Source organism: Sarcophilus harrisii, chromosome 1 (assembly GCF_902635505.1).
Source record: "Sarcophilus harrisii chromosome 1, mSarHar1.11, whole genome shotgun sequence".
NCBI lineage: Eukaryota > Metazoa > Chordata > Mammalia > Dasyuromorphia > Dasyuridae > Sarcophilus > Sarcophilus harrisii.
Genome location: NC_045426.1, coordinates 713,150,726 through 713,251,923, shown reverse-complemented (window position 1 = coordinate 713,251,923; position 101,198 = coordinate 713,150,726). Strand labels below are relative to the sequence as shown.

Here is a 101,198-nt window from a genome sequence, read left to right as displayed (position 1 = left end):
GGGTGGAGGTGGAGCCGGGGCGAGGGGACAGGAGGGAAGAGAGGAAGCAGGAACACTCACCTGTTCCTCCCATTTTACTTTCTTCCTTCCTGAGGGCAAGCGGTCCTTCTCTGGACCACAGGTGTCGTGGGGCTGGGGTGGGGCAGGTGGTGGCAGGGGGTGAGTCCAGGAGAGCTCTGGAGGAGGGGAGTCCAGGGTCGGCCCTGGAAGGGTGGGACAGAGGGAAAGTCTGAAGGCTGCCGGGAGAAGGGGTCTCAGAAGCCATCCAGTCTAACCTGCATTGTGTATACATGCGTGGGTAAAGATTTCAACATACATGTAAAGGTACATACATGTGTTAGAGAGGATCTGTGCACATATGTACTAAGGATCTATGCTGACCTATGCAAATAGTTAGTCATGCACATGTATCATGTGCATACATGAGAATCTTCTGTCCTCGATAGCATGACATACATGTTGCAGGTGTGTGCTGCATGTAGTAAACTGTCATGTGTACTGTGTGTGGACATGGAGATCTGTGCATAGCTGTGCATACATGAACATGGTCTGCATGTCATCTTATACAGATACAAGTGACATATACATGTTCATCTCATGTATGTAGATTCATGCAACTTGTGGATGAGATCTGGATCAAGGTCTCAAGAACATGGTCTGCATTTTTACAAAAATGATGTACATGTTTATATACATGTATGTGAGGATCTATGACTTTATGAATACATTGAACACAATATGTAAGTGTGTGTCTATACATATGTGAAGATGTGCATGTATGTTGGTACATATGTGAGGATCTGTACTTACATGTTCATATCTAAAGGTATCTTACATGCATGTAAGGATACAGGCCTGACAAATCCATGTGCACATGTATGTAAGGGTCTCTGTACGCATATCTATGCCGGTATATAAACATGCATGTCTATACACATTGTGGAAATGTGTACAATTGCAAAGATTTGTGCTTAAATATCTAAACATGTATGTAAAGGTGTGTGACTAAATACATGCATAAAGACGTGTACATACATTCTGTGCATGTGTAAAGACCTCTTTTTATATGTGAATACATGACCTGTCCCTGCACATCCACCAGCCAGTCAACAAGCACTTGTTCCGTGTCTAGTCTGGACCAAGCACATTGCTCACTCCCGAGGCTGTGGAGACAAACCGGAGCCATCCCTGACCTCGAGGGGCTTACGTTCTCCCGGGATAGGGAGGGGGGTCAGAGGAAGCACTGAGGCCGGGAGCCAGCACCCATACAAAATGAAGAGTGGGGGTAATTACTGGAACCATCAGAACGGGCCTTTTTTTTTTTTTAATAGTAGCTTTTTATCTTTAAAATAGACACGAGGATGCTTTGCAACATTCATCCTGCAAAACCTTGCGTTCCAAATTTTTCTCCCTCCCTTTTTCCCACCCCCAGACAGCAAATAATCCGACTTAGGTTAAATGAGTGCAGTCCTTCCGAACATATTTCCACATTTATCATGTTGCACAAAAAAAAAAAAAAAAAAAAAAAAATCAGATCAAAAAGGAAAAAAAAAGAGAAAGGAAAAAAGCAAGCAAATAACAACAAAAAGACAAAAAACAAACAAACAAACAAACAAACAAAGCCCTGTGTCCCATAATCCTCTCTCTGGGTGCAGATGGCTCTCTCCAACCCAAGTCTGTTGGAATTGGCCTGAATCACCTCGATGTTGGAAAGAGCCGCGTCCATCAGAATTGACCATCGCATCATCTTGTTGTTGCCGGGTACGATGATCTCCTGGTCCTGCTCACTTCCCTCAGCATCAGTTCTTCTCTCCAGGCCTCCCTGAAATCATCCTGCTGGCCATTTCTTACAGAACAATAATAAGGATATTTGAAAGATGTCATAATCCCTTATTAGCACCCGGATTATACTGGGGAATCAAATGCAAAGAGTGAGAGGATCTCTCCTATCCCCATTGTGCTGGAGCTAGCTTGGAGGGAGCCCCAAAAGGCAGAGGCGATGGGGGGAGTTGTGTAAGCCATTGCCGAGGCGATGGGCCGGAGGGGGACAGGCAGTGCACAGGTATGGAGACCAGCAGTAGGGACAGAAGCCTAACTGGCATCCCCTCCCAGAGTCGTAATGAGGATGCGATGAAATGGGATTTGTAAAAGCACTTGGCAAAAAGGGCTCCCAGAATACTCTCCCATAGACGGTCCAGAAAGGACTCTAAGCTTGCAGGCACTTTCAGGGTGACTCATAGTGACTTGTGAGCCAGGAAGATCTTCTCACAGAGCTTTTTCCCCGTGGGAGCTACCCCCATGTCTAGTCCCCCACCCCTCCTCCTCCTGCACTTTGTGATTGATTTCTTGAACCCACATATGATACTTTACATTCGAGGCCACCAAACTTCATTTTGTTCGTTTTATCTTTGTGTCCCAAAAATCTCTATTCCTTTTTTACCACCAGGAAGCCGATTGAAAAATTAGTATCGAAGCCGGGTAGGGTTAGAGCACCCATGGTAGGAGGACCTGAGTTCAAATCGACCCAACTATGGGACCCTGGGCAAGTCACTTAACCCCAGTTGCCCCAGCCAAAAAATAATAATAATAATAATATCACCAGTGCCTCGGTAAGCTCAGCAGTAGCTCTCCACTGGGGGTCGTCCACAAAGTGGACAAGCAGCATGGGGCAGGGAGCACTGGCTCTGACCTCTGTGGAACTAGAACTTGTGGGCGACCCTTAAGCAAGTCACTTCAGCTCTGGAAACCTGAGGTCAACTCCAAGATCACCACGGTCCTTTCCGTGTCTGCCCCTGTGATTCTCCCAGCCCTTCGCCCAGGGGGCCCAGGGACGGCCCGGTCTCTCTCAGAGACACATCACAGGGCACAGGACCTTTCAGACCAGAGGATGGGGAGGGCCGTAGTTCCTGGAGTCCAGAAATCTCCATTCGGCCTCATGGAGCTGGTCCCCCTCAGCTCCGGCTCCCTGAGACCACCCTTACCCTTATGGTCGGGCTCAAGGCCCTCTCAGAAAAAGCACCCGACCTGGTTCCTGGATTCGTGCAGCTCCACGTGCTCCTGGGAGAGTGGAAACTGAGACCCAGGCAAGGAGAGTGGCAGGGCTGGGTTCCAGTCCAAGGCCTCTGATGCCACACCCGACACTTTTTCTAGGCTCAGACACTAAAACCCCAGGAAAGGGCTCCTGGATCTCAAACGCAGAGGGGCCAGAGGCCATTCGGTCCATCCCTGTCAGAGAGGAGGAGAGTAACTCCCCCTGAACTTCACCCAAGAGAAGATTCCAACCCTCTACCACCATCTCAGTCAAGAAACACTTGTTAGGCACCCACTGTGTGCCAGCAATAAACACTTATTAAGCACCCAGTATGTGCCGGGCATTCAAAGAACTTGTTTTTCAAGTTTGGACAAGCCTCTCCCCTCCCTGGCCTCAGGGTCCCTATCTGTAAAGAGAGGCTTTGCCTCAGTTTCCCCTTTTCCACGACAAGATTGGACCAGACCGCCTCCGAAGTCCCTCCCGGCCCAAGTTTTTGTGACGCTCTGATCCTATTCCTCTGGGGTCCTAAGCTACACACGGAGGGTCTAAAGTGGAAAGACTAAGTGGGCACCGGGTGGGCCGTCCCGGCCCTTCCTGCTTCCTCACCGTGGAGGAGAGGGGCCAGCCCCATCCGGGATCTGGGGCAGGGGAGGAGAAGGTGAGAGGCCCCAGATCAGGTGTGGGGGTGGGGTGGGGCAAGGGGACCCCCGGAGGGGGCCAACTGCCCTCTAGGCTAAGCACTGGCCAGGAAGCCCTGGGGCTGCCGCTCCCAGCTGTGCAGGGCTCCCCCTCTCTGAGCTGCCTCCTCATCTGTGAAATGGGGCCCTGCCCCCCCGGGTTGTTGGACATCAAATTAATAAATAAACACCGGGAACAGGACGCCCTTGCCGCGGCCTTCCCTGTTTGGGTGCTGCGTTTTGTCGCCCGGGGGAGGCGGGGGGTCCCAGAGGCGGCCCGGAGCAGTTTGGGGCCTCTTTCCACCCCGGTGGCGGGCCAGCTGCCGCTTGCAGCCTTGCAGGGCTGGGGAGCTCACCACTGCACGCCGGGCCAGCCCCACACACTATTGGAGCACCGTGGTAATTCCCAAACCCCGAGGGGGAGATTTAACCGGGAGGCCGGCCGGCAAGAGACTTCCAGACTGGGCCCCCCTCTAGCAGGCTAGAAATTAACCCCAGCTGCTGCCCGTTTCCCTTGATTAAAAAGTCTTTTTACAATTGAGTCAATCGATCAGTAATCAAATGACCTCAATTTATCAATCAGTAAGCACTTACTTATGTGACCATAATCTCCCATTCGGACTTTAAGCCTTATTATATACCACAGTCGTCATGCCTTATTATATCCCACAGTCTATCAATAATAAGCCTTATTAAACACAACCTTTGGGAACAAAAGCTTAGATTCTTTGGAAGAAATAACAGCTCCATAGCGTAAGGAGCTCAAAATGGATTTCCAAAGCAATTTCAAGGTCATCCTGGGAGACGGCAGGGAAATTCACCCATTAGGAGAAGGGGAAGATGGCACCTGAGTTCTGAAGGAAGTTCAGGGTCTAAGGACGAGACCAGGAGGAAGGCCCAGGGCCCCAGGGAGGGCAGGAACATGGGCCGATTCCAAGATCGGGGACCCCCAAAACGGGTGCTCTGGGAATGTTAATTACCAGTCATCCTCATCACCACCGGCCCAGTTGTACAACTGCCATGAGCAATGGGACCTCCGATGCCCCTCCTCGCCTCCCTTGCCCGCTGCCTCCCCCACACTCATCCCCACCCCCGGGAAATCCACTCAACCTGCCAGGGCTCTCCGGGGGGAGAAGGAGACAGACAAGTCTTGTGCACATCAGGAGGATGAAAAGGCTAAACACAACCGGGCAGGGAGAGCTGTCCAGTTAGTGAGTGGGGAGAGGTTCCATACAAAAGGGAAGGCTGAACTTTGAGGAAAGAGGGGCTCTGAGAGGCAGAGGGAATGAGGGAGGGAGGGAGGGAGGGAGGGAGAGAGAGAGAGAGAGAGAGAGAGAGAGAAGAGAAGAGAGACAGAGATAAGAGAAGAAGAGAGACAGAGACAGAGACAGAGAGAGAGAGAGGAAAGAAAGAGAAAGAGGCGGAGACGGAAGAGACAGAGAGACAGACAGAGACAGAAGAGAAGAGAAGAGAGGGAGAGAGAAGAGAACAGACAGAGACAGAGAGAGAGACAGAGAAAGAGAAAAAGGCAGAGGCGGGAAGACAGAGGAAACAAGAGACAGCAGAGACAGAGACAGAGAGAGAGAAGAGACAGACAACAGAGAGGAGAACAGACAGACAGAAGACAAGAGACAGAGACAGAGAGAGAGACAAAAGAGAGACAGAGACGAGAGAGAAGAGACAAAGACAGGGACTGAGAGAAAGAGACAGAAAGACGAACAGAGAGACGAGACAGACAGAGAGACAGAGAAGAAGAAGAAGAGAACAGAAAGACGAAAAGACAGAGACAGAACAGGGAGACAGAAAGAGAGAGAGACAGAGAAGAGAAGGACAGAGAGAAGAAGACAGAGAAGGAAAGGACAGACAGAGACAGAAAGAAGGGACAGAGAAAGAAGACAGAAAGAGACAGAAGAGAAAGAGACAAAGAAGAGACAAGAGAGAGACAGAGAGAGAGAGAGAAGAGAGAGAAGAGAGAGAGAGACAGAGAGAGAGAAGGAAGAGAGAGACAAGAGAGAGAGAGACAGAGAGAGAGAGAAGAGAGAGAGAGAGAAGAGAGAGCAGAGATAGGCAGAGACAGGGGGCAAGACAGAGAAGAGAGAGAGAGACAAAGAAGAAAAGGCAGAGAGACGGGGAGAGACAAGAACAGACAGAAAGGAGACAGAGAGAGAGAGGAGAGAACAAGAGACGCAGAGACAGAGAAGAGAAGAAGAAAGAAGAGAGACGGAGAGAGAAAGAGAAACAAGAGACAGACAGAACAGAGACAGAGAGGAGGAAGAGACAGCAAAGAGAGAGAGACAGACAGACAGACAGAGAGAGAGACAGAGAGAGACAGAGAGAGAGACAGAGACAGAGAGAGACAGAGAGACAAAGACAGGGAGACTGAGAGACAGAGAGACAGAGAAAGACAGAGACAGAGACAGAAAGACAGAAGAGACAGAGACAGAAGAGAGAAGAAGAGACAGAAAGAAAGACAGAGCAGAGACAGACACAAAGAGACAGAGAAGAGAGAGACAGAGAAGAAAGACAGAGACAGAGACAGAGAGAAGAGACAGACAGAGAGAGAGACAGAGACAGCAGAGACAGAAAGAAGAAGAGAAAGAAGAGACAGAGAAGAGACAAGAGAGAGACAAAGGACAGAGAAGAAGGCGAGACAGAGAGACAGAGACAGAGAAAGAGAGAGACAGACAGAGAGAGAGAAGACAGACGACAAGAAGAAGGAAGAAGGGAGAGACAAGAGAGAAGAGAGAGACAAAGCAGGAGCTGAGAAGAGGCAAAGACAGAACAGAGACAGAAAAGACAGAAAAGAGAGAGACAGAGACAGACAGAGAAAGAGAGACAGAGAAACAAAGACAGAGAGACCCACAGAAAAAAGGGAGACAGAGACAGGAGAGAGAGAACGAGACAAGAGAGAGACAGGAAGAGAAAGAAGGAACGAGACAGGAACGAACAGAGACAGACGGGGAAAGAACAGAGAAGAAGAGACAGAGAAGAGGACAGAAAGCCAGGGAGGCAGAGACAGAGGAGAGAAGAGACAGAAAGACAGAGACAGAGAGAAAGAGACAGAGACAGAGACAGAGAGAAACAAGAAGAGACAGAAAAGAAGAGGGCGAGGAGACAGAGAGAGAGACAGAGAGACAGAGACAGACAGAGAAGAGAGACAGAGAAATAGAGAGACAGAGAGACCCACAGAAAGAGAGACAGAGAGAGAGACAGAGACAGAGAGGCTCTGAGAGCTGGAGGGAGGGAGGGAGGGAGGGAGTTCCAGGCCATTGGGAAGGCAGCCATAGATGGCAGGGCCATACACGGATGCTCTTCTGAGAAGCAGGAGGAAGGAGTGAGCGCACTCCAAGCAGGAAGGCAGAGCCGGAAATGGGGAGCTGTGTGTGTGGGACTGAGAGAAAGGGGGTTTGATTGAATCCCAGAGTGAGGGAAAGGGAAATTCAGAGGGGCCGGGAAGCACATTGGAGGCGGGGGCGAAGGGCTTTAGGGAGAGTACGTGTCTCCAGGAGGCAACCCCGGGGCTGTGAGCAGCGAACAGCAGTCAGGGATGGAGGGATCTCAACCACCAAGTCTTACTCTAGCAGTGAGCAAAGGAGGCTGGAGGCAGAGGGAGAGCTGGCCGGAGGCTGTGGCCCAGCAGGGTCGGGGGTGAAGAACCAGCTGGGCGGCAACTACAGAGCAGACACAATGGGGGCTCGGAGCTCTAAAGCTCAAGGTCTTCTCCTTCCTGGAGGCCGAGAGGCAGGGGAACGGCTGCCCAAGGTCACAGGCAGGACCAGGGAAAGATCTTGTGGCTCCTATTTCAGCACTTTCTCCATTGACAGGGACGTGTAGAGGTCAAGAAGGTGGGACCCCAGAGCGGGAGCTGAGGGAGAACAGCCGCAGAGGTGGGGGGCTAGCACAGGCTTGGGCCCAGCAGCAGAAACTGATGTGGGTCAGAACTTGAAGAACTGCTCGGTTCTGCATACATATACTGCATCTAGGATACTGTAACCTATTTAACATGTATAGGACTGTTTGCCATCTGGGGGATTGGGGGGGGGACGGGGGGGGGAAGGGAGTGAGGGAGGGGAAAAGTTGGAACAGAAGTGAATGCAGTAAGACATGTATACTTATATTGTATTTAATTTATACTTTAACATATTTAACATGCATTGGTCAACCTGCCATCTGGAGGAGGGAGTGGGGGGAAGGAGGGGAAAAATTGGAACAAAAGGTTTGGCAGTTGTCAATGCTGAAAAATTACTCATGCATATAACTTGTAAATAAAAAACTATAATAATAAATAAATAAATAAATATGCAATCATGTTTAAAAGAAGAAGAAGAAGAAGTGAGTGCAAGGGATAGTGTTGTAAAAAATTACCCAGGCATATGTTCTGTCAATAAAAAGTTATAATAATTTTTTAAGAAATGGGAAGAAGATTGACAGTCATTTGAACTTTTCTACAGTTCTAACTGGTTCTATCCTTTCTTTCTATAGAGGACAATAACAGTGAGCACTGGTAGCACGCCTAGTGGCTCTCAAATCCATTCTGTTTCTGTACTTCTTGGTCTATCTCTATTGCCATAGATCCCAATCAGACTCTCTCAGGAGCCAAAAAACATGTTCTCCCAACCTTCCATCTTTTCTTTACATAAAAATGGGGGGAAATGATCATCCTCAGCTATCACATGAAATATCTGCTCCAATGAGTTGTCAAGTCCTGGCTACTTATCTGGAAGTTGTTACATTTGGACGATTCTCAACAAAATTTTTTCCCCTTTTAATCATAGATATTATTTGTTTTGCTGGGTAGGATTTTCTAATCTATCAAGATTAGGACAGGATTTTTCTTTCTTTGGTACTTAAAAAAATTGACTAATGTCTTTTTCTGAAATTCATTGGTCTTGATTTCTATTTTGTACTTCTAACTTTGTAGATTTCGTATTTTTGAGTCTAGTCATGCCTGTCCTTCAAGCTTTCAGTTTTTTTTTTGCCTATCATAGATTAGATTCCTATAATTTACAGAATGATCCTTCTGTCTTTTCATTTTCAATCTTAAATTGGTCTTATATTTCTTTTTTGATCAAATTAATATGATCATTTTTATCATTTTAGCTGTTTTATATTTTTTAAAAGCTCTTGTTTCACATTTTGTCTCTCCTTTGACTTTCAAAATGTCTTCTTTTATTGCTTATTTGAGAATCATAAAATTGTCAGTTTTGTAGATTTTCAGAGCTACACGGGATTAGTATTAATTAATCTTTTATTGCTATAAGAATTTAGAGATGTGCATCTTTCTCTAATGACTTTTTCCAGAAAATTTGTTGTGTTATCACCAATATTTTCTTTGACATAATTAATTTTCTGATCTGTTTTCAAATCCATTAACCATAGAATGTGACATTTTTTAGCTTTCATCTAAATGTCTTTCGTTCACATTTCATTTATTGATTGTTATTTGTATTATGTTATATTAAAGATGTTTTTTGTTTAAAAAAAAAAAGAAAAGAAAGCTAGCTGAGCCCCAAGTGAAGGAAAGAAGACTTGGAAAGAGACAATAAAGGATTTGGACTTTAACTCCTGGCTGCACTGAAAAGAAGGCTGCTCCCAGAGACCCCAAGAAAACCCCAACAAGAGATTACATTTTAGAGAAGATTATTACAGTTGTCCAACTGAGCTCGACTTTCCCTTCCCCCCATGTACTCCAGTGCACCTGATGAAACTGAGAACCTGGGAGGCCCTGAAAGAGTGAGGGGAGGAAGAGGGGAAAGAGTGAGAGAAGGGAGGGAGGAGAAGCAGTGGTGGAAGGGAGGAAGGAGGGGGAGGGGAAAGGAGGAGTGGGAGAGATGGAGGGAAGGGGGAAGGGAAGATGGAGGGATTAATGAAGAGGAAGGGGGAGGGGGAGAGAAGGGGAAGGGATGGAGGAAAGAGAGGGGAAGTGGGGAGAGGGGAAGGTACCATTCCAGGCCCAAGAAGGGCCACCAAGGTCCTATTCTCTGCCCACCGAGGTGGGGGCAGAGTCTGTGGCCCCCAGGGAGTGAGTCCTGGGACCCCTAACACCGGGATTACAGACTCACAATAAAACATTTTAAAATCTTGAGACACTTGAAATCTCAGAATCAGTTTCTTTCATTCTTGGCATCTTGGAGAATTAATACTGAAATCTCACAATCTGATATAATTGACTCCAAATTGAGGGTCCCCCTTTGGAAGGGGCTTGGAGACAATGGGATTGCCTTTCTCCCAGTCTGTGCTCCAGCCCCCCCCCGAGTCTCTGAAGCACCCACAGAATACAGAGGTCCCCGACGTCAGCCCCAGGGGGGCCTGAGCCCCAAGGGTGGGAGCCTCCAGAGCATCCCAGGGGCCTGCGAGCCCAACGCCGCTGTCATTAATATTAAAGCACTTTGGCTTCAGATGTGATTAATTCTACTGGATGTAACTAGCCCCGAGAAAGAAAAGCTCGGGGGGAGGGGGGGGGGCTCCATCCTTGTCCAGGGTGTAGAGGGATCCTGGCAACAAAAAGTCTGAGATCCCTCGACAGAAAATGTCGGCTCTAGAAGGGACTTTGGAGCACAGGAGGCCACAGGTGAAAGGGTCTTAGAACCCTAAGCTGCAAGGAACCGAGAACATAGAAGGGACCTGCTGCTTGCAGAGCTTGCCCTAAGACATCAGCGGCCCCAACCACCCCATGTCACAGAGGAGGCCTCCCCTTGTCCTTAGCCCAAAGTCCCACTGGGGCTGCAAGTGACTCAGGCTCACTTTCTTTGACCCCAAGACCTATTGTTACCTAGTAATTTGTAAATGCTATTTCCTCCCTGCTCTGACTGCTGCCATCTCTCTGTCTCTGTCTCTCTCTCTGTGTCTCTCTGTCTCTGTCTCTCTCTCTCTTTCTCTGTCTCTCTCTCTCTGTCTCTGTCTCTCTCTCTTTCTCTGTCTCTCTGTCTCTCTCTCTCTCTCTCTCTCTCTCTGTCTCTCTGTCTCTCTGTGTGTCTCTGTCTCTCTGTCTCTCTGTCTCTCTGTCTCTCTCTCTCTCTCTCACACACACACACACACACACACACACACACACACACACGCCCCCCACCAGAACTGCTGGACTCTAGCCTCTAGCCCCATCACATCTGGCTCTGGGCAAAGCTGTGGTCAGGGAGCTCTGGTGCCTTCAAGTCTTCCCCGTAGGCTATTCCCGCCCACCCAAACACCCCCACACGGAGGCATCTCAGTACAGTGGAAGGTGCCACTGGCTCACTCTGAAGCCCTGTCTGGATCTCAGTTTCCCTGTCTGTAAAACAAGGTGTTGTCTTATTAGAGAATAACGAAACAAATTATGGACATGAAGGGGAAGGAGTGCTGATGTGTCATAAGAAAGGATGAGATGAGGGATAAAACAGTCAACAAATACAGCAATCTAGTCTTTGACAAACCCAAAGATTCGGGAAAGAACTTATTTTTGAAAAAATTGCTGGGAAAATAAACAATATGGCAAAACAGTCACTGATCCACCTTAACACCCGACACCAAGATAATCAAAATGGGTTCATGGCCTAGGAAAGAATGAAATTATTAATAAATTAGAGGAACAAGGTAGTTTACCTCTCAGACTTGTGGAAGGCCTTTAGAAAAGCAGAACTAGAGATCATTACCATCAAAATAGAAAATTTGATTATACCAAACTGAAAAGTTTTTGTACAAACAAAACTAATGCAGAAAATTAGAAGGAAGGATAAATAAAATATTTTCGTCAAAGGGTTCTGATAAAACCCATTTCCAAAATAGAAATTAACTCTAATTTATAAAAATCAAGCCATTCTCCAATTGAAAATGGTCGGATTGAACAGAACCAGATGAAGAAATTGAAACTATTTCTAGTCTTGAAAAGATTAAGTCATTACTAATCAGAGAAATGCAAATTAAGACCTCTAAGATACCCTACACCCCTGTCAGATTGGCTGAATGACGGAAAAATAATGATGATTGTTGGGGTGCAGGAAAACTGGGACATTGATGCATTGTTTGGAGTAGGAAGGAATAACCATTCTAGAAAGTTTGAAACTGTTAAAAGTTTCAAACTTGCCCCGATCCAGAGTGTTTCTACTGGGTGTTCCAAAAGTGATCATAAAGAGGAAAAGGACCTGTTAAAATTTTTGTGAACCCTTTGTAGTGGCTGAAACTGGAAACTGAATGGATGCCCATCAGTTGGAGAATGGCTGAATAAATTTGGTATATGAAATATTTGGAATATTATTTTCTGTAAAGAAATCCAACAGGAGGATTTCAGAAGGTGGAGGACGCAGAACTGATGCTGGTGAAATGGAGGACCAGGAATCATTATACTTCAACAACAGCTATTGATGACCAGTTCTGGTGGAAGGCCATCCTCAGCAAAGGATCAACCAAATCATTTCCAAATGGGCAGTAATAACAAAGCACCCAGAAAAACCGGGGAGATGACAAAAACCATTCATTGAATTCCCAACCCTCTATTTTGCCCACCGCATTTTGATTTCCTTCGTAATTGCAATATTCAAGTTGATTCTTTTCAGCAAAATAATTTTGATAGACTTATTGTTATTAATTTATATTTTTAATATATTTAACATCTACTAGTCTCCCATTTGGGGGGGGTGGGAAAGGAAAATTAACAAATTTGGCAATTGTTAATGCTTAAAAATTCCATTAACCTGTAATAAAATATTAAATTTAAAAAAAAAAAAAAAAGGATGAGATGGACCCTTTCAGAAGAACCTGGGAAGGCCTTTAGAACCCTGGCAAAGGCAGGACCAGGAGACACACAAGTCTGTCCTCACAAACACGCCCACCTATGCTCTGTCTTTTCTGCCTGTGTGTTTTTCTCTCTGTCTCTCACACACCCCTCCTTTTCTCTCTCTTTCTCTTCTCTGCCCTCTTTCCTTCCTGTTTGTGTGTCTCTCTCTACCTTGTGTTTTTTCTGTGTTCTCTGTGTCTCTCTTTCCTCTCTCTCTTACTTGTGTTTTTCTCTCTCTGTCCTTGTGTGTGTGTGTGTGGTGTGTGTTTTTCCATGTCTCTTCTCCTGTCTCTCTCTCTCACTGTCTCTGTTGTTTTTCTTTCTCCTGTCTCTGTCTCTTCTCTCTTTCTGTGTTTCTCTTCTTCTCCTTGCCCCTCTCTCTCTGTCTTTGTGTTTTTTTCTCTGTTCTATCTCTGTGTGTGTCTTGTCTCTGTCTGTCTCTCTCCTGCCCTTTCCCTCTCTCTTCTCTGTTGTGTTTTTCTCTGTGTTTGTTTCTTCCCTGTCTCATTGTTTTCTCTGTCTCTTGTGTGTTTCTCTTCTCTCTTTCTCTCTTCTTCTCTCTCTTCTCTTCCCTGTTTTGTGTTTTTCTTGTCTCTTCTCTCTCTTGTTTTTCTCTCTTGTCTGTGTGTCTCTGTTTGTGTGTTTCTCTGTCTCTGTTCTCTCCTGTTTCTCTGTCTCTCTTCTCTTCTTCTCTTTTTTTCTCTTCTCTTCTCTCTGTCTCTGTGTTTTTCCCACGTCTTTGTTTTTTCTTGTGTTCTTCTCTCTGTCTCTGTGTGTTTTCCTCTGTCTCTCTGTCTCTTTCTCTCTGTCTCTCTCTGTCTCTGTTTCTCTGCCTCTCTGTCTCTGTCTCTCTCTCTCTGTCTCTCTTTCTCTGTCTCTGTGTGTGTGTTTCCCCTGTCCCTTTGTTTTTTTCTCTGTGTTTTCCTGCCTCTGTCTCTTTGTCTCTTTTTTGTCTCTCTTCTCTGTTTGTCTCTTGTTCTCCTTCTTGTTTTCTCTGTTCTCCCTTCTTCTCTCTTCTCTCTCTCCTGTCCTTTGTGTGTTTTTTTCTTGTTCTTGTCTCTGTCTCTTGTGTTTTTCTCTGTTGTCTCTCTTTCTGTGTGTGTTTTCTCTCTCTTCTTTTTTCTGTTTCTCTCTCTTGTCTCTGTGTTTTTTCTCTGTCTCCTGTCTCTCTTCCTGTCCCTTTGTGTGTTTTTTCGGTCTGTCCCGGGCTTCCCGCTCTGGGGGCCCTCGCTGGGCCTTCCCTGCCCCCGCTCCCCTCCACGCCCTTGTTTTCTCTTGTGCCCCCTGTCTCTGTTCCTCCTGCCCGCTTTCTTGGGGTTGTGTTTCAACTGGTCCCGGAAAGAAAAATCCGCTCTTCAGGGACTCCCGGCCCGGGCCCTGGGCCCCGGCTGCAGCCTAACCCCCCTCAGGCCACGGGACCGGCTCCCCCCTGGCCAGGCTCCTGGAGGCGACCGGCCCCAGGGTTAGAAGGTTCTTCCCCAGCCCCGGGGTTTCCCGCCCCGGGGCCGGTTCCTGGCGCAAAGCCAAACTCCTTCCCGGGGGACCCGGGCCCCCCGCCCCCCCCCCGCCTCCACCTGCTATGTGGGAAGGGGTCCCTCCGTGGCCTCCCCGACCCAGGGGCCAGGACTGAACGAGGGTCTTGGCCGGGCGGACCCAGGCTGGCGGACCAGGGAGGGGGCGGGCAATCCCGCTACCCCAAACCCCCTCCCGGGGCCCCCGCGGTAAACCCCGGCCACCTCCCCCGGACCCTGGCGCCGCCGGGCCTCCCCAGCCCCTTTTCCCCCCCGTCGCTGGGAGTTTGGCCACCCCCCCCTGGGCACCTGCCCCCCGGGATTTCCCAGGGGCAGTCCGCCCCAGGCGGGGCCCCCCCTCGGATGGGCAGGAAGGGACGCCCCACGGCCCCGGGAGGGGGTGGGGCCCCCTACCCGCCTGGGTTCCCCCCAACCGGAGTTGGCCGCTCCCCCTCCCCCCCCCCCCCTGGGGCCTTGTTTTAAAGCCCCTGCCCCGCCCTTTCCTTCCCTTTGGGCCTGTTTGTCTGAGGTTCTGGTTTCAGCCCCCCATAATTTAGCCCAATTTCCCCAAAGGCTGGAGAGGGTAGCCCCCCCTCCCCTCAGCTCTGGGTCTTCGCCACCCCTGTCCCGGCCCTCAGCTGGGTGGGTTCCCCCCTCCCCTCGCCCTCATCAGTCTCCCCGGGGAAGTGGCCTGGTTTTTCTCCCAGCCACCTGCCGGCGTGGGCCCTTCCCTGTTTGGGGCTTTTAAACTGTTTCCCTTGTCCCTCTCACCCGAAATTCGGGTTGGCCCTGGGCCCTTGGGACTTGACCCCAAGCTTGATGTTCCAGTTTCCCAGGCCCATCTGTTAGGCCCCCCCCTTTGCTAGTGATGGCTGGCCCCTCCCAGCCCTGACCCCCTGTTCCAGGCCCCCCCAGCCCTGCCCCCCTGTTTCCAGGCCCCCCCCTGGCCCCCGTTTCCAGGCCCCCCAGCCCACCCCTTTCCCCCCCAGGACTCCCCCTGTTCCAGGCTCCCTCCCAGCCCTGACACCCCCTGTTCCAGGCTCCCCAGCCCTGACTCCCCCTGTTCCAGGCCCCCTCCCAGCCCTGACTCCCCCTGTTCCAGGCCCCCTCCCAGCCCTGACTCCCCTGTTCCAGGCCCCTCCCAGCCCTGACTCCCCTGTTCCAGGCCCCTCCAGCCCCTGACTCCCCTGTTCCAGGCCCCTCCAGCCCTGACTCCCCCTGTTCCAGGCCCCTCCCAGCCCTGCTCCCCTGTTCCAGGCCCCTCCAGCCCTGGCACCCCTGTTCCAGGCTCCTCCAGCCCCTGACTCCCCTGTTCAGGCCCTCCAGCCCTGACTCCCCCTGTTCCAGGCCCCCTCCCAGCCCTGACTCCCCCTGTTCTCGTGATGTCTGTAGAGCACTGAGCACAGTCCACAGGCCCAGCAGCTCACCCCCTTCCCTTCCCCAAGGACTCTCCCCTCTGTTCTGAGCTTCCGGTTGGTTCTCGGTCTAGGCCGAGATTCCTCCGGAGAAGCTGGATCCGGGCTCCGACGTCCGACCGCACCATGGAACGGCCGTGGCCGGTCCCTTGGGGCCTCCGTTTGTTTCTCTGTAAAACTGAGGCCATTCTAGGAGAGGCCGATTCCAGCTCCAAGTTCTTTGAGCTCCGAGCCCACGGACCGGATTTTGGTCCGATCCGTCTCAGGGGCTTTTCCTCCTCACCCACCCAGGGATTCCTGCCCCAGCTGGAGGCCCTGCCTCCCACCTCCCGCCGCCCCCGGTGCCCAGAGCCTGCCCTGCCCCCATGAAGGAGCCCAAAGGCCGGGCACTAGGGCAATGCCACTGGAAGTAGGCTAAGAGCTGGGCCTTCGTGTTCAGTGGTTCATTCTGAAGGGGGATAAACAGAGGCCCTGAGGAAGGAAAGGACTTCCCCAGAGGCCCCTAAACAGGCACTGAGAGAGCCAGGACAGGCTCCACTGCCAGAGGTCTGCCAGGCAAAGGGGCATCTGACCTTCCTGGACCCAAGGATGCCTTTCCTGAGGCTTTGCCACGAGGGCGCCCGCCCGGGCTGGGAAAGGGTCTCTGGCTGCTCCTACCCAGTGTCCTCCTTCCTTTCTTTCTCTTCATTTCTCTAGGTCTCCCCGCCTCTCCCTCTGCTGCCCCGTTGCTAGTTTTCTCATTCTCTTCTGAGTCTTTATCAATCCTCCAGCTCCCTGTCCCTCTGTGTCTCACGTCTGTCATTCTCAATTTTCCTTATTTCTCTGCTTCTCCCTTTCTTCCCCGTCTCTCTGCCTCTCCTGTCTGTTTCTCCCCATCTCTGTCTCTATCTACCTTGGTCTGTGTGTCTCTATCTCTCTGCCTCTCCCCTCTCCCTCTCTGTGGGTGCCTGTCTCTCTGTCTGGCTCTATCTCTCTCTGTTTATCTCTGCCTGTCTCTTCATTTCTCTAAATCGCTCTGTCTCAAAGGGGCCTGTATGTGCAAGAATGTTTGTAGTGGCCAGAAACTGGACACTGAGGGGATGCCCATCCGTGGGGGAATGGTCGGGTAAATTGTGGTATATGAATGTTATGGAATATTACTGTTCTGTAAGAAATGACCAACAGGATGATTTCAGAAAGGCCTGGAGAGACTTACACGAACTGATGCTGAGTGAAATGAGCAGGACCAGGAGATCAATATATACTTCAACAACAATACTAGATGATGACCAGTTCTGATGGGCCTGGCCATCCTCAGCAACGAGATCAACCAAATCATTTCTAATGGAGCAGTAATGAACTGAACTAGCTATACCCAGAAAAAGAACTCTGGGAGATGACTAAGAACCATTACATTGAATTCCCAATCCCTCTATTTATGCCCACCTGCATTTTTTATTTCCTTCACAAGCTAATTGTACAATATCTCAGAGTCTGATTCTCTTTGTACAGCAAAATAACGGTTTGGTCATGTATACTTATTGTGTATCTAATTTATACTTTAATATATTTAACATGTATTGGTCAACCTGCCATTGTGGGGAGGGGGTGGGGGAAGGGGGGGGAAAAAGTGGAACAAAAGGTTTGGCCATTGTTAATGCTGTAAAATTACTCATGTATATAACTTATAAATAAGAAGCTATAATTAAAAAATATATATTAAATATCCTAGATAGATAGTAAGTAAAAATAAATAAATAAATAAATCTCCATCTCTCCCTCCCTCTACTTCCCATCTCTCTAGTTTTCTTGCTCTCCCTTTCTCTGAGTTTGTATCTGTCCCCCAGTTTCCCTGTCTCTGTCTCTGTGTGTCTGCTTCTCTTCATCTCCATCTCTCTCTCTCTCTGTCTGTCTCTGTCTCTCTGTCTCTTTCTCTCTGTCTCTCTCTGTCTCTCTCTGTCTCTTTCTCTGTCTCTCTCTCTCTATCTCTCTCTCTGTCTCTCTCTGTCTCTCTCTCCCTGTCTCTATCTCTGTCTCTATCTCTCTCTCTCTCTCTCTCTGTCTCTCTCTCTGTGTCTCTGTCTGTCTCTGTCTCTGTCTCTCTCGTTCTCTCTGTCTCTCTGTCTCTTTCTCTCTCTGTCTCTCTCTGTCTCTCTCTGTCTCTCTCTGTCTCTGTCTCTCTCATTCTCTTTCTCTCTCTGTCTCTCTCTGTTGCTGTCTCTCTCTGTCGCTGTCTCTCTCTGTCGCTGTCTCTCTCTGTCGCTGTCTCTCTCTGTCGCTGTCTCTCTCATTCTCTTTCTCTCTCTGTCTCTCTCTGTTGCTGTCTCTCTCTGTCGCTGTCTCTCTCTGTCTCTGTCTCTCTCTGTCTCTGTCTCTCTCTGTCTCTGTCTCTCTCTGTCTCTGTCTCTCTCTCTCTCTCTCTCTCTCTCTCTCTCTCTCTCTCTCTCTCTCTGTCTCTCTCTCCCTGTCTCTATCTCTGTCTCTCTCTCTGTCTCTCTCTCCCTGTCTCTGTCTCTCTCTCTCCCTGTCTCTCTCTCTCTCTCTCTCTCTGTCTCTCTCTCCCTGTCTCTCTCTCCCTGTCTCTGTCTCTCTCTCTGTCTCTTTCTCTCTGTCTCTGTCTCTCTCTCCGTCTCTGTCTCTGTCTCTGTCTCTGGCCCAGTCTCTGGCGCCCTCCCCCGGGGTGTCCGAGGGCCCCGAGCCGGGCCCCGCCCGCCCTCTGCCGGCCGGATGCGGCCTTTCAGCCTTTATGACCGACGAGGCGGGGAGGGCGGCACAGAGAGCGCGGAGAGGTCCCAGAGCGGCCGCGGCGGCTGAGCGGGGGAGGGGAGGGGGCGGGGGCAGTAAGGCCCCTGCCTCGCTCTCGCTCAGTCCTGCCTGAGCCCAGCCTAGAAGCCGGGCGGGGGCGGACTTGGACACGAGGGCCAACCTGCAGCGGAAGGGCGCTCCCGCCACTGGGGAGGCAGGGAACTCGCCCTCTATCCTCGGACGCGGAGATTCGGGGACTTGCTGGGGAGAGGCGGGGCCGGACCCTGCTGCCCGGTGCGGGGCTGGAGTGGAGGGGAAGCCCCCATTACAGATGGGGAAACTGAGGCCCCGGGAGCGAGCAGAGCGCACACACCCACAGTCAGGGCGCAGGAAGCCTCTGGCGGCCTCCGGGGGCGGGGGCGGGGCCGCGTCGGCTCCAGCCCCGCAGCCAATCACAGAGCCACACGCTCACGGCCGCAGCCCGCGCGGTGCCCGGGGGAGCAGCGCCCCCTGGTGTCCCCGCGTCCGCTGGGCGACGCCGCAAGAGCCGGCCCGAGCTCGGCCCACCCTTCCCCCTCGGGGACTCGGTTTCGCGGGGAAATAAGGGGGCGAACGTCGTATCCCGCCTCCGACTCCGCGGCTGCCTCGGGTCTCCCGGCCCTCGGATGTTCTTTTTAGCCGCGCGGAGCCAGGACAGCCTCCCCCGGAGGCCGCGGCCGCGGTCACGTGTTCATAGCGGCCCCTGCAGCGGGAACCCAGGAGGGGGGAGGGGGAGGGGGAGGGGGAGCGGAAGTGCGGGTCTGCCCACGCGTGTCCACCTGCGGGGGAGGGGCGTGCGTGCGTGGGGGTCTGATGGAGCCTGCCCGGGCCTCCGTGCGCACACGTGTGAGACCCCCCCCCCCGGGCACCTGCACGTCTCAGCTTTGTCGCGTGTCCGAGCCCACGTGTCCGTGTGTCTGGGTGATCGTGCGTGTCCCTCTGCCCCCGGGGGTCCCCGTCTGTGCTTCTGCCTTGCATGCGTGCGCACGTGGGCACACGCACACGCACCCCTTAGGCGTAGGCTCGGCCTCCTTTGTGCGGTTTCCTCCAAGAAGCGATAGGGGGAGAAGGGGAGCTACTGGACTTGACCCCGCCCCCTGACCTCTGCTCCTGACCTTGACCTCAGACATGTCCCAGCCCGGAGGAGCTGCCCGTGGCCCCGCATTGCAGGGACCTCCGCGTGCTGGAGGATGCCCCCTGCAGGCCAGCGCTCCCCACGCTAGCAAAGGCAGAGCAGAAAGGCTCGGGGTGCTGGGGGGGACGAGGGGGGCAGGTAATGCTTGAGAGGCAAAGCCGGGCCGCTCGTGCCTGGGCGCCGGAGTCCAGAGGGGAGCCCGAGAGGCAGCTGGGAGGGGGGGGGGGATGGGTCAGGAGGCACCCGCGGGGACAGCTCCTCACATTACCTGTCCCACAGCGACACCTCCTGGGCGAGAAAGGGGTGAGAGCCCTCGTCATGGGAGCTGGAGCAGGGGCTTGCCCCTGACCTCCCCCACCCCCCAGCCCCAAACCTTGGGCTGAGCCCCGAGTTTCCCACACGCCCCCATCCCAGGGGGCCTTTCACTGACCCGTCCCTGTGCCAGGCCCCCAGGCCCGTGTGACCCCTGGAGGAGTGGAGGGAACCAGTGCTTGGGGAGGGGTGCAGGGCCCCCCCAACAGCCTCAACCTTGGCCTGCGGGGGTCCCAGGACCCCCCCCCAAGGAGAAACCCCCGAGGGACGAGGGAGAGGAGGGAGACCAGGGGCCCTCCTGGTCAGGTGGCTAAGAGGTGGGGGGGAGGGGCAAGACGTCACCCAGGATTGGATGATGAGCAGCTGGCCCTAAGAGCACCTCTAGCTGGCGGGGTGCTTTCCTCCTGCTCCTTCAATGTCCTTACAACCGTTAGGGGTGAGCCCCACTTCACAGATGAGGAAACTGAGGTAAAGGGGTAAAGTGGATCATACCCCTAAAAAACCTTGAGGCAAGTCTTGATTCGGCTCTCCTGGGCTCCAAGTCTCCAGCCCCTGCCCATGAGGCCGTCCATGCTCTTCGCCCGGCCCAGAGCCGGGATTTTAACGGAGGCGCAGCGGGCAGAGGGCCCACCAGGTACCCTGAGGACCCTCTCTGAGGCCCCGCCCCCTGGGCCTGGAAGCCCCACCCCCGAACCTAGAGGCCCCGCCCTACTGCAGAGGGGAGGGCCCAGGGACGCAGAATGGCCCGCGCTGCCAGGGGCCAACCACTGCTTTTCCCGCTCAGGAGGAAGAGGACCGAGATTCAGAAATGACGAGGACTTAAGAACCAAAAGGCGTCACCATTTAATAAGAAGCCGCGCCACCGGCAACAATGGAGTCAAAGCAGTCGAGTCTTGCTGATGGCTACATTCATAAATGTTTGGAAGTGACACAAGGTGACCGACAGAACGCCCGCTCTAGGAGGCCCGGGGCCCAGCAGGGGCCTGAGCCCCAGGACTGGGTCCTTTCCCCCAAAATCTGGGGTCCTGGAGTTAAGGGGCCAATGACTGATGGATGTTCCCAGGACCAACTCCTAGGTCAGAGATACTGGGGGCCTTGGCTATAAAGTGGGGACCCCCAGGGCCGGGCCGATGGCCTCATGTAAGCAGAAGAGGCCGCCCAGCCGGATCACAAGGGGGAATGGGGATGGGGGAGGCTGGGGGAGGGGAGAAGCACCTGTGTCCCTGGCCAGGGCCACCCTTCCTTGCCAGGCTATGACTGTGTGACTCTGGGAAGAGCCATTTCACGCAAGCCTCAGTTTCCCCCTCAAGAAAAAGAGCAATCCCCCCGTGGGCATCCTCACAAGGTGTTTGAGGCAGAGCCCCACTCCGTGCAGCCCACCCAGTCAGCTCTCACTTCACGGTCGGGGGGGGGGGGGGGGGTACCCCAGTGGTCTGGCCCAGGGCAGAGGGCCCCACACCCAGGTCACCCTCACTAATGCCGGTTCTCCCGTGGACAATGAAAATCACAAGAGCCTGGCCAGCAATCAAAGCGACGTCGACCCGTGGCGTGTGGGGTCCCGGGGTCCCAGAGGCCGCAGGCGAGCCACGATGGGAGCTGCCCCCTCGCTGCCAGGGCCACAAAGGGGCCCAGACGCTCCTTCCGAGATGATGGCCACAGAAAGACGTCACCGGGGGGTGTCTCCCTTCAAGTTCAGATTTTAATTGGAGACACCCCCCCCCCCACAGGTGGTCTTGCCACAGGAAGTCGCCCACCCCGGAAAGACAAGGCCTCCATCCGAACAGTCTCGGCTGGGGGCAGCCCTCAGGGGAATGGCTTCCCGGGCTGGTATCCCCGCTGCTGCAACTTCCGGATCAGCTCCAACAAGTTCATCTGCAGAGTCAGCTCCTGTCCCAAGGGAAACAAGCGACCCATTAAGGCTCCTCCAGCACAGGCGGGAAACGCCGGCAAGGCGGCGCAGAGCGGGCGGCGGGCTCTTGGCTCCCGAGGCCTCTGGGGTGTTTCGGGCCCTGCCAGGAGCCTGACCCCTCGGGTCTGAGAGACGCCAAATACGAAAAGGGAGCAGAGAGCAAGGGACGCCACGCTGGGTGCGCCACCCACTGACTCACAGCACCCTACCACGTCATCGCCACCTTACAATGGGGAAACCGAGGCAGGCAGAAGGGGGTGACGGTTCCCGAGCGCAGAGACCACAGCTGGCCCCCAGGCCCACCTCCTTCCACAGTCACCACCAAAAGCCAAAGCTCCATGTAGGAAAAGATTTGTCCTCTAAAACCGTGGGGGCCCAGAAGTGCCACTCGCCCCCCACCCGCCCGAAGCATCCCCCAGCCCCCGCCCTTCCTCCCCCCTGGGTCCCCGTCCAAGGTCACACCGCCGGGAAGGGCAGAGGCTGAAGGGGAGCCCCATGCCCCGCAGAGAGGGGCTGACCTGGGGGTTGGTGGTGACGTAGAAGCCCGTGACGCCCGCCTTTTCCAGGGTGCTCTGCTGATCCACCACTTTCTGATCCAGTTCCAGGACAATTTTCTCATCCATCATCCGCTGCTCCTCCCGGATGCGATGCTCCATAGCCTGGGGGGAGAGGAAGCTGTGGGAGGGGGCCGCTGCAGGTGGCAACAACCACAATGGGGGAAGGGGGGGCTGCAGATACAGACACGGGCTCAGAGAACGTGCCCTGTGACCCTGGGGCCCCAAGTGTAAACAAAGACCCTAGCTATGGGCAGGCTACAGGTCCCAGACCGCCTGGCGTCCAGAGCTCTCCCCATACACGGCACAGGGGGGGCCGCCTATGAGCCCCTGGAGAGCAGGGGGATCAAGGGGGCCCAGGCGGGCGGCCAGATCACAAGCATGACCACGTCTCCCGTCTCCCCCTCTCCCTCCTCCAGTAACTCTCAGACTCTCGCCACTCCCTAAGGGTCATGACCAGGACTGATCAGGTGACCTCAGACAAGAGGTAAAAGATGAGAGCCAAAGCCCCATCCTTAGGAGGGCCCTTACACCCCATGCTCCCCCCGTCACAGGCCTGAAGTGGCGACGTGAGCTTGGCCCCCAACCAGAGCATGGTCCAGCTTTGATGTGGGGGGGCGGGGTGACCCAGCTAGAGGCCCCGGATACCAGCCTGAGCATGGGGTCAGCTTGGCTGGGGGACACCGAAAGCCCAGGTGGGCTCTCCTCCTGCACTCACACTGCCTGGGGACTTCCCAACTAGCTGCCCAGCCCAGACATCAGAGAAAGGAGGACCCCGTGGTCGGCTCATCTCCCAAGCCCGGCCCCACTCTGGTGTACCTCCCCAGCCCCCGCTGCCCCACAGGCCCCTCCCCCTGGGGTCCCTCCCTCCCATCAGAACCACGCCCATGTGCACAGGCCCAGCCCCCACATGCCCTTGGCGGCCACTGCCTCGACCCTCTGACCACACAGAAGCTCTAGGAAGAAAAGAGCGACCTCTCAGGAAGCCCAAGGAAGGGGCCTGCTCCCCAGCTGGGAGCAGCCCGGGGTCAGGGAACTCCCTCCCCCCAGCTCCAGGCAAGGCCAAGGCTGAGCAGTGCCATGGGAGTCCCCTCAGCCAAGGATGAGCCGGACCCGCCCTCGGGCTGCCCCCAGGAAAGGCTCAGGAACACCGGCGACCATGACCCAAACTGCCATGAAAGGCCAAGTAAAGGCCTGCCCAGGTTAGAAAGGCCCAAGCCGGGCAGGACCCACCAAGCTGCCCCGGGGGAGGGACGGCAGCTCTCCTGAGCAGCCCTGCCCTCTTCCCACACGGGGAGCTCAGGGCCCTGCTGGCCAGAGGAGGTTTGCCCCATTCTAGGTCCCCTCAATCGGACTGGGCCTGTGACTCCCCACTGGCCCCTGGCAGCAGGACAGCCCCCCACTCACCTCCTGCTCGCGCTGCTGGGCCGCCCGCAGGATGGGCAGGTTGTGGGGCCGGCAGGCCTGCTGGGCCTCCTTGTGCTTGTTCAGCAGGGTCTGCTTGAGCACTGCGGGGAGGAAGAGAGAAGCAGAGGGCTCAGAGGCCAGACCGGATCTGGGGACAGACTCGCCTGGGGTCACAAGGCCCCCAGGCGGCAGAGGCTGGAGAGAGTCCAGATCCAGACTCCCTGTTGGGATACAGGAGCCACCTGCCAGTGGCCGCGGGAGGTCTGACTCACACCTGGAGAATGGATCTGCCCTTGTGAGAGGCCGATACAAGGAGACAGGGGGGCCGTTGGGTTGTCTGACCTCGGCCTCCAATTTATCTCATCCCCAGTTGGCAACACCTGTGTCAGCCAAGGCCGCCCCGAGGCTCCTTCAGGTGCTGTGATCCACAGCTGGGAGGCTCTTGGGGAACTGACCCGCCCCTTCTCTTAGAAATGGTCTTCACGCCTCCCTTGACTTGTTTCCTCATCAGTAAAATGCCTGCCACACTTGTGGCGGGGTCAGAGGTGAGGACACCCCTACGCACACGACGAGCCTCTTTTTAATAGCTGTTCGTTCTTCTAAATATGTGCAGAAGTACTTTTCAGCATTCACTCTTGCAGAACCTCGGGTTCCAGATTTTTCAATCCCTTCCCCCACCCCCTCCCCTAGACGGCCAGTGATCCAACATAGGTTAAACACATGTTTAACATATACATGTTCTATACATGTTCATACAGTTCTCTTGCTGCACAAGAAAAATCAGATCAAAAAGGGAAAAAAATGGGAAAGGAAAAAAAACGCACAAAAAGTGTGAGTGAGGATGCTGTGTTGTGCTCCACCCTCAGTTCCCAGAGTCCTCTCTGGTGCAGATGGCTCTCCTCATCACAGAGCATTGGAACTGGTCTGGACCATCTCATTGTTAAAAAGAGCCCCGTCCATCAGAACTGATCACCCTGGAGTCTTGTTGCCGGGCACAACGACCTCCTGGCGCTGCTCACTTCCCTCGGCATCAGTGCCCGTCAGTCTCCCAGGCCTCTCTGTATTCTCCTGCTGCTGTTTCTTACAGCACAATGATACCCTATAAGCCACAACTTGTTCGGCCATTCTTGGCTGAAGGGCAGCCGCTCAGTGCCGGTTCCTCGCCACTTCTCACCACAAACCTCGTGGCACATGTGGGTCCCTTTCCCTCCTTTAAGATCTCTTTGGGATTCAGGCCCCGTGGTGACACTGCCAGATCCAAGAGCGTGCCCCGACCATCCCCAAAGCCTACGCCAACACGGGCTGTGGCTGTCGTGACTGTCAGCGTGATCGGGGGTGAGAGTACTCGCGGGTGAGCTGACGCTGTGGAGACATCTCCAGCCCCTTTGTGCCCATCCAGCTAAAAATGCCCAGGGGGAGACCAGGACGCTGGGGATGGACAGAGGCTGGGGAGAAGCAGGGAGGGAGAGCTGGCGACTCCCGCACACCTACGGAGCCTCCCCGAGTGCCCCCGGCTGCCCGGGCCGAAGCGGACAGCGAGCGCCCGCGGGCTGGCCACTCACCTCGGTGTTCACTCTGCAGCTTGAGCCGCTGGTTGTAAAGGCTTTTCTCCGTGAGATGCTGAATCTCCAGCAGCCCCTGAACGATCTCAAAAACGGTGCCGTCGATCAGCACCAGGGCCAGGTCGCTGAGGGTGGTGTGGGACAGTCGCTGCTGGAAAGAACTGCGGGAGAAGAGGAGAGACGGGGTGACCGCCGGGTCCTCCAGGGAGCTGCAGAGAGGCACCACACGCGTGCAGGGCCCGGCCCGCCCTGGCGGGAGAATTAGGGGGGACGCCCCTCCCTGCGACCCGGGACCCCACGGGGCAAAAATGAGAAACCTCTTCTCCAGCGCACCAGAAACCCCCCCCCCCAGGCCAATGACTGGTCCCCGCTCCCCTTGGGGAGAGCAGGCAGAAGCAAAGGCAAGGCGGGTGCCTCCCGGGGCTGGCCTGGCTCCGGCCTCTCCCCCATCACCGCCCCTGCCCTGCCTGCGGGTTAGCCAAGGCTGCAAGGAGCCCAAAGCTGCGGGGAGGGTCCCTCCAACTCCTGCCCTGAGAGCTGGGCCGGGAGGAAGGCGGCCCAGGGAGAGCGGATCAGATGGGCCAGGGGACCCTCAGGCCGGACATCTCCCTTCCCGGGCTACGAGGCTCCTGGACGCGTTAGGAAACGGTTCCTGGCCCGGCTGAGCTCGAACTGCAGAAGTGGCGGGAACCTGGCTGCTCCCCAGGAGCCCGGGCCTCAGAGGCACCCCCCACGGGCCGGGCCTCTCCCCCCTTCCCATAAAGGGGCAGGGAAGCGCTTCCTCCCCCCGCGGCCTCCCAGAGCCCCCGCAGCCCCGGCCAGCAGGGACTCACCCGCCTCGGCCTGGAGCCCTCCTAGAGCTGCGGATGGAGACCCGGCTGGGTCTGTGGGTGCGCTGTGTACCTTGTGTGCTGCGGGCCTGCCCTGCCGTGCGTGCTGTGCCTGTGTGTGCGTGGCTGTGTAACCCTACGTGTGCACGCTGCGTGCCTTCGTGTAGCCCTATCTACCATTGTGTGGCGGCCCCGGCGGCCCTGGGGGCGTGTCTAGTGTTGCGCTGCCTTGTGTGGGTGGGGGTGGGGGTGGGCGCGGGTGTCCGGGACCGGGCGTCTGGGCAGCGCGGCCTTGCGCGGGTGCGGGTGCACGCCGTGCTGCGCCACCCGGTGGCGGTCCTGGTGCTGCCCCGAGCGCGTGCTCATCTTGGTGTAGCTGTGGGCGTGCCGGATGACCCGGTGCGTGCGCTGCGTGACCTTCTGCGTGTGCTGAGTGATCCTGTGCGTGTACTTGCTGTTGTGCTCCCCGAGCACCGTGGTGCACTGCGTGACCCTCTGGGTCTGCACGGTGGTGTCGCACTGCGTGCGCGTCTGCTGCTTGCCCTTCTTGGCCCGCTTCGGCGGCTTGCCCTTGTGCCGCCGGGTGATCTTGTAGTCCTGCGTGAAGGTGGTGCGCCCCTGGGTGGCCTCGCAGAACAGGGAGTGGAAGGAGGGGTAGGAGGGGGAGGGGGAGGCGGGAGGGGAAGGCGGAGGAGGGGATCTGGGGCCCGAGGCGGGGCGGAGAACGAGGGCGGTGCTCGCATCTGGAGGCGGCGCCGGGGCCGGAGGCGGCGCCGGGGCCGAAGGCGGCGCCGGGGCCGGGGGCGGCTCCGGGGTCGGAGGCGGCTCTGGGGCCGGAGGCGCCTGCCTCCGTCTCCGTTTCCTCATCTCTACGGGGCGACTAAGGGCGCCCCCGCCCCGGGATCGACGTGACCGGCCCTCGGGGACCCTCCTGACCCCGCCACAACACGCCGCCCCTGGGTTTTTCCGGTCAGCCCATCAGCCGGCGGCCTCCGGCCAGGGGTCCCCGCCCCCAGCCCGCCCCCGGGGCACGGTTGGTGACGTCACCAGCGCCTTAAAGGGCCTCCAGCCGGCACTGGGCAGCGCCGAGGTCGGGGGCGGGGGGAGGTGGTTCGGGTCCGGCGCTGTGGAGGGCCCCGGGTCCGAGGCGGGCCTGCCCATCCCCGTAGCCCCTTTCCCGCGTTCACCTGGGCAGCTCCTTGACGAGTCCCTGCAGCGCCGACAGCAGCTGGTAGTGTCGCTCTTGCTGCCGGGCGCCGTCCGCCGCCTCCTCGTAGCCTCCCGCGTAGCGCTCCATAGCGACCGCCGAGGGCCCGGAGGGCTCGCGTGTGCTACTACGCAGGCGCCGCACCACGGTGAGGCTGCCCCGCCTCCACGACAGACTTAAGTCTGCTGCGCCTGCGTGGCCCAGAGCAGCGGGCCCTCCCCCCACCCCCTCGTTTCCTTAGCCCTCTGCGCAGGTGAGGTCCATTAAGGAGCTGCCCCATCGCCACGGCGCCCCCCCCCCCCCCCCTCCCCCGCCCGGACTCCGCGAGCTTGGAGCCCTTCTGCGCAGTCGCAGCTCTACCCCTCCCTCCTGCCTGCACAAACCCTGCCCTTAGCGGCTAGGCCCCGCCCCCGACCTGCCTTCCACCTCCCGGAAGCCCTACGGCCGCGCTAAGGGCCTGCTGTGTCCTGGCAAGAGCGCAAAATGCTAAAGGCCAAGGGATCTCCTGCCAGTCGGTGGCGCCCTAGCTGAGCTTCGAGGGGGTCGCTAGGTGGCGCTGCAGCGCCGGGCAGAGCCGAGTTCAAATCCAACCCCGGACTGCCTGAGTGACCTCGGGCATTTCACTGAACTCTATGGGGAAGGAAAGGGGAGGAGCGATCCAATGTCGCTTATGGGCCTTGAGAACGCCCTTCCAGAATCAGAAAAGCGGGGAACCCCCCCCCCGTCGTCCTGGAGCTCGCTCGCACACTCGGGGACACGGCGCGCGGGAAGGATGGGGAGGGATGGGGGGGGGCTGTGCGTGGTGCGCATGCGCGCCTGGTTGCGCCTCCCTCAGTGTGCCTGGGGGGAGGGGGACGCGCGTCTCCAGCCCCTCCCGGGGCCGGGGGTGGGGGAGGGAGCGAGGCTGTCTCCAGACTCTTTTCTGCTGCAGAAAATATTTGCTTTTTTCCACGAGTCGTAATTTTTCTCCCCTCAATAACTACCAGATGTGGATTCTGTGGTCCCCGTCCCCATGGCAACCGGAGGCTCCCGCCGCAGGGCCGTGCGAGAGCGGGCGTCCCGTCGGGCCTGGCTGGCTGCGGCCCATTTCCTGCCTCCCTCGCAGCCTCCTCTGGGCCTCACCCCAAGCCCCCACAAGGACGGGCTGGGACCTGGGGTGCGGGGGGGGCCTCCGCTTGGCAGCTGTCTGGGAAAGCCAGAACAGACTGGGAGGAGGGTCCTCGGGGCCGGCCCCTGTGGCTTCTGGGTAAGCACCAAGTCTGGCTCCCGGGGAGGAGGCGATGAGTTGGCGCTGCCTGAATGAGGTGCTCAGCCGGGAAGGAGGCGCCAGGGCCAGTCCCAGTGCCGAGAGCACCGAGAGTTTGAGGACATCCCGGATCATCTGAGCTTGGGCTGTACCCCGCAGGTGTCCCCCTGCAGGGCGGAGGGGATGCAGCTAGGAGGCCTGACCCCCCCCCCCCAGGAGCGGTAGGGGAAGGCGCTCTGAGAGGCTGCCCCCCCCCCCCAGGAGCGGTAGGGGAAGGCGCTCTGAGAGGCTGCCCCCCCCCCAGGAGAGTGCAGGAGCAGTAAGGGAAGGCTCTCTGAGAGGCTGCCCCCCCCCCAGGAGCGGTAGGGGAAGGCGCTCTGAGAGCCTGCCCCCCCCCCAGGAGCGGTAGGGGAAGGCGCTCTGAGAGGCTGCCCCCCCCCCCAGGAGAGTGCAGGAGCGGTAGGGGAAGGCTCTCTGAGAGGCTGCCCCCCCTCCCCAGGCTGAAACAGAGGAAGCTCCCCCCTCCCTCTGCATTCCTCTCACCCCCCTTCCCTGTAGGGCCCCCGCGGGCAGACTCCCTGGTAAGTTTTGTCCATCTCTGCAGCCCCTGCAGAGTCCCTGGAGGAGGGACCCAGGAAAGTCGTCACAGGGGCTGGGGACAGCAGCGGGGGAGCTTCTATAGTGGCTACTGGGAGCAGGGCTCCCCCCCTCTGCAGAATGAAAATGACTCCTACCCTCCCCTGGCCCTGTGGAGATGGGAGCATGATGAGGGAGCAAAGGAAAGCCTCTGGGAAGTCCAGGGTGCGAGTCTGGGTCCCACCATGTGCCACCTGTTCATCCTTGGGTGAGTCCCTTGACTGTACCTCAGTTTACCCATTTGTAAAATAAAGACTGGGGCTGGACTCTGGTTTTACGACTGTGACCTCTGATTTTAAGCCTGTGCCCCCCCCCCCCCCCCCCCCCCAGCATCAGATCTCCGCTGGGAGAGACCTGAGAGATCCCCTTGGACAAGCTCCCCCCTGTCCCCCCGCATTTTAGGAATTTGAGGGCTTCATTTTCAGGAAACAGAGGCCTCACACAGGTTCTGAGCCTGAAGTCTGGAAGGGCTGGGAGGCCGGGAGGCCAGCTTACAGAGGAGGAAACTGAGGCAAGCAGAGCTGACAGCCTCCCACAGCCAGCCAAGCTCTGTCCCGAAGCAATAGAGCCTGGGATCTGGCCCAAACACAGGCCCCTCAACCTGGACTAGGCCTCAGTAGTGAAGGGGAAGAGACAAACCAGGAGGGCCGCCCGGGCAGAGGTAGGGCCGGCAAGGAAGGCTGGGGGAGTGGGGGAGGGGCACCCCCTCCTTCCTCTGGGTTGGGCCCCGACACGGGCAGGGGGTTTCCTGCCTAAGACAAGGCATCATTGAGCAAGGACAGTGGAGGTCTGTGCTGGCTCGGGGGGGGGCTGCAGCTGCCGCGGGGGGACCGAATGTTTTCGCTGGAAGGGCCTGAGCCAGGGCCAAGTTGGGCTGGGCTGCAGCTGCCGCCGGAGGCCCCTGCAGGGATGGCACAGAGCAAGGCTCCGAGCACTGCCCAGCCCAGCTGCCCCCCCTCCCCCAGAAGCCGCAGAGACGCCCCCAAAGGCAATGTCCCAGGCAGCTTTTGAACCCGGACCCCGGGGCCAGAGCGGCCCACCTTGGTTACAGACTCCAATGAGAAGGAAGCACAGAGGCAGCTCATCCAATGGGACCCCGGCCTCTGCTGGAAGGCCTCCAGGGAGCCCACTCCCCCTTACTTGTGTCAGCCTTCACAGGGGAGCTTTGGGGCCGCCCTCCAGCCCTAGCAAAAGGGGCCTTTCCCGATCGTTCCTGCAAGGGGCCCTCCCGGGGCATGCGCCCCAAAGTGGGGGCCCGGGACGGCCCAGGCAGGGGAGGCAGGCAGCCAGGACGTCGTCCGAGCTCAGGAAAGATACATGTTTTTATTAAGAAAGCTTTAGGCAAAAACCCTCCCCGCGCACAGACACGCACCGGCCGGAGACCCATCCTGCGGGGCAGCTCCGCTGGGGGGTGCCCGGGCCCCCTGGAGCCAGCTCATAAATACACCTCTCCTCTGGAGGGGGCGCAGGCGCTCCTCCCGCGCCCACATGGAGCAGTCAATACCAGCTTGACTGCAGAGGAAGGCAGGGCTGGCACTGAGCAGGGGGCAGACAGCAGGGGGAGGGGCATCGAACATGGTACACGGCTCTCCCTGCACAGGGGAAAGGGGCGGCCTGGGCCAGGGCAGGCGGAGGCCAGGAAGCGCTTTCGGGAGCTCGGGGAGCCAGCTCTCCTCCCCTGGGGATGGTCAGCTAGGCTGACGGGAGCACTGACCTCAAGCCTAAAAAGAGGTTCTGCTCCGGGGGCTCTCCTGGCTTTGGCCAATGAGAAGCCGGGCTGGCCAGGACTCTTGGCTTTGGCCAGTGGGAAGCCGGACTGGTCAGGGATCGCCCGACTGCAAGCTGGGCCCAAACCCAGGTACAAATTACAGACTACATGAGAGTAAGAGGCAAACTTCCAGAGAAGACTGGGGGATGCTGGTCCTAAAGGCCCAAAACGGGGCCTGAGGGCGGGAAGAGAGGGGTGGAAGGGTGCAGGAAGGACTCCGGCCTCCCGGCCCCGCCCCCCACGGTGCCTAGGGCGGGGAGGGGACCGCTTTGCCCTGCTCCCCGCTGCCAGCCTCCCGGCTCTTTTTCCGGGGTGGTTTCTGGATGGGGGTCTTTTTCCTGGGCACCTCGGCCAGGCCAGACGGCTCCTGGCTCCCCGGCCTGCCAGTGTCCAGCTTCCCAGCCCCAGCCCCGAAGGGGTCCCCGGAGGCAGCGGGGGCCTCCAGGCCGCCCACCTGGGGCCTGTGATAGGCCGGAGAGCTGGAGGCTCCGGCCTTGCGCGAGCCAGGCAAGCTGGACCGCTTGGCCTTCTGGGGCGGGGCAGGCTTCTCCCGGTGGGGCTGGGGGGCCCCCAGGCCGTTCTGCTGGGTGCCCGCCTCCCCCCGGCCGAGGCTCCCAGTCTTTTCCTTGAGCTGCGTGGCCAGCAGCGCGGCCGCCTCGGGGGACAGCCGGGAGGGCAGCCCCTCGGCCCGGGGCTTCTGCGGGCCAGCGTCGGCGGGCTCCGAGCCCCCGGGGCCCCTTTCCCGGGCCCGAGGGAACCCCTGAGCCAGCGGCTCCTCCGCCCCCGGCCGGCCCTCGGGGACGCTGGGGGGCTTCGGCCCCTTGTCGGGGCCCCTGGGGCTGCCCGGCTCCTCGCCCCGCCCGCGGAGGCCGGAGGACGTCTCGCTGGGGGTCCGTTTCCTTTTGCTCAGGCAGTGGCCGGCGTCGGGGGCTCTGCTGGAGGCCGGCAAGGAATTGGACTGCTGGGAGCTGTACCGCCCGTGGATCCAGGACACCTTGGGCTTGGTGGAGGGGTCCGGGGGCGGGGGCTTCCTCCTCTCGGGGGAGGGGGACAGGCCCTCGGCCTCGGCCGCGGGCTGCTTGGCCAGCCGGGCCACGCGCGCGTACAGGGCGGCCGGCGGGAGCTCCGGGCTGGAAGCCGACCTCTCGCTGTCCGAGGACACCAGCAGCACCGTCTCCCGGCTGTCGGCGGCCCCGGAGGGGCCCACGCTGGCGTCTTCCCCCTCCCTGGGCCCAGGGACCCCGGGCGCCTCGGCAGGGGGGCCAGAGGGCTCCCCCTCCGGATTCTCGGGTGCTGATTCTGTGAAGGAAGGAGCAGAATCTGCTTAAAAGTGATGAGAGGGGCCTAAGGGGGGGTGTGGGGCTGGGGGCCAACGGGGGGGGAGGTGTCAGGGCTGGAGAGGCGAAAGCCAGGGGTGGGGGAAATGGAGGGGCTTAGAGACAGGGAGGCAGGGCTGGAGGGGCCAAAGCCAGGGGGGGAAATGGGAGGGGCTTAGAGCAGGGAGGCAGGGCTGGGAGGGCCTAACTGGGAGGGCAGGGGTGTCAGGGGCTGGATAAAGCCGGGGTGTCAGAAATGGGAGGGACTTAGAGACAGGGAGGTAGGGCTGGAGGGGCCAAAGCCAGGGGGGTGTAAAATGGAGGGGTTAGAGACAGGGAGTGTCAGGGCTGGGAGGGGCCTAAAGACAGGAGATAGGAGAGAACTTCGATGCAGTTTTATAGATGGAGAAACAGGCCTACTGAGGGGGAAATGATTTCTCTGTGGCCAGAGCCCGTCGGCCGCCTCCTGGGCCCACAGCTGCCTACAGCTCCAAGGCTCTGGGGCCACCTGCCCTGCTCTGCCGAGGGCACCCCTTGGTCCCCACATGCCCAAGGACCCCCAGGCCCGCCCTCCCCCTCATCCTCAAGTCCCCGACTCTTGGCTCTGGTTACTGAGTCCTTTTCTGGCCCAATATTTCCAGGGCCCCCAGCCTATTTCTGAAGTAGCCCCTTCTTGTCTTCCCCCATGGAAAAACTCGAGGAGACAGACTCCTGGGGGCTGGGCAGTGGGTACAGCTGAAAGGAAGCTGCGTTCCAGAAAAGGACCCCCGGCTCTGAGGGCCGAGGCTGGGAAAGAGGGCAGGGGACCCCGGGAGAGCCGCAGAAGCAGGACGAGTGATGGGGGAGGCTGGGACTCCCAGCCCCGGGGCCAGAACTCTCCCACCATGCCTTCCTGGCCAGGCCCTCCCTTCCGAGGCAGCCCCTTCCACACGGGGTCAGATTGCGGCCCAGGGCTTCCTGAGAACGGAGCCTGAAGCTGCGCCAGTGGCCAAGCGGAACTAAGCCAACCCCACTGCTCCCGCCCCCTCCCAACTCCCCAAAGGGAGGGACACGTGTCCGCCCTGGTGCCCACCAGGGCCCCTGCATTCTTGAGTCCGGGGAGTGCCAATGACTAACGGCAACAAGTGGGCCGCGGGGGGGGGGGGGAACACGCCTGGGGAACGGAAGCGGGAAAACGAGGAGCCACCCATCCCGGGATGCATGGAGAACATTTGGGGGAGCAAGGAGGGCGGAACAGAAGGGCGGCCGTTCTCAGGAAACAGGCCGGCTCGGTTCCGCTTGGCCCTTGGGACAGAACCGAGAAGGCTGGTGGCAGGTGTACCTGCTGACCAGAGCTGGGTATAAGAAAGGGCACTATTTCCCGAACAAGGGGAGCCTTCTGCCCCATCCCCAGTGTCCTAAGACGGGGCCTGGGTGGGAGCTGCTTGTCTGGGTGCTGGAGAGGCCATTTGGGGCAGGGATGGGGTGGGAGAAGAGGAGCCTCCGAGGTCACCCCTAAAATCTGGCAACGTCATAGGGAAGATTTCAACCTGAACGGATGGTCCTGAGTGCAAGGATTCCCATTCACTAGGGAGAAAGGACACGGGCTTGGGAAAGGGGGAGGAGAGCCCAACAAGGGCTAACAGTGTGAGAAGTGATTCATTGGAGCAGGACTGGGGGCGTGGGGAGCTTGGAGCAGGACTCGGGGCGTGGGGGGCTTAGAGCAGGGCTTGGGGGCAGAGTGGGACGGCAGGATGCTGAATAAGAAGGGCAAAGGAGGGCTCAGTGTGGCCTTCCAGACACAGCTCTCCCACAGGGCCCAGTTCTTGGGTCTAAAGTGAATTCTAAACCTCAGCCTCCCTCATTTTGGGCCATTCTCTCCCCAGTGAGAACCATAAGCAGAACCAGCTCCCCCCGGGCCACAGAGAAGGGAAGCCCCTTGGCAGCCGCTGCTCTGCTCTGCCACGGCCCTTCTCTGCGCCGTCCCCAGCCCCACCACAGTCTTGGAGGAGCAGGCTGGGAAGAGGGGAAATACTTGAGCCACAATTCAGGGTCTCCCTCATTCTGGGGCCTGAGGGAGGGGCTCCATTTGCCCCAACCGGGGCAAGGTCAGCGAGAGCCACAAATACCATTCTCATATTTGAAGAGAGACACCTCCCATGGGGGATCTCACTGGATCTCACGACAACTTGGGGTGCTGTGATCACAGCTGGGGAAACTGAGGCAGAGAAGGGCAGGAACTAGCGGGCCTTGTGGCCAGGGTGAGGATGCACACGGCGGGGGGGGGGGGGCTGCTCTCCAGGCTCACTCACCTTCGTGGGGCACACAGTACACAGGGCCTTCATCCGTGGTGTCAAAGGAGGAGAAGGAAGCCCGAGAAGACCAGGACGGCGAGGGGGGATCCAGGACAGAGGGCGGCTCCAGGAAGCTGCAGTTCAGGGTGTTCTCGGGGTCATGATGAGCCACTTGGGGGAGAAGAGGGGGCAGCTGCAGCCCGACCGCCCCAGGCCCAGAGCCACGCTACTGCTTCGGCCCCTCGGGAGGGCCTCAAAAGGGCTCCGGCACCAGCAGGGCAGGGGGAGGGGGGAGTCTGAAGCCAGGAACAGTGAGGGGAGGGAAACAGTCAGGAAAGGAGCCCGTGGAGCTGGACCAGGGCTGTGGAGGAGAGGAGAGCCGAGAAGACAGCAAAGGGAGGAAGGCCGGGAGGCTTCAGACACAAAAGGTTTGATCCTAGAGGGAATAGGGAGCCACAGTGCCCACTGCCCCAGGCGGGCCCCAGGAGGTTCTAGAAGAAGAAAAGTCTTCATGTGTCTCTGGTTTGACCCAAAGGTCTGTCTTAGACCAGCAGAAACCCCCTCCACTAGTCAGCGAGCCCCAAAACACCAGGCCCCCTGCTTAATTCAGGGGGCACGGGGAAACACCAGGGGTCTGCCCTCAGAGCCACAGAAGCTGGAAGGGGAAAGCTCCTTGGCCCACAACCTCACACAGGCCTCCGGGGCTTCAGACACGGCGCCCACAGCCTGACACAGGCCTCCGGGCCTTCCAACATGGCACCTACCACCTGGCACAGGCCTCCGGGCCTTCAGACACAGCCCCCACAACCAAACACCCTCCTCCAGGCCGGGCTCCAAGGCAGAGCATGGCAGGCCACCCCCTCCCTCTCTTGGCTACATCTAAGATGAAGCCCATTGGATGAAGGGTTTGCTTGTTTTTGCCAAGGCACATCCTATTGACTTAAGTAGCTCATGGTCCATCACCGTACCTGACTGTGCCTCCCCTCCCCTGGCTTGTGTCAGATTGATTTCTAAGCCCAAGTTTGAGGCTTTCCCCTCCCCCTATGACACTGACTCTCAGGAGATCGCCCCCGGTGTCCTGGCCTGCCGAGACTGGCTGGACCCCTTCCTGCCGCCTGAAAAGTTAACCGCTCTACATCAGTAACCAGTTGCTCTGAGGAAGAGAGGACCGGACCCCAGATCGCCTTCTTTTTTATCTTTTAAGGAATAAAATCATCATTCAGACCTAACCAAAAAAATAAAAAATGGAGCTTGGGAAAAGACAAGCATAGTGGCGTACTGTTGTTGAAACTGGGAAGCGCTCCAAGTCCTCTTGGTTTCAGTCTGAAATTATGCAAGAAAGTGACTCAATTATCCATGCCCTTTGACCTGGCAACTCCACTCCTGGGTATACAACCCCCCCCACCCCCAGCCCAAGGAAATCAAAGATAGAAACAATGGGCTTGTATTGACCGAGATCATCCACAGCGGCAGTTCTGGCATTGGCCAGGAAAAGAAAAAGACCAAAAACAAAGGAGATGCCGTGGATTGGGAAATGGCTAAAAAAAACCTCGGGAACATGAATGGGATGGGGAGCTCTTGGGCCAGAAGAAATGATGACTCACAGAAACTCGAGGATTTCCACGGACACAGGCAGGCCCCAGGAGCAGATCAAAGAGACCGATTTACACAGTGACTGGTGCTAGCACAGAAAGAGCCAGACTCGAAGTGAAGGAAAAACTACTGAAGCTCCAGGAGAGAGGAAACCAGCTCGTGGCCAGAGAGGCGAGGGGCTCCTGAGCCAGAATAGTGCGCATGTGATGCTTGTGGAAATATGTACAGAACTGCACGTGCTTAACATATACTGGATTTCTTGCCGTCGAAGGGAGGGAGAAAACAATTTGGAACACAAGGTTTCACAAGAGGGAATGAGGAAAACTATCTATGGAGGTGTTTAAAAAAAAAAACAAAAAAACAGTGCATACACTGGCCCAAAATGGCACTCTAAGAGAAGTTTTTGCTTTGACTGGTTGAGTGAGAGCATCCCAGGGCACCAAGAGACTAAGTGATCGGCATAGTATTCCATACGTGGCACATATGGGTCAAAGGCGAGATTTGAACCCACAACAATCTGACTCTCCTATGCGACAGAGTCTCTCCTGACAGATGTCATTGTTCCCGTTTAAGAGAAGGACAAGCTAAGGGACATTGTTGTTATGGGCCAGAACTCTGAACTTGAAACAAAGGATTCTTACAAGGTACTAAGTCAGTGGAATTGATAGAGACAATAGTTCTCTAATTTAGGGTGGTTCGGTATGATTGGTCTGATCCTAAAGGAGATGTTATGGGTCAGAACTTGAAACAAGGCACTAAGTGGAATCGAGGAGACAATGGTTAAATCTAATTTAGCATTGATTTAATCCTACAACAAATAATGGTTTCCTAGTGATATAATGATTGGTGTGTGTTCAATATGGGGTATATAAGCAGGGACTGAGAGCCACATAGGAGAAGCTCTCAGGGCCAAAAAGACAAGCTCACTAGAAACTCTCGGAGGCCGAGACAGATTCATTCCATCATCCACCTTTGTGGTGACTGCAGGCTGAAGCACAAACCCTTGGAGTCGGGAGAGATTCAGAGGGCAGAGAAGGAGGCAGGAGCTCAAGCTCTCAGAACCAAGGAGAGAGATAGGTTGCTAAGAAAACTACCTGAGCCCCAAGTGAAGGAGACAGGACTTTGAAGGAGACAATAAAGGATTTGGACTTTAAGCCCTGGCTACTCGTGTGGTGATTACTGAACTGAAATGGAGGCTGTTCCCAGAGACCCCAAGAAAACCTCAACAGAGAACATTACAATTTAGAGAGAATTTTACATTTTGGTGCCTGAATGTGGGACCAAGAACCTTCATCTATGACCCAGAAATTAGGGTGAGTACAACAAGGAAACTTTGTAAAGAGCTAAACTAGTGCTTTAGCTGAAATGCGACAGATGTTTAGAAAACAGCCTTCTTTTCCAATTCAAGGAAAATGTGTAGAGAGCATTGTCAGACTTATGAAAAGCCAAGGTTTGATTGTAATTTGGGAGCAGATCACTGAACTTTTAGAAACTGTACATCATAAATAAATTGGAAGAGCATAGGATAGTTTACCTCTCAGACTGTGGAAGAGGAAGGAATTTATGACCAAAGAAGAACTAGAGATCACTATTGACTACAAAATTGAAAATTTTGACTATATCAAATTGAAAAGTTTTTGTACAAACAAAACTAATGCAGGCAAGATTAGAAGGGAAACAATAAACTGGGAAAACATTTTTACAATCAAAGGTTCTGATAAAGGACTCATTTCCAAAATATATAGAGAATTGACTCTAATTTATAAGAAATCAAGCCATTCTCCAATTGATAAATGGTCAAAGGATATGAACAGACAATTTTCAGATGATGAAATTAAAACTATTACTACTCATATGAAAGAGTGTTCCAAATCACTATTGATCAGAGAAATGCAAATTAAGACAACTCTGAGATACCACTACACACCTGTCAGATTGGCCAGAATGACAGGGAAAGATAATGCAGAATGTTGGAGGGGATGTGGGAAAACAGGGACACTGATACATTGTTGGTGGAATTGTGAATACATCCAGCCATTCTGGAGAGCAATTTGGAACTATGTCCAAAAGGTTATCAAACTGTGCATACCCTTTGATCCAGCAGTGTCTCTACTGGGCTTATACCCCAAAGAGATACTAAAAAAGGGAAAGGGACCTGTATGTGCCAAAATGTTTGGGACAGCCCTGTTTGTAGTGGCCAGAAGCTGGAAAATGAAAGGATGCCCATCAATTGGAGAATGGTTGAGTAAATTGTGGTATATGAATGTTATGGAATATTATTGTTCTGTAAGAAATGACCAGCAGGATGAATACAGAGAGGATTGGCGAGACCTACATGAACTGATGCTGCGCGAAATGAGCAGAACCAGGAAATCATTATATACCTCAACAGCGATACTGTATGAGGATGTATTCTGATGGAAGTGGATTTCTTCAACAAAGACAAGATCTAACTTAGTTTCATTGATCAAGGATGGACAGAAGCAGCTACACCCAAAGAAAGAACACTAGGAAATGAATGTAAACTGCTTGCATTTTTGTTCTTCTTCCCAGGTTATTTATACCTTCTAAATCCAATTCTTCCTGAGCAACAAAAAAACTGCTCGGTTCTGCACACATATATTGTATCCAAGATCTACTGTAATCTATTTAACATGTATAGGACTGCTTGCCATCTTTGGGGAGAGGGCGAAGGGAGGGAGGGGAAAAATCGGAACAGAAGTGAGTGCAAGGGATAATGTTGTAAAAAATTACCTTGGCATAGGTTCTGTCAATAAAAAGTTATTTAATTAAAAAAAAAACTGTACAGTACACATCTCATTGGTTCTTTATAAAAAAAAAAAAAGAATTGGATCTAGAGGAGTGGAAATTAGTAGGACAGCAACTTTGTCAATTCTACAATGAAAATGGATCTGAACTCAATTTCCAAAGAAACACTTTATACATATAACTCAATACAACTGGCTTTAGGAAATTATGTAAGTTATAGAATAAGGAAAAAGAAGAAAGAGCAGGAGGGGGAAGATCCAGATAAACTAGGTGAAAAGGATGAAGAATCAGATAGGAATGGAGTTAAGTACAATTCTGAGTGTAGTTCTTCACAACAGGAAGCATTAGGGCATTCCCTATCCCCTGACCTAGCCCCCTCAATTAACCCTTAATGGGTGGAGGGAGAAGGAGAGGGAAAGGCAGTGACACAAACAGAATCACCTATGAAGCAGCCTATGACGAGATTACAAAAAGCACTGGTTAAAGCAAAAAATAAAGGACAGGATGTATCTGATTTAATAAATGCATACCCTGTGACTGAAACTTGATTCTTTGGGTCAACAAAGGAAAAGATATACTCCTTTTGATCTGGAAAAAATTAAGGATTTGAAAAAAGGTTGCATTTTTTATGGGGCCATATCATCTTATGTTAAGATGTTACTAGAGAGTTTGGCTTATGAAATCCTAACCCCCAGTGGTTGGAAATCTATAGCAAGGACATGTTTAGAACCTGGACAAAACTTGTTGTGGCTTTTGAAGTATCATGAATTATGTAGTATTCAAGCCAGACACCATAAGCAAACAGGAGTTAATATACAAATCAATTTTGACCAACTAGCAGGTGAAGGTCAATATGCAGACAATTTAGCACAGATTAATTACCCCACAACAGCTTATGAACAGATTGCTACTGCTGCTATAAAAGCTTGGGGCACCCTTCCAGGAAAAGATCGAGGGGAAGCCTTCACAAAAATAGAGCAAGGTCCCAATGAACCCTTTGCGGATTTTGTGGGACATTTGCAAACAGCTGCTACAAGAACCATTGGAGAAAATGCAGCCACAGAAATAATGACCAGACATCTGGCTAAGAAAAATACCAAGGAGGTTTGCAGAAGAATTATATGAGGACTACACAAAGATTCTCCTTTAGAGGAGATCATAAGATGCTGTGCCACAGTGGGCACAAATGCTTATTATACCCAGACTATGATGAACATAGGAAGACAGGGTCCCTCTTGGTAAGGGACTTCTAGAGAAACTCATCTATGTTTTCAGTGTGGAAAAATAGGACATCTTATAGCTCAGTGTAGTTGTGGAGATAGAGTGAGAAGACAGGGTGAAAGAAAACCCCAAACCCCATGTCCAAAATGCCACAAGGGCTTCCACTGGGCCTCGGAATGTAGATTGACCCAAAAATGAGAGGCAGGGCCCAGCTTCAGGGCCCCAGGTGGGGCATGATGGCAGTCAAGGTTACACCCAGAGAATCTTTAGAAGTTCAATATTAAGACATGATCAATCAATCAAAAGGCAATCAGATGGCAGAAAGGGATTACAATTGGGGAGAATGCAGGCTTTTTTTTTAACCCAACGGAAGGGAAGTATCCAGTGCAAGCAGCTCCAATGTAATTGCCAGGTGATGAGAAGAGATTTAGAAAGTGGTAAATAGAAGGGGCTAGATAGGTTAACTACTTGGGAGAAAGGGTGTGCTTATATTACAAAAGATGGATGCCAACAAGCACCTGGAGAGAGACAGAAAAAGAGAAAAACCTTGAAATAAAATCTGCAGGAATCACTGGATTCCTCGACACATGATAAGACTATTGCAGGACTTCAAAACTTGCAGGAACCATTGGATTCCTGGCACATGAAGTAATGGACAATAGATTCCTTTTGGACTATTTCTAGGACTTACTGTATAATTTTATAATGTATAATTACATTTATAATGTATAATTCCAATGTTGATTCATGTTATTTGTGACATCACTACTAACCTGTGTTATGTTACTATATGCTTATGTAATTTATGTAATTATGTGTAATACCTCCCATATTGATGGATTTATGTATACCTATTTTAAGAGTGAGCCCCTTTAGAAACCCGCTAATCTGATTTGATTTCCCATTTCCTTTGATGTTTTCATCTCCCTGAGACATCAAGGAGGGCATGATCACCTCCTTTTATAGTGTTTTCACCCCTTTTTTGAGCAGTCAGGGAAGGCTTGATCACCTTCTTTTTGGGGTTCTCACCTCCTTGAGAAGTCAGGGAGGTCATGATCACCTATGTTCTAAAACAAAAGAAAGCGGGAGATGTTACAGGCCAGAACTTGAAACAAGATGCTAAGTCAGTGGAATTGATAGAAACAATAGTTACCTAACTTAGCATGGTTCAGTATGATTGATTTAATCCTACAAGATGTTAGGGGCCAGAACTTGAAACAAGGTACTAAGTGGAATTGAGGAGAGAGTGGTTAAATCTAGTTTAACACTGATTTAATCCTATAACAAATAATGGTTCCCTGGTGATATAATGATTGGTGTATACTCAGTGTGGGGCATATAAGCAAGAAGCTCTCAGGGCCAAAAAGACAAGTGCACTAAAAAGCTCTCGGAGGCTGAGATAGACTCATTCCATCATCCCCCTTTGTGGTGGCTGAAGGCTGAAGCACAAACCTTTGGAGTCGGGGAGATTCAAAGGGCAGAGAAGGAGGCAGGAGCTCAAGCTCTCGGAACCAAGGAGAGAGCTGGGCCTCTAAGAAAGCTAACTGGGCCCCAGGAAAGGAGACAAGACTTTGAAGGAAACAATAAAGGATTTGGACTTTAACACCTGGCTGTACTTGTGGTGATTACTGAACTGAAAGGAAGACTGCTCCCAGAGACCCCAAGGAAACTGAACCAGAGAGAACCATTTTAGAGAGAACACTACATAATGTCTCTCCTGACAGATGTCATTATCCCCATTTAAGAGAGCGCCAAGCTCGGTGATTTGCTAACATCAGGGGAGGATTCATTCCAAGTCTCTACCAATCAGAAAGAAAGGTGACGGCATTTTCCAGCACAGCTGTCTGGACTTCTGTCCCGCCACGGACTTCCACGACTCAGGGAGGGACAGGGAGACGACCCACTCACCCAGCTTGGCCCACAAAGTCTAGACACAGCACCCGCCCCTTTGAAAAGGAAGGCTGAACAACTTTGCTCCAGCTGCTTTCCCGGACTTGAAGTCAGAAGCCCGGCCTGCCCTTTGTGCACCCACAGCTCCTGAAGCCCTCATTTTGGTGACTCCTCCACCTGGGCAGCCATCCCCCTTCCCTTAGCCCTTGTGCCCAGCATCATGTGCCAAGGGCAGGAAGGCCCCGGTGAAGTTATAGCCATAGAGTTTGGGGAGGAGGCGGTCTCCTGGGGGCAGGGACCATCCTGCCTTTGTCCCCCTGCCCTGGCACAATGCCCGGCACTTGGAACCAGCCTTACCCACAACCTTGGGCAGCTTCTGTCTCCGCAGAGGGATCCGGGGCAACTTCATGCTGATGCGCAGCGGCCACAGGACGCTTGGGAACTCTTCCTTCTAGGGCTGACAGTCCCTGTGAGGGGAGAGAAAGACAGCCTGACGCTGAGCTGGACCGGCCCAGGGGAGGGTGGGCATCTGCTCACCCTAAGCTGAACTTCCCAACATTCAGGAACCGCCCAGGCCGATCCTGCCATTTTTACAGATAGAGAAACTGAGGCTCAGACAGGAGGTGGGCTCAGCCACAGCCACACAGCTGGCAGGGACCAAGAGGCAAGCCCAGCTGCTGGAAATCTAAAGGACCAAAGAGCGGACCCTGGCAGGACTTACTGGGCGGCTGGGTCCTTGCTCCGCAGACACAGCAGCCCAGCAGTGAGAGGAGCAGGCCCAACAGGAGGATGAGGAGGGCCCCAGCCCCATCACCCCTGGCGCCTGGTTGGTTTCTGTGGAAAGAGAAAGGTCACACCCACTCAGCACCTGGGGCCCTGGGAGAGGCCCCTGCCCAACGGGAGGGGTGTCACACTCTCCGGGAAGGCAGGTGAGCTCCATCCAGGCAGGTAAGGGCCCTCATGATGAGGTCACAGTGGGGAAAACTGGTCAAAGGGCACACAGTCTGGCAGGGAAGTGGGCCGGCCCGCCAAGATCCCAGCCCCGCCCAAGCTGTGCTGCAGCCCCGGCTGTGACGGGCTCACCCCCGGGGTCCGGGGCTGGGCTCACCCATGTGGCAGGCCCCCGTCACAGGGTCACACGTGTCCTCGTGGCAGCTGCCACCCTGGGCACAGTCCACTCCATGGTGGCCTGGGAGGCAGCCAGGTTACAGCTGCAGGGAGAGGAGGGAGGGCGAGGGTCTGCAAGGTCCAGGGACTGGAGGGCGGAAGGGGCAGCTGCCCGGAGGAGAGCGGCTGAGGACCCAAAGGGCCTCTGGGGGTGGCACGGGGCAAGCGGGGGCAGCAGAAGCAACTCAGGGACAAGCGGGAGCTGCCCTTCCCCGGGGTCTGCACCCCTGCCCATTCTAAGGGCCTGCCGCTGGGCCCCTGAGAAGGGGAACCCGATGGGGAAAGGGCATCCCTCTGGAAGGGAACTGCCTCCCCCGCACCTCCCAGCCCACTGGTCTCAGACTCAGTTATGTCAGCCCCCCCCCCAGTCGGTTCGGATTCATGAGGTCGACTAGACCCCAGATTGAGAGAGATCCTTGTCCTGGCAGGAATACCAGGCCAAACACGAGCAGAAAGGAGGGAAAGTGGGGTGCTTTGGGGGAGGGAGGGGCCCTGGACAAAGGGGGTCACCTATGGGCACCTTGGGAAAATTCTCCGGAAGAGAAGGGTCACAGAGGAAAGACAGAGCGGCTGAAATCAAGAGCTTGAAGGAGTCACAGAGGAGCCGTGTCCAACCCCAGCCCCTGCACGCTCACACACACTTACACACTCACACTCTCACAGTCACACACACACTTACACAAGTCTCACACTTAGAGTCTTACACAATTATACACTTCACAGTCACTTACACACTCTTAACATACACAACTCACACTCACATCAACACACACACTTGTCCACTCTTACACATACACAGTCACATACTCACTCACAGTCACACTCACACACCCACACTGCACAGCTGAGGAAACTGGGGCCCACGGAGGGGAAAGGACTTGCCAGAAGTCGAAGAGCCATAGGCGAGAGGGAGGCCACAGAACAAAGTGAAGTCACAGGCAGGAGCAAGGCTCACAGGCGAGCGAGGTCGGCAGCTGAGGAGAGAGCTGCAGGTGAGACTGGAGTATGGGCCCTACTGAGGTGACCGGCCCTAAGCGCAGCTTTGGGCCGAACCTGGGCTCGGGGGCCAGGGGCTCCTCCCCACAGGGCTGGGGACCCTCCCGCGGGGGCTGGAGCCCCTCCCTGGGGTGGCAGGGGCCCTCCCTGGAGCTGGGGACCCTCCCCTCAGGGCCGGGCTCCCACGGGCAGAGCCTCCTGGAGGCGGGGCTTCTTCCCCCTCAGCAGGGTCCCAGGCAAGGAGCGGGCAGCCGGCCGGCATGTGCCAGTGCCCTCTGCTCCCCGGCAAAGACTGAGCCCAGCTGGAAACCATCATGTTGCCCGCCCGAGGAGGAGGGAGGAGGAGGAGGAGGAGGAGGAGGAGGAGGAAGTGAGCAGAGCAGATGCCAGCAGGAGGAGACGGCAATATTTGTAAATACGGAGGCTTTTGAAAATCTTTAAATTATCTGAAAAGCCCTACGGAGTATCTCATTTGGGCCTGAAACCACCCTGTGGGTGGCTGTACCTAGTTGTTGTCCCCATTGTACAGATGGGGGACACCGAGGCTCGAAAGGTGAAACGCTTTGCCAAATCCTAGTGCTGGGCTCCAGCCCAGGCCCTGATTCAGCCTGGCACACTCCACAGGGGCGGGGCCCGAGGCCTGAGGCCTGACTGCTCGGGCTGCGTGGCCCTGGGCGGCCGCTCACGTGGGAGCCCCGGATGGGACGACGCTGACTGAAGCCCCACCCCCCATGGGACGCAGCTCATAGGACCCTGGGGCGGGGCCGCCTTGGGCAGGCCCAGGACACCCACCTGCCAGAACTGATGGAAGCCCCACATGGAAGAGACCTGGCCCAATCATGGGCCCTCGGCCCCACCACCCCTGTGCGAACACCCCAAGGGTGAGAGTGGAGGGCTCCCATGGGGATCCCTGGGACTGCCCAACACAGCCTCCCAGAGAGCTCTCCTCCCAAGCCAGGGCCAACGGCCCCACAGAACCCCTAGTGCTCCCCATCCAGTGTCGCCTCCACCGGTCCCGATCCCAACTCTGGTCCGACCAAAATGTGTCCAGAGCAGCCCCTCATCCATGGACCCCTGCAGGAGTGACTGACAGCTCCCCTCCCCATCGGAGGCACAAATAATACTGACCAAAGACAGAGAGATTCCCACACACACAGTGATCCCCCATGGTGCCCTGACCCACGTGGAACCCCCATTGAGTTCCCTGGCCCTTCTTCCTCCTGAGCCTACTGTCTAGATACCCACTCCCCTCCATGCCCACATACACAGAGGCCCTTCTTCAGAGTGCCCAGGCAGAATTCCCCACCCCCATAACACACACACACCCCCCCTGCTCCCTCAGCACATGCCTACTCCCTCCACTGGCATCCCGACAACAATTATTATTCTAGCCTGAAGTTCTGAAAAAGTGCTCCACACCTGTCAGATCCACTAAGATGACAGGAAAAGATAATGATAAATGTTGGAGAAGATGTGGGGAAACTGGACACTGATACATTGTTGGTGGAGTGTGAACACATCCAGCCACTCTGGGGAGCAATCTGGAACTGTGCCCCAAAAAGTTATCAAACCGCATCCCTTTGACCCAGCAGTACTATTACAGGCTTATACCCCAAAGAGATACTAAAGAAGGGAAAGGGACCTGTATGGCCACGAATGTTTGTGGCAGCCCTTTGTGTGGCCAGAAACTGGAAACGAGAGGCTGCTCATCAGTTGGAGAATGGCTGAATAAACTGTGGTCTATGAATGTATGGAAATTATTGTTCACTAAGAAATGACCAACAGGAGGATTTCAGAGAGGCCTGAGAGACTTATGGGAACTGATGCTGAGGGAAACAAGCAGGGCCAGGAGATCACACTATATGATGACCGATTCTGATGGACGTGGTCATCTCCAGCAGTGAGATCAACCAAACCAGTTCCATTTGTTCGATAATGAATTGAAGCAGCGACACCCAGCAAAAAGTCTGGAGATGAGTGTGAACCCACTAGAATTTCACTTCTATTATTGTCCGCCTGCATTTTTGATTTCCTTCTCAGGTTAACTTTGCCTTATTCCCAAGTCCGATTTTTCTTGTGCAGCAAAAGAGCTGGACATGTATGCTTATGTTGTATTTAACATATCCTTTAACATATTTAACATGTACCTGCCATCTGGGGGGTGGGGTGGGGGAAGGAGGGAAAAAGTTGGAACAGAAGTGTTTACAAGGGTCAGTGCTGAAAAATCACCCATGCATAGATCTCGTAAATAAAAAGCTATAATTTTTTAAAAAGTGCTCCACACACATTATCTTTTTGCTCCCCATTTTCCAGATGGTGAAACTGAGCCTGAGGTTAAGCAACTGGTCAGGATCCACAGCTAATAACCAGCCTCTCAGGAAGACTTTTATTTCAGGTCTTCCTGTCCCCAACCACTTGGGCCACCTGGATATTAGACTCAGACCCCCAAGTGCCCAGAGCACAGCCTCAGGCTCCCCCTCAGCCTGGCAAGATCATGCCCCACCTGCCATTCTTCTCCCATCCCTCTGGACACAGACCCGTGTGCCCGGACACGGAGCTCACCTTTGCCCCTGCCCATCATCCAATCACCGACTCACCCTGACCCCCTCCCACCCCCCATACACACAGCCCCTCCAGGCTCACCACAGACCCCCGCGGCCTGAACCCAGAGAGACCCTGCCCCCTGCCGGGACACAGACACCCCCCAATCCCATTTCCCACAGAGCCTCCCCTCTCCCGGCATGACCCAGGATGTTCCAGCGACCCTGGCTTCTGCCCAACCCCAGACAAGTCCCCTGTCCCCCCCACCCCCCTCCCCGGGCAGGTCACTCCCAGGGCCACAGGCCCCCTCCCCCCATGAGTCCTCCCGGGGGCCCTTGGGCCCCCCCTCCCCTCCCGGGCAGGTCACTCCTGGGGCCACGGCCCCCCTCCCCCTCCCCAGGCAGGTCCCTCCCCGGGGGCCACGCCCCCCTCCCCCTCCCCGGGCAGGTCACTCCCCGGGGGCCACGGGCGCCCCCCTCCCCCTCCCCAGGTAGGTCACTCACTGGGGTCACCGGCCCCCCTCCCCTCCCAGGCAGTCCTCCCCGAGGCCGGGCCGCCCCTCCCCTCCGCAGGTCCTCCCCGGGGCCACAGGCGCCCCCCCTCCCCTCCGCCAGGTCACTCCCGGGGCCACGGGCGCCCCTCCCCCAGGTCCTCCCCAGGGGCCCAGGGCCTCCCCCTCCCCCTCCCGGGCAGGTCCTCCCCGGGGGCAGGCGCCCCTCCCCTCCCCAGGTAGGTCACTCACTGGGGGTCACGGGCGCCCCCCTCCCCTCCCCGGGCAGGTCACTCACTGGGGGCCGCGGGCGCCCCCCTCCCCCTCCCCGGGCAGGTCACTCACTGGGGGCCGCGGGCGCCGGCGCCGCACAGGCAGCGCCCGGACTGGAAGTCGCAGTGGCCGCTGCTGCAGTCGCTGCACACGAAGGCGCAGTCCTCGCCGTACGTGCCGTTGCTGCACTTAGATTCGCACCTGGGCGGAGGGGAGCGGCGGCGGCTCAGGGCCAGCGGCGGCCCGCTGGCGGAGGGCCCCAGCCCACGGACGGTCCCGGGCCGGCGGGAGTCCCCGGGCTCTCTCCGCCTCAGACCCCCGCCCCCCTCCGGGCCCCAGGACGCTGGGGGCGGGGGGAGGAAGGAGGGGGCCGGGAGAGACCCCCCCAAGCACAGGGCCGGAGGAAGAGGGGCCCCCAGTCTTGATGGTGCTTCCTAGGGGGCGAGATTGGCTCCCAAGGGTTAGGGGCCGTAAGGGAGGACTGACAGACTGCGGGGGCGGGGCGTCATCCTGGGGGGAACCGCTCCGGGGGGCGGGGCCACCGGGGGAAGGAGACTACTATGGGGCGGGGCTACGATGAGTGCAAACTAGAGCCCTTGGGGAGGATAGAGTCCAAGGGTGGGGCGGGACCCAGGATGGGCAGGGCAGGCCAGGGAGGAGCTCTCTAGGGAGGGAGACGGGGGCGACTGAGGGCAGGGGCTCTCCCTAGGGAGAGACTGGGGGCGGGGTCCCGGGGCCCGGGGGCAGGGCTCTCCTAGGGAGGAGACTGGGGGCGGGGCTGAGGGGCGGGACCCGGGAGGGGCGGGGCTCTCCTAGGGAGGAGGCTGGGGGGCGGGGTCCCGGGACCCAGGACGGGGCGGGGCAGGCCCCAAGGGCAGAGCTCTCCTGGGAGGAGACCGGGGGCGGGGATGGGGGCGGGGCGGGACAGGCCCCAAGGGCAGAGCTCTCCTGGGAGACCGGGGGCGGGGCTGAGGGGCGGGACCCGGGAGGGGCGGGGCTCTCCTAGGGAGAGGCTGGGGGCGGGTCCAGGACCCAGGGCCGAGAGGCAGGCCCCAAGGCGGAAACTCTCCTGGGAGGAGACCGGGGGCGGGGCTGGGGGCGTGGTGGGGCGGGGCTGGGGGCGGGACGCGCGCCCCAGAGCCAGGCTGCTCACCGGTCCCCGATCCAGCCGGCGTTGCAGCGCGTGCACTTGCCCGGTGATGTGGTTGCAGGTGTGGCCATCTCGGCAGGGCGGGCAGCGCAGCTCACAGCCGTCCCCGTAGAAGCCCGGCCCGCACGGCTGGTCGCACTTGGTCCCGTTCCAGCCCGCCTCGCAGGTGAGGCAGCGGCCCTCCGCCACCGTGCACGGCTGCTGGCCCTTGCACTGGCCGCACCTGCGTGCGGGCCGGGAAGAGCGGTGAGAGCGGGAAGCCAGGCACCCCCCCCCTCCGCCCCGCCCCAGCCGTGCACCCCGCAAAGGCGACCCCTAGCGTCCTGGCGCCCAGGTGGGAGATCTGCCTAGGGGCCCGGGAGGGAAAGGGCGGCGGGAGGGGCGGGACGGAGCGTGGCCGCGAGGACCCGGTCCGCCGCGCTCGGGCCTCGGTCTCCCCAGCCGGGCCGCGCGGGGCTGCCGGCGCGGAAAGGGCTGCGGGGCTCACCTGCGGCGGCAGCCCTGGCCGTAGAAGCCGGCGGGACACGTCTCGCGGCAGTACTTGCCCCGGTAGCCCGGCTCGCAGGCGCACGTGCCGTCCAGCGGGTTGCAGCGGCCGCGGTAGCACTGGCAGTAGCGCTGCAAGCCCCCCGACTCCGCTCCCGCCTGGGCACCGCTGAACTGCTCGCAGGGGGAGCCGTTGCACGAGCACTGGTTGTTGCAGCTGCGGCCCCACCAGCCGGTGTGGCAGAGGCACGCGCCCGTCTGCGGCTCGCACTGGGACGTCTGGCTGCAGTAACAGGCCTGCGCACTGAAACCCCACCCAGGCTTCTGGCCACCTTGCCCGCTCTCAGGTACCCGCGCCCGTGTTAGCACAGCGCAGCGTGCTGAGCCTTGTCCCCCAGCGGTCTGCGTACACTGCCCCGTCACGTCCTCGCACTGCCCGTGCGGGTGGCAGCTACACAGCTCCTTGCAGTCGGGGCCCCAGAACTGGGGCGGGCACTCTGGGGGGGGGAACCCCCGCGGGTCGCCTCAGCCTCGGCCCGCCCCGCCCTCGGAGCCCCCACCTCCCCGGCTCCCACCCCCTTTCCGGGCACCTCCGCCCCCGGCAGCTGCTGACTCCGCCCCCTCGAGGGCTGGCGCCCAGCGCTCCTGCTCCCTGCACCCCCTCGCCCCTGGTCTCCCGCCCCCGGCACTCACTGGTGTCGCACGTGGCTCCGAAGTAGCCGTGGCGGCATCGGCACTCGCCCGGGCGCACGCACACCTCGTTCTCCGAGCACGTGGAGTTCCCCTCGCACAGGGCTGTCAACGGGACGCGGCCAGGCATGGAAGGAGGGCCCGGACCGAGGCCCCCTGGCTTTGGCGAGCTCGGGCCGCCGCGCGCGCGCACGCGCAGCCAGGGACCCCGCCGAGGGCCCCCTCCCCACCTCTGCCCTCTTCCTGCCCCAGAGCCCTCGGCCTCACCCTCGCAGGGAGCCCCTGGCAACGTCACCAGGGCCGAGGCCCCCCCTCCCCGCCTGCCTCGTTTTCTCCTTCCCTCTGAACTCTCCCCCACCTTGTTCCTGTGTGGAGGGGGTTGCCCGTGGGTAGGGGGCGCGCCCCCCAGGCCGGGCCCGAAGCAGCCGAGCGCCCAACTTACCGACGGTGCACTCCTCGCCTTGCTGCCTCCATCCCGCACAGCACGCGAGCACTTGGGCGCTGCGGGGAAGGAAAGGCACAGAGTGAGTCCCGGCTCCCCCAGGGGACGACGCCCGGTCCCGCTGATGGCACCCACGGGTGCGCACTCAGGCGGACGCTGCGCTCACGTGGACACACGCACGTTGCGCGCACGGGCACACACACACACCCCAACTCCAGTTGGTCCTTCGCTTCCAAAGATCAATGACGTGGCCTCGGTGGTCGGGGCGGGCCGGGCTGATGAGCGCACGCGGAGGGCCCCGCCCGCCACCGGGCACATTTAGGGTGGAAGTGCCCTCTGGGCCCCCACACTCTGCTCTGCCCTTCCCTCTGTAGGCGCCACCCGGGGCTCCGGTGCCAGCGCCTCCCGCCGGTGCCCACATTCTTCAGGGCCTCCCTCCCCCCAGGGCCCCGGGTGGGCCCTTTCCCCGGCGGCTTCGCTCGTTGGGGCATCGGCCGTGAGAGCGCAGGAGTTGCGGCGCTGGCAGTTCGGCCCCGAGGGTGCTCCGCGGCCTCGTCCTGCCGGGATCTTCCCAAGGGGATTCAAATGGAAGCCGTTGGGCTTCCTGGCACAGCGCCGGCCGGCTGCCCAGGGTTCCAGACAGACAATGAGATCGGCACCGTGGCTCCGGAGACCCCGGCGGGCAGCCGGGCTCCCTGGCGGGCAGCTCGATACCGCTCCTCTCCCACTTTCCTCCCCACACGGAGCCAGCTCTGGCAGCCCGTGCGCCGACTCCATGTGCGCGCCCCTCCACTGCCAAAGCCAGGGGACTGGGCCACCCTCGGGGAGCTCAGGCACCCTGGGGCCCACGCGCAGGCGCGCACGCTCACACACGCGCACAAACCCTCCCTTTGCCTCCAGTCTCAGAGCTGGGAGAACAAACGTTCCCGACGCGGCCCAGTCCCAGCGGGGTCCCAATTGCTAGAAAGCTCCCGCGGCCACAAGCAGAAATCTCTCCTGGAATCTCGAACCCAGGGCTCCCAACTTTGCCCTGAGGGGGTGGGGGTGGGGGTGGGGCAGGGGCAAGCCTCGGAGGCCAATCCCAGAGCTAGCCCCCGAAAGGCTCAGGTCGCCCTCCTCCCATTCCCGGGGAACAGCGGCTGATCGGCCTCTTCGGGTGAAATGGTCCGGGTTCTTTCAGCTGTAACACCCCGCAGGGCGGCTGCAGTCCCCTCCCCATCCGGGCTCTCTGGGACATGATCCAAGCGCTCAAAGTTCTTCTCTAAACCCAGAACTACCCACAAAAGCTGTTCTGTCTGCTTTGGTCAGACTGTCTCCCTCCCTTCCTCCTGTCCTTTCTCTCTCTGTCTCTCTCTCTCTCTCTCTCTGTCTCTCTCTTTTCTATGTCTCTCTGTGTGTCTCTGCCTCTCTCTCCCTCTTCTCTGTCTCTGTGTGTTTCTATCTTTCTCTGTCTCTGTGTCTATCTCTGTCTCTCCCGGTCTCTCTCTCTTCTCTGTCTCTCTCTGTGTGTCTCTGTCTCTGTCTGTCTGTCTCTCTCTCTCTGTCTCTCTCTCTCTCCTCTGTTCTGTATCTCTCTCTCCCTCTTCTCTGTCTCTGTGTATTTCTATCTTTCTCTGTCTCTGTGTCTATCTCTGTCTCTCCCGGTCTCTCTCTCTTCTCTGTCTCTCTCTCTGTGTGTCTCTGTCTCTGTCTGTCTCTTTCTGTCTGTCTCTCTCTCTCTGTCTTTCTGTCTCTCTCTCTCCTCTGTTCTGTATCTCTCTCTCCCTCTTCTCTGTCTCTGTGTCTATCTCTGTCTCTCCCGGTCTCTCTCTTCTCTGTCTCTCTCTCTGTGTCTCTGTCTCTCTCTCTGTCTCTCTCTCTCCTCTGTTCTGTATCTCTCTCTCCCTCTTCTCTGTCTGTGTGTGTTTCTGTCTTTCTGTCTCTTGTCTCTGTCTCTCTCTGTTTCTTTCTTTCTCTGTCTCTGTTTCTATCTCTCTGTCTTTCCCCCCCCTCCCTCATCAACTTTTCCCCCTTCCCCCTTTCTCCCTCCCTCCCCCCTTTCTTCTTCCTCATCCTGGAACTGAGTGCAGGCTACCCTTAGATTTCATCTGTAGCTGCCTCATGACACTCCTGACTCACACTAAGACCCCCGACTCTTTTCAGGCAAACTTTGGCCTCCCCACACCCATGCAGTTCCATCACTTTTCAGTCCTGATTCTTTTTAGCCGCATTTGAAGTTCTCTTGGCAAAGCTCCTGGAGCGGTTGGCCATTTCCCTCTCCGACTCATTTTATGGATGGGGTAACTGAGGCAAATGGGGTAAGGGACTTGCCCAGGGTCACACGGCTGGGCCGAGACCAGATTTGCTTTCAGGAAGAAGAGTCAGGAAGTACCGAGGTGGGGGCGGGGGGAAGGAGTCACAGCTGCCACCCAGATGTTAAGAGCCAAGGGGACTGTTCCTGCCCTTCCATCCTCTCCCCCCCTCCTCCCCCCCCTCACCCCGCTAGTCCACAGAAGTCTCTGCTGGTCTAATAGTCATGTTCTCCTCCAAGTCCCTCCCAGTGTGTCCTGTTAATGGCTCTGGAGGGAAACCCGGCCCGGGCGCCCACCTTAGCAAGAGTTCCGTTCTTTGATCCTCAGAGACCCGGCTGGGGGCGGAAGGGGCAAGAGAAGGCCTGGGATGGGATCCGGGGTTCTGCGGGGGGTGGAGGGGGAGGTTCTGCAGGGGGGAGGTCTGTTGCTTCTGCCCACCGAACCTGGCAGAGTCCCCCCTCTCTACAGCCACTGAGGCCCTGGGAAACCCCCTAAGAAGAAGGGTTTTTCCTGCTCTCGTAAAGCCGGGCTTCCTGGTTCCATGTCATCTCCTCCGTCCCATGATTCCCACATGTGCAGGGACTGCTCCCGGGCTTGCCCGGCTTCACTCCTCCACTTTCCCAGGCCGCCTTGGCCCCCCTCCCCCAGGGCCACTCAGGTCTCCATTCCGGCCTGGAGCAGTGGGGATGCGTTCCCCCCCAAGCTGCCCCCAACCGGGCCTCCAGGCCCTTTGGCCCCTGGGCTCCCATTCGGCTCCGGAGGTCCCAGGGCCGGGGGCAAGGCCCAGGCGGGGACCTTGGTCCCCCCTGGCCCCTCCCTCAGGGCCGGAGGGGCCCCCACTTTGGGGGGTTTCCAAAGTCCCAGGCCTTCCCTTTCCCCCCAGGGGTCCCCTCCTTAGCCTTTCCTTCTGGCAGAACAGGTTTATGATTTACCCCTGGGGGGGTTTTATTTCCCAAGCTTCCTTTCTTCCCCGGGTCCCCCTATCTTCGTTTTTACATTTAAGGCTTTTGATTAAAGACTGACTTTATAGCCCAAACTTTCCAAATCCAGGGGGGGGAGTTGTATTTTTCAGGGGGGAGGGAAGCTTTAAGGGGCCTTGCCCGGAGGGCAAGAGGGTAGTAATGGCCAGTTGGGAAGGCATTCCTTTAGTAAGACTTCAAAGCCAGGCCTGGGATTTAACCACGGCCCCCCAAACCCTCTTGCAAAGGTCTTGACAACCGCGTTAGGAACCAGTTAGTTTTTGGTTCAGAAGTTCCCTCTAGGTGGGGGGAAGCTTTTCCCCGGCCCGGGCCCCGTGGGGAGGAGGGGCAGAGGGACCCCTAACGGGCCGGGGAAGGAACTCCCTTTTATTAATACTTATTCCAGATCCCCGCCCAGTGGTTCAGATCCCGGTTGAACCCCCGTTGGCAGGCTGGCCCAGCCTTGGCCTCTCTCTCTCCTTGCAGGCAGGTCCTGATTGACAAATTGCTCTGCCCCGTCTCCAGAACCAGTTATTTTTTGGCCATTTCAACAAGCTTCTGCCCTCTCACACTTGCAGCCCCCTGTCCCCCCGGGGACTCTCCGCCTGACTCCCCGGCCCAGCCCCTGACTGCTGGGAGAGCCGGGGGCCTTCGCTGACGGGCGCCCCCAAACCCCTGCGCTCCCGGGCCCTTCCCGGCCCCCCGGCCACACGTTGCCTCTTCCCTGATCTCCCTTTCCGCACTCTAACTTCCCGCCATCTCAACTCCCGCTGCCCACGTGGTTTTCAGCACCTCCAACCTGGACAGCAACCCCCCTACTGTGTGCAAGGGCGTGACAGGGGAACGGAGGGAGCCAAGGGAAGCAGCTTCCCACAGGCCTCCGAGACTTTCTGCCCCTGTGGTCACGGGCCTGGGGATGGATCAGCGGAAATAAAACCTGAGGCCATCAAGGCTGCCCAGCAAGAACTCTCTGAGCCTCCCCTGCCCCTCCCCAGGGGGCTACTCCTTCCCCTCTCCAGGTAACCCGTGCTGCTGGGAACCTACCTCCCATTGGTGGCAACTTCAGGACTTATTTTTTTTTCTGGCAGTTGGCCGCCATCCCTCATTGAAACCTCCCAATCCAGACCTCTTGGTCTAAGCAGAACAGCCTAAACTACTTTTCTTCCCTGAGGAAATCGGGGTTAAGTGACTTGCCCAGGGTCACACAGCCAGGAAGTGTGAAGTGTCTGAATGGAAAGCCAAAGGGCCACATGGTCTCTGCGGGACGGGCACCGGGCACATTAGCACCCTTAAACCGCCACGCTGGCCTCCTACCCGGTCTTCTGCCTCGGTCTCCCACCTCCTGGTGCTGACATAACCTCCCTTTTTTGAAGCTTTTTATTTTCAGGGTACACACACGGACAATTTTCCACCCGGACCCTTGCACAGCCTCGTGTTTCAGATTTCCCCTCCTTCCCTCACCCCCTCCCCAGACGGCGGGCAATCCTTCCCGAGATGCCGGGCTGAGGGGGTCCCTGCTCGGAAGCCTCGCCCCTTCTTGCCTCTCCCTGGCCTGGCCTTTAGGACAGTGGGAGCCAGCTGAGGAGCAGGTGCTTCATTTTTGCCTCTCTCGGTAGCCCTCGATCATTGCTTCGCATCCGTTTGGAGATGAACGAATTAAGCCCTGGTGCCCTCCGGCCCCGAGTGACCAGGGAGCCCTACTTAACACCCTTCTCTGCCCTCCCGCATTCCCCACCCCAGGGGTTCCACTGCCAGCTCCCTGGGATCCCCAGGCTGTCCCTTCTGCCCCAATGACTAATTCCTGGGAAAACTCTGGAGTGAATCACCAGAGAAATGGCTGGGGAGGAGATGGAAAGGGAAGCGGGGAGGGGGCCAGCCAGCAGGGCTTTGTCAGGGGCAGGTCCTGCCAGACAAAGCCCATGCCCTTTTCCCAGAGGGTCAGAACAGGCAAGTCCCGGATGCCAGCATTAGGACACAGAATTAGCCCGACACACCGGATGGGGACGCGTGCCTGCGGCTCCAACACGTCCTAACTGTGTGATCCTGGGCAAGTCACTGTTTACCTCAGTCTCCTCATCTGTAAAATGGGAATCGGTGGCAAGAGCCAATAAGGTGATGTTTATAAAGCTCTTGGCGCGATGCCTAGCAAACCCTGGGTCCCCCATCATCACCATCATCTGCCCTGGTCAGACCACATCTGGGACGTGGTGCTCTGTTCTGGGAACCAGAGTTTAGGAAAAATCTAGATAAGCTAGAGCTTTTATAGGAGGGCGCCAAGATGGCGAAGGGGGGCCCAGTCCTAGAAGTATTGGCCAAAGGGACGGGGGCATTCCGCCTGAAGAAGAGCATGGTGACAGCCCATGTCCCCAGAGCATTTCAAGGCTGGCAAAGGGCTACGAAGCAGTCCTGGGACATAGGCACTAGTATTACCCCGTTTTACAGATGAGAAAACTGAGGCTGAGAGCGATTATATGGCTTTCCAAGGGGTACAGGTCTGGTTAGAGGCAACTTTTCCTGCAAGTCCAACACTCTATCCACTGGGAAAAGACCGGGGGAGGGGGAGGGCTATAGCTGTCTTCCGCTATCCAAAGGGACGTCTCGGGAAGGTAAAACTAACATTGTCAGTTTGGCCCAAAGGCAGAACTTTGAGAGAAACTGGCAGGGGCTTGCGGTGATGAAAGCAGAGTGCACAGGGAAGGGCTACCTCAGGAGATGGCGGGCGCCCCTTGCTAGGGGGGCTCATCCAGCATCGGGGACAGGGTCCGGCTCGGACTAGCCCCATGTGGTCCCCTGCCCTCCTGGGGCTCCGTAAACGTGCTCCTCCTTCCTGTCCCCTCGGGGGACCCTCCTCACGCTGCCAGACTTGGGGGCCTTCGGGACGTGCCTACAGCCTTGCTCACATGGGGGGCTCAATGCCCTTTGAAATGTAATCCATAAAGAGCCACAAACAAGGGAGCTGTAATTTGTGGGGTGACCTTCCTGCCTCAGTACTGCTCCAGGTTCCTTCCCCAACGTCCCCCTCTACAGCTGCACTCCCTCAGAGTCTGGGAGCCTCTCTGAGTCCCCCTCCCACCCCCTTCTCTTGGGGCACCCCTGGGTGGGCTCTTGGGGGACATGGCCCCTTGTCTCTCATAGCACCAAGAGGAAGTCTATAAAGACTTAGGTGAAAAAATGGCTGGAAGGAGGGAGAGAGGGATGGGTGGGTGGGCAGAGGAAACTTCACTTTTGCTACATCCTTCCTCTGTTCGTGTCCAGCTCACGGGAGCCCAAGCGCAGACCCGACTTTCTGACATCCTCAATCTGTCCCTATTCCACACTCTGCCTCTCTCCCCTTGGCCCTTAATCACGCACACGCTGTAGGGAAACACAGGACTTTTTTCACCTTTGTCTTTGTCCCTGCTAACCTGCATACAGTAGGTGCTTAAGAAATGCTGACTGAACTGAACTTTACTGAATTCAAGATCCCATCTCGGTCCTCCCCACTCCGGCCAGGCAGGGGGCCCTCACTGACCACCCGAGTTCCTGGGCATATATACACAGCAGCTTCTATATAGCTGTCCAGCCTCTACCTATGTCCTCTTGCTTTCAGGGAGCTAACCCTGGTCTTGAAACAGAGCCCGGACACTCGCTGGCCAGGGGTGCTATAGGAGGGTTCCTGGCCAATTGTGGCTAAGAGCCCGACTCGGAGCATCCCTCCTCTCTGGAGAGTCTGGTCTCCCCTCAACAGTATTGGTCTATCTCTTTGCCAAGTTCTTCACGTCTCACTAGAGTTTTGCAACAACTCTACAAACTAAGGATTTTTAAAAAAAGAAGAAGAAGAAGAGGCCCAGAAAGTCTCAGTGACATTGTACCGGAATAGGCAGTTTGGCTGCACTGGAACTTGAGTCTGCCTGACCCATCCCATCCTTCATCCATCACATAGGAGGGGAAACCGGCCTCTCTCCCACTCCAACCCCCCATGGCTGCCGGTTCTGCTGACCACAGAGCTGGTCTGCAGGAGCAAAGCTGGGCTGGAGAGAGTCCTCGGGCTTCTCGGGTCCGAGCTCCCGAGACCAGCCTCCAGCCAGCCGGCCAGCTACTTCAATGAGAATAATAATGAACACAGAGAGATTTTAATCTGGACCAGTTTCCTAACCAGGGGCCTGTGAACTTGTGTGTGGACTCTTCCATATGGAAACACGGCGATAGACAATTGCATTTCCTTTACATCTCTCTCTATTTTCTCTATTTACTAATTATCCTGAGAAGGGATCCCAGGCTCAGTCGTTTAGCTTTCCTTAAGCACCTACTATGTGCTAGGACTAAGCTCTGTGGCTTCACCACCACCCTGCCAAAGGGCTCTATGACACACGGAAAAAAAATGTTAAGAACCTTTTAATCTACGCTAAGGGAGGCAACGGTCCCTTCTGGAAGAGCTGGGGATAGGCTGGAAAAAAATACTTGGAAAGAGAGCCCTTTGTTAACCCTCAAAGCACCGCTGGGAGTTCTTGCCATTCTCCGATTGCGGCTCAGAGAGAAAAAAGCGGTCCAAAGTCAATGAAGGAGGCGGAAGAGGCTCTGGCCGGGACGGGAATCCCTGGGGGCTGGAGCGGAGGTCTCAGCACCCGCCGCCCCCTTAGTCCTGGTTCTTTCTGCTCGTCTCTACGCCTTAGGAACCAAGGAAAGGCAGAAGCAGAGACAGAAAGGGGCCCCTTCCCAGAGGCTGCTACCTGCAGGTGGGCCGGGTTCTGCTGACCCCGGGGTCACCTGCTTCTCTCCCTGACCCTGTTCCCAAGGACCGAGCGAAAGCCAGTCGTGAATGACCTTCTTAGATCAAACTTGTCGCTTTCAGGACCCACTTACACTCCTAGAAGTTAGTAAACCGCTTGCGCCCCCCCCCAAAAAAGCCTTCGTTATGTGGGTGACGTCCGCTGAGATTTGTCTGGAATCCAGAGGTCTTTGGGACATCGTGAACATGGCTTCTGACCGCAGGGAGCCCCGAAAGTTCCCCCCGCTAGCATTGAGCCCAAGTCCTTCCGCTGATGGAGAAGGGAGGCCGAGGTTCACAGAGGAGGGCTGGCTCGCTCAAGGTCACAAGGGTAAAAGAGGAAGGGCTGAGATTCAAAAAGCAAACCCCACCCCCCCACCCCCTGCTACTCGGAGCCTCTGGGCCACTTCCAGAGTCCCCGGTGCCAGGGAGGACATCAAGCTGGAGTGTGAGAACCCGGAGGAGAGGAGGGTCACACAAGGGAAGGGAAATCCCCCAGGTCTCCGGGAGGGATGGGGAAGGGAAGCCCAGGGAGAGGCAGTCACTGCCCAAGTCACACAGCAAGGCAGTAGCAAACCTGGCTCTGGGAAGTTTCTGGGCGGGCCGAGTGGGCACCCCCAAAGCCTGCCAAGGCCCTGGAGCTGCCTTATAATGAAGGGGGGCAGAAGAGGAGCCTGAGATCACCTATGATTCAAGGGGAAGAAGCTGAGGGAAGAGGAAGCTGAGGAAGAGGAACTGAATAAAGGGAAGGGGGGCGCAGACCTCGGGGCCCCCAAGAACTCGGCCCCACACGTGCCTCCCAGGGTGGGCAGCCAGCCCGGGAGGGGATGCTGGCTGCCCGAAGGGTGGGCTGGGCTCTCTGGGTGGGATGGGGGTGGGGGGAGCGTGTGCCTCAGGCCCCTCCCCAGCAGTCTGCAGTCCTGGTCCGTGAGGGGCGGGCTGGATGGGGAGCAGATGGCACAGCTCGTACTGGCTGGCCGCTGCCTCCACCGAACAAAAAGGGGGAGAGCCGTCGCAGAACTCCAGGGGGCCTCGATGGGGGAGGGCTCTGCGGCAGGGAGGGAGGCAGGAGAAGAGGGCTTTGTGGGGGGACTGGGGAAGCCACCTGGGCAAGGGGACGGGCCTGCGGACCCTGGGGGGAGATGGGGCAGGAAAACGCTGCTGCCCGCCTGCCCACGGCCCGCGCGCTCCCGCCATCTCCACGGAACGCGGGTGTGCACAAGCCTCTGACGGACAACATCGATCTCACTGCCCGGCGGCTCCGGGAGCCGGGGGAGGGGCCGGGCCCCGGGCGCCCCCTCTCCCGCTCGCCGCCCCGTCGGGGCCCCTTGCTCCGCGCTGACCAGGCCCGGGCTCCTTCCACCTTTGTCCTCAAATGTCAGAACCCGACGTCCCGGCACCCGCCCCTCCCGCGAGCCCGCGTCCCGCCCCTCCTCAGGCTCCGCTCTTGCCGGCCTCCCTCCTCCGCTATCCCGGCCTCCGAGCCCCGAAACGGGCCTCGCTCCCCAGGCCTGTCTGCCCCCGCCGCGCGGCCCCCGCCCGGCCTCCCCCCACCACACGCACACGCGCGCTCACACACACACACACACACACACACACACTCTCGAGCGCGCGCACACACATTTGCACGCACACACTCTCACCCCCATCAGCCCCCCGCCCCCCGGCTGCCAGTCCCAGCTCCCCCCTCTCCGGAGTCTCCCCCCCGGCCAGGCCCCGTGCCGCATTTTCCGCAGCCCCGGGCCCGCTCCCCCTTCGGGCCTCCCCATCCCCACCCCCAGCGGTTCCCCCCGTCTCGCGGCCCCATTCCCCAGCCCGGTGTCTCCCCTCCCCCCCACCGCAGCCGCCGCCAAACCGCGCTCCCCAGCCTGGCCTCCTGCTAGCGGATTCCATTCCCTAGCGCGCCCTCCCGGCCCCTCCGCGCCCGCCGGCCGCGGCTCGGACCCTCCGGAGGGCCGGCCGGCCCCCTCCCCGCCGTCACCCCGGGGCCTCCATCCCGCTTCTTCCCGCGGCCGCCCCGGGGCCTCCATCCCGCTTCTTCCCGGGGGCCTCCATCCCCTCTCCCCGCGGCCGCCCCGGGGGCCTCCATCCCCTCTCCCCGCCGCCCTCCCCCGGGGCTCCATCCCGCCTCTCCCCGGCGCCCCCCGGCGCGCGCAGCGGGGCTCAGTCCTACCCGGGCGCCCGGCACACATTGCGTCCCCGCGGGCTCAGCTCCGGGGCGGCTCGCAGCGGAGGCGGCAGCGGCAGCAGCAGCAGCAGCAGCGGCGGCAGGAGCACCAGGGCAGGCGGCGACGGCGGCAGGGGCCACGGCCGCGGCGCGCGGCCGGCGCGAGCCCCGGGGCCCCCCATGCCGGGCCGGGGGAGGGGGGGGGCGCGGGGCGCAGAGCGGCTGCAGGGAGCGCGGCCGGAAGCCGAGTGCAGGGGGAGCCCGGGGCCGAGAGGCGAGAGGCGAGGCCCGGCGGGGCGGGCAGGGGAGGAGGGGAGAGGGGAGGGGGCCGGGCCCGGCAGGAAATTCCACATCGGCTCCCCTGATCCCGGGCCAGCCTCGGGCCGCCTCCGCGTAGCGCCGCCCAAACCCCACCCTCGCGGCGGCCCTGCCCCGCCAGCCTCGGGACTCGCCAGGCCCTCCGCCCCGGCCCCCTCCCCTAGCCTGCCTCCATCCCCAACTCCGCTGCCCCCACCCCCCCACCCCGTCCTGCCCCCCATCCGATCCAGTGAGTACTTATTGCGCGCCCGCTGTATGCTGAGCACAAATGAGCCTGCTCTGGTACCCCTCTCAGCTCTCGCTTCATCCCTCCCTCCCCTTCTCATCTCCCCAATTCCTTCCCCCGTCCTCAGCCCCAACATTCTTCCTCCCTAGTGGTAGCCCCCCCCCCCTCACTGGGATGACTAATGAAAGGGACCGCGCCAGGGCCAGGGGGAGGTTCTGCTGGGGACCTCGAGGAAAGGAAGGGGGTCTTCCCGCGGGGAGGGAATGAGGCAGAGGACACCGCCCGCCGTCACCGGCTCCCTCTCACCCTCCACTTTCCTCTGCCCTGGAACAGTCTCGTGTCACGCATTTACTAACTGGACCCAGTTTCCCCATCTGTATCTTGATCTATGTCTGGCCACTGGACCCTGAAGGCTCTGGAGGGGAAAGTGAGGTCGGTGACCTTGTCCAGCCCTCCCTCCCTTCCCCTTCTGTAAAATGAGAGGGTCGGTGTCCAGGTCCTCCAAGGTTCCTTCCAATCCTGTCACTTTTTACATTTAATTTTAATTTAATTTAATGACCAAAAAAGTATTTTATTAGGGCCCCGAAGACCCAAGGTCCAGGACGCAGGCAGCCTGGTGCACCCTGCCTTTCTCAGAAGGACAAATGCCATCCAAAGTGCTTCTGATCATTCCCTTCCTCATCTTCGGGGGCTTGGGGAGCAGCCCCAGCGACACTGCCTCCCCTGCACCCTTCGGATGCCTTGCACCCAAAGAATTTCTGACTTCAACCAGGGAGTCACATCGATCCGGAGGCCTCGTCTGGTAGGGAAAACCTGGGGGAACCGACCCCACCTTTGGATCCCGTTTTCCTCTTGACTATGGACTGAACAAAACGTTCCAAGATCTGGGTTTCTCGCTCTCAACCTGGAGCCTCCTGGAGCCTCCTTTCCAAGATGCTCACATCCATGTGGTTGAAATTACTTCTAGGGTTCCTGCAGTGACTTCCCAATAAGTCCTTCAAAGGGGTCAGCCTTTCCTAGCACCTCAGAGTCCGGTTTCCTCCCTTCTAGCCGTGAATGGGCCACTCAGCTGTACTACTTAGGGTGACTTAAGAATTAACCAGAAACGAATATGGCAGGAAGAAATGTCAGAAGGAACGTATGCTTCGGAAAGGCGCTGCCCACGACGATGAAATCTGGATCCTCCAAGTATCCAAGTCCAAGATCCGCGTCAGGTGGAAACATGGCCGATCACTAGTGCTAGAGAAGAAAGAGGGGAAATGGAAAGCACCAGGGACCAAGCAATGTCTTGTGGGACCAGATCCCGAGATTTAGCTTTAGAATAGGAAGGGATCTGTGCGACCCTTTTCTTCTTTTGGGTCACAGCCCCCTTCTCAGAATGTTCGCTGCCCATATCCACAATGGAAGGAAGTGCTAAATTTTAGAAGTGAACGAAAATGTAGATCCCCTCCCAAGTTCTTGCCATCTCTTCCCAGGCTTATTAAGAACTGCTCATCCAGTCCGATGCCTTTCGACAGGCAAAGGAGGGGATGTTGTCTATGGTCTCAAAGGCCATCTTGGGGCCAGGATGTGAAGCATGTCCAGTGAGCCCCTTGGGTAGAAGCATCAAAGTCTGAGGGAAGACATGGGGTCCTAAGACATGAGGGCTTGACTGGGATGGGGGAAATGGGGAATTGGGGGAAGGGAGTGGGCAGTTAGTTGTTGCTGCCCTCAATGAATTTTAGGAGTTCTCTTTGATCTTTTGTGCTGACAGGAATACTAAGCAAGAACATCAGATTCCCGATACAGGACTTCTGACTGGATTCAGGGCTTCAGGAGACCTTGGGCTAACCTCCAGTTTCATTCAGCTCAGAAGGGGGACGGGGGTACTACGAAACTTGTCTGTAGCGACAAAGCAAACTAGAACCCGGCTCCGATGACAATACGGATCCCTAACCTACCCTCACCTTTACACAAATGTACTCTCCTTCGCCCCTCATCCCCATCCATTACATATATATATATTCCCTCCCAGCACAGAAACATCTGAATGTCAACATGGATTTCACATCGGCTTGCCTCAGAACTGTCACCTTGGACAAATCACAGGCTCTCAGCCTCAGTTTCCCCATCCATAAAACGGGGGTAAGGATGGAATACCAGAGTCGACCTCCTTTGTTTTTGAAGAGGACCAAAACGGCATCACTAGGTCAGAGTCCCACTGTGGCTGATCAGATCAATATGAGCTGGGAAGGCTCCACTGCAAGTGTCTGGGGCAGCAGACAGAGCATTAAGGATGCCTTGCTTCACTCTCCCAGTCACTGGAGTTAAGTGCTTTGCAAACCTGAAAGCACACAGATGCTAGTTCTGCAGCAGTCTCTTCCCTCCCCCCCCCCCACCCCCACCCCCCGCTCCTCTTAGGATCAGAGGAGCTCAGGGTTTTTCCTATCACATCCTTATTAACTAGGACAATTAAGAGCTGGACGAGACACTCCAGCTCGGTAGAGATCTGTCCAAGGAGGGAGCTGGATGGGCCAGCCTTAAGCCCTGGGTTCTGTGCCTCGTTCTTGTCCCCCATCTCTTCACACACACCAATCCAAGGACCACCTTCTCCAGGAAGTCTTCCCTGATCACCTCGAGCCCCAGCAACATGCTGGTAAGGGATCGGCGGGACCTGTGCCTCCCAATGGTCTTGCACTAGGATCCACTCTGTGGAACTTGTTGACTGGTTCACATCCAAACAAAGATCACACTCCGGGTAACTTTTATCCTTGCCCCACAAACATGGGTGTTAGGAAAAACAGCACCTCCCAGGACATCCTCCTCCATACCAGAACGGGCCATGGTCCCACTGCCCATGGGAGGATGAGAAGAGAACGACTCAAGGCTGACCCAATGGGGCGCGGACCTTGGTTTTTGAAAAGTTCCTTTTAAAAAATACTAGTGGGGCAATTTTGTTTCCTACTTGGCTTGGGGGAGAGAATGCCTCCTCATTAGTCAAGAAGGAAATCAGATGGTGAGATCCTAGGAAAGTGACCATGAAGGGTCCGGCCAGTTATTGTGAAGGGTCACTCGCAAGGAATTTCCACCGCATGGATGTTGGTATCCTCCCAATAGGTATTGCTTACTTTGATTTCTTTTTGATTTGATTGCAGGGTTGAGATTTCTTTAGGCAAAGCTGGTCCTAACGGCTAAACCAGACTCCTGAACAAGAACTACGATTCTCTTAAATCTAGGTTATATACAGATTGACTGAGGATAATTTTCTAATCTTTGATAGGACTATAGCAGTAACAGATACTTTAGAGTGAGATAGACGATCTTTGCAGAAATAAAACCATCTGACGTGGCTCTTTTCAACATCGAGGTGATTCAGGCCGGGTCCAACAGACTTGGGATGGAGTCAGCTGCACCCAGAGAGAGAACTATGGTGACTGTGTGGATCACAACATAGTATTTCCCCCTTTTTCGTTGCTGGTTGCTTCTTTTTCCTTTCTCGTGTTTCTTTTTCCTTTCCTTTTTCATCTGACTTTTCTTGCGCAGCATGATCATTGTGAAAATATGTTTAGAATAACTGCACAGGTTTAATTATTTGTTGTCTAGGGGAGTAGGGAGGAAGAAAAAATTGAAATACAAGGTTTTGCAAGGGTGAATGTTGAAAACTACCTTTGCATGTATTTGGAAAAATAAAGTTGTTTTAAAAAAAATAAAATAATCTTAGGATTTTAGCTCCTTTAAAGGCCATGTTTCCCTTTCGAGCAATTGGTTGGGGGTGACTAAAGTCAGGGGGCAAGCCCCCTTTTTCTTGAGCTAGAGAATAACAGAATAATAGGATCTTCTCAGGCTAGCAGCTGGAAGGTGGCAGGGTGACTGCTCGCTACAGATCACAAGTTCCTCTTTCCCAAGAAGGTTTCTGCTTACAAAAGGCATCACTTGCAGAGCAGGCACTTGGCAAAGCTTGTCACGTTTCTTATTCCTCTTTTGTCACAAAAGCCAACTCTATAGGTCAGATGGCCTGCTCTGAGGTGCCTGTTGGCAACCATAAATACTGGCTAACGGTACCTCGGCTGCTTTTTATTTCAGAGCACTCGTTTTCACCCCGGTTAGCTTGGAATGGCCATCCCTGTGCCCGGGGTCCCTCCTTCTTACATCAAAGTAGGAACACAGCTTGCTCCGCCTAAGTCACCAGGTCAGGGGATCAGAGATCCTTCACACAAGGGTTGGGGACTTTGGGAATCGAGTCTTCAGGCGGGCGAGGGAAGCTAAGGTGGAGACGTCGGGACCTCTGGGGGCTAGAAGGGGGGAGAGACTCGGCCCCAGACGTTCCCGTGGATGGCGCGTCCTCCCAGCTCACAAAGGGAAGCTGAAAGTAATCCAGTTTGGCCACTGGTCGGAGCCCTTAAAAGGGCCTCGACTGAAGACGACATTATGAGGTAAGGTCGTGAAATCTGGTCAGGGGGTGGCCAGGGGAGCCCAATGAACGCCTGCTCCCCGTTCATCCTGCCACATGGGCCTAATGCTCGGAAACGGCACCGTCCAGTAAAGGCACAGAAGCAGATCGAGGCCGGGTCCTAGGAATGCAATAAAGGCCTCCTAGACAATTTTATTATTTCATCGGTGAACTGAATGGTTTGAAAAAGCCCCCCAGCAATCCATGCCCTTTCCCTCTTCCGAACTGGTTCTAACCCTCCTGCCTCCGGAGGCCCACTCTGGGCCTTGGGGCATGCTGGTCCCCGCCCCTCGGGGTCAGAGCACTCGTCCTCAGGAGGCCAAGGGGCCCCCGGCTCTGCCGATTGCGCCTGACCGCCCCGTCCGGAGCCTCTGCTGCCCGGAGACCGTGACTGAGCCCGAGGCCGCCAGCCTGCCCACGAGCCTGGCAGCCACAGGCAAGAGGAAGCTCTGGTTACAAAGTTTAAAATCTCTTTTTAAAAAACCCTTCCCTTGTACACCTTGCCCTTAGTCCGGGGCGCTTTCTCAAAGAGCTCGCGGGGCCGGCTGGTTGGAGTGCCGTGGCCGTGCCGTTGGCGGGAGCCCTGCAGAGGTGCGGGCCGGAGTGGGGCATCCAGTTCTCCCTTTCCGAGGCCCTGCCATCTCTCCTAAAATCCCGGAGGGGATCCCTCCCCAGGCTCAGTCCTCGCTGGAGTTGTCGAACTCCTCCCAGTCAGACACGCTCATCACCTCCGAGGCCAGATCAGGGTCCCGCTGGCCCCGCTCGGGGTGCCAGCTGGGGGTGCGCCGGGCCGGGTCTGTGAGCAGCGACCTGGGCAGGGTGAGCACGCAGGCCGCCAGGCCCGAGATGGCGTTCTCCAGCTGTGGCCCCTCCTCCCAGCAGTCCTTCTCCACGTCATAGACGTGGACATAGCTCATGCGGCTGCCTCGGTTGTGGGAGCGGCCCCCCAAGACGTAGATCTTATTGTCGAGGACGGCGATCCCCGGCTCCCCGTGCCCGGCGGGCAGGGGGCAGACTGCCGTCCACTGCCTGGTGCTCGGGCTGTAGTACACCACCTGCGGAGGAACAGGCAAGTGTCGGGTGAAGGGAGGCAGGGAGAAAGGTTCTAGCGATCACAGGCACAGCTGCCAAGCCCGTGGCCCCAGGGGGACTGTGGGCACTGGGCAGGGGGGGTTCCTGGCTGCCCCTAAGCAGGACCCCCAGCCCTGATGACCTTGCCCATCTCTCATTCCCCAACTTCCCCTCAGAGCTCCTCACTGAAGACTCCCACGTGGTTCCCTAACAACCCTGAGGGCAGAAACCGGGCACCTCCAATTCTGTAACACCCACACAGTGCCGGGCACTCCGGGCACTGGGCTCCCCATCAGGTGCCATGAAAGAATCAATTAACTGATGGGAGAAGGGGAGGGAAACAGCTTGTCATCCCATGGGACAGGGGCCCAAATGGAGCTTCTGCACCTCCCCAAGTGTCTAGCATAGGGCTCTGCATACAGTAGGTGCTCGATTAATGTCTCACACAACCGAGTTGTTCAACTGGAAATAAACAGCATGAGACTTTGGAGTCGGATGCCTGTCTTGGCTTTAGGCTGGTGGCAGACCCCCACTGCCCCCCGGGGGGACAGGGCCACATTGAGCACAAAGGCAGGGACCCCCAGCCAGGGAGAGCCGACTCAGGGTCCCCCTCACGCCACCCCCGCCCTCTCACCTGGTGGACGTCTCTCCGGTAGCCTGAGTCATTGTTGCTGCCGCCGATCACGTAGAGCTTGCCCAGCAGGGTTGCCATGCCGTGCCAGGCGCGCCGGACGGGGCCGTCGGCCAGCGCCTCCCAGCAGTTGGCGTCCGGGTCATAGCGGTGCAGCTCCTTCAGGTAGTCCTCGCCTCGCCGGCCGCAGGTGATGTACATCTTCCCGTCTAGGGTGGCCCCCGCGTGGGCATACACCTGCACAGAGATGGGCGGTGGCCGGGTCACACAGGCGGGGCGGGCATGTGGCGGGTGGAAATGGAGGAGGGCATGGCGGTGACCAGCCTTCGGGCTCAGCCCAGCCCGCTCCAGAAGGGCAGAGGAGGCTTCCCCACCCTGTCCTCCAGGCCCTGGCCGCCTCTGGGGGCACTGACTGACAAGGTGCAGAATCTGCGGCCGGCTGTGTTTCTGACCCTTGGAGCTGAAGTGGGCGGGCTCGGGGTAATGGGCACCCTTGTCCCCCTCCCTCATGAGGGAATGGCGGGGGGCAGAGGAAGCTGCACCCACGAAGGCTCGGCATGGGGCAGGCTACCGTGAGCACTTCGTTCTGCTGGGAGATCCTGCCAGGGCAACCCCCAGCCAGAGGGAGCACCTGGGGGACACAGAGACAGAGGGAGCACCCGGGGGACTCAGAGGGCAGAGGGAGCATGTGACCAAAGGAGAGGGAAGTAATTCGCAGAGGGAACAAGTCAGAGAAGGCCTCCCTCTGCGAATCGTCTCCTAGGGATCCCGTACACAGCCCGCTCTGTTTGCACGTCGCCCTTTGGGCCCAAGCTCTCTGGGAGATCCCCAGCACTCAGCAAGGTGCCGACCCACGCTCGACGCTCTGTGGAAGCTTAGACTCCTTCCCTGGTCTCAATGAGCAAAGACCGACGAGGCGCTTCCCACAGGCCAGGCTCATGCACCCGACTCTCACTACAGACTGAAATCTGGGGTTCTACACATGCCCAGAGCTTGCCAGCCATGTGGGCAAGGTCCATAGTGAGCCGGGCAGGCCGCTAGAGGGCAGGGTAGTTAATCCCTTCTGGACCAGTGAGTCCTGTCCTTCCCACACAGTGGGGGCGGGCGTGGGGGGTCCGGACTGGACACCCCACCCGGTGCCTGGTTCCTCTGGGTCAGGATGAGCCAGAGCGCGGTGTGAGGAGGTAGTGGCCGGCCCGGCAGCGACGGCCACGCCAAGCCAGAGCTGGGAGGTGACTGGCCGCCCGCGGCCCAGAATCGCCACCCCAGAATCCCGGCCAATCCTTGGGTTTCACGGCCCAGCCAGCTTTGAGCATCCTTAGGGGTGGGGTGAGAGGGGGTCCCCCGGGCCCGCGAGGCCTCCTCTTCCTCCCTCCCTTTCCAAGACGAGCCCGAAAGGCAGAGTCTACACCGGCCAGGACGGCGGGCCACACTATCACCATCACGGGCTTTAGGGGCGGCAGGCAGCTGGGCAGCAACGCGGGCCATTTTATCAAGTATGTGACGTGCCGCCATTTCCCTTCCAATTAGCAGAAATCTTCAAGTCTTAAAACAGACTTTTCCCCAAGGAGAAGGAACAGAAAAGAGCCATGTTCTGGGGAACTGGGAAACTTGGGTGGGAGTCCCGGCCAGCGCTCAGGAGCTGTTACACTGAGTGAGGATCCCACCCTCTCTGAGCCCCGGCTGGGAAATGTGGACACGGGGGCATGGCAAAGAAAGGCCTCTGCAGGCCCCGCCGAGCTGCCGGACCGAGGGGAGCCGGGGGCTGCCAGAGCACGGGCCGTGGCCCAAGGGTGCAGACACGCAGTGGGCCCCCTTCTCGGGAAAGAAGGGCAGGGAAGGACTCCTGCCACACCAGGAGTGGGCACAAGGGGGCACCCGAGAGCAGGGGGAGCACCCTGGGAAAGTACTTAACCATCAGTTCCTCATCTGTAAAAGGCCCCGGGGAAGGAAATGGTGAACCTCCAATGGGTCAGAGAGTCAGATTCTGAGAGCCAGAGACGGGCAAAAAGTGAGAGAGACAGACAGAGAGAGACAGACAGACAGACAGACACAGAGATAGAGACAGAGACAGAAGAGACAAAGACACACACAGAGACAGGCAGAAAGAGAAGTGAGAAAGAGGCAGAGATACGAGAGAGGAAAAGGGAACAGGGACAGACAGAGCTCGTGTGTCTCAGGCCCAGTCTCTGGCTCCCACAGCTCCAACCTAGTCTCAATGACACAGCTTTAACTAAAATCGGGATATAGTTTGTATACATGGATCCTTTCCTTTTCAAAAAATATCTCTGGAGTCCAGAAATATTTGTAGCAACTCCTTCAAAAAATGAGTACTAGCTTTTTATTTTTCCAAATACAAGCAAAAGTAGTTGTCAACCTGCAACCCTTGCAAAACCTTGTGTTCCAAATTTTTTGTCCCTTTGTCCCCCCATCCTCTCCCTTAGACAGCGAGTAATCCAATATGGATTGAGCATGAGCAGTTCCTACATTTATCGCACTGCATGAGAAAAACCAGATCAAAGAGGGGAAAAATGAGAGAGAACTGAACAAACAAACAACAAAAAAGGGGACATACTGTGTTGTGAGCCACACTCCATTCCCACAGTGCTCTCTGCTGAAGAGAGCCGCGCGTCCATCAGAGTTGATCATCGCATAATCCTGTTGCCGTGAACAATGATCTGGTTCTGCTCATTTCCCTCAGCATCGGTTCCTGCAAGTCTCTCCAGGCTTTCCTAAAATCCTCCTGCTGGTTGTTTCTTACAGAATAATCATATTCCATAACATCCGTATCCCGCAAATCATTCAGCCATTCCCCAGCTGCTGGCACCCCCTCAGTTGCCGGTCTTTTGCCACTACAAGAAGGACTGTGGAGCCGCTCATTTTCTGGGCAAAAAAGTGAGGGGATGCTCATCAACTGGGAAATGGCTCAACAATCACGTGGTGAGGACGTGAGAGAAAATTTTGTGTTAAAAGAAATGACCAAGGGACTGGTTTCAGCAAAATGTAGGAAGACCAATGAGCTGATGCTGAGTGAAGTGAGCAGAACCGGGAGAATCCAGCACCCCGTAACAGCAATACTGTCAGATAATCAACTGCGAATGGCCTGGCTCTTCTGACCAATACAATGATCTGAGGCAGTTCTGGAGAACTCATTGTGCAAAACAGGGCGGCTCCAGAGAGAAACCGGTGGAGTTGGAGTACAGACTGACACCCTTTTTTTAGCCCCTCCATTTCTCTGGTTTTTTCCCCTCCACAACATGGCTAAGGTGGAAACGGTTTGTATGACTTCACATTGTGCTCCCCATTCAACATGGGCAGGAAGGAGGGAGGAAATTTTGGAACTGAAAATAAAAAAGGCACATTTCACAAAAGATTTTTGCACGGCGGATGAGTCTAGCTAGGCTTGCACCTACGAAGAGCCTTCTTTGGGACAAAGGCAGTGCCCGGGCTAGAGAACCTCAATAAAAAGCCATTTCCGGCAAAGGCAGGGGAGGGAAGGAGCGCTCCCGAGTAACCGCCAGCCCTGCACGGGTCAAACTCGGTGAGAAAAGGGAAGCAGGACGTCCCATTTCTGCAAAGGCAAGCTGGCTCTGAGTGGGAGGAGGCTCAAACGCCAAGCGGGGAAGCTGGTCCTGTACCCCAGGGCGGCCAGAAGCCTCGGAGTTTGGGCCAGGTACAGCGCCCAGTAGGCCCCGTGCTTGGGGGTGGGAGGAGAGGCCTGGGCCTGCCCAGAGGGAGGCTGGGTGAACCAGGCAGGGAGACGGAGATGCGACAAAGGACCCCCGGGAGCAGAGGAAGAAGCCAGGACGGCAGGGCTGGTGATACTAAGGGGCAGGCAACCCAGGAGAAGGATCCGGATAAGGCTAAGGTGTCTCGGGGGCACCTGCTCCGAGTGTCCCATGGATGCCTGGGGCTGTGGTGAGGTCTCTAGGGCTACGGTGGGCCTCGGAGCTGCACCGGGTCTGGAGCAAAGAGGGCCCAGAGCAGAGCTCAAGGGCGCGGCTCATCACGGGGGTGCCCAGAGCCAAGGGGAGCGGGGCCATGGAGGAAGAGCGCCCAGCAAAGGGCCCCCCACACAGTGCTCCTCAACCCCCGCACCTCCCAAGTCATCCGTGGGGTAAAAAAGGAGATGTTCTCAACTATGGGGCACCAGAGGGCCAGGCCTGGAGTCAGGAAGACTCCTGATTCTGAATTCAAATCCAGCCTCAGACACTTCCTAGCCATGGGACCCGGAGCCAGGCCTGTCACTTCAGTCTGTCTCAGTTTCCCCAACTTTACCTCTTCCCCAGAACTGAGGACTGATGAGATCCTATTTGTAAAGAACTGAACACACCGTCCCGCCCACAGAAGGGGCTTCCTCGGCCCCTTGGTCTCCAGCTCATTTTGCAGATGAGGAAACTGAGGCAAACAGGGTGAAGGGACTTGCCCCGGTCCCCGGCTCCCAAGTGTCAGAGGCCACATTTGAACTCGGGTCCCACAGACCCAGCACTCTGGCCATGAAGCCCCAGCCGCCCTGTCACCATCCACGCTGACGCCACCTGGAGAGATGGTGGCGCCCCACCGTTTCCGGTGGCCCCCCTGGCCTGGCTGGGGGCGTTTATGGGTGCACTGGTCTGGCCATGCCAGGGTCTTCTCTTGTGGTGCCACGAGTCCAGGGGTGTTGGGTCGAGCCCCACCTCCTTCTCAGGTTCCGCTGGTAGTTTCGGCCTGCCACGGCCCAGATGACTGGAGGACGTAGAAGGCCCGTTTTTGCTGCAGGGACTGGAATCTGAAACACCTTGTTTGCCTGGTGTCTGAAAAGGCAGGCGGGCTGGGACCTGGGTAATGGCTGAGACCGCCCTCAGAAGGAGTTCATCCGCCCAACCCCCCTCCCATGTGGTAAGCCTGGGGAGTGGGAGGAGCCCATTCCTGGGCCGGCCAGGATTTGGAGGCCATAGGGCTTTGGAAGTTGGCAGCCAGCCCCTAGTCCAGGGGCTAAGCCCAGGTTAAACGCCCAGAGGCCTTTGTGGGTTTTCCGGGAGGAGGAGCCGGAAACCTGGGGGTGGCGGGTCAGGAAAGGCCGGAGCGGGGCCCCGGGTGGGGAAGAGGCCAGGCCGGGCATGCGGAGAGGAAGGGCAAGGGAGGGAGAGATGGGGTCCAGATGGCAAACCCTCAATGTCAGATCTGGGAGGGGAAGGTGGGGAGGGGAAGGGGAGGCCACCAGGGAGGGTCTGGAGGGGCGGTGTCCATGCTGGGGAATGAGGGAGGAGGGGCGGATGAGGGCCCCCACAGCAAGCCAGGGGGAAGGGGGGCCAGACAATGCCTCCCCGGTGCCTGACCTCAGAGGCCCGTGCCCAAATAGATGTGTGTGAAATTAAGGACCCTGAGAAATGGTTTTCAAAAGTTTCCCGTGTGGGTTGGGGTATTTCAGTGAGTTTTGTGGTTTGGGAGTTGCCCGTTTCCCGTGAGTAGGTAACATGCCGTTGGTTGGTGGAACGGTTGGGTCCTAGGGGCGTGTGTAAGTTGTGTTTCTTGGGTTGCAAAGAGTTTGCGTAGGGAGGGAGGTGCTGGAAAGGTTTTGAGGAATTGATGAGGATGGAGGGATGGAGGAAGGGGTTTTTTTGCGGGTTGTTGTTTTCCCGTTGCCCTTTGCTTGCTTTGTTCCCATGGATTGTAGGTTTGTTTTGTTAGGGTTTTGTTTTGCCGGGTATTGTTTTCGGTTGTTTTTGGTTTTGGGCCCCTTTTGTTTGGGTTTGTTTTTGTTGGATGTGTTCGTTTTGGGGTTTGCATTGGGACCCCATTTTCTGTTGGTTTGGGTTTGGTTTGGTTCCGTTTGCCCATTTACGGATTGAAGCCGAAGCGCCATGCGGCAATTAGACGGTGTGAGGACCCGGCCCCCTGGTTGGATACCGCGCGCCCAGGCGGGTGAGTGTTACCGAGCGGGTGCGGTATTGGCTGGTCGGCACGGTGGAGGGCCGAGTGATGGCCGGCTACCATCCAGCGGAAGAGGAGGCGGCCGCTGAGGTGGTTGGTAGGTTCGTGGCGGTGGTGGCGCGGGCGGCGGCCCTGTGCCAGCGGGGAGGGTCCAAGTCGAGCCCTCAGCGCTCAGCCCAGAGGGGGCGCCGCCTTGCAGTTGGCTCCAGAGCGCACGTCGTCCCGGATTCGGCAGTGTAGAGCAGTCCGACACCTGCTCGCAGTGACCCCAGCCGTCGTGCTGCGCCGAACCTCTAGCTGGCTGCCGGGTCTTGTCCCGTGCGCGAAGGCCCAAGTTCGAGGATGTAGGTCCAGGTTTCTCGCCGCCGCCTCGTCCGGTCGGGCCGGGCTTTGTAACCCGGATGTTTTGGCCCACCACGCTGAGGAAGCGAGAGAAGTGGGATGATCTTGGGATTGGGGAGGGAGGGAGCGGAGGGGTTGCTGAGGGGGTCGAGGGTAGTGAGGGGTCCAGGAGTGTTAGAGGTCCCAGGGGGGGAGGGGGTGTCCTACATTCAGAAGGAGTGTGGGAGAAGGTGTCTTTCTTTTTAAAGATGCTTGGTGCATGGGTTTTGGAGCTGGTCCGTGTGTGGTGGGAAGGGGTTCCCAGCCCTCTTGCCCCTGGCCAGCTTGTAGCCCTTCCCTTTGCTGCTTGTCGTGGCCCCTTTGGTTCACCGGAGTTGGAGGGCGGTTCCTGGACGGGATGAGTTAGTGCGAGTGTAAATGTTGAGAATGGGAATGGCAATGGAGAGCGGATGGACTTCCTTTATTTTGCGGGGTCTTTGAAAAATCTGAAAAGGGAAGGGTTAGGAAGGGAGGTTGGCCACAGGTTGGAAATGTTTGGAGGCGGCTGAGGTGAGTGGTAAAGGAGGCCCGGGGAGGGGGGGGATATGAATGTGGTAAAAGGTGGATGGGTTTCAGAGGTGGGACTGGGTTTGGATTGGAGCATGTCTTGGAGGAGGGCTTAACGTTGGGCGGGTGGGGGAGGGCCGGGACTTTTTACCGTTCAGAGGGTTTGGATTTCCCTCCTGGTAGTGAAGACCCAAAAGACGAGGCTGGAACCCAGGGACAAGAGGCCCCCACTCCCTCGGGCACTCCGGCTTCCCCATGGCTCTCTCCAGCCGGCATTGGAGATACCCACACCCACCCCCACTCTGCCCCACAGGCCCTTAACAGAGCTTAGGAAGCACCAACTACAGGCACTGAACTCAAGACTCCCCAGAGACCATCTCGCTGGAGGAGGAAACGGTGGCAAAGAGAGGCCAAGTCTGGTGCCAGAGGCTGCAGAGCCAGGACAAATCTCAATCTGGATCTGAACCCTCGTCTTTTCCCCGCACCAGCCCCAGGGGAGGGCGTTCAGACACTGTCCACTTTGGGGGTCCCGGGGACTCGCAGAAAGTCTGAATACAGGCAAGCGAGCGCAGGCACGGGCCGAGGCAGGAACAAGCCCGGGGAGCGGGATGAGCACGCCGACACCCACCCCGCCGCCATCCTCACTACCGTGTCATGGTGACCAAGTCACCCGCTTTCCTCTGCAGTAATTCTCCCTGACGCCGGGGTCCAGATCCCCAGCCTCTGTCCCAGACACCGAGGCTGAGCTAAAGGCTCCAGAAATCCCTCCCTGGTTCACACACTGGAGGCAGGCCTCCCCTCCCGGCCTCCCTGGCTCTCTCCCAGTAGAGGCTCTCCTAAGCAGCCAGGGTCCCACTGGCACACAGAAGGGGTGGGCTCTCCCTGTATGGCCCTGACGACAGCCTGGGGGGGAGGCGCTAGCGGGGAGCTGTTAGCACTGGCCTCCAGAAGGGGAGCATTCAGGTGTCTAGCTCAGCCGTACACACAGCCAGCAAGCACAGCTAGCAAGTCCTCTGAGGGGGTCGCTGCCCTGCTCAAGAACCTGGAGGGGCTCCCTGCCACCACCAGGTGACCCTCCAACTTTTGCCCCTTATGCCTCACTGGCTCTCTCCATGGGGCCTAATCTAGGGTCCTGCCAAACCTCCGCCCGTCCATGTGCCATAGGCTCTCCTCCGGGCCCAGAATGCATTCCCTCAGGACCCACACTTCTTTTGGGGCTCAGCCAGGCACCCCCTCCTCCAGGAAGCCCTGCCAGATCTTTAAAGGTGCGCCCTGAGAACGGGAGCTCCCCGTGGGCACTGCCTCTGGCTCCTTTGCGCCTCGGTGTCTGGGCCCAGAGAGGGGCTGACTGGCCGGACTTCGGGCGGCCCCTTCATTTTGGTCTCCTCTCTGTTCTGTGTTCTATTCTCTCCGGGCCAGGAGGTAAAAACAATCAGCAGTGAGAATTTATCTGTAAACTGAGCATCTGCTCCATCAGACTGCAGGGAAGTGTGGACGCCGTGGCTCCCGCCCGCCAGGCACGCGCTTCGAAGTGCAGGATGGGAACAGTCACTGCCCCAAAGGAAGCACTGGAAGACATGAGTCCGTGTAAAACCCAGATCCATCCCTCCAAGTTCAGGGAGGGCAGCACAGGCCCAGGGGGCGCCACTGGAGATGGCAGTGGGGTGCTGAGAGGCCGGGATGGCAGGACCAGAGACAGGCACACTCGGACGGGAGGCCGGCTTCAGAGAGGCGGAGTCGGAGTCGGCTCTATGTTTGGTCAAACCCTCTGGCAGCGCTGCCGACGGAGAGACTCGGGGCAGAAGATCCAAGAGGGCACTGCCAAGTCATCAGGAGGAGGCGGGGAGGACCCGAGCCAAGGCTGTCAGATGGCAGGTGCTAGATCTGGCTGCCACGGGGGGAGGGGCAGGGGGCAGGTCGGGGCTGCCCCGGCCCCCCCTGGAGCTGCGCAGATTCGCCGGCCTCCCTCGCTCCTCCGGGGTCACGGAATCTGGCGGCAAGACCAAAGTCAGGAGGCAGGGGTGACCCCCGCTGTCCCTGCCGCCTGACCAAGCTCTAGCTTCCCCAGAGCCCTAACTCAGCAACAGGCTGGGGGCCTGTCAATCACCCTTAACCCAGTGGAATCCATCTGGCTCAGCGGGCCTGGCCGGGCCCACGTTGCAGCTCCTTGGGGCCACCGGGGAGAGTTGGGGGACAGATGGGCACTAAGGGTGGGTGAAAAAAGGCTGGTGCCCCCAGCACCCCACACATCCCTGCAGACAGTGCAGCAGAGTGCTCCCAGCTGTACAACAACCCCTCTCAGGGCAGAAGGGGCAAAGGGGGCAGAGACCGACGACTCTCAGAGTCTAAGTCAGGTCTGGAAGGCGGCAGGTTTAAGGGGGACAGACAAGTCCGGCTCTGGGCGGGCTGAGTTCTAAGATGCCCCCGGGCTAGCGATCCCACCTGGAACATCTAAAAGGAGGCTGAAGCTCGGGCTGAGAGGGGGCAGAGGGGGACACGCCGGCGGGACTGGGAGGTCCTGGGGAACATACCAAAGGGAGGGCGCCTAGGACAAGAGCTCAGGCACGCTCCTGCGAGGGAGCACGGGCCGGTGAGGAGCTGGCCAAGCAACTGAGAAGGGAGAGCCGACGAGGGCCAGAAAGCAGGGGCTGCCCAGCAGAGGGTCAGCAGGATGGGCAAGGCTCAGGATGGGGGGAAAGCTAGGAGAGAGAACAGCCTCAGCTGTGTGACGAAGCCAGGAGGCAGACCACCAGCACACAGAAGTGGGAGGGGGGCGAGCGGGAGGGGATGAGCAGGGCGGGGGGCAAGCAGGAGGGGGTGAGTGGGAGGGGGGCAAGCGGGTAGCCTACAGAAGCAGCCCGGTCAGGGAGCATGGCAGAAAGGGCAGGGGGAGGCTGGCACTGCCAGGCTGTAAGTGGGATCCAGTGGGGTGTGTCCAAATACAGTGGGGAAAGAACAGCAGCCGGGGCGAGGGGCATCATGCGAGACAGCCAGAGCCGGAGCGGGGAGACAGGGATGGCTGAGGAATCGTCTGCTGCAGAAGATGCAGGATCGGGAATCGGGGTTCCCCACAGAAGGACTGGCCGGGGCTAAGGGAAGGGAGAAAGAAGAGAGAGCAGGAGACGGGGCAAAGGGCACAGAGAGGCAGCTTATAGAGAAGAAACCAGAGCTGTCAATGGCGAGGAGAAAACACATTCTAAATCACTACTAAGTCTGTGGTTCAGCAGTTGTGGTCGTGTCCAACTCTGCAGGATCCCATCTCGGGCTTTTTTGGAAGAGATGCTGGAGTCATTGGCCATTCCCTTCTCCGGCTCATTTTACAGATGAGGAAACTGAGGCACACGGGGTGAAGTGACTTGCCCAGGCTCATCCAGCTAGGAAGGGCCCGAGATGGGATTTGAATGCAGGAAGATGAGCCTTCCTGACTCTGGGCCTGATGCTCTGGGCACCATGGCCCCCCGGCTGGCTCCATCAGTCATCAGAGAAATACAAATTAAAATAAGTGAATCCATCTGAATGGCAAAGGTGATGGAAAGCTGACCGGCGCTGGAGGGGGATGAGAGGCTGCCCAGTGGTGAAAAGCAACATGGGACATCGTGCAGGAAGCCGGCAGTCCTGCTCTCAGGTCTGTGCTCCAGAGTTCAAGAAAGGAAAAATACAAAAATATGTCCGGCAGCTTTTTGTGGTACCGAGCAGTTGGAAGCAGATGGACGCCCACCGATGGGGGAAACAGTTGCACAGGGGGGACGACCATTGGGCTGTACCGGATGACGAGCGGGATGGTTTCAGAAGAAGCAGATCTGTGTGAACTGCTACAGAACCAAGAGAACACTGTGCGCTGCAGCAGCAGAACCGTTGCAACACTGATGGCCTGCAAAAGACTCAGGAGTGCGGCTCCACACGACAGCCTGTGGCCTTTCCAAAGACTTCCTGATGGGAGATGCGGCCTCCTCGGGGGCAAGGACCGCGGCCACCTTGGGGAAAGAGATGCAGCCTCCTCCGGGGAAATAGCCAGGGCCTCAAGGGGCCAAGGGAAGCTTTTCCCGCCTTCCCTTTTTTGCCTTTTTTTGTAGCAAGGGCCTACATGAAAAAGTGCTTTACAGACTATGCGATCTGCAATGGGTTTGGGGGAGGTTTTGCCTTTTTGTTATATGAGGGAGGGAGAAAGGGGAGGAAATCTGGGACTTAAAAAAAGTCTAAGTGCTTAGAAAAAGATAAGATAAAGGGACTGAGAGAAGAGGAACCTGATAGCAAATGGACACAATTTTCTCAGAACGGAAACAAGGCCTTCCCTGAGGGGAAGGATGAAGAACTCTGCAATGTCTGGGGGGGATGAGCCAGGGATCGATGCCTCCTGGTGGGGGGGGCCCAGCGGAGGCCACCTACTGCGAGGCTGTGGTGCAGTCAGCCCAGCAGTGGGCATTCCTCTGGCGATGACCAGTGGCTCCTGAATAAGGGCAGAGGAAGAGGATGGTGGGAGTGACACAGCCAGGGGCAAGGGCCCAGAGAGCCCAGGACACAAGGGAGCAGAAATGGCCAACAACGGGACTGAGGCTGAAGCCCAGGAGGGTCAAGTCAGAGCGAGGCTGAGAACGTACAGAGGGTCAGAGGAGGGAAAGCACCAACGGGAGCCAAGTTGAAGCGCGCCGTGGGCATCGGGGAGGCCGGGGAGCGCCAGAGGGCATCTAGGTGAACCACAAGATCTCCTAGCACAAACGTGGCCGGGGAGAAAAGGAAGATGTGGGACCGGAGCTGGAAGAGGGCTCAGGGAGTCAGTCTACCCGTCATTTGGGCAGGAAGCCTGGACTGGGAGGACTTCAAGAAGGATCTTAAGGGAAAACCTGGAAGTGACAGAGGGAGCGAGCACTTCCTGAAAGGTAGGTAGGGAACCACTGGTCACTCCAGGTATTCAAGTGAGGTCAGAGGAGCCCCTTGTAAGAGGAGATGCTGCTTGGGGCTCCTCCTCCAGCTCATTCAAGGTCCCTGGAACCTCTGGAATGGGGGCAAGGTCAAAGGCAGAGCAAGACTGGGCTGCACGGGGGAGAGGCTGCACTAAATGTCGACTCGCTTAGTCCAAAGTCAGAAAGGACGGAGGGAGGGAGAGGGGGAGAGAGGGAAGGAAAAGAGGGAGGGAGGGAAGAGGAAGGGAGGGAACAGAGAGAAGGAGGGAGGAAAAGAGGGAGGGAGGGACGAAACAAACTCACCGGAAGTAGTCACAGGAAGCGGCCAGGAGGATCCGATGGGCTTCTATTTGTTTGCCTTCCACCACCAAGACGACATCAAAAAGAATGCCGCTGTCCCGAAGGGCCAAGAGCCCACTGAGCAGGGACTGGGAATGCTGGGCACTCCGGTAGGTGTTGCTGTTGCAGTGCTGAGCCATGGGCTCGGGGGCCGCCTGGTCTTCTGCCATCCCGGGCAGGGTGGCGTCAGCCAGCTAGGAGAGCGGAGAACAGGACAGATGAGGGGCAGGGCTCCCAGCTCCCCCACCTTCCAGACACAGAAACTGAGGCCTTCAAGGTCACCCAGTCTGGCCCTTCCTGAAAAGGGACCCCTCCCCAGCATTCCTGCCAAGAGGGTACGGAGCCCTGCCCAGCGGCCCAGCCTCCTCAGGACCAGCTTTCACCTGGGGCTCCCCACCTTTTCTGGCCCCTGTAGCCCCTGGCTTTCAGTAACTCTTCCCATGCCCCCATTCAATGGGAAGGAAGGGAAGTCTAGCACACCCATGGAGCTAAGAAAGAAAATAAAGAGATGAATTTCTTTCTTCCTTTTTTTTTTTTTTTTTTTTTTTTTTTTTTTAAAGAGACCAATTCAATAGTTTATTAAATGGAGAGAGCTACTGGGACCACATGGATCTTGGTCCCAGGGCTGGAGGAGACCATCATCTCAAAGAATCCAGCCCCGAGTACTGGGACAGCTTTTTTATAGTTCAACAAGAACACTGACATAATGGGGGAGGTGCCTGGGTGGGGATAACCTAATGGTGGGGGAGGCCCCTAGGATGACACAATGAAGGGAGGTTACTGATATTTTAATGACATCTAAAATGGATAAACCTTTATCCTGTCAAACATTAAGAAGGAATGTCTATAACCTAAAGATGTAAAACCTTCATCTCACCAACCATTTAAGAGGGAATGAGTATAAGCCTGGGGTTTGGGGGCAGAGCAAATGAGGTGGACCTTTGTCTCATCTAACATTAAGAGGGAAAGGTTATAACCTGGGGCAGTATAACTAAATAGGACAATTGGAGAAACTGGGTCAGGACATTAAAAGGGAACTTTGGCACAACATTCCCCACTCTTTCAAAGAGATGAATTTCAAAGCTAGGTCACCACCTTTCTGAACATTTACTATAAATCAATCAAATGATGGGCATTTATTAAGTGTTTACAATACCCTGGGTCTGGGGATACAAAGAGAAGGAAAAAACACTGTTCTCAAGCAAGGACCTTGTAATGGGGGAGGCAACATCTGGGACAAGATTCACGGGAAAGATGAAGACTCGGGGACGGAGCAGCCAGAGAGCGCGGGAAGGCCCTCGGCCCATGGTGGCGGCTAAGCCCTGACTCAACCTGAAATTCTCAGAGGTGGAGGAAGTGAGAAAATGAAGTATGGCACACACGGGGATAGCCGGAGGGGCAGGACCACGGGGTGCAAGGAGCAGCACCTGGGGGGCAGGAAGACAGAGCCAGAGAGTGCAGCAAGGGGCGTCACGGGGAAAAATCCTAGAAAGAAACAAGGATCCAGGCTGGGAAGTTTTCAGTGCCAAAGGAGAAGATTTGATCCTGGAGTAACTAAGGTAGAAGGTTGGGGTGGGGGGGAATGAGGGGGAGAGAAAGAAAGAAAACAAGAGAGAAGATAAAGACAAAGAAAAGATAGAAAACAGGAGATAGGAGGAGAGAGAGAAGGGGGAAAGGGGAGACAGAGAAAGAAGAGGAAGCAGAAAAAAGAGAAAAAGAAGAAAAGGAGGAAGAGGGAAGAGGAAGAGAAAAGAAAAAAGGAAAAGGGAAAGAAAAAGACAGAGAGAAAGGTAAGTAAAGAGAAAGGAGAGAGAGAATGTGTGTATGTTTGGGGGCCGGGGCCTGACATGACAATTCCCTTAAAAATACATGGGAGAATTCTGCCAGGAATTCAGTGTACAACATCCTTCTTTCCTTGTTTGAAAATCAGGACATCTGTTTGCCCTTCTCTGACTTCAGTACTTCTCCCACCCTGCCCGAGTCCCTTACCCCCCACCCCAGGCTGGAAGCTCAGGGCTCTTTGAAGCCCACCACGCTAAGAGTTCTGCTCTGCTCAGGAGCTCCAGCCTAGGGTCCCCCCTCCCCAAGTTGGGGCTAGGTTAGCCCATTTAAGCCTAAACTAGTGCTCTGCCCCCTTGTTCCAAAGCCCAAGCTTGGCCAGCCTCAGCCTTGCCTCCGGCAGGAAGGATTACAGGCCCAAGCTCCCGTTATCAAGGAACAAGAATCTCTACCATTTGTTATGACAGTTTGGAGGTTTGGGGGGTTTTTGCAGAAAGATGTAAAAACATGCTCACTAAGAGAAAAAAATTAATTTGTAGCATTGCTGCGCCTGTGGGTCAGGCGTCCCCTGTGCCAGTTCTGCAGCAGCCGCCGAGGGGCCAGCGCCCCAAGGGGCAGAGGGAGTCGAAGGGAGCAAGTTCTCCTCGTCTCCTTCCCAGGCCGAGCTCCCATCACTGTAGAGTCCATGGGAAATGAGCTTTCCTCTGAAGTTTTAAAAAATCTCTTCTCCATCTAATCTTTCTCTTCCTTCTCCCCTCCCACTCACCATGCCCTCCTAGAGCTAATGCAATCTGTGACTAAAAATACCAACTTACTCCCCAAGCGCTTCCATCTACGTCTCCCATCTCCTCCCAAGTGAAGCCAAGCTCTTAGCACAGTGTCTGGCACACAGTAGGTGTTCTACAAATGCAGCTTCCCTTTCTTTCCCTACCTAGACTACCGACTTCTCGGTGTTGTCCTAGAGATCCAATTCACAGGCAGTACCTGCTTTGGAAACCATAATGCACTGCCCCCAAAAAAGCTTTTAGTAACCCAGGAGTTCTTCTGCCTCCTGAACCCAGGGGGCAGCTCGGCTCTGACAGCCAAGTGAGATTCTGGGCCCGCAGGGGAGAGTCTAAAAGTCAAGAAGCCCTGAAAACCCTCCCAAAGTCAGGCTTCCGGGTAGGGGTGACTTAGAGCTCCAGAGGAGCTCTGCTGCTTCCAGATTCAAAAGGCGCCTGATCCTGGAGCCTCATGAGGCATGAGAGGTCAGAGGAGTCAAGGCTGAGGGCTGGCTGCGACCTCCGAGGACCCCTCATCTTACAGATAAGGGGTGGAAAGTTCAAGGATTTGCTCGAGGTCACTGTGGTAGGAAGTGACTTTCAATCAAGGCTTCTCGCTCCGGACCTCGATGTCACATAGTCAACTGTGGGGCATCTACATCAGCTGCCCGCTAGATCGGATCTCCTGGCAGATCAGGAGGCTCTGAAAACAATTTAAGACCCAGGTACCTTCTTCTTCCAGGTGCTCAACATCTAATCAAAGAATATAAATCAGTTTAATAACAGTTTTCTCTTAAGTCCAGGCAGGCCAGCCTAAGAGACTGACTGACTTGCCCTCAAGATCTAGAAGACTATATCCTAAGGTGGCTTCGGACCCCAAGGCATCGTTGGGGCAGCAGTGAAACTGGTCCAACCGTTCTGAAGAACAATCCGAAGCTAGACCCGAAGCGTATAAAACTGCGTGCCCTTTGACCCAGCAACCCCACTAAGTCTAGATTCCCAAAAGATCCAAGGAAAACAGCATTTATAGGAGCTTTTTTGGTCTGGGCAAAGAACTGGAAATCGATGTGCTCTAAGAAACAGCGGGCATGGTGATTTCAGAAAAGCCTGGGAAGACGCGTATCAGCTGACGCAGAGCAAGGCGAGCACCTGGAATGATGCTGTCCAAAGACTGACTCTAAATGACCTAGCTTCTCTGCTCAAGGCAGTGATCCAAGACTCCGCCAAAGAACTTAGGTTATCACCTCCAGAGAGAAGGTGTCTGAATGCAAATGGAAGCATCATTTCTGCCCTTTTGTTGTACAATGTTCTCATTTCAGGGCTTGCTTTGGATTTTTTTGCCCCGTGACTAACATGGAAAGGTTTTGTATGATTTGACATGTGGAACCGATATCACATTTTTTATCTTCACGATGGCTGGGATGGGAACAAGAAGAGAGGATTCAGAACACAAAAAGTAGATATAAATGAATGTTAAAAAGAATAATACATTTTTTGTGGGTTCTCTATTCTAATAAAATCACAGATTCAAGTCCAGCTTTTTAAAAAGGTAGCTTGAAATAATTGAGAAATCACTTCCATAACACCCTCAAAAGTCGGTGATAAGTGAATAAAAGATATCTGCTACTACAACTCAAACCCAGTCCGGACTCCATGGGCCTTCTTTCCTCCCATTTCAGAGGGACAGGTTCCTTTTTCTCTTCCTCCTTACAAAGCTGTGTGCTGCGATGTTTCCCACGTGTCAGCGCCTAGCCCTCGGCGGTCTCTCATCTCGTCCCACCACCGCATGGCCCCCCGTACATACACAGATTTCATAATCTCACTCCTGGCCCGATGACTCGCCGGCAGCAGCTGCTGCCCAGAGCCTCCCGGCGGGCCAGCCTGATACCCAGGCATCTCACCCAGACACCCAGGGAGCGCTTCAGACACCCCAAGTCTGCCGGGCCCCCGGTCCTGGACTCTCCGGACACCCAAATCTAATCAGCTCCTAGGGCGCAATAGCCCCCCGCCCACTGTGGAGCTGCCAGATTCATCTGGCAAAGCAAAGCTCCCATCAGGCCCCACTTTGGCCTCTGAGGGCTGACCCAGATGACCAACCGAACCCCTTCACTGGGACTTTGAGGTCTTCAGAGAGTTACCCCCGGCTCCCTTTTCAGTCTTCTCCTGGCCTGGGCCAGGCCGAGGCTAGTCGGGAGCTTGTCTCCTCCTCTCTTGTGTCTCCCCCTGATCCCCTCCAAGGCTTGGAGAGCCCTCCCAGAAAGCTGCTCCTACAGCTGCAGCCCACCCAGTGCTCTCCTTCCTTTCACTCAGTGCATACTGGGTACCTTCAGAACGTCACGTGGGCTTATCTAGTTTGCTCAACTGTAGAGTGAGCTCCGGGGGGGGGGGGGGGGGGAACACAACATTTACATTCATATTCACCCGGGATCTCATTCTATTGGATAAACATGTGATACACATCGGATTTGGGCCCCTCCCCCAAGAAGACAGCTCTGGAACCTAGTCCTGCTTCGGGCTTTCCTTGTCCTCGGAATCCCTCACCTCGTAATGCCCTGTCAGTAGTTCAGGATAAAATGTCACCTCCTCCCCATACTCCTCTGGCCCTCCCCCATACTCCTCTGGCACGTCACTCAACAGGCTCTTACCAAGAGCCTGCTGTCTGATAGCCTTGTGCTCTTTCCTGGGGATCCAGAGACCCCTCCCACACACACCCCCCTAACTGCCAAACTGCCATTCATGTGGACATCTTTTACTCACCCCATACATCCAATCCCCTGCAAAGGTCACATCTACCTTCCCCGGACCCAAGCAGCCCCGGGCCCTCCTCATCTTTCATCTCAACGGCTGTTCTCCCTGCCTCGAGGCCCTACACTCTGACCCACCTTCTCGGCCTCTCCACTGCTCGGTGAGGTCCAGGGACCCCCATTCCCTTGGGAACAAATGCTTGCTTTGGCATCCAGAGCGTGTCCCCTGCCTCCTTCCTTCCATGGGCCTCCCAAGCGAAGGCACTTGGGCCGGCTGTCCCCCACACCCAGAACGCTCCCCTCCCTGGCTTCCAGCTCCCAGCTGAAGAGGCGGCTCCAACCCCTTCCAGGTCTCCCCGGCTGCTAAGCTCAGCCTCCCTCTCTGCATGTACCTCGCGGTTTTAATTAAGTTTTATTTAAGATCCGCCTCCCCTTCTCCTGGATGAGAAGGCAAAAACAAACACAAAATCCTGCTGCAAATCCAGTGAAACAAAACCCATTTCCAACTGGCTGGGCCCGAAAAAGCGCACTCCGACCTGTGCGAGTCTATCACCCTTCAACGGGACGCAGGCAGACGACCAACCATGAAGGACCCAGCTCTTCTCAGCAATGCAAGGAGGCGAGACGATGCCTAACGGGGAGTGCTCCCCGCCCCCTCAGAAAAAGGAAGGAACCGCTCTCCCGGCTCTGCTCCTCCCCGGCACCATACGGGTCTTCCCAGGTTTCGCTTTAGCCTTTCTCACACTGCAGGAGACATTCCCCAGTTATTCCCATGCTGGGTGGCTTTGCCTGGGTGTCACTGGCACTCGGCACGGGAGCGGGCACACAAGGCGCAATGTGCAGACAGCTAGGGGAGGGCCACTCACCACTTTCCCTCCCCACAATAACGCTCTATGGCTCCCCAAGCACCTGTATAAGGCTCTTTCCACTGGACAAGCTACCTGGTCTCCGGATGACATCACCAGTCCAACTCTTATCTCAAGAAGCCTAAGGGCAAGGACCCAAGCCTAAAACTTGGGAGATTTCAGTTCCCTCTACATGGTCCAATTGGGTGCTTGACGCCTGACGGAGAAGCTTCCCAGGGTGGGGGTCTGGGTTTTGGAGACTACTTGGGCAAGGCAAGGTCAGGGATGCAGCCAGAGCCAGCCCCACGCGACCAGAGCCAGCCCCGCGCGACCAGAGCCAGCCCCACGCGACCGGAGTCAGCCCCTCGCTGCACACAGTGTCTCCCGTTCACCCCCAAAACATCACCACCAGGATTCTGCCCTGGGCGAGACTGGGGCGAGGCGGGGGATGAGGGGAAGGAAGGCCCTCACTGGGAGAGCAGGCCGCGGCCGAGTCCGGACGTCACTGGCTCGCCCACCGATGGGGGCCTCTGGTCAGCCGGGGAGCACTTCGCTCCCACGTCTGCTGCCCCCTGATCCCACTCCCCACCCTGGGCCCGAGAAACCAGCTGAACGATCGGAAACCTCGGCTCGGTTCATCTCTGAGCTGCCCTCTCCTGGGGACGGTTCTGCCCTGCCTGGACCCCCTTGGGTTCGGGGGGACCCAAGCCCCCAGGGCTTGGCCGGAGCCAGCCTCCAGTAAGCACCACTCCCAGTGGCTAAAGTCCCTCTGCTGCAATTGGCTCTTTACTCCTCTATTGCTACCCCATGAAAAGGGCTTCCATTGTTCCTCATTTCTGACACTTCTGTGGTTTCTTTGGGGAAGGATGATGGGCAGGCTCTTGGGCCCCCTCCATATTCTTCTCTGCCTGAAGAAGCTTCTAGCCCCTTCAAGCTGCCCAGCCCGGACCTTCTTTCTCCAGAACATCCTGAAGGCCGCCTCATATGATGGAAAGTGAACCTCCATGGAACCCGAGGGTGTCCCGGCAGCTTCCCACAACGAGAAGTGCTGCTCTTCAAGGCTCCCGAAGGAAGCCTGGCGGCCAGGGACAGCTTTCCAGAATGGAGGCTAGAACTTCCCAAGATTCTGGGGTTCAGGGTCTGAGGAGAGATGGGGGTGGATCTGTCCGGCATGTGCTGCCTCCCGTCTCTCCGGGGCCCTGTGGACAGCGGTCAGGGGCGGGGGATGCCAGGCCCCTTACCACAGAGGACCCTAGATCCGGGAGATGCTGTCACTCTGGGTTCTTGTACCTTTCTGACAGTTGGTGGCAGTTGGTGGTGAGCAGGAAGAAGATAGGTGCTTCTCCACGAGGACTCTTCCCTTCGGCCTGCCTCAGGGGCTGGGCCCGACGGGCCCTTTTTCAGTTGGGGAGGGGGCTCTGCCATCTCCTGGGCTCTGGGTTCAGGGTCCTGGCTTGTCAAGACAAGAGTATTCCTTTTCCGGGATGAGTTCGGCTAAGGTCACCGAGTTTCCTTGTAACTGGGAAACCCTCGGACTAATTAGGGAGGGGTTAAAAGGGGAAGTGGTGAAAGCCCTTGGTGAGAACAGAACCACAACAGCTTGTGCTGGGAAAGTGATGGGTTCTGGGTCTCGGCTGGTGGATAGACTGACGGACCTGGAAGACTCATGCTGGAACCTACCTTGGTCACTTCCTAGCTCTCTGTGCGCCTCTGGACAAATCCCTTCAATCCTGTGCCTCAGTTTCCCCAGCGCCTCCCTTTAAGGCTGCTGTGAGAATCAAATGAGATGAGATCCGTGGAGCCCTTCACAAAGCTTCCCGCTGGCTGCTGACAGCCATGACTTGGGAAAGCCCCCGCTGTGACCGACCCAGAGCCCGGTGACGGCGCCTGTCACAGCCGCCCCCCCCCCCACCTGCCATAGCCTCCCGAGTGCCGCCCTAACACATCCCAGGACCCTTCCCTCACAGCCACGGCCTCTCCCCCAGCCTGGCCACTGCCCCCCACACTCCGCTCTTCCCCAGACCCTCCCCCACCCCGGGACGGCCCCGGAATGGGTGGACCCTCAGATGGCTCCGGTTCCTCGGGCTGGAAAACCTACGGACCCTCGGCCAAAGTTAGAGCCAGGGACGGGGCCGAAGCAGCCGGACCTCGCCCCACTGGGGCCGCCCAAGGGAGGGGGGGAGATGGCGCCTCCCGAGGAGCCACTGGAAAACCCCGTTGGGGGTCAGAGGTCCCAGCTGGAAGAGGCCCTGGGCTCCCAATACGAGCCAGCAAGCTGGGCTGGGCTGAAGCCTCATACCTGGCGCCCCAAAGCAATCAGAGGGTGAAAATGGGGTGCTGGGTGCAGAAGGAAGCCTTGGGACCTCTCAGAGAGCCTGCCTTTGTGCAGGAGGGGAAGGGGAGCCCCCGGGGTCCTGCAGGAGGGGAGGGGGAGCCCCCGGGGTCCTGCAGGAGGGGAGGGGGAGCCCCCGGGGCCCTGCAGGAGGGGAGGGGGAGCCCCCGGGGTCCTGCAGGAGGGGAGGGGGAGCCCCCGGGGTCCTGCAGGAGGGGAGGGGGAGCCCCCGGGGTCCTGCAGGAGGGGAGGGGGAGCCCCCGGGGTCCTGCAGGAGGGGAGGGGGAGCCCCCGGGGTCCTGCAGGAGGGGAGGGGGAGCCCCCGGGGTCCTGCAGGAGGGGAGGGGGAGCCCCCGGGGTCCTGCAGGAGGGGAGGGGAGCCCCCCCCACTTCTCCAGGAGAGGGAGGCCTGAGCTGACCGGGGTCACCTCCCTCCTCCCCACGCGGCTGCCAAAGCCCGGGGGCGGTCCCCAGGCCGCTCTGGGCTCCTCCTTTTCGGGGGCAGTGCTCGCCCCCATCCCCCTCCCGCCCATCCCCGCTCCCGTTTCCGAGCCGTTGCGGGGCTGGGAGCCCCCTGCCTGGCTGGAACCCCTCCCCGCCCCCCAGGCGCTCCCATTGGTCCGGGGTTCAGGCGCGCCGTGGGCAGGTCCCTCCACGCCGCCCGCACACAGCAGGTGCATACTCTGTCCTCCCGCCGGCAGGGGAGGCGCGCTCAGTGACAACCCCTGGGGAGGGGCTGGCGGGGAGGGGGCGCGGGGGAGGGGCAGGGGGGCCGGCGGGGGGCCCGGAGTCCCGGAGCCGCCACAGGTGGCCAGGCCGGCGGCCCCGCGGGACCCACAGGAGGGAGGGGCCGCCCGCTGGGAGACGCCGCCGCCGCTGCCTCGGGGGACACGGGAACCCGCGGAGGCCGGAGAGGCCGTGACCCCCTGGTCACGGGGAGGTTGAAGCCTGGCGGGCGCCTCCTGCCTGGCCGCCCTGGTCTGCGTGGCCTGCCTGCCCTCACTCATTAGGGCGCCTGCTGTGTGCCAGCCTGGAGGTCAGTCCCTCGCCCCTCTCGTTCGCTGGGGCCTGGGCGGGCGGGGCGCGGTGGTTTGGCCTGGTGGGCGCCTGGTTTGGTTTACACTCACTGCCGTTGGTTCTGGCTCTGCTCCTTCCTCGCTTCCCTGGCCGAAGCTGCCTCTCAGCCTGAGTTGGTGAAGACGCGGATCGCTGGCTGCCGTTACTCTTCTGTGCCTTCTGCCTTCCTCGGGGCGGGCCAGCGGGGGCGGGGCGCGGCGCGCACGTGACCAGGACTGCCCCCGCCGCGCACGCGCCCAGAGCCCGCGGCTGCCTCGGCCCCCGTCGGGGAGGGGCGGGCCAGGAGGAGAAGGGGAGGGAGGGGGGAGGGAGGGGGAGGGAGGGGAGGGGGAGGGGGAGGGAGGAGGAAGGAGGGGAGGGGGGGGAGGGGGGGAGGGGGAGGGGGGGATGCGAAAGGAGGGAAAGACATGGGGAGGGAGGGAGAGGAGGAAGGGAGAGGAGGAAGGGAGGGAAAGAGGAGAGGAAGAGAGGAGAGGGGAGGGAAGCGGAGGAGGAGGAGGAGGGAGGAGGAGGAGGCAGGGGCGGGGAGGGAGGGAGCAGAGAAAGGAGCCACCCGAGGAAGGAGGGAAAGAAACCACTGCGAAGCAGAGGGGGCGGGGCCGCAGAGGAAGGAAAACAAAAAGGGAAGCGGCCGCTCCGCAGCTGGCCAGCGCCGGCACCTGTTCCGAGCCCGGGGCGGGCCGGCGCTCCTGCTGCCCTGGTCGCGCTCTCCCTGGTCCGTCTCCATCCCTCCCTAGAAGGGGCTGCGCCAGATAATTGTACAAATAGTCTGCGCCCTTCGGGGTAACATCACACAGTCGGTTACTTGCCCTGGGGGTCTGGAGCACGAGGCTTTGCAGGGGTCGGTGCTGGACAATTGTCCGAGTGTCTGTTGTGAAAATAAAAAGCTCTAATTAAAAAAACAAAAGCAGGCGGGGGGGAGGGGTGCGGGGGGGCGGTGCGGGGGGCGGGGAGGAACCTGTCTGTTCTGGGACCCGGGGACAGAGGGGCCTCTGCCCCTCCACACGGGAAAGGGAGGGAAGGCGGGGACAGGCAGGATGGGCCCCATGGGCCCCGGGGCGGACGGAGCTGTCCAGCCTTTCTTCCCCATTTCTTGCGGACCATATCTTCCATTAGAAAATCTCCCGGAAAGAGGAATATGCGCCCTTCCGCAGACCAGGAAGATGCGAGGAGCAGAAGCGGAGCTGGATCTTTCATCCCGAAGGCCCGAGTCTAGAAGCCCCGGACGCTGAGGGGGAGGAAGGGGGGAAGCACCGGCTGTGCAGTCAGAAAACCCGAATTCGAGTCCTCCCCGACAAGTCGCTTCACTTTTCTGGCCGCCGCTTTGCTCCTTTGTAGAGTATGAGTCGGCCTGTGCTGGAAGCGGTGAAAACGTCGCTGGGAAATGTTTAAAAAAACAAATAAACCGCTAGCCCGGCACGGTCACGTTAAGTCAATAGGGGCCACCCTGAGAATGAAGCCCAATGGCTTCGTGGCCCGCCCTATTTGCCGTAGAGGCCCCTGGGCTAGAGGCCCCTGCCACCTCCCAACCTGTAATTCTGCCGACATGAACGACTCCTATTTCTCAAGAACTCAAGTGGGTCCTGACGTCCATTCAGTCACGCGGAGGCCACCCCTCCATCTGCCCGATCTTGTCCAGTCTCGCAAAGAGGAGGTAGCACAGTGTCCCTTTCAGTCCAGCCAAGCCCACCCAAGGTAGCAGCTCCGGAGGAGAAGCGCCAGCCATTGCTGCCGAGGAGCCCGTCTCCTGGAGCTCGGCTCTCAGCGCGGCGGGGCAAGGCCACCTTCTCGTCCTGCTGTACCATTCCCCGGAGACTTCCTTCATTTCTCTTCTTCAGGAGCTGGTTCCGGGTTACAGGCTGCTTGTACCACCTCTAACAACAGCCTTTTTTTTCCTGAGGCCGTTGGGTTAAGTGACTTGCCCAGAGTCACACAGCCAGGAAGTGTTAAGTGTCTGAGGCCAGATTTGAACTCAGGCCTTCCTGACTCCAGGGCCGGTGCTCTAACCACTGTGCCATTTAGCTGCCCCACAACAGCAGCACTTTTTGATGGTAGCGTGGGAAAAATGGATGTTGGCGGCATTCAATAAACAGGGTCTTTTCGAGGTCCCCAGGCCTCTCGCGCTTCCTTTTCATCTCCAGGATTGGTTCATTATCTCTCTGTTGGACAAGTGATTTGGGGTCTTCGCTTCTCACCAGGGCCCACCCCTCCAGGACTTCTCCACTTTCTCCCTGTGCCCCAGGGAAATGTCATCGTCCTGCAAGATCCCAACAGCCTTGGATTCCCCCTCATCACCAGCAGACTCCTTATGGGGAAAAGGCAGAGCATGACAGTTAGTACCTGACATCTATGTGGATTTGAATGTTGATTGATTGAATAATCGGTGCCATGAATTCCAAAAACTCAACTTACAGAGGGCATTAAGCTCAGACATCTCCTTTCCCCCCCTGGCTGTGCTACTTTGGGACTTTTCTCACTTTTCCATCAGGCCCCCAATTTGGACGCCTCCCCCAGTTACTTTCCTTTTTCTCCCCTTTTCTTCCTTTGTTTCAGGTCAGCTCACAGAAGGCACTTAATAAGTGGTTATTGAATTGAAGGTTTCCTGGGGCCTCACAGGGCACCGTATCCCCACCCTACCAGGACATTGGACTTCCCATGACCATCAGAAAGCTTTAATGAACTTCCCATAACCTCTGGGCTAGGACCCACTAATACTTGCCTAGACAAACACCCCCGGGATTAAAATAGTCCTTCTGATTACATTCTCCTTATCTCAGAGATTCCCAACTCCCCAAACCTAGTTCCCAGTGGCCAAACCAAGAGCCTTACCCACTCAGTGTTCCCATTTCCTATCTGCGGGCTGTTTCCACTAAAAATGAATGGAATAATGCATTTATTAAGCACTTACTATGAGCACTAGGTTCAGTACAAAGGGTACAAATGGAAAAGTAAGACAGGGCCTGCTCTTCCGGAGCTCTACTTCTAATGGAGGAAACGCTATTTAGGGAAGGTTTCTCTTGCAAATTCAAGGACAAGGTCCCCCGGTCCTCAGGCCAGAGCAGCAGAGCAGACGGTCGGGCCCTGTCTTTAAGGTCTTTTCCACTCGGTTTCTGATAGGACAGTTCCCAGGCTGCGTCTCCAAAAGAACTGCTTCCTGGGATGTTGGCTGTGTGCATCAGGCTGGAACCACGGCTGCTCCAGGGTCCCCAGTCCCAAGGCGTTGGGCCGTCTTCATCGTGAGGTAATGGCGTGAGCCCACTGGTGGGCCATTCTCTCCTCATCGGTGGACACAAAGGCACCGCCCTGTGGGGGGGGGGGGGCATAGTGAAGCTGCTGAGAGCGCAGGGCTTTTCTGGAAATTTTCTTCTAGCTGTTTCAGGTCCTTCTGCTTCAAGGGAGTTTCAAGGGAGAAGTTGGCAGGTGCTGCCCCTATTTCAAGTTGCTAAAGGAAAAGACTCTGGGAAGAAAGCAGCATGAGGGAGATTGGCAGTAGCTAGCAGGGCCTGATCCCCAGCTTGCTACGCTCCCCCTTTGGGGAGATCTCTGGCTTTGCGTCTTGGTCCAACTGATCCACCTCCTCCTAACAGGGGAGCCCTTCATTCTTTAGGGCAGGGGTCCTCCAACTTTTTAACTAGGGGGCCAGTTCCCTGTCCCTCAGACTGTTGGAGGGCCGGACTATAGTAAAAACAAAAACTTTGTTTTGTGGGCCTTTAAATAAAGAAACTTCATAGCCCTGGGAGAGGGGGATAAACGTCCTCAGCTGAGCATCTGGCTACGGGCTGTAGTTTGAGGACCCCTGCTTTAGGGTCTAGTATATCATCTCCTCTGTTTACTTCTGCCTTCTGGTTAGCTTTCAATTTGGATAAATGGGTATCTTGGCCCCCTTTCGTTTGGTGGGATTGGCGGTGAAAAGGGTTGGGAGACAAATTGGGGTTTTGACCCCAATTCAAGGGATGAGTTTAGGGAAATCCCTGGCTGATAACAATATTTGGGAGAGGGCTTTCTGAGGGAGAAAATGGCAGTTGAAAATTTTTCCGGGGGAATGAAGGTTTTGGAAGAGGTGGAGATAGTGGGGGGGGGGGGTTGAAGCATTTCCCTTGGAGGAAGTTTGTTAAAAGAGGGGGGCCAAGGGTGGACCTACCCCGTGGGAAAATTCTTTCTACAGGAGAAGGTTGGGGAGGTGGAAGCGTTGGAGGTTTGTAATTGGTACCTGTCATGGGGAAAATAGAGAAACCTTTTTTGTGGGGGAGGTGTAGTTTTTTCCCTCAGGTGGTGGGTCCTGCCGGTGGGGTGTTTGTTCTGGTTTTGAATGTGATATTGGTAGTTGTTAGATTGAGATATGTTCCCCAGAAAATGGGTTTCCTAAAATTTAGCAAATTGGATCAATGAAATTTTTCCCCTCCTTTTTTCTGGTCTGGGGACCTGCTTCCCTTTCCCTTTCCTTCCTGGTGGGTCTGGACACCCGGAAAATTCCCCCTTTGGACCCTGTGTGTGGGGGGAAAGTGGGGGAACCACAGTGGGAACCTTCTTAATTGGTTTTAATTGGTTTGGGGGAGAAGCTGGGTCAGGGGGCCCTTTTCAAAGGAACCAGGATACTTCATGGATTTCTTTGCTGTCTTCCTGCCCCTTTGGATCCAGGCCAACACCGGGGAAGCTCTCCTTTGCCCCTGCCTTTATGCTTTTCTGTTTAAGTGAAAGGGTTGGAGGCTCTCACTTCGGAGGTTTTGAATGTTGGGAAAGTTCTCCTCTCAGAGACTCAGTATCCAGAAGTCAGGTTTTGCTGTAGGCATAAATGCACTTCAGGGTGAAAATTAGACAGACTGTCCTTGGAAATCTGCATGTGAACTTGGCAGGAATAATGTGATATAGAAATTACGCAAAGGAGCACCAGCCCTGAAGTCAGGAGGACCCGAGTTCAAATGTGACCTCAGTCACTTAACACTTCCTGGCTGTGTGACCCTGGGCAAGTCACTTAACCCCAATTGCCTCAGCCAAAACAAAAGAAATTAGGCAAAGAAAGAGCCTTTTCCCCAGTGATTGGGTGAGCGAATAAGATCAGTGTTAGGGAGGGAGGTGTAAAAAGACTGGAAAGCACGGGGCTTTGAATGTCGAACAGAATGTTTTGCATTTGATCTTGGAGGCAATGAGAAGCCCCTGCTGTTTGCTGAGGAAGGAGTGGCAAAGTGGGACCTGTACTTTAGCCCTTCCACTCCAGCCTTGGAGGATTTTCTCCGGGCCCTTGACATGCACCTCTCCATCTTCTCCAGCAGATGGCTCCCAGCGTCACCCTTTCTCAGCCTCAATCTTTCCCCCATGCTGCTCTGGGGGCACCTGGCCACTTCCCCAGCCATCTGCCCTTCTCTCCCCACCTCCTATAGCCGAACTTCTTGAGGAAGCGCTCAATAGACTTGATGCCTCCATTTTGGGCTTCCAGCCTTAGCCCTCCCCAAGCTGTTCTCCAGGCACCGGCCGGATGGGCTCCTCCTTCTCCAGCTCTGCAGAGCCTTTGCCCCCGGAGATCCCCCCTTCTCCTTGATGGCCTAGGCCTCTGTGGGACGGGGCTCTCACCCGGTGTCCTTCCTCCCTGTCATCTCCTGTGCTGGCTCAGCCCCCAACTCCTGCTGGACCATTGCCCAAGTCCTGCCTCCCAAAGGCCACTGGCTGGCTTGCTTCTCTCCCAGGGCCTCTCTCCTTCTCCCTCTGCACCATCTCACTGGGGACCCCATCAGGAAACAGAATTATCACCCTCGTGCTAATTGTTCTCAGACCTAGTGGTCGGGCCTTTACATCTCTGCACCTCCCACGAACCTTTGGGGCTTTTCTAACTGAATGGCCCCTAGGCTAGACATAATAAAGTCAATATGGGACATATTGTGTAGAGGCCTGAAACTCTTGAGTTGTTGCACTGAGGTCGGTTCTAGCACTTGGGGCTAATTACCAATTGGACAATACTCTATGGGCATGTGCTTGGAAGTTGGCCCTTCCCACTATCCTGTGCTGGCTGAATAATTGGTGTATACAGAGGATAGTAGGTGGGACCAGGGGGTAGAGTAAGATGAGCCAGAGTCACTTTGGTGGTAGACAAAGAGAAGGGAGGTTGTGGAGATCCTGCGTCCATCCCCTTCACTTCTATCCCTAAAGACCAAGAATAAAGACTAAGGACTTTTGCTTATCCTAACTCCCACTGGTTCTGGGGTGTCCTGGGTGTTAGCGCTGTCGTCACAATATTGAGACATGCCCCCCCCAAAAAAAACATCTCCTCTTCCTAGCTTCCCTGTTCCTATTGAGGATGCTACCAACTTCCTAGTCCCCCGACTCAAAACCTGGGCACCATCCTCAGCTGCTCATTCTCTCTTACCTATCCTATCTGTGTCCACCCCTCTTGAGTTCTCAAACCTTGTTTGTGTCCCTGGACTCTCAATTTCAGTGCCCTCTGTTGTGGCTCACAGACTGAGCACAAATCCCGCCATCTCGGTGACCTGAGCCACTTTCCACGGGTCTTTGCAGACACTCTGCCCACCTGCCAAGTTTGTACTTCTCCCTGACTGTTCTCCAAGTCTGGACTCCCCTCCCTCCTCACCCCCTTTCTGGCTTCAGATTCCAGCCAAAATCACAGCTTCTGCAAAAAGCCCTTTCCAGTTCCCTTAATCGTAGTCCTTTTCTCCAAGTTCATCTCCAGTTTAGTCTATACCTGTCTTGTAGGTACAGTTCTTTACACACTCTCATATTATATTGTGAGTTCCTTAAGGGAGGATTATGGGGGCTTTTTTTGGTATTTCTTTGTTTCCCCAAGGCTTAACAGAGTGTCTGTGGCTCAGTCCTTTTAGTCGATAGCTGTTGGAAGCTGGGTTTTCTGCACTCTTAAGCGGCACTTTATCCCTTATACCATATGGCCTCTGTGTATATGGTTAGAACCTAAAGCAGCGGAGCCAATGTGAACAAGCCCCAGAGGTATGCTGGAAAACACTTAACAATCCCTGGCCAAAAAAAAAAAAAAAAAAGTTGTGCACAATACATTTTAAACTTTAATCAGCCTTATTTCTTTTCTTTTTAAAAATTATTTTTATTAAATTTTAATTTTAATTAAATTTTATTACAATTATTTATTTAATTTAAAATTCTTGTAAAACACAATTTTTTTTGTTATACACATACATTCATTTTTTTACATGTTTCCATATGGACCATATTGGGAGAGAAAAATCAGAATCAAAACCATGAGAAAAAAACAGAGGAAAAACAGGTGAAAAAAAGGTGTCCATCTACATTCAGTCTTCATGGTTCTCTCTCTGGATCTGGATGGCGTTTTCCACCCAAAGTTTATTGGATTGCCTTGACTCACTGAACGCTGTGAAGAACCAAGTCTGTCATAGCTGATCATAGCACAATCCCACTGTTACTGTGTACAGTATCGTCCTGGTTCTGCTCACTGCACTCAGCATCAGTTCATATAAACCTTTCTAAAATCAACTTGTTCATCATTTTTAATAGAACAATAATATTCCATTTAATCAACATCATTAGCATTTCCTCCATCACTTTTTAAAGTGTAGACAAGCCATGAAAGAAGAAATTAAGTTCTGACTTGTAGCATTTGCCAATTTATGCGGCATAAATGTTTATGTTGAAAATTTAACAATCAGATCTCAGTACAAACTGGCTACAGCCCACCCCTTGCAGGGCTTAAAGTCTCAGGTCTCTCTACCTTTCCCTTCTGTGCTCTGACTGGCTATCCATTATCACTGAGACCCCAAGGACCCCATGCCAAGTATTACTGTTTCATATAGTCTCCAAGATCAAAGAGAAGGAAAATTCATCTAGTCACCACCAAGTTACTCTGCTCCTCATCTCCCAGAATGAGAAAGCACAGTGGTATGGTGCAAAGAGACCTGCCTCTTGAGTCAAAAGCCAAAGTTCAAATCCTGGCATTGATAAATTATTTAACTTCCCAGGGCCTCAGTTTCCAAATCTGGAAAATGAGAGGGATAGTTCCTTCTAACTCTAAATCAGAATTTATAATCTTGGCCAGCAAATTATGAAAAGTATTTCCTTTTCCCCAACCTCTCTTAATCCCATTGCTTCCCCTCTGTTGATCACTTCCCATTTGTCCTATATAATTTGCTTTGTATATATTTGTTTTCATGTTGTCTCCCCTATTAGTTTGTAAGCAAGCTCCTTTGGACGTTTTATACCTTCAGAGCTTAAGTCAGTGCCTGGCACATGTTGTTGGGGTGTTTAGTTATTTTTCAGTTATGTCCAACTTTATGTGACCTCAATTGGAGTTTTCTTGTCACATACTGAAGTGGTTTTCCTTCTTCAGCTGATTTTGCAGATGAGGAAACTAAAGCAAACAGGGTAAGAAGATTTCACTAGGTACACACAGCTCACAAGGGTTCAAAGCTAGCTTTCAACTCAGGAAGCTGAGCCTTCCAAACTTCAGACTAAGAACTCTGGGCACCGTGTTGTCCCTGAGCAGCCCCTATTGCAGTGCATGCTGGGAATATCTGCCAGTGCCAGCAAACCTAGCTGCAGCAGCTAATGAGGACAGCTCTTCTGAGTCGGCATTTCCTTCTTTGTAAATAGGCACAATCATACCACCTCCCTCCCGTGATCATCAAATGAGCTAACGTGATCATCAAATGAGCTAACGTGTAAAAGGGATTGGAGACCTTAATGCAATATAAAGACATCAGCTCTTTGTTAGCCATGACCAATTATCAGTTGTCCCCCAAGTAGGGGAGAAGAGGGGTAGCCCTAGCCATGTTGGGGGAGATGAGACTGAATTGGTGGAGAGAATGCTAATTGTAAGCAGACACCATACACCTGCATAAAGAGCAGAGTTGGGGTTCGAGGTTCTTCAGAGAGAGAGGTTTAAGGTTCCAGAGATTCTTTGGGACAGAGAAAAGCAAGAGGAAAAGACTTAAGGAAGCCAACATGCCCCTAAAGTTCAGCATCCCTGACCAGAGACTTTAGCTAGCTTTTTGGTTCATATGGGGCTCTTTCCCTTGCTTTGAGCTGAGATCTTACTTTACTGCCATCCAAGAAATTCATTAACTCTTTTTTGTGGAACAACCATAAAACTTTAGTCTTTATCAGATGTGCCTAAGAAGCTGGCAGACAGATCATCATATAGGGCTAAATTATAGGGAAGTCTGAGGTGAGGAAATGCCTTTCATCGATGCCAATTGGCAACTTCTATGCAATATGTTATTTTAGAGAGTTCCCTAGAGCAAAGTTCCTTTTAAAAAAAAAATAGTATTTAATTTTTCCAAATACATGCAAAGATAGTTTTTGACACTCACCTCTGTAAAACCTTGTGTTCCAAATTTTTCTCCCTGTCCTTCCTCCCCCTTTCCCAAGACAGCAAGCAATCTAAGTTAAATATGTGCAGTTGTTCTAAACATTTCCATATTTGTCATGCTGCGCCAAAAAAAAAAAAAAAAAAAAAAAAAAAAAAAAAAAAATCTGTCCAAAAGGGAAAAAAAACGCAAGAAGAAAAAAGGAAGAAAAACCAAGCAAACAAACACCAACAAAAAAAGTGAAAATATTGGGCTTTGATCCACAGATAGTCTTTGTTGTTCTTTCTCTGGATGTGGATGGGGGTTTCCATAACAAGTCTATTGGAATTGCCTTGATTCATCTCATGGTTGAAAAAGTACTCATTCATTCGTGTGCGTTTTCTAGTATATTCAAATCCATAGAACTTCTCAGATTTTTGTTTGCTTTTTGCTTCGATAAGTGAATTTACTTCCTCTTGGGTTAGTGAGGCTGCTCCCCTCCCCATGGAGCATGAGGATGTTGTATGGCTCAAAGGGAAGCAAAATGGATACATCTGGCCTCTTCTTCCCCTATTCTCTTCAGTTTGGAGATTTAACTTGACTCAGTTCCCTTTTCTTTCTTCTTTTTAAGTAGTCCTTGAATTCTTACCCTCTTTTTTCCTCTTAAGTATTTAAGAGAAATCTTCTGTTTTTTCAGAACTTGTTTTGTTTAGTAGGTGAACATTTTTCAACTTTCTGTGACTTTTGGTGGGGGGGCAACCAGGGGTTTTGCTGAGGGTCACATAGCTAGTAAGTGTCTAAAACTAAATTTGAACACAAGTCCCCCCTATTCCAGAGCCAGTGTTACTGGCTGCTCTACCTAGTTTCCCCTCTGTTCCTTTTTCTTTCATTAAATTCATAAATTTATCTCCTTTTCTGTATATTCTAGGATTTTTTTTAAAACTTTTTGATTCATGGCCCTTACATGCATTTAGTTCTTCTTTAGTCTTCATGTTACTATTGGGATGAAAGTTTTTGAAGTGCCTATTCTGGATTTACTCCTCTATGTAGTTCTATATTATTGAAATGACATTTGTGAAGTGTTTAGAACAGTACCTGACGTAATGAACACGATCTAAATATTATTTACTTCCCCTTCCCTTTTTAGCTTGTGGATCTTGCCCCAGGTCCCCTTTTTCTCTTGTGCCTCACTTTTAGAAATCACAATTCCTGCCCATGACAGGGAAGCTATTGCCCCAAGCTAGAAATTTCTGTCTGCATACGAGTGAGCAGCTCATTATTAAACTTTGCCTTTCCCAGTTATTTTTTCCTCCCTTTTGCCACACATTCTCCTCCCTGAGTCCACACTCGCTCATTCCAGGTGTCAGTTGCCATTTACTTTTTTCTGGGATAGGATGATGTCTCTTTCTAACCACCAGATCCCTACCGAATATACCCAATAATCATCTCCCTTTATGGAATAACTCTTTTCCCCATGGGATTATCCAAGTGGTATGTGGTAGGCTCTCTTCTTCCTAAGGTACAAAAGGAGTTATTTTTCCCCTTTGGTGTTCATCAGTGTACATGACATATTTTAGTATGCTCTCTTCCTCTCCTCTCACTTTTATTGTGTCTTCCCTTTCTGTAATTTAGTTCTAAAAAAACAATGTTTCACCTGTAGGTTGTGTATTATGTATCCTTAGTATATTTGTATTCTTAAAAATTTTTCCTCTTAATGGTCTTTTAATTGTTATTTTGTGTTTGTTCTTCTTCAGTGATACATTTGTTTATTCTTTTTGTAGGGTGAGAAACAAATAATCTTTTCAAGTTTGGTTTTCTTTTTTTAGAACGGATACAAATGTCTATAGTTTATTTTTTAAATTGTGGTTAGACATAGGTCTGCTGTATAGGTGACCTTGGGTTATATCCTTTATTCTTAAGAACACATTATTCCATTCCTCCTAAGGTTTCCAGTGAGTGCATAGTAGTTTTGCATTACTTGAATTTCCTTTTCCTTGTATTTGAAAGTGTTCCTCCTGGTTAATTGAAAGATTGTTGTTTGTTGTTACAATTGTTTAATGTGTATCTTGTACTTTGCAGTAAAGGTTGTTTGCTGTGGGTTTTTTTTGTTGTTGTTGTTGTTGTTGTTGTTGTTGTTGTTGTTGTTGTTGTATTTTGTTTCCAGAGCTCTTCTTAGATCCTCGGGTTGAAGAGAGCTTCCTGGGAATTTACCTTGTTATTTCCCACCTGACTACTTTCCTACATTTCCCTTTGCTTCATGATTTCCCAGAAAGTCATCTTTCTGCAAAATGACATTAACCCTGCCTTCCTCTGATTGGAGGAGTGGAGGATGCATTTTGAGATCTCCTCCCAGATCCCTCACTGTTGAAGAAGGGCACCCAGAGAATTCATCTCATCATTTCCTATGCAGGGTACTTTCCTAGACTCCAGAAACTCATCATTTGGCAAGATGAAATCAACTCTGAAACTCTCACTTCAGATCATTTCTTGTTCTGGATGAAGGATTTAATGATCTCTCCCCTGTCCCCCAATTTTTCCTCTTTCTTTAACCATTACTTGTCTTTTGGGATTTTTTTGGTGGATTATCTTCCCTCATTAGATTGTGAGCTTCTGGAGGGCAGGGATAGTCTTATATTTTTCTTCATATTCTCAGGACATAGCAGTGTCCGGCACATGGTAGGCACTTAAATATCTATGATATTGTTTGATAGTGTTTGGTTTTTTTGACTACTGTTTTCATCTGAGAGACATAGAATCTTTATATTTTGTCTTCAAGATCAACGTTTTGCTTTTACAGAGATTGTTTTCTTTCAACATTTTTTTTTTGCTTCTCTTCTCTCCAGATTATCTTTCATTTATGTATATTTACATTCCCAACAGTTATTTTCCTTTTTCTTGAGACTTGTCACTATGGATTCTTGCCACACCAGGCAATTCACATTTATCCAGTGTCTAAAGTCGAGTGAGTTCTGGGAGTCAGAAATGGTTTCAGGTGGATGTCCCGCTCTTCCCTTCGGTCATATATAAACGTCCCATTCGTCCCTGCCTTCCTCGGTTCTTTGAGTTCCATGGCCGAACAGAGTGTGATGATTTTGTTCTTCCCATCAAATCAAGCTTCTGTACTTTGGTTTTCTCTAGGGGGGGGGGGGGGGGGGGGGGGGGGGGGGGGGGGGGAGGATGGTAAAACTCTTTTGTCGAAAACCTGTTAAGGCGGCTCGGGCAGCTCCTTAGCCTTAGTGGCCGGCAGTTGGGACGGGAGGCTATGGAGGCGCTGAGTGAGACAAGGGTTGGAGCGAAGCTTTTTTCTGCTGATCTGACATCTCCTTAGGACTGGGGGCATCTTAGACCCCGAGACAGCTGAAATGGCTTTATTTCTTGTGCCTAATTCCTGTTTTGGAGAGGGCTGAGGGGTAGGAGGATCGCAGGAAACGCCCGGGGCACCATCTCGTTCAGAGATTTTTCATGGCCACCTGGCAGCCAAATGTATGTATCT

General features: G+C 56.0%; 3 protein-coding genes across 4 annotated transcripts; all 3 read right to left on the bottom strand.

Annotated features, from left to right (window-relative positions):
- Positions 1–20,412: 20,412 nt before the first annotated feature.
- On the bottom strand, positions 20,413–27,257 carry DGCR6L (DiGeorge syndrome critical region gene 6 like). 2 transcript variants are annotated; one of them, XM_031949060.1, is made up of 5 exons: positions 27,043–27,257; positions 25,026–25,186; positions 23,464–23,564; positions 22,021–22,161; positions 20,413–21,480 (listed from the first exon to the last, which is right to left on the bottom strand). In XM_031949060.1, exons 1-5 carry the CDS (start codon positions 27,150–27,152, stop codon positions 21,397–21,399), a joined length of 597 nt encoding a protein of 198 aa, XP_031804920.1. In that variant the 5' UTR covers positions 27,153–27,257; the 3' UTR covers positions 20,413–21,396. The 2 variants fall into 2 exon arrangements, 1 of the variants encoding a protein (XP_031804920.1); XR_004231340.1 differs by lacking the exons at positions 20,413–21,480; positions 22,021–22,161; positions 23,464–23,564; positions 27,043–27,257 and adding an exon at positions 25,859–27,036 and having other exon boundaries at positions 25,028–25,186.
- Positions 27,258–30,248: 2,991 nt separating this feature from the next.
- SCARF2 (scavenger receptor class F member 2) lies at positions 30,249–60,613 on the bottom strand. Its single transcript, XM_031949059.1, is given in 14 exon segments — positions 30,249–32,011; positions 34,320–34,472; positions 42,132–42,218; positions 42,412–42,579; positions 42,582–42,608; positions 42,883–42,975; positions 42,978–42,985; positions 47,314–47,442; positions 48,395–48,435; positions 48,437–48,614; positions 48,879–49,374; positions 49,571–49,672; positions 50,010–50,068; positions 60,180–60,613. Coding segments are annotated over 14 exon segments (2,940 nt in total). The 5' UTR covers positions 60,527–60,613; the 3' UTR covers positions 30,249–30,959.
- A 4,652-nt stretch (positions 60,614–65,265) lies between these two features.
- On the bottom strand, positions 65,266–68,867 carry KLHL22 (kelch like family member 22). The gene is made up of 2 exons (XM_031949058.1): positions 66,852–68,867; positions 65,266–66,201 (listed from the first exon to the last, which is right to left on the bottom strand). The coding sequence occupies exons 1-2, from the start codon at positions 67,356–67,358 to the stop codon at positions 65,824–65,826; spliced, it is 885 nt and encodes a 294-aa protein (XP_031804918.1). The 5' UTR covers positions 67,359–68,867; the 3' UTR covers positions 65,266–65,823.
- Between the last annotated feature and the right edge of the window lie 32,331 nt (positions 68,868–101,198).

Coding starts and splice junctions, on each gene's coding strand:
- KLHL22 (XM_031949058.1), bottom strand. CDS start 67,358: ATGAGGGAGGGGGACAAGGGTGCCCATTACCCCGAGCCCGCCCACTTC. Junction 66,202..66,851: donor ACCGGAGAGACGTCCACCAG/GTGAGAGGGCGG, acceptor GTTCCTCCGCAG/GTGGTGTACTACAGCCCGAG.
- DGCR6L (XM_031949060.1), bottom strand. CDS start 27,152: ATGGAGCGCTACGCGGGAGGCTACGAGGAGGCGGCGGACGGCGCCCGG. Junction 25,187..27,042: donor CTCGTCAAGGAGCTGCCCAG/GTGAACGCGGGA, acceptor CTTCTCCCGCAG/TTCTTTCCAGCAGCGACTGT. Junction 21,481..22,020: donor ACGTCACCACCAACCCCCAG/GTCAGCCCCTCT, acceptor CCCTTGGGACAG/GAGCTGACTCTGCAGATGAA.